This window comes from Saccostrea echinata, unplaced genomic scaffold, assembly GCF_033153115.1.
Source record: "Saccostrea echinata isolate AGI-Se365-2 ecotype Australia unplaced genomic scaffold, CSIRO_AGI_Sech_v1 ptg000006l, whole genome shotgun sequence".
NCBI lineage: Eukaryota > Metazoa > Mollusca > Bivalvia > Ostreida > Ostreidae > Saccostrea > Saccostrea echinata.
The window spans coordinates 2,233,783-2,377,961 of record NW_026889755.1 but is presented as its reverse complement, the minus strand read 5'-3'; the positions used below and the strand labels follow the sequence as shown (position 1 = coordinate 2,377,961).

At 33.2% G+C, this 144,179-nt stretch overlaps 4 protein-coding genes and 1 pseudogene across 4 annotated transcripts; 2 read left to right on the top strand and 3 right to left on the bottom strand.

Moving 5' to 3' along the window:
• Positions 1-32,358: 32,358 nt before the first annotated feature.
• LOC133180153 (receptor-type tyrosine-protein phosphatase epsilon-like) lies at positions 32,359-61,421 on the bottom strand. Its single transcript, XM_061314724.1, has 24 exons — positions 61,382-61,421; positions 60,261-60,497; positions 51,084-51,218; positions 50,845-50,985; positions 50,354-50,494; positions 50,085-50,225; positions 48,118-48,238; positions 47,808-47,911; positions 47,130-47,302; positions 46,829-46,916; positions 42,152-42,225; positions 41,536-41,572; positions 41,196-41,293; positions 40,728-40,856; positions 39,766-39,914; positions 39,536-39,671; positions 38,736-38,891; positions 35,815-35,908; positions 35,534-35,604; positions 34,199-34,333; positions 33,822-33,941; positions 33,396-33,544; positions 32,976-33,111; positions 32,359-32,550 (listed from the first exon to the last, which is right to left on the bottom strand). The coding sequence occupies exons 1-24, from the start codon at positions 61,419-61,421 to the stop codon at positions 32,479-32,481; spliced, it is 2,877 nt and encodes a 958-aa protein (XP_061170708.1). The 3' UTR covers positions 32,359-32,478.
• A 6,860-nt stretch (positions 61,422-68,281) lies between these two features.
• LOC133180152 (multiple epidermal growth factor-like domains protein 10) lies at positions 68,282-74,862 on the top strand. Its single transcript, XM_061314723.1, has 8 exons — positions 68,282-68,285; positions 68,387-68,623; positions 68,943-69,182; positions 69,413-69,550; positions 69,934-70,065; positions 70,432-70,575; positions 74,005-74,133; positions 74,750-74,862. The coding sequence occupies exons 1-8, from the start codon at positions 68,282-68,284 to the stop codon at positions 74,860-74,862; spliced, it is 1,137 nt and encodes a 378-aa protein (XP_061170707.1).
• Positions 74,863-76,993: 2,131 nt separating this feature from the next.
• LOC133180151 (receptor-type tyrosine-protein phosphatase alpha-like) lies at positions 76,994-115,892 on the bottom strand. The gene is made up of 20 exons (XM_061314722.1): positions 115,868-115,892; positions 115,085-115,315; positions 97,849-97,969; positions 97,605-97,693; positions 95,990-96,159; positions 95,492-95,579; positions 95,292-95,389; positions 94,938-94,974; positions 94,713-94,810; positions 91,339-91,467; positions 86,896-87,041; positions 83,260-83,395; positions 80,082-80,249; positions 79,746-79,839; positions 79,337-79,407; positions 78,898-79,032; positions 78,216-78,335; positions 77,981-78,129; positions 77,588-77,723; positions 76,994-77,229 (listed from the first exon to the last, which is right to left on the bottom strand). Exons 1-20 carry the CDS (start codon positions 115,890-115,892, stop codon positions 77,158-77,160), a joined length of 2,313 nt encoding a protein of 770 aa, XP_061170706.1. The 3' UTR covers positions 76,994-77,157.
• A 1,957-nt stretch (positions 115,893-117,849) lies between these two features.
• Positions 117,850-118,616, top strand: LOC133180150 (uncharacterized; annotated as a pseudogene).
• A 9,977-nt stretch (positions 118,617-128,593) lies between these two features.
• Positions 128,594-129,728, bottom strand: LOC133180149 (uncharacterized). Its single transcript, XM_061314721.1, has 2 exons — positions 129,712-129,728; positions 128,594-129,557 (listed from the first exon to the last, which is right to left on the bottom strand). The coding sequence occupies exons 1-2, from the start codon at positions 129,726-129,728 to the stop codon at positions 128,594-128,596; spliced, it is 981 nt and encodes a 326-aa protein (XP_061170705.1).
• Positions 129,729-144,179: the final 14,451 nt, after the last annotated feature.

The following is a 144,179-nucleotide window of genomic DNA, read 5'->3' as shown; positions in this document are numbered from 1 at the left end:
AGCTATATCCATATAAGTCAATATGAATTCATCATATATTGCATTGCATACACATGCTTTAATCATGTTTAATACCTCATGAATAATTTCAAATTGCATGTACACTCAGTTTACATACAAATAATCTAAATTTCATCAAAGACGACCAACATAACAGCCATTCAAGATTTAGTTAATCAACATTCAGTACAAGTTCTATATGCTATACCATATGCACAGACACATACTAGTATTATTTACCTGCATTCTAAATCTTGTTTTATGTCACTGAAAATTAAGGCGTGTTGTAATGTTTGTTCAAGACTTCCCATTTATAAATATTACCTTATAGTATATTTAGTTAACATATACCTACATTTAAAGTTTCAATGTGTTTCACTGAATATTTTAGAAATTACAGTCATCAAAATACTGACCAGCCAGAAATCAGTAAAGGTGCATGTCCTTATTTTTCATTCTTGTATTGTTTCATTTAACATGTTTCAATGTTAAAAGTTTTAGTAAGTTATAATATTTACTACTTTATCATAGCCATACAGTTGAACTCGGGCATTTCGAATATCATAGATACATGTATGTTGAAGTAATTTGGAAGTATTCTTTAAGCATTTTACTCCTGATATCTTGAATCCTCAAATATCTCAAAATATTTTCAATGATGAATTGAACTTTGAACCATGGCAAAAGGACTCTTAAACAAATATTCATTATTCTTATTAGTCTACAGGTTACAAAATTTTAAGTTGCTCAACAATGATCATATCAATAATATTTAACTAAGAGAGTTAATCATTTCCCCTTGGTGGAGGGGGGGGGGGGGGGCTTCCTCTGTACAATTTAGAATATCCTTACTTTGTGTCAACCTTGGTTAAAATTAGTGGTTCTTGGGAAGAAGTTAAAGATGTGAAAAGCTCACAGATGGATAGACAGTTTGATGGACAAAACACAAAACAAAAGGTGATCAGAGAAGTTCACATGAATTTTTAGCTCGGCCTGCTCGGGTGAACTAAATTCCTCACTGCATGGTGTATATTATGCGAGATATCATCCAGACAGAAAATTTTATAGAGGAATGAAAAAGAAGACTCCAAGTCATAATTTCACATAACCTCTTGTAGTTTGCAATTGGTATTTCAACATTCCAATTAAACTCAAGTTCTTTTCTTTTCATGCAATTGTTATACATGCCTATTTATGACTGAATTAATTATCACTTACCACATGATCACATCTTGATTCATCATACATCTTGCTGGTTCTTTAATGTCAGTTTTCTTCTCTCTGAAAGAATATATTATGTACAATTACTATTGCATTCTGATTTCACCTATAAGACCAACAATAAACAAGTGTCCCAGGGGCCACATTGCTCACCTAAGCACTTTGGGTAGGAAAAAATATAAATCAGTTCAGTATTGAAAAGTTTAGATATAAAAGTGGTTTGGGGGGGGGGGGGAATTCTACACTTTCTAAGGATGCTTTTGAATTAATATGACACATATTAGCATTGCTGTTCTTAAGAAGAAAATCCTTTTTATTCCTTTGTATAACTATCATCCCCTGTTAAGGCCCCTCTATTCTCCGGGGGGGGGGGGGGGTGTCACGATTTAAATAAATTATATCTACATTACTTCATCGCCCGTGTATATAAATAAGACCAATCATGGCTTTGTTGTTCTTGAAAAGAAGAATTTCTAAGATTTTTCCTATGACTTTGATCGTTCATTGTGGCCCCGTCCTACCCCGGAGGTCATGATTTGAACAAACTTGAATTTATACTAGCTGATGATGTTTCAACATAAGTGTCATCTTTCCTGATACAGTGGTTCTAATGAAGAAGATTTAAAAAGATTCTTTCCTATGTATTCCTATGTAAAATTGATCATCCATTATGGCCTCGCCCTACACTGGGGGTCATGATTTGAACAAAGCTTATGTCCTGTTGTGACCCTCAAAATAAACATAATACGACTCTTTATCAGCTGTTTATTATATTGTGACAAGAATGTGTTGTCCTTTGAAGTCTGCCGTAAATTTCGATGGGCATTTGGCATGCAAATGAACTACATGACATGTATACAGAACAATATTTTATTTTTAGTGATGATGGAAAAGTTCGGCGTCAAAAATTGCTGTTTAGTAAAAGGAATTAGTGTATGTTTGACTAGTATACACTTGTGAAAATCAAGATAAAATAATTTAATTACCTCCAAGGACGGTTCAAGAATAATAAAGATTTGATTTTTTTCTCTTGTTCGGCTTTTAATTAGATACTTTATTGAACCCCTTCCTTTTTTTTGGTTTCGATTTTGAGCCTCACTCAGTTATCAATAAGAATCAGTGGACAAATTGCTGGACTTTTTCCTATTTGCTATATTTTACTTGAAGCATCTTTGCCTTTAGTTAAAAAATTTCTCACGTGCACACCGTTTTAATGTATCAGAATTTTTCACATTTAATTTGAAAATTGATTTATCAAAAAGGAGAGTAAACACAAGGTGAAAAAACGAACCAATATCTAAGCAAAGGTAGGGAAAACTTGCAGCATTTTAATTTGAAAAACACCGGCCCGTAGAATGCGAGGAGGGGGGGGGGGGGCAGGGGGTGAAATTAAATGATTTTTTTTTGGCTGGTCAGATTTTTTTGGAAGCTCCCCCCCCCCCCCATTTTGAAACTGTTGCTACAGACCTGAAACCTGTTGCTACAGACCTGAAACACATGATAAAAATAAGCCCAGAATTATTGAGTAGACAGTTTTAAGTGCAGGTTTTTTTTTTTCTTTAAGTAAGTAATGTTACATGTTGGCGTATAAAAATCAAGAAATGGACGGCGTATATAAAGTAATGTTTGTACATGTAGTAGTATTGACAATCACATCAGTATATAATACCTATATATCGAAAGAAACTATTTTCTCTCCATTTTTTGAAGAAGGGGAGGGGGCTTAAATTTGTAGGGGTAACCTTCTGCTTAACACGATTTAAAAGAATATTTTCGCTAAGCATCTACGCGTAAAACAATAAATAAATTATTGGGTTTTTTTTTTCAATGAATTGCCTTAGCATGCAGTTCTTCAGAAGACGTTATTCTTAAGGAAAAGAAAATCATTTAAATAAATATCATAGACTTTTCTTTATTTAAAGCCAGCATTGGTCTTTGTGTACAAAATGGCTAAATTAAATATACGTGCATGTATGCATTTAAGACCAACATTATTGTTATTTCATGCGAAGAAGACATTTACTACATCAGGGTCTGTGTACAGATATAAAAAATATAAGTTATTTAGTTAACACTCATTAATTTTGTATACGAATATTATTCTGCTGTTTTATCTTATCAATGTCTTACAGGCAACACATTAAAATTGATAATTAATCATTCTTTCTATGTTTTCAATATCTGAAGTTTACATTGATGTCAAACAAGGACGGTCGTTAATTACCGATTAAAAAATTTAATTTCATTTAGCTATTCACTTACAAATTTCTTTAAAAAAGAATTATGATTTAACACATAACGAGAATTTAGATTTATTCTAGACCGATAGAAAAGTATATATGATTTTTAAACGGTTAGGAAATTTTCTTTTTTAATCAGTAATGAAAATTGAAATACAATTCTTTTTTTCCTTCTCTCATTGAACATCTTAAAATTAATGTAGCTTATTTTATCAATATTTTGTGATCTTATTGATAATTTAAATTACTTTTTTGAAATCAAATCAATGGCCAACAATTATCACCTAGATTTAAACTGAGTTTGCGGAGACTAGGTGTATGTACATGCTTGACCACAGCCTATTGTTCCCCTTAGGTAAAAAATCCTCTCAAATAACATAGAATATACAAGAAATATGCAGTCGCAAGTGTCTTCGCGACACGTGTCTCCACCTGTGGCACGTGAGAACAGGTGCCCGCGATTACAAGGGTCAGCACAATGATTGAATTTTATCTGACCAGTTTACACTGATTTTTCAAGAATAAATGTTGTATTAAATTTTTTCTGTTAATTCCAATCCACGTGTCTTAATGAGTTTTACGGAGACTAAAATGTTAAAAATTATTTAATTTGGGTTTACGGTGACAGAATGCTCAATTTTATTACACAGAATTACACAAAGAGTTTTTTTATAAGTATTCTTTTGATACACGTTTCCAAAATGTCTATTATCGGGAAAATAGGTGTAAACCACAGCATACGTGTTTTCCATATCTGGGAAACATGCTGGAAACTACAGGTTGATTACTTCCATATCGGGAATCTACGTGGAAACAACTACTGCATGTTTCCACGGTTTCCCATATTGGGAAACTTACGGGAAACCTTAGGTTGACTGTTTCCATATCGGGAATATACGTGGAAACCACTATGTGGTTTCCATAAAATGGAAACTATATGGAAACTACTGATGTCACGATTCCCATATGTTTCCATCGGGTTTCCAAATTTGGGAAACCTGGCTTTTCATCCTGTGTATCATATGATTTCTTAAATGTTTTCAATTTGTCTTAGAAAATAAATGCAATAAAAATTGTTATTTTGAGAATTCTAGTGATTTAAAAATGGATTATATAGGAAACACTACCCTCTGGTATTTTGCACAAGTACCTGGTAAGGTACCTCAATTTTGTGAGGAAACTTGTTTAAGTAGTAATACTTCAATGACAAATTCTTACGGAAAATTATATATTATTGAAGAACGTGTCGTCTGACCTTAATCTACTTATAACCTTACTTAATATCTGAAAACCTGGCTCATACAAGGGTCATTTCCAGCGAAACATTTCTGGAAAAAAATTGGGATATCCTCAGTGTTTTCAACGAACCAAAATTTTTACACCGAAGTCAGATCCCATGTTTCATTTTGTCATTTACTTCGAACTAGCCACCGTCACGATAGCCCAGTCGGTAGACCGCTCGCGCCGTGATCGGAAGGCCGTGAGTGACCTAAGTCGATATAAAATAGTTAGCAACTGTTCCTTCGCCGAGCGCTCGCCACTTTGAAGTGAAAGTTGCGGATCCTCCGGATGAAACCTTAAAAACCGAGGCCCCGTGTCACTGCAGGCGTTGGCACGATAAAAATCCCTCACTGCTCAATGACCCCGAGTGCCGAGTAGAGGTCTAAATTTGAAGCCCTTCACCTGCATATGGTGACGTCTCTGTATGAGTGAGAATTTCTCAAATGGGACGTAAAACAACATAAAATAAATCATGCAATCATTTAATCTAACGCAGCCGAAGTCATATTGGGTAAATTCACAGTAAGTCCTCCCAAAGAACCAGGTGCAAAAGCTAAGTGCAACGGGATTCATATTTTCTTAAAGTGGGTTGAAATCTTATTTCGGCAGTGTTGATGAATTCTGAAAGCTTTGCTAGTCCTGTAGATTTTTTTTTTATCAAATTTTATATCAAGTATACTGTTAGGGCTCTTAAATTCTCTTCATCGAACAATATCAATACCCCCTTCCTAAAGATGCGGTAACACTTTGCGATTTTTCATTAGATTTTTATTCGACATGCATTGCTCAGGTTAGTCAAATGAAGTTGATTGGAGGCGTGGTCACACGATACGATTCTACATTCGTTCGAAAACAATTTTGAAGAGAAATGAACAGGGAACTTGTTCGTTTTTTCAGTATGAAGTAGTTTACCCAGTATTTTTCCCCTTCAAATTTAATATTACGCAATTTTACCCCATTATGACATTCATATTGACGTTGATTATGTTTGATAAAATGGTTATCCCTATCCTTCTTGGGGATTTGAAAATGTGAACATTTTTGAGAAACTTTTCAGTTCATTTTTTTGTAAACTTGTACTTCATCTTAAGATATCTACTCCAAATTATATGGTTTATGGTGAGTTTGGTAGATATCCATTGAGTGTAAATATTTAAATGTGGATGATAAAATTCTGGGTGAAACTGTTGAAATGTCAAGAGATAAAAATTGTGTCATATTTTATATAATTTTGTTTACATGTACAGTTCATTAATGTACAACACTGTTTATTGTATTGTTTGATGTATTGAATATATACGAAGTATTTTACAAGTAAGTGGTTTAAATTATGTCTGGATGACGCAAAATATGGTTGTTCTATTTAATAAAGCAAACACTGATCACTTTCTACAAAAATTGAATTCAAATTTTGATGCATCTACTAAAAAATTTATAATTTGTTCACTAATAGTATTTTTACATCTAGAAACTATTTAAACACCAATGTGCAATGGTTACATAGCAAGATTTAGAACTAGACAGTATAAATCATAAATTATCAATCGAGACAGGCCGATGGAGCAACATACCTTCAAATCAAAGAATCCGTACTTTATGCAATTATGATATTGGAGACGAATACCATAATTATGTCATGACCAGCTTTAAAATGATTGTAGAAATTTTTATTTACCATAGGCATACATGTAGATAAGTTGACCAAGTGATTTTTTTGTTTTAAAATTTATTTTCATGTAAAAAGGTATCCACCATCAATAACCTTAGTAAATTCATCAATATAGTTAATAAGAGAGTTATCCTTCCAGATATGTAAGCTGTACACTATTGCATCATGCATTATGATGATGTTGTTGTATTTTCTTGTTGTTTTACATAATGTGAGAATAAATTGAATTTTATTGAATCGTAGGTTACATAATGTGCCAATGTTCACTTCGCAGGAAATCTTAGTGAATAGTCACCTTAAATAAAATCTCACGTGGAATCACTCACCAAATTTGTAGCCAGACGATTTTGGCAGCGTCGACGTCGCTGTCAAGATCTTAAGAAGAGTTATCGGTAGACGGAACGATCGTTCCAATCCAATGGAAGCCCTGTATGAGGCTGAAGTATTTGATAGAAACCGCCAATCAGAAAAAAATATCGTTGGTCTTATTCAAAGAACTGCTATATCAAAGCCAGCGGAACAACCCCCTTGCACTCTTGAACCAAGCTTTGGTTGCTCTCCGGTATTCTACAAGGGGGTCTTTTTATATCACACTTGGAGGCACTTTGTCTGTGTTGAAGAGTACGGCAAAGAGAGCGGTTGGCCGGGTGTCTTCTATGCACACAGGTCTCCCTGAAAGAGGTACGTGAATCATTTGCATTAAATGTGCATTCCACAAAATTGAAGGTTAAATATGCAAACAGAAGCATCTGCACATCTTGTTGTTTCCACTTGACCTTCACCAAAGTCGTAAAATCGCAAAACTGAACCCGATTTTAAAATAGATATGTTAGTTTTCCTATATACCTAAAACTTCCCGTGTAGAATTTATATATATCCACGTGACATAAACAAACAACTGTGGTTCATCATAATCTCTAACTTTTCTATGATCTTTACCTAGGAGCAATTTATTCCCTCTCGAGAATTTTTCACTCATATGGAGCCGGTGGAGGGCTACAATTTTGACTTATACTCGGCACTCAGGGCCATTGAGCAGTGAGGGATCTCGGTTTATACGGTCTCATCCGAAGGACCGGTCTCCACGTCCCGCAGTGGGATTCGAACCCGCGACGTAAGGATCAACTCCTTACTCCACGACTCTAGAGCAGATGATATCTTTAATACTTAACACTCTCCCCCCACCCCCAATAAAAATGGATAGACCTGTTCACATTTTTGATAGAAATTTAATACTATCGCAAGATTCTCAGCTTTTGTTAGATGTGTGGATGGGACTATGATAAAAATTTTTGCTAAACAGTTAAATGTATAATCACTAATGCAGAACTCTAGAACGCGGGAAGAGAAGAAGGCACCCTCAACGTATATTGTTTTTGTGTGAAAATTTTCATTTAGATGCTGGGCTGGTGCGCCCCCCCCCCTCCCCTCAATTATTTGTTACTGTAAGGTCGAGCACTGGCAAATTCAAGCATTTAAGAAATGTACCAAGTGAAAGGAACACCCCAACCCCCGATATAGAATTTTCTAGTTTAAACAGGGTTTGTCTTGGTTGTCAAATATTTATTTGCGTCGCGGATTCGAATTCCTCTATGGGACGTGGAGACCGGTCCTTCGGATGAGACCGTATAAACCGAGGTCCCGTGTCGTAGTAGGTGCTGGCACGAAAAAGATCCCTCACTGCTCAATGGCCCGTAAGTGCCGAGTAAAGACAAAATTTGCAGCCCTCCACCGGCAAGTGGTGGCGTTTCCATATGAGTAAAAAAATTCTCTCGAGGGACGTTAAACAAAATACAATCAATCAATCAAATCTTTATTTGTTTATATGGAGTACGATCCCCCACATTATTTTTAAAACCGTTGCTCATATTTTTTTTTTTAAATATGACTGTAATAAAAACAGTGCAAGCCAACAAGAAAGTGCATGCAACTATATCGGTTTGAAATATTTTTAACCATTACATAAGTTTTAATTAACTTTTCAAATGACATGTGATCCACAATTTAAAGTCCTTGATGTTGTAGCAATGTGGCAAGCGAGTGTCCAATCTTTAGAGAATAGAGCTTGTGGAGAATAATGGAAGAAGGTATGTGAATACGTGAACTTAATTAATGTATAAAATGTTAAATATATTTACACATGTTGATATGATTAACAAATTCTTTCTATAATCTTTTATGTATCGGATACTTTAATTGCAGTTGCATCACAAATACAAAAAATGACAATTTCAACATAATGTACAACTTTAAGACAGTTCGTGAATTATTCAATAATGATGAAACCTTAATTCAATTTAGGACAGCTATCAGAGATTCTACTTGGGGATTCAAAATATAGGCTAAACCATACCTTTTGTCACCTTGCATGGCAGAGGATGCCCCTGGGAAGAGGCGATTCAATATTTTTATCGACCTACTTCATTTGTTAAAGCCATATATTGCGTCAAGTTCAGCAAACCAAAATTAAAAAGGTCTTTCTATTTTAAGTATGGTTATATCTTTTTAAAAACAAAAAAAGGTGCCGTCAGGTGCCTGTGCATCAACTGTACCTCTCTTTCAGTATTCGATTTGATATGACGGACTTGGCCACATTAGATGACTTTCAGGAAGATATAATGAGAAAAATACCATTTTAGGTAAAATCTACATTTCCCGTTTTATTTTGAACTTTTAACGCTTTAAAAGGTTTTGACCCATTTTTACATTTGGCCAGTCACATTCAGATTATGAAAGATAACACAGTCTTCTTTTTTTAATAAACGGTCTTTCATTTTAAATTCACTTGCTTGCAAAAATAGGGATAAGCGACAAATATTTTTGTTTGTATGTTGTTTAACGCCCCTCTCGAGAATTTTTTACTCATATGGAGAGGCCACCACTTGCCAGTGGAGAGCTGCAAATTTTGTCCTATACTCGGCACTTACGGCCATTGAGCAGTGAGGGATCCTTTTCGTGCCAGCACCTACTGCGACACGGGACCTCGGTTTACACGGTCTCGTCCGAAGGACCGGTCTCCACGTTCCACAGTGGGATTCGAACCTGCGACGTAAGGATCAACTCCTTACTTCGCGACTCTAGAGCAGACGCTCTAACCACTGCGCCATGCGGGCGACAGCGACAAATATAAAATAAGGACAAAATTTTCCCTTTAGGCAATAATTTTCACAATGAGAATTCAAATGTCAAAATCTGACCAGGAACGTTGTTGATACAGGATGGAGGGGGGGGGGGGCTTCAGGCTTCTCGTGAGCGAGATATGAGCGGTGCAGGAAAAACTGAGAAGTCCGTATGCAGATGATTGATTGTATGCTGTTTTATTCCCATTCGAGAATTTTTCTCATGTAGAGACGTCACCATATACCGGTGAAGGGCTTCAAATTTTGACCTTTACTCGGCACTTACGGCCATTGAGCAGTTAGCGATCTTTATCGTGCCAACGCCTGTCGTGATACGGGGCCTCGGTTTTTAAGGTCTCCCATGCTACCCATTTTTTATCGACTTGAGCCGATATTCGAATTCATGACATATAGTGTCAAAGTTATCACTAAAGTAAATCAAAGCTTTCAAAGTTATCACTATAGTAAATCAAAGGTTTCACCATAGTAAATCAAAGGTTTCATAGTGATCACTATAGTAAATCAAGATATAACCATAGTATTTTTTGTTCAGGTACTGACTGAGCTACCCCGAACGGTATCTGCAGATGAGATTCCGGCATCTCGAGCGAGATGAAGGGAGATACGGGAAGAACTGAGAAGGCCTCAGATAGAGGAAGAGATTTGGGCATCTCGAGGGAGATGTATGGAGCTCGAGGCACAGGAAGAATTGAGGAGATGGAAGAGATACGAACGGATTTTAATTATAGTCTGAGTACTATTGCAACCATTAACACCGACTTGAAAGATTTATTTTAATATGAAATAACTGAGGAGTACTTTGTGTCTTTCTTCTTTGTTGAATTTAGTTTTTACATTCGTCTTTTTTTTATTTTTATCAGGTGAAAAATCATATACATCGGCATTCTAATTGCTGCAATTATTGCAGGAGTGGCACATAAAGTACAGGAACGACTACTTGATCAACGTCAAGGATTGGATCTTGTTCCAGTCACAACTGAAATTAATCCGAGGAACCGAGGAAATATCGATTTCCAAACTTGAAGTGAAACAGAAAAAGTCTGAAACAAGAAAACAGGACAAGATAAACAGAAGACAGAAAATGTATACGAAATACTTGTACACGATGTGGACTGAATGCCAACCACTTCAAATGTACAGAAGTCGGTACCACTGGTACCACTTCTAATTATTGAAAGCAACCAGACAATTGGCGATCAGTCTATAGGAATCGTTAGAGCCAGAGGGCTCATCTAATTCTGAAAGTAAGTGATAAGGATGAAGATGCCATGTTATTCTTTCTACCAGTGATGATTACTCAGATACTCCTAAGTCAGATATGTTCAGGACAAACCTCTAGAATTCCGTATAGACACTGGATCAAAATATAATGTAATTGTCAAGTCACAGTTCATAAAACAAACTTGCACGGTAAGGAACAGAAATCGCAGAAGATACTGCGTTCAAAAACCACACATTTTGTTCGGAATTCTGTGTCGACTTGCCACCTACAAGAGCAAAGTTTGAAGCAGTAAGTGTATCAGGAAAACGTCATAACAGGTGCTATAAATGCAAAGGAAATTTCATTATGCTTGTAGTAATTTTCCAGATCTAATATGCAATACAGGACCTCTCCCAGGAGAACACAGCATTACAATTGACCGATATGTAAATGTGATTTACGGAGTGTGCCGTCATCCGGCGTCTTTAAAGCTACAAATCATTGAAAAGCTGCGAGAAATGGTGTCAACGGTGACATTGTTCCCGAGAACGAAAAAAATTGCTTTACTTTTTACTCCTTATTATGCGCATTCGCAGAAAAGTTGAAGTTAAATGTACCATGGTCTCAAGTACCAAAACATGAATGTTGGGACCCACGAATTTTGATACAATCTTTAAAAAAAAAAAAGATTATTTCAACATATTTCTCACCTTTGTATGTCCCATTCGAACGACAATTCCGTCAGGATTTTTTTCTCCATTACTCGTACAGAAACAATGAGAATATTGATTAATTCTATGTTGTTTTACGTCCCATTCGAGAATTTTTCACTCGTATTGAGACGTCACCATATCCGGTGAAGGGCTTTATATTTTGACCATTGCTCGGCATTAAGGGCCATTGAGCAGTGAAGGATCTTTACCGTGCCAACGCCTGCCGTGACACGGGGCCTCGGTTTTTAAGGTCTCATCCAAGGGACGCGCAACTTTCACTTCAAAGTGTCGAGCGCATGGCAAAGGAACAGTTGCTAACCATTGTTTTAACGACTTAGGTCAGCCGCGGCCGAAATTTGAACTCACGACCTCCCGATCATGGAGCGAGTGCTTTACCGACTGAGCTAGCGTGAACGGTACAATGAGAATAGTTGACAAAACTCAATAGACAGAAAACTGTAAATGAACTCTGGGAAAAAAGTTATCTTTAGTGACGAGTGTAAGGTGGAATTGGGAATGGATAAACGTACTCTTGTTCGCAGACGGCCCAGAGAAGAGAAGGCACCTCCTTGCTTCAATCCTGCTCGTTGTGCACGCACGAGGCTAATGATCAGAGGTTGCATTACAATTTGTTTGTTGTGTCCATCACGAGAATTGGAGGCGCCGCCATTTGCCGTTGGAGGGCTGCAATTTCGACCTATACTCGGCACTTAGGGCCATAGAGCAGTGAGGGTTCTTTTTCGTGCCAGCACCTACTGCGACCTGGAATCTTGGTTTCTAGGACCGGTCTCCACGTCCCGCAATTGATTCGAACCCGCGGCGTAAATATGAACTCCTTACATCGTGACTCTAGAGCAAACGTTCTAACCACTGCGCAACGCGGGCGACCTTTACGTTTAAAGTTAAGGGAACAATTACCGTTTTGAATGATAAGGGAACAATAGGCGTTGTATACAGTGACATTCAAGCTTTCAAAATATATTAAAGAGATTATTGTTAGGTTACGTCTGGCCAGCTTGTCATTTCCCGTATTACAGCTATTTTTCACGTATTCCTATCTTTCGATCCCAAACTGTTAAAGATTTCCTAGAAAAAAAATTCACAGTAACATGTAATTGCCATCATTTGTAATTGGCGAAAATTACCCCCCCCCCCTTTTCCCTTGGGAATAGGTAACGACCCCCCCCCCCCAACCGGGTGCGTTATATGTATGGTTCTTCCACATGCAGGCGTTGTTCTGATAGTTAATGAGGGACCCATGAACACCCCTGGCAATTGCACGATACTGGCTGGCTGACCTTAGCTTCCTGTGAGTTGAAGGTGAACGAGGTTAACTACTTTTTGTAATTCCACCTAACTGGGCTCTCATACTTTCACTAAAGAGCATACGCCCTGTCTGAGAGCCCACAAGTGTAACGTCAGTGACAGGCCAAGGCTAGGACACTTGTTTTAGATTGTCCAACCTGTGGCTGACTAGGCGTAACTCTCCCCCAAAAAATTATCAACAACCCCCTCTATAGTGGACAATCTTCTATCAGTGCATATAAAAGCTGAAAACCTAATATGTCCCCCATAAGAACCTCAGAAATAGTTCCTTGGGCGAGCGTGTTCTCTTCGGACTACATTTAATGTATGCTAGGCTGAAAAAGTAATCAATGTATATCTCTCTGCCCTTTTCAGCAGTCAGCAAGAAAGACTGCACACGAAACAACAGGTGTGCGAACAGAGCCACATGTTCGTGAAGTGACAAGATAATTCGTACCTTATATCTCAAGGACCAATTCAAGTAAGAAATGAATTTATAAATTAATCCTTGGTGTTTTTTATTTAAATTTCTGCTGTTCGCTATTTAAATATAATCCTATTCCACCAGGAGTATCAGTCCAAATTTTTATTGACCAATGCTATGGGTTTCGCAAATTTGATTTAGAATCTAGCTAAATTACTTGCATGTACAAACGACGTAATTATTCGGTACAATTTAAAAAAAAAAATCTGCTAACATAAACTAGGGTTGTTGCAATGTTAAATCATATCGATATTATATTCATTACTGGTAGAATGTTTAAATGTTTACAATCATGGGAGTGCATGGAATTTATCAATAAACCTGACTACTTTAAAAGTAGTCCGAAATATCTGACGTTTTCCAGGCTTTTTGTCACGATTTTGATATTTCACGTGCCAGGAAAACGTCAGAACCGGCGCTATTACAAAAATTGGAAATTCGCCGCCTCCAATTGTGGTTACACCAAAGCCTTTAAAAATTGATCAGTTATATAGAAATATGCTTTTTTTAAAATATAGGATAAGGTTAAAACACCAAGAGAGTAAATTTAAAATCCCTTCGTGGTATTAAAACCATGGCAACCATTGCCAACCTATAAGAAATATCATATTTCGTCCTTGGTATATGTTACAAGGATCTCTTGTCTATTATTTGCATGCATTTTGACCTTTAATTGTTTTTTCTTCTTAATTGTATGACTTTATAAATTTAAATGAACAAAATTATTACTTTTGAATACTTTGTTTCCATAGTAACGTATGTAATAGTTGATTTACCAAACATGTTTATCATGCATTTAAGACACCAGGCCTTCAACTGTCAGAAACAGTCATTGCCACTTGTTTGCTTCGCTGCAAACGTTAATTTTTTGGGACTCTGAACATGTTGAAAAACGCCATTTTTCAAACTTTAGGACATGTTGCCATGGTAATCATGACACGAAACAACCAATTTTTGCCTGAGTTGAGTGTACGGTATCAAAGACTTTTATCATAGAGAGCTTGGAGAAATTCTGAGACTATGCGTGCCACCGCTCCTATATAAAAGTTCAAGTCATTGCAGAGAATGGCTCTTACATTCCACTGTTTATTCTCTGATGACATTAATGAAGCCAAAGAGATGACATTTCAGGCTTTCTGGAAAGCCAAACTTGTAATAGTAATATATTTACATTCAGTGTTATTATGCCCCCGTATCGAAGATTCGGGGGTGTATAGTTTTTGCCATGTCCGTCCGTCTGTCTAGCTGTCTGTTTGTCTGTCCGCAAAAACTTTAACATTGCCCATAACTTTTGATTGGCTAAAGCTATGGCTTTCAAATTTCACATGGTTTGGATTTTGAAAATTTACAGGATATTGTTGATATTTTTAACAAACACTTTACAGAAATATCCTGTAAGTTATTAGCAAATATATCAGTACAAAGTTTTGATTCAGAATTATTAAATCAATTTACAGAAACTAAACTAGGGAAAGAAAATTTTTTCAGTATAAATCAAATAAGTGAGTTTGAAGTATTTAATATGTTGAATACACCTGATGTGAACAAGTCAGAAGGCATTGACTTTATTGGACCTCGTCTACTAAAACTTTCGGTAAATGTTATATGCAAATCTATTACACATCTTATAAATGCTAGCATTACTAATGGTGTATTTCCATCCCGTTTAAAACAAGCAAAAGTCACTCCTATTTTCAAAAATGGCGACCACGCAGATCCAGGGAACTACAGACCCATATCCATTCTTCCAACATTATCAAAATTAGTTGAAAAACACATAGCCAATCAAATACGTAACTTTACCTCTAGCTTTGATCTTTTATTTAAATCACAATCTGAATTTCGAGAATTTCATTCATGTCAAACGGCTCTAACAAAACTAACAGATAATTGGTTACAAGCTATGGACCAAGGAAATCTAGTAGGCATAACTTTCCTTGATTTTAGCAAGGCATTTGATTTGGTAAATCATGATATCCTTATAAGTAAACTTCAATCATATCACTTTGACCAAATGGCTATTAAATGGTTTCATTCTTATCTAACCTCAAGGTCTCAGTGTGTAAAAATAGGTACATATTCCTCTGATTTCTTGCCTGTCACAGCAGGAGTGCCCCAGGGATCTATCTTAGGTCCCCTATTATTTTTATTGTATATAAATGATCTCCCTTTACATGTAAATAGAACAGATATTGATATGTTTGCTGATGATGCAACCTTACATACACATCATAAAAATGTAGAAGGTATTGAGAATGCCCTTAACTTTGATTTGTGTGAGATTGAAAATTGGTGTTCCAAAAATCAAATGGTGTTGAATACCAATAAGACAAAATGTATGCTTATGGGAACTCAACATAGAAAATCAAAGATAAATTCTCCTGAATTAAATTTATATGCTTCAAACAAATTAATTGAAAATGTTGAATCTGAAAAACTTTTGGGAGTATATATTGATCATTCATTGCGCTATAATTACCATATTGACTCAGTTTGTAAATCTTTGACGTATAAATTATATACCTTACGCAGAATTAAAAAATTTCTCCCATTACACACAAGAAAACTATTCTATAATGCCTACATTCTGCCTTCTTTAAATTATTGTCTAACTATTTGGGGTAATGCGCCAGGTGCTGGCATAGATAGAGTTTTTAAATTGCAAAAAAGGGCAGCCCGGATTATATTAGATGTGGCTTATGATGCCCCTTCACTACCATTATTTGAAAAACTTGGATGGCTTACCATATATGAGTTGATTGATTTTCATAAATATGTATTGCTGTACAAAACACTTCATGGTATGGCACCTGATTATTTAAGAGACTCTTTTGAATTTATTTCTTCTAATAATTATGTTTTACGATCTGAAACCAACTATGACCTTCGTCTACCGAAATATCGAACAAATCAATTTAAAAATTCTTTTCATTATTCCGGTGTTCATTTATGGAACAAATTACCTTTGTATATACGTTTTTCACCAACTGTAAACACATTTCGTAAAAATGTGGAAAAATTTATTATAACTTGCCGCAACACTGTTTAAGTAACGTAATTCCATGTCCTAAACTTTTAATTGTACTTGTATTTTTCAATCATGTTGTATCATTTAATTAGTGTACAATGTTTTCATACATGTAATTGTATTATTATTAATATGTTTAGAGGGCCCCGAGGAAGACTAGTGCATTGCACTAATCGGGTTACCCTCTTTAAATAAAGTATTATTATTATTATTATTATTATTATGTGTACTCCTTGTGATAAGACCTGTCTTTGGGTACCAACCAATTTGATCCTTTGACCCTTGACCTAGGACTTTGACCTACTTTTGAAAACTTTAATATTACCCATAAGTTTGGAACAGTTGGTGCTAGGGCTTTCATACTTCACATATGTAATCCTTGTGTCAAGACCTTTCTTTGGATTTCAACAAATTTGACCCTTTGACCTTGAACTTGGTGTTTGGCCTACTTTTGAAAAACTTTAACCTTGGTCATAACTTTTGAACGATTGATGCTACGGCTTTCATATTTCACATGTGTATTTCTTGTAAAAAGGCAATTCCGTTGGCATCATTAATTTTGACCTTGACCTTGATACTTGACTTACTTTTGAAAAACTTTTACCTTCTCAATATCTATTCAATGGTTGCTGCCAAGGCTTTCATATTTCACAAGTATATTCCTGGAGACAAGAACTTTATTTTGGGTACCAACATATTTGATTTGCATTCGAGAAAGTTTAACTCAATTTGTTGGCACGGCCAGGTGTGTTATAGGACCGACGACATCCAAAGTAAAATAAGAATTCAATGCTTAAAGGTACTTTCCTTTTAAACCTGGTAGTAGGTGAAATACTGAGAGTAATTTTTATTATTTGTAACCGGAAAAAAATTCTTTTAAAATGCACTTCATTAATTTGTTTTATGTTATTCCCATCTGAAAAATTAAGATATGGTACATATTAATTGGTTTAAGTGTAGTTTTTGTAAATATCCGCTTTAATAATCCAGAATTACATGTGGAATCTTTTAAAAACAAATACAATGTGGTCATAAAGTAATCCAATTAAGTGTGAAAAAGCTGGACCAAAATATTTTTTGAATTGTTTCCCAACTGAGTGATAAATTTAATATTTGTACTTTATATTTAAATTTCTGACATTACAGAATTATAGAAATCAAAACTGATTGTATATTGAAATTAATTTTTATTAATTTCTTGCCTGGAGATTGGATTTCAAACATGATGAAATGGCGGAAAATCAATCAAGGAATTTAAGCAATTCTTATTATTCCAAGTGATATGCTTTCACCTAGAATAATTGTAATCAATTTCAGAAAAATGTACATAGAAAACCTGAAAATAATATCTCAGTTTAATTTGATTTATTTATACTTCTACGGATCCCTTACAGTGTTTTGTCAAACTGAGTGACTGTTAAGGCCCTTGAATCCCATGTATAAATTGACCTTTGTTCATATACAGTGACAATCATGAATTGTTATATATAACAGTTCGAAAATAAATGATTTCAAGTTCTCAATTTAAATAACAGATTGCAAGAGGACTATAAGACATTATAGGACCAAATTTTAAGTAATGTTATCGTTTCTTCCCAAGTTTTTTTTAAAGGTATTCAATGTATAATGAAAGGATTTTGAACAATTTCGAATCATTTTAAACTAGTTAAAAATGCATTGCTAGATAACGATGAAAGTGAAATGAACCAAATTCGCATGGCTGATAACATAAAAGAAGCTGGTCAATTTGCACTTTAAGTTTTTGAAGAGTTATCTGCCCTTGATGCAAAGAAGAAAAGTTTAATTTCGTCAAAATAACTATGGTAAATGATTAATTTTATTTCCTATTTTAATAAGGAGAGAGTACATGCACATTTTCACCAAGAGCTTTTTATGAAATTCAAAATACTCTTTACAATATCTTAATAACACATGCACTTCCCATAGACTTCAATGTAAAATTCAAGGTGCAATTAATTCGACAGTATTCAAAATTTTGTAAATTTCTTTGGTGGAGTATTTTTAGGTCACCTGAGTCACTCAGGTGACCTATTGCTATCCGTTTTCGTCCGTCGGCGTGCGTCGTCCGTTAACTTTTGAACATTTTTAATTTCTTCTCTAGAACTGCTCAACCAATTTCAACCAAATTTGGTATATAGCATCTATGGGTAAAGGGGAACAAAAATTGTGAATTTCATGGTCCCTGCCCCCCTGGGGCCTGAGGGGTGGGGCTAAAACCACCAAAAATAATGCAATCTTTAAAAATCTTCTTCTTTACTCCTGGACATCAAGCAGTCAAACTGTTGGCATCATTGTAATAAGCATTGAGCCCTCTACCAAAATTGTGAAATTCATGGCCCCAGGGTCAGGGGTTCTGGCCCTAGGGTGGGGCTATATAGATCATACAGTGAAAGTGCATTATTTCTTTGAAAATCTTCTTCTCTGCTCCTGGGTATTAAATAAAGTTACTAAGTACATAGTTATGATGAGCAAGAGTGCCTCTTCCAAAATTATGAAATTCATAGCCCCAGGGTCAGGGGTTGTGGTGTTAGGACGTGGCTCTATAGATCATATAGTGAAAAAGCATTAATTCTTTGAAAATCTTCTTCTTTGCTCCTGGGTATTAAATAAAGTAACTAAGTACATAGGTATGATGAGCAAAAGTGCCTTTTCAAAAAATTTGAATTTCATTGCCCCAGGGTCAGGGGTTCTGGTGTTAGGGCTGGGCTCTATAGATTATATAGTGAAAATGCATTAATTCTTTGAAAATCTTCTTCTCTGCTCCTGGGTATTAAATAAAGGAACTAAGTACATAGTTAATACGAGCAAGAGTGCCTCTTCCAAAATTGTGAAATTCATGGCCCCAGGGTCAGGGGTTGTGGTGTTAGGGCGTGGCTCTATAGATTATATAGTGAAAAAGCATTAATTCTTTGAAAATCTTTTTCTTTGCTCCTGGGTATTAAATAAATTAACTAAGTACATAGGTATGATGAGCAAAAGTGCCTTTTCAAAAATTGTGAATTTCATGGCCCCAGGGTCAGGGGCTTGGTGTTAGGGCTGGGCTCTATAGATTATATAGTGAAAATGCATTAATTCTTTGAAAATCTTCTTCTCTGCTTCAGGATATTTAATAAAGTAACTAAGTACATAGTTATAATGAACAAGAGAACCTTTTCCAAAATTGTGAAATTCATGGCCCCAGGGTCAGGGGTTCTTGTGTGAAGGCGGGGCTCTATCAACTATATAGTGAAAATGCATTAATTCTTTGAAAGTCTTCTCCTCTGCTCCTGGGCATTTAGGTGATAAACTAAGTACATAGTTATGATGAGGAGGTGGGCCTCTTCCAGAATTGTGAAAGCCATGGCCCCTGGGTCAGGGGTTCTGGTGTTAGGGCGGGGCTCTATTGATTATATAGTGAAAATGCTTTAATTCTTTGAAAATCTTCTTCTCTGCTCCTGGGTATTATTTAAACAAACTAAGTGCATGGTTATGATGCATAAGGATGCCTTTTAAAAAATTGTGAATTTCATGGCCCCAAGGTCAGGGGTTCTGGTGTTAGGGCGGGTCTCTATTGATTATATAGTGAAAATGCATTGATTCTTTGAAAACCTTCTTCTCTGCTACTGGAGACTATTTAAACAAACTAAGTGCATGATTATGATAGACAAGGATGCCTCTTCCAAAATTTTTAAATATATGGCCTCAGTTTTTGGGGTTCTTGAGGAGGGGAGGGGGGCTCTATTGATTATATAGTGAAAAAGCATTAATTCTATTAATTAATCATTAATTAATCCTGTCTGCTCCTTAGTGTTGAGCTGATAAATAAATTGCTTAGCTATGATGAAAATGGGAGCTTTGAACAGAATTTTTAAATCTTGTGGTTCTAGGGTCAGGGGTTCTGGCATAACGAAGGGGGGGGGGGGGGGGCTTTTGATAATATAGTGGAAAAGTGTTAATTCTTTGAAGTCCATAGTTATGATGATGAGGGTAACTCTTCCAAATTTGTAAATTTCTTGACCCTTGGTCTTGGGTTCTGGTGTTAGGGTAAGGCTTTGTTGAATCTGTAGTGAAAATGCATTGTACCTTGTGAAATTCTTCTCTTCTTCTGGGCATATCGGAAGCAAACTGAGTAAAAGTTTAAATGATATGAGTAAGCGTATTTCTACCAGATTTTTAAACATCTGGACCATTCATCTAAGCATTCTGGTCCTGGGCAGGGCTCTATTAATTTGTATTCTACTGAGAGAAGTTATTCCCCTTTTCCATTCACCTTTGATAATTAATCACTGTAAATAATGTATTTGAAAGGTTAATAGAATAAGATAATTATGCATTAATGTTTATCGTATAATTAAAATTTAAAGTACTTTCTTAGTTTTAATAATCAGGTAGACCTGTAAGTAATAGATAAATAAAATTGAGACAAAAATAACTTATCTTATTAAAAGTTCTTCAAAGACCATAAGAGAGGTCAATGCTAGAGGTCTTAATATGGGTTTAAAAATAGTACAGAAGCACTAGTAGTTTGTCAATAGTCTGCATGGTGATAGTGTTAAGTGGGGGACAGATTAGAACTTAATTTATGAGTTGATACTGAATACTAGACTAATTATTTTGTTGATCCTGATCTTCCTGCTTCTCTTGCTTTAGGGCACATTGCTTCATCTATCAGTGTATTTAACTTCTAAATTGTTGTATAATACTCAGGTGACCGTTAAGGCCCTTGGGCCTCTTGTTATTTCACAACACCTTCAAAATGATACCATAATTACAAATATAGGACCGTTCATTTATTAGATACAAAATATGGTCGTTATACAATTGAATACCTTAAGAGCTCAAATGTCAAAAGCGACTCCCAATGCCATCAAATCAAAAATTGAATTGTTTAAGAACGTTGGAATTTTTGCAAAAAACTTAAAATAGTAGTTGAATAATAAAGGATAACTTTTGGGTGACACAAACCATTGGGAATATATTTTTTTCACTTAATGTCTATATGGCATGGATATCCATAAAAAGAGAAATAAAAACATTTACGTTAGCACGATGGCGCATTAATTTCCAACAAAAGTTTGTGAAATAATTTATAAAATTAAAAAAAAAAAATGTTTGTATGTCTAACACAGTAATATTTGATTTTTTAAAACATTTATTACATTATAAGCTACTGCAAGCATTTTCCTGTTATTCATTATAATCATAATACTTATTTGAAATAATCTTTGTAATCATTTTTAGCTCACCTGAGCCGAAGGCTCAAGTGAGCTTTTCTGATCACATTTTGTCTGTAGTCCGTCTGTCTGTCCGTCTGTCCGTCTGTAAACTTTTCACATTTTCGACTTCTTCTCAAGAACCACTGGGCCAATTTCAACCAAACTTGCCACAAAGTATCCTTGGGTAAAGGGGATTCAAGTTTGTTCAAATGAAGGGCCACGCCCTCTTCCAAGGGGAGATAATTAAGAATTCGTGAAAAATTAATGGCATCATTAAAAAATCTTCTTCTCAAGAACCACTGTGCTTGAAAACATGAAACTTATGTGGAAGCATCCTCAGGTAGTGTAGATTCAAATTTGTTCAAATCATGACCCCCGGGGGTAGGGTGGGGCCGCAATGGGCGATCAAAGTTTTACATAGGAAATATAAAGGAAAAATCTTTAAAAATCTTCTTCTCAAGAACAGCAAAGCCATACTTGGTCATATTTATATGGTAGCATCCTCAGATAGTGTACATTCAAGTTTGTTCAAATCATGACCCCCGGGGGTCGGGTGGGGCCACAATGGGCCATCAAAGTTTTACATAAAATATATAGGAAAAATCTTCAAAAATCTTCTTCTCAAAAACAGCAAAGCCATGATTGGTCATATTTACTTGGAAGCATCCTCAGGTAGTGTAGATTCAAGTTTGTTCAAATCATGACCCCCGGGGGTAGGGTGGGGCCACAATGGGCGATCAAAGTTTTACATAGGAATATATAGGAAAAATCTTTAAAAATCTTCTTCTCAAGAATAGCAAAGCCATGATTGGTCATATTTACTTGGAGGCATCCTCAGGTAGTGTAGATTCAAGTTTGTTCAAATCATGACCCCCGGGGGTAGGGTGGGGCCACAATGGGCGATCAAAGTTTTACATAGGAATATATAGGAAAAATCTTTAAAAATCTTCTTCTCAAGAATAGCAAAGCCATGATTGGTCATATTTACATGGAAGCATCCTCTCATAGTGTAGATTCAAATTTATTCAACTCATGACCCCCGGGGGTCGGGTGGGGCCACAATGGGCGATCAAAGTTTTACATAGGAACACATAGTAAAAATTCTAAAAAAAATAACAATTTGTTAAGAATAGCAAAGCCATGATTGGTCATATTTATATGGTAGCATCCTCAGATAGTGTACATACAAATTTGTTCGAATCATGACCCCCGGGGGTCAGGTGGGGCCACAATGGTAGCATCCTCAGATAGTGTACATTCAAGTTTGTTCAAATCATGACCCCCGGGGGTAGGGTGGGGCCACAATGGGCGATCAAAGTTTTACATAGGAATATATAGGAAAAATCTTTAAAAATCTTCTTCTCAAGAATAGCAAAGCCATGATTGGTCATATTTACTTGGAAGCATCCTCAGGTAGTGTAGATTCAAGTTTGTTCAAATCATGACCCCCGGGGGTAGGGTGGGGCCACAATGGGCGATCAAAGTTTTACATAGGAATATATAGGAAAAATCTTTAAAAATCTTCTTCTCAAGAATAGCAAAGCCATGATTGGTCATATTTACATGGAAGCATCCTCAGGTAGTGTAGATTCAAATTTGTTCAAATCATGACCCCCGGGGGTCGGGTGGGGCCACAATCGGCGATCAAAGTTTTGCATAGGAATATATAGGAAAAATCTTTAAAAATCTTCTTCTCAAGAACAGCAAAGCCATGATTGGTCATATTTACATGGAAGCATCCTCTCATAGTGTAGATTCAAATTTATTCAACTCATGACCCCCGGGGGTCGGGTGGGGCCACAATGGGCGATCAAAGTTTTACATAGGAACACATAGTAAAAATTCTAAAAAAAAATAACAATTTGTTAAGAATAGCAAAGCCATGATTGGTCATATTTATATGGTAGCATCCTCAGATAGTGTACATACAAATTTGTTCGAATCATGACCCCCGGGGGTCAGGTGGGGCCACAATGGTAGCATCCTCAGATAGTGTACATTCAAGTTTGTTCAAATCATGACCCCCGGGGGTAGGGTGGGGCCACAATGGGCGATCAAAGTTTTACATAGGAATATATAGGAAAAATCTTTAAAAATCTTCTTCTCAAGAATAGCAAAGCCATGATTGGTCATATTTACTTGGAAGCATCCTCAGGTAGTGTAGATTCAAGTTTGTTCAAATCATGACCCCCGGGGGTAGGGTGGGGCCACAATGGGCGATCAAAGTTTTACATAGGAATATATAGGAAAAATCTTTAAAAATCTTCTTCTCAAGAATAGCAAAGCCATGATTGGTCATATTTACATGGAAGCATCCTCAGGTAGTGTAGATTCAAATTTGTTCAAATCATGACCCCCGGGGGTCGGGTGGGGCCACAATCGGCGATCAAAGTTTTGCATAGGAATATATAGGAAAAATCTTTAAAAATCTTCTTCTCAAGAACAGCAAAGCCATGATTGGTCATATTTACATGGAAGCATCCTCTCATAGTGTAGATTCAAATTTATTCAACTCATGACCCCCGGGGGTCGGGTGGGGCCACAATGGGCGATCAAAGTTTTACATAGGAACACATAGTAAAAATTCTAAAAAAAATAACAATTTGTTAAGAATAGCAAAGCCATGATTGGTCATATTTATATGGTAGCATCCTCAGATAGTGTACATACAAATTTGTTCGAATCATGACCCCCGGGGGTCGGGTGGGGCCACAATGGGCGATCAAAGTTTTACATTGGAACACATAGTAAAAATCTTTAAAAAAAACTATTTGTTAAGAATAGCAAAGCCATGATTGGTCATATTCATATGAAAGCATTCTTAGATAGTGTACATTCAAGTTTGTTCAAACATGACCCCTGGGGGTCGGGTGGGGCCACAATGGGTGATCAAAGTTTTACATAGGAATACATAGGTTAAATCTTTAAAAATCTTCTACTCAAGAACAGCAAAGCCATGATTGGTCATATTTAAATGGAAGCATCCTCAGATAATGTAGATTCAAATTTGTTCAATTCCTGACACCCCCCCCCCCCCAATCACTTTTATATTTAAACTTTTCAACCCTTCAAGATTGAAGTGATTTCTGCTTTTTCCTAGCCATAGTGCTCAGGTGAGCGATGTGGCCCCTGGGCCTCGTGTTTAAATTTAATATATGTCCAACATATATAATTTTTTTTTATCATTTAAATTTAGAAACATTTATAGAAAACTGATGTTTATAGACCTACCCTCAATTTTTCATTTCTTAACCACCGTCCGTTATTTCTAAATCACGTGACTGATCGATGTTGTAAATCAAACATCAGTTTTTTTTGTGTGTATGTTGTTTAACGTCCCTCTCGAGAATTCTTCACTCATATGGAGACGCCACCACTTGCCAGTGGAGAGCTGCAAATTTGTGTCCTATACTCGGCAATTACGGCCATTGAGCAGTGAGGGATCTTTTTCGTGCCAGCACCTACTGCGATATACGGGACCTCGGTTTATACGGTCTCATCCGAAGGACTAGTCAAACATCAGAATCATAAAATAAAAATATTAAAGTTTCATAAAACCTAATTTTTAGCTCTACTGGTCAGAGACCAGAAGAGCTTATGCGATAGTAAGGTGTCCGTCGTCCGTCCGTCTGTCTGTCTGTCTGTCCGTCTGTCTGTAAACAATTTTTCAAAACGCTACTCCTCCTACAGTTTTGGTCCGATTTCAATATAACTTGGCACACAAGTAGACTACACTAAGATGCATAATTTAGTGCATCGGTTTTTGATTTCGATGGACGGTGTTGCCATGGTTACTAAAAATAGAAATTTCTGTGAAATTCCTTTAAAATGCTACTCCTCCTACAGTTTTGGTCCGATTTCAATATAACTTGGCACACAAGTAGACTACACTAAGATACATAATTTAGAGCATCGGTTTTTGATTTCGATGGACGGTGTTGCCATGGTTACTAAAAATAGAAATTTCTGTGAAATTCCTTTAAAACGCTACTCCTCCTACAGTTTTGGTCCGATTTCAATATAACTTGGCACACAAGTAGACTACACTAAGATACATAATTTAGAGCATCGGTTTTTGATTTCGATGGACGGTGTTGCCATGGTTACTAAAAATAGAAATTTCTGTGAAATTCCTTTAAAACGCTACTCCTCCTACAGTTTTGGTCCGATTTCAATATAACTTGGCACACAAGTAGACTACACTAAGATACATAATTTAGTACATCGGTTTTTGATTTCGATGGACGGTGCTGCCATGGTTACTAAAAATAGAAATTTCTGTGAAATTCCTTTAAAACGCTACTCCTCCTACAGTTTTGGTCCAATTTCAATATAACTTGGCACACAAGTAGACTACACTAAGATACATAATTTAGTGCATCGGTTTTTGATTTCGATGGACGGTGTTGCCATGGTTACTAAAAATAGAATTTTCTGTGAAATTCCTTTAAAACGCTACTCCTCCTACAGTTTTGGTCCGATTTCAATATAACTTGGCACACAAGTAGACTACACTAAGATACATAATTTAGTGCATCGGTTTTTGATTTCGATGGACGGTGTTGCCATGGTTACTAAAAATAGAAATTTCTGTGAAATTCCTTTAAAACGCTACTCCTCCTACAGTTTTGGTCCAATTTCAATATAACTTGGCACACAAGTAGACTACACTAAGATACATAATTTAGTGCATCGGTTTTTGATTTCAATGGACGGTGTTGCCATGGTTACTAAAAATAGAAATTTCTGTGAAATTCCTTTAAAACGCTACTCCTCCTACAGTTTTGGTCCGATTTCAATATAACTTGGCACACAAGTAGACTACGCTAAGATACATAATTTAGTGCATCGGTTTTTGATTTCGATGGACGGTGTTGCCATGGTTACTAAAAATAGAAATTTCTGTGAAATTCCTTTAAAACACTACTCCTGCTACAGTTTTAGTCTGCTTCTAATATAATTAGGCATACAAGAAGACTATACTAAGATACATAATTTAGAGCATCGGTTTTTGATTTCAATGGACGGTGTTGCCATGGTTACTAAAAATAGAAATTTCTGTGAAATTCCTTTAAAACGCTACTCCTCCTACAATTTTGGTCTGATTTCAATCTAATTTGGCACACAGTTAGAATACACTACGATACATAATATGTATTTCTGTTTTTTTTATTTGGGTGAATGGTGTTGTCATTGTTACCGGTACTAAAAATAGAAATTTCCGTGAAATACTTTCAAAACGCTACTACTCCTAGTTTTCATTTGATTTCAATATAACTTGTCACAAAAGTAGACTACATTAAGATACATAATTCTATTTATTGTTGCATGTTGCAATGTTTCAAATCCAAGTGCTACTTTTCTTTTGTTATACAAACAGACCAGTAGAGCTACAGTCTCATCAGAGACTTCTGGTTAAGTGATTTTATCGTAGGCCGGAAAATGACCTCATATAGAATCTACCTCACACAACCGAACATTTAAAAAAAATTAATGAGTTGCTACGATTTTTTTTTTATTATAGGCTAAGAATCACGTTTCATTCGAATAGTAGGACGCAATTATCTTTTCAACCAGCGTTTATTGGTTTATAATATCCTACAGCAGTTCTTATTAATACAAACACTTTTCAAAACACACATGAAAACGATAAAAATGTCCCTCAATTCATCTTAAATAGTCGTTCAATCTACTGTAATGATTCCGGAATTTTCAGATACGACCATGCAGAGTTCTCAATTAGTCACTGATGACATCACGTGACATCAATCGTGTATGAATACGGAGACTCCGCAGTCGTTTACAGTTGTTCTTCGGATGCAGCCAAGGTTAGAAGACGAGTGCCGTGAATGAAGTATTCACATTAAATATTCCTCGCCTGTTTTACAGTTAGAGAGAGAATTGGAAGGCCAAACCAGTTAAGGTATGCCACGAAGAGGTTATCCTTCAGTAAAGAGGCTAGCCATAAAGTTAGCTCGTCTGCATTGGCTGACCAGTCTGTCCAGGCTGCTATACTCATTGTCCGTCCTGAATAAGGCATCCTACAGTGAGTGTAGTGGTTGAAGGGCTATCACATATACTATCTGTCCTGAATAAGGCATCCTACAGTATATGCGGTAGTCTGAGGGCGACTGGGCTCTATTTTAATTAGTGTTAGGTTAGGACTACCATTGCTTGCCTCCGATTGTTATATTGATTCACCATTTGATTATTGTTTACCTAGATAAGGTTAGGACATATTTGTATATTTCGGCAGTCCACTTAAATCATACCAATCAGTTTTTAATCATTTATTGTTGAACACCCCAAACCCTGGAATTGACCAGGTACGATCCCTGTGATTAATGTAAATACATTACAAAAAAATTTGGTGGCAGCGGTGGGATTTGGGGTTGCATTCAATCATTAAAGTTTATATATGTTATCTTTTTGTCTTGGTTGATTTTTGTCGAGTAATTTATTTTTGAAAATTATTGATATGTCTGAGAGTGACATGAATGCTGAGATGACTGCCTTAGAGCAGGAAATAAGTAGGATTCAGGCTAGTATTAATAAAGGTCAAGCAAGGACAGTCGCCAGAGATTCAGGACTGCCTGAAAGTAGGCGGACAACCATTGATGACCAAGATTACACGAGTGAGGGCGCAAGACCAAAAACTGTTAGGACGAGCACCCTACCAAATATGTATACTAGGCCTGACAATCTTAGCGATTTAAGAAGAGCTGATAATGGCGAGCCAAATAGGATTTCTATCACGAGCACACCATACCATGCTAGTACATCCAGGCACGAGTTTCCTTTGTTGAATGAGACAAACATTACAACACGCCGCCCTGAGAATAATACACAGGCTGACAAACGGAAAAACGCCATGGTGAAACCAGATAAATTTGATGAAAGTTCGGCATGGGCTGATTTTAAGTCTCACTTTGATGTCTGTGCAGAACTGAACAGATTCTGGATGAGAGGGGGATGTACTTAGCCGTTGCTTTGAGAGGTCAAGCCCAGAGTGTACTTGGAAATCTACCAGCGGTAGACAGATGTAACTGTAGACTTTTAAGTAAGGCACTTAAAGACAAGATAGAATTCCGCTGACCTTTGGTTCGACCTAGTTGTACATAGTTGTATATATTGTTGTTTAAAAGAAAAACAAAAAAAATCTTTGTTCATTTTGTATATACACTGTAACTTTGAAATCAATTTGCTGTTTATTCAACATTCAGCTAAATTTGAGAAGTATTTAGTTTCAAATTTGTACATGCTGGACGCATGTCATCGGAGGCATGGGTAGTGTAATGATTCCGGAATTTTCAGCAACGACCATGCAGAGTTCTCAATTAGTCACTGATGACATCACGTGACATCAATCGTGTATAAATACGGAGACTCCGCAGTTGTTTACAGTTGTTCTTCGGACGCAGCCAAGGTTAGAAGACGAGTGCCGTGAATGAAGTATTCACATTAAATATTCCTCGCCTGTTTTACAGTTAGAGAGAGAATTGGAAGGCCAAACCAGTTAAGGCCTGCCACGAAGAGGTTATCCTTTAGTAAAGAGGCTAGCCATAAAGTTAGCTCGTCTGCATTGGCTGACCAGTCTGTCCAGGCTGCTATACTCATTGTCCGTCCTGAATAAGGCATCCTACAGTGAGTGTAGTGGTTGAAGGGCTATCACATATACTGTCTGTCCTGAATAAGGCATCCTACAGTATATGCGGTAGTCTGAGGGCGACTGGGCTCTATTTTAATTAGTGTTAGGTTAGGACTACCATTGCTTGCCTCCGATTGTTATATTGATTCACCATTTGATTATTGTTTACCTAGATAAGGTTAGGACATATTTGTATATTTCGGCAGTCCACTTAAATCATACCAATCAGTTTTTAATCATTTAATGTTGAACACCCCAAACCCTGGAATTGACCAGGTACGATCCCTGTGATTAATGTAAATACGTTACACTACTTTAATGCTTCAGTATTAGACACATGCAAAATCTTAACCAAAGTACCTATAAACTCACTTTTTTAAACAACAGGGCTTATTTAAGGCCGTTCCAACTAATTAAAGCAAGTGTCATATTGTATAATTAAGGATCATTGTTCCAAATGGGGAGATTGGAGGGTTCCATATTTTTATTCAAATGATATACCGTCTCCGTTTCCGTAAAAGCCAAAACGAAAAAGTAAATGAAAACTAAACTTTAAAAAAAATCTTCTTGGGGGGGGGGGGCACAATTACATTAAACAATAAGTACCATGGGCTAATATAAGGAAAATACGCATAAAGATAGAGATTGTCGTCAGCGACATTTTGCGCCTAAATTGTAAGGAATGTAAGATGCAAAAGCATAGATGCAAAATAATAAATAAGCACGATAAAAGTGAATACATGTATGCCAGGGTAGCAAAAAGATAAAAATAAAGATCCCTTTTAAGGCATAATAAAAACAAGAGGCCCAAGGGCCTTTACGGTCAGCTGAGTACAATACAACAATTTCGAGGATCCATAAACTGATAAATGAATCTTTGTTGCCCCAAAACAAGAAATATAGTATGATTAGCATCAACAAAATAATTGGTCTAGTATCTATCTGTCCCCCTTTTATCACTATTACCATGCAGAATATTTAACAAAATGTCTAATTTTCTTCTCCCATATTATTACTTCTTACATTGGCCGCTCTTGAAGAACATTTAAAAAGATGTTATTTTTGTCTCAATTTTATTCATCTATTATTTCCAAGTCTACCTGATCATTAAAACTGTGAAAGTACTTTTTGTATTTTACAATAAATATTCTTGCATAATTCTCGTATTCTACTAATTAAATTCACAATTTTGGAAGAGGCACTCTTACTCATCATAATTATGTTCTTAGTTAGTTTATTTAATATCCAGGAGCAGAGAAGATAAAAATTCAAAGAAATAATGCACTTTTACTATATGATCTATATAGCCCCGCCCTAGCACCAGAACCCCAGACCTTGGGGCCATAAAATTCATAATTTTGGAAGAGGCACTCTTGCTCATCATAACTATGTACTTAGTTACTTTATTTAATACCCAGGAGCAGAGAAGAAGATTTACAAAGAATTAATACATCTTCACTATATAATCAATAGAGCCCCGCCGTAGCACCAGAACTCCAGACCCAGGGGCCATAAAATTCACAATTTTGGAAGAGGCACTCTTGCTCATCATAACTATGTACTTAGTTCAGGGTTTGACATTAACTTTTATGAGTACTAGACCAGTCGGGCTACTTCCAATAATTTTTACTAGCCCTGACCGTAAAATCATTAGCCCTGACCAAACCTGCTATTTTTTTTTAAATCGCTAATTTTAACGAGGTAATTTTGAAATTGTTTCAAACTAGCCAATTGAGTCGGGTTCATCAAGACATGAGAGTATTGTAAGCTTTAAAGATCATTCAACGAACTTTAATAATTTTTTTATCCTAAATATTAATAAATTAATTGCAGAATATATTTTATCAGTAACTATTTATACCATGTTGATACTGAAGGACGCTAGTTTCTACCGCGGCTTGTCTATTACAGCCGTGGCTAAAATAGCGATTGTGACATACAGGGATTTTTTGCTTTACAGAGCGATAGCTGTGTTTACAATCGGAAAAATTAAGAAAAATTCTTTAAAAGTTTTTGAAATAGTTATTTGAAAGACTGATGTAGGTTTTAACAATAATTTTATAAAAACGACCAATCGGTCTAATTCACGTACATGTTACACGACCGGACCACTCATCTACTAGACTGGGTCGGTCGGACGTGCCTTAGTGTCAAACCCTGTAGTTACTTTATTTAATACCCAGGAGCAGAGAAGATTTTCAAAGAAATAATGCTTTTTCACCATATGATCTATATAGCCCCGCCCTAGCACCAGAACCCCTGACCTTGAGGCCATGAATTTCACAATTTCGGTTTTGTTTGTTTGTTTGTATGTTGTTTAACGTCCCTCTCGAGAATTGTTCACTCATATGGAGACGCCACCACTTGCCGGTGGAGAGCTGCAAATTTTGTCCTATACTCGGCACTTACGGCCATTGAGCAGTGAGGGATCTTTTTCGTGCCAGCACCTACTGCGACACGGGACCTCGGTTTATACGGTCTCATCCGAAGGACCGGTCTCCACGTCCCACAGTGGGATTCGAACCCGCGACGTAAGGACTAACTCCTTACTCCGCGACTCTAGAGCAGACGCTCTAACCACTGCGCCACGCGGGCGACCACAATTTTGGTAGAGGGCTCAATGCCTATTACAATGATGCCAACAGTTTGACTGCTTGATGTCCAGGAGTAAAGAAGAAGATTTTTAAAGATTGCATTATTTTTGGTGGTTTTAGCCCATCCCCTCAGGCCCCAGGAGTGCAGGGTCCATGAAATTCACAATTTTTGTTCCCCTTCACCAATAGATGCTATTTGCCAAATTTGGTTGAAATTGGTTAAGCGGTTTCAGAGAGGAAGCTAAAAATGTTCAAATGTTAACACACGACGCACACCGCACGACGACGGACGAGAACGGATAGCTATAGGTCACCTGAGTGACTCAGGTGACCTAAAAAGTCAAAATAAAAAAGAAGAGGATAGTTCAATTTAAATTTGATGTTCCGCATCCACCATCGCTTCTCGGAACAGCTAATTTTAATTAGACTGAGAATAATACGTAAAAAATGCAGAATTCAAAAATAACCACGAGAAAATATATATATGTGAAAGAAGGTGGAATATACACATGTATATCTGCTTTTGGGAAGTAAAAAGAATAAGAAAAAAATTAAAACAAAATTCACGGTACAAATCTAAAGTCAATAAAATTACTCTTCAATTCGTTTTCAGCCACATCTCATAACTACACAAAAGTACCATATCTTAACAAAAATTAATCACAAATGAAACAGAAAAAAACACACATTTTTTGTCTTTTCAAAACATAGTGACTTTTGAGGGTAAACTCCCTTATACTAGAAATTTGCGTATACACTGTCATTTCTCAAATATTCTGCAACAGCCTCATGACAAAGCTGATATTCCTCCTGGAACAAAAAACATTACAGTGAAATTTAAAGATTTTCATAAGAAAAAAGGATGTCGTAATTTCGTAGATTATTCGATATCTAAATAAATATTGCCAGTTTTCAATTGAGTTGTACATAGCAAAATTTGTGGATAGAATAGTGTTGTCATTTGTATCCATGCACTATATTATTTTAAAATCTATCATATCATAAGGAACAAAGTATTATCATTTTTAAAAAATAATAGAATGAAAGTCGCTCTCTCTTTCTCTCTCTCTCATAATTAGATGACGTAAGTGTCAAATGTCATCAGATATACATACAACTCATTCACTAAACAAAAGTAGTTTTATGTAATGTCATTTGTAAATGTTGTAAAAGTCATTTATGTTACAGCTTTTCTTGAAAATCAAAAACTTGGGAGCAAGGATGGTAATACATACTAAGTTGGACAAAAACTCCGGTCTACGGATCTGAAGTTGCCGTGTAATGGTGAAAATATCCACTTCCTGATCCATTGAAAGTTGTTCTAGAGCGTTATAGACCACACAGAATGCTCCACAACGTGTGGCTCCATCACTGTCGAAAAGAAAAGAAATACATATAATCCAAAATTATAACAATCTCTAATACAGTGTTCAAAAGAAATATTATTTGTGTACATGTGTTTTCCTGGAAACCTTAAAGCTTTTGACAGAGAGTGTGTTAGTTACACAGTAAAATTCACCAAAAATTCAGGAAACTATTTACAATCAACAGATACGTGTATAAAAGGGAAAACGAGAAATTAGTGGCTTAGTAAATTCACATACATGCAATCAGCTCATTATTTACAATTAGATGTAAACTTCGATTGAAACTACCTGGACAGTATGAGAAGTCTGTTTCCGTGATCAAAGTTTTCACTTTTTGCCGCCTTGACAATGTCCACTAAGTCTCTCTTGTCCGCAATAGAGAGTCCTCCTTTCAATTTTGGACATTCAAGCACAGTCACTCTCATTGAACTGCATCCCTGTTTTGCATTTAAAGAATTTGATATACTGTATAAGTACTTCTTCCTGGGTTGTGTCAAATATTTTACCCGGAAATTTTGTTCTAGCTTACTTAAATTGCATTTAAGGCAGATGATAGCAATCTAAGAAATCCGTGTAATTTTCTACTCGCGGATTGAACAGAAATTTTAATTCCGCGGATTTTTGACCCCGTAGAAAAATAAGTTTACAGTATTTGAGACACACAGTAAGTCGTATTTTGTCTTAATGACTCCAAAACTTGCTGACGCCACAAACCTTTGGTTTAAGATGTATACTTGTCTTGGAAACATTCGCCGAATCTTCACACGAAGTTAGCTTTATTGTAAAACTTCCAACGGTTTTCTCCATATTTTTGGATGGGAACCAAAGAGGGGACTACAAAAATGTTAAAGAAATGTAAAGATGTAAATGTGTCACGAAATATAAGAAAAGATGACAACAAAACCTATTACTCGTAAAACATTATCATGTAGTCATACTTTTTATTTTTTATAAACGTTATTCTGATGCAATCAATATTTCTTTTTTGCATCTGCTAAACTGTATTATTTTTTTCCAATTGAAAGAATTCCAGTATGTGAATGTGTGGACTACGATATTTATTTTCAGAGTGGAACTACCGAGTTACTTACGGATTCCAAATCAGATAATGGGCAAAGAAAGACAACTACGCGGACATTCATATCCTTTACCAGCCTTAGGAAGTCTTCAGTGTAGTCTTGTACTGGATACTGGGCAGTGATGAGACTATCATTTTCTTTGTAAGACTTAAAGATATAATTTCTTTTTATGATTTTTTTTCTTAAACAATGAATTGGTTCAATCGATTTTAAAACCAAGAAAAGATTTGGTGTATTATATTTGTCTTGAGTTTGAAAATCACTAGAATTGTCGCTATAAGGGCATTATTCACTATTGTCCTGTTCACCAAAAAATTGACTAACATTTAAACAGACAATTGTATTTTTGTAAATAAAAAAAATACGTTTCCTTGCATATATTTCAATTCAATAGAGCTATGTTTGTTTTGGAAGTATAATAATGAAATTTTATTTGCATATATTATCCCAATTTAAGTAAGCAACAATGACATTTGGTTTTCTATACATTGATTGTCTTAAAACATTTCTTCCTAATGCGAGAAGCACTGACTTTTACAATCAACGGCTTACTTATACACTAAGTCAATATATGGAAGCTCTTTTGCGATACAAATATTTAACAGTTAATTAAACGATAATGATGGGCCATTTCAAGGCACATATTACGATGTCTAGGAAGGGAAAGGCAACTATTACCCACAAGAATAAGGTAATTTATGTAATTCTGCCTCTCATCATCTCTTGCGTTGATTGCATACCAGTAAATCATGTTAGTGCCCCAAGCACCATACTTATGACCACTATTAAGATTTATCAATTCCGCACCCGGTAGAGCGCTCGCTGCGTGATCGGGAGGTCGTGGGTTCGAGCCCCGGCCGCGACTCACCTAGGTCGATAAAGATAGGTAGCAACTGTTCCTTCGCCAAGCGCTCGGCACTTTGAAGTGAAAGTTGCGGGTCCTTCGGATAAGACCTTAAAAACCGAGGTCCCGTGTCACGGCAGGCGTTGGCACGATAAAGATCCCTCACTGCTCAATGGCCCTGAGTGCCGAGTAAAGGTCTAAATTTGAAGCCCTTCACCGGTATATGGTGACGTCTCTATATGAGTGAAAAGTTCTCAAATGGGACGTAAAACAACATACAATCAATCAATCAACAATTCCGAACCCCCGTACATGACACAGATTTAAATGTCAAAGTAAGCCGTCAACTGTAAAAGTCGGTGCTTCTCGCAAAAATGAAATATATAAACACACTATTTTTAACTTTCTATTTTTTTTTCATAAGTGTATTGAAGTTCTTTAAAGAGCGTCACTTCATTTATGCATAATTTAATTTGAAATGCTTATTCACATATATAACTAACCTGGAGAAAAACAGCGTTGTAATATGTGGATCTCCCTTTGGAATATGTTAACCGGCACATGAATTCTTCAACTAAAATGGAGGATTAATAAAAAGAAACATGAAGTACTATATTTATCGAATCAATTCATTTTTATCAGAGACAAAATCGTCTCTAAAATGAACTGATTCGAGAAGAATAGTTTAATTTACTTCTTTCTTTAAACAAAATCGAAATAATGCAAAACAGCTAAAAATTGACGTTTGTTGTTTCAATAAGTTGAACAAAATATTCGATAGTACCAGGAAGTACATCCTTTGTGTAGTTGGCTGCCATATTTGTATTTCCTGATTCATAGTCCTTATCTGTATAAGTTTTTCTAAGCGACAGCAACTTCTAAAACAGTAAGAATTAGTCAGAAAGGAAAAAAAAATAAGGGAAATCAGTAGTTTACTTTAAAGGTGCCTAGACACAGATTTGAAGTTAATATTTTCTCAGATTTTCTGTATAATATCAGGACTTATATGTTGGTATGGTACAGTACCAACCAGACCCAACCTGACACAAAGCAGTCCCAGAGCAGTCCCGGGGACTGCTTTCTGGGACTGCTAAACTGCTAGAGCAGTCCCACAGTTGTCCCAGAGCAGTCCCACAGCGGTCCCAGAGCAGTCCCAGCGGTCCCAGAAAGCAGTCCCAGTGGGCGGGGTTAATTAATTTAATGGGCGGAGCTTACTCAGAAATGAGATTACCAATAAACAATGTAACTATAAAAGGCAGTTGAAATTGATGATCCATTTCTTTCTGAGCAGTATCAATTCTCATGCGACAGTCATTTTTAAACTGTTAAGAAAATCACACTACGCGTATAGAAACAAATAAAAAATATTGAACAAAACAGACGTTCACACCTACTAATAACAATATATTGAATATTTAAACACAGTTTTGTGGTATATTGATTTTTCACCAAAATAAATCAATTTCTAAATTACTGTGATTGATATTGGTTTCCATATTTATTATTATTTTTTTTATATAGAAAAAAACTTGAGTTTTTTATTTTCTATCAAAACTAGCTTTAAATAGGCCTTATAATTATAGAGCAAGGCCGATTTCCATACTATACTCTGAATGCAGTTTTCTTAAGTATTGGAGCTTTTGAAAAATTCTTTGTGTATTGTATTTCAGTCACGATTATTTTCACTGACTTGCCAATTTAATTATCGTTAGATTATTTATGTAACAGAAAATAATAATACTTTTATTTTATAAACATTTGAGTGTACATGTGTAAATCACGCGAATGGAACCCTCAGATTATGTTCAAAATTAATTAATCCCGAAATAAATTTATACACATTTATTGAAACGAAGATTTTTTGCAGTACATAGATTGAAATTTGTGTCATTGTTGACCAGCATGTTCAGTGATGTGTAACACTGATACCCAAATAACATGCATTGACTTTCTGCTAATCATGCCCGAAGGCGATTGAAACCTCAGGTGTTGACACCATTTTATACATTTGTATTGCTTTTTATTAATCGGCCAGGAAAACACAAACAAAACAAATAAAAAATAAGTCACTATTCCCAATATTTTAAAATGTTTATAAATTTACTCTTTTAATAACTTGTTTATAAATCAAAAACAAATTCATAAATAAATTCCCCAATAATCACAAATATAATTGTTTAAAGGACTGAAGAATGGTAGAATAATTTTATTTCATGGTCATTTAATAAATTATTAGGTTTTATTTGAGGGCGGTAAAAAATAGCATGGAATGCTCTTTTTTAGCATGCATATGGTTTTAGCTTTTTCAATTTAAAAAAAAATCCAGTACAGTACGTCCCTCTGAATGTCTTATTGTAATGACACGTTTTTTTTTTTTTGTTTTTTTTTTTTTTTTTTTTAAATAGTGCTAATGCAAACTGAGTACATTCCGTAACTTGACAGCATCAATTAATTAAATAGGCCTCGATATTTTTTTTTTTCAAACATCTGTATTAAAGTTTTAATTAGCATTAATTAATTAAGTAGGCCTAGATATATATTTTTTTCAAACACCTGTATTAAAGTTTAATTTAAAGGATAAAAGTAATCTCCTGACTTCCCTTTTAACTACTTTCATTTTTTAAACTTAATTCTAGACTATAATTGTGTTAATTTACAGCCCCTGAAGACATTTAATAATTACATGTACATGTATATCTATCTCTACTTATTAAAATGTAAAAAATCCTTGTTTTTTTTTTAATTCTTTATCTTAAACACCTCTCTGCTGAAAGTAAACAAAACAACAATAGGGAGCCTGCAAATTCAGAATACACAAGGGGCGGAGCTATCATGTCACTCAGAACCTTTTTCATGCATGAGTGAACAAAGCAGTCCCAGAAGGCAGTCCCAGGGACTGCTGGGTCTGCTTTCTAGAGCAGTCCCAGAGCAGTCCCACAGCGGTCCCAGAGCAGTCCCACAGCAGTCCCAGAGCGGTCAAAGCAGTCCCGGGGACTGCTTTCTGGGACTGCTTAGGTGTCAGGTTGGGTCTGGTTGGTACTGTATTTCACATGGAAATATAATAAAAGTGTGTTCAGAAACGTCTTTTTCTGGAAACTATTGAAACTACGAATTTCGGGGCGCTTTTGATTGACACATCCTTTCACAAAGTAAACTTTATCCTTAATACTTAAGAAGGGTAGAAATTTTGTTGTGTATTAATGAAAAAACTTAAATCTATAATCCACATAATTCAGATTAGAAATTTAAGAAAGCAAAACCAACTCACCAGTATTGCCAGTCCGAGCTAGGTGATGTTTGCAGAGTTAACAAATTGAACAAACCCGGTGAAACGTAAACATAAACAATGACAGAGCTCGTGCCCTGTTTACAGAAAAACATGTTTGACGTGATGGAAAGAAGAACGTCGTTGTTATTGAATTCTAAGAATATTCATGTAAGTTCAATTCATTTAACTCTTCTTTTTTAATAAGTGTTGACATTTAACATGTAAACAATGCTACTGTGTCCAGGCCCCTTGAAAGTAAAAGGAATAGCTAAGAACTTCAATAACCAAAACAATGCATAGTAATATAGGTCTTCAGCAATCTGCATGATTTCATAGGCTAAACATCTGCAATTCAGTAATTTTTTTCCCAGACCATTGACCTTTCAGTTGACTCAATAGGTTTAACTCATCCTTTTTTTTACGTCAGATACTTGTACCTTAAAATCTGCAGACAAAGGGTTTGATGTAACTTCTCCACAATTGGCGTAACACAAAGTATCTTGATCTGCTTGTAAAATTTGCTCAGTTGTCATGCATCGCGATTTTTCCACGAACGATTCGTAAAGTACCAAATAGACAGATTTGTATTGTTCCTGAAAACATTTGGTGAAGTATTATTAAATTTATAAAATCAATCCATCGTGTGAACATCAACCACAAAAAGACCTATATATATATATATATATATATATATATATATATATATATATATATATATATATATATATAATATATATATATATATATATATATATATATATATATATATATATATAGACACTTCCACTTCTCTTCCACATTCATGTACAAGATTTTAATTTGATTACGTGTAAATATCCTATAAATTTTATATAATGTGCAATGCGTCAGTAAATATCTCTTTTAAATGGCCACTTAGATATAAAATGTACGTTATATGAATTAAAAAAGTGATAATTCAGTCTGATCTGGAAATATGATATGAATTCAAAATTGACACATATCAAGACTGAGGCATATTTTCTATCAGTACAATACTTTTTAGAATAACAGAATGTATCATTCTATATCAATATGTAATATAAATATAATAGGCATTTACATGATTGACTATATTATGTACACCCTACTAGCATATTGTATGGTATGTTTTTAATTTTTTCTTATTTTTGCATATAATTGTATAAAAAAAGTCTTGATACATATGGCTGAATTATTCTAAATTACTATAAAATTTCAATACATTGTATAACCTTACATCTCCTTGTATCATGTTCATTCTGTCTTTTCTCATGGTCCTGACGTACATCGGTACATTAACTTTACCATTTCTCTCCCCTTCCCGATAGAGGGCGTCTAAAGCAATGTACGTACCTGTTCTACCGATTCCAGCACTAACAGTTATAAAAAAGAAATATTACAATCAGAGATGAGGGTGTTCATAAAACTATTTTAGAAGAGATACTTTTATGAGAGAGAGCATTTAACCTGCAGTGCACAGCAATGTATTTTCCCGGGTATTTAGAAGACACTCTCATCACGTGACGATGGAACACAACAAGACTTAGTGGATCAGGAACTCCATGGTCTGGCCACCTTGTATAATGAAACATCACAACCTCTCTATCCGTTTGTTCCTGCAAACACATTTCAGATTCTTCATGATTAATTATACATGTAGGTCTACAAAGTTTTTGTTCATGTAAATACAGCAGCTACAAATATTTCTTTTTCTGCCAAAAAAAGATTCTCATATATTACCATTAAGCTTGATAAATATCAAGAATTTAAAAAGTGTATTCTCTTGATGAAAATAACGTTATTTATTTTTAATAGAAGGACTTAGTCCGGTAAATGAGAATGATCATGTTTTTAATTTCCAAATGTTTTCTCTTGGATAATTCTTTCAATGTTAAGTGTAGTTATTTTTTGAATATTTACAATTAGATGTAAATTTCGCCAAGTGAAAGGTATATTGTCTAATATGCAAGTCAATTTCCTGGAATGTCTATCTGTGCGACTTCAGTTGGAGAGGACTATAGAAATAAACATGAAATGATTCTTATATTTCAATCTTTTAAGAAAGCATTTCTTTTGTTTTCACTGACATTCTCTTCTTGCATTTTCTATTCCACTTAAAAAGTTAATATAAGGAATCTCTGTATTGTTTGTGGCAGGGATATCAAGGCAGTTTGGAAACGTGGGATAATTTATGCATAAGAAGCTTCCTCTAATATACAAATTATTTCCTGTGTAATTTCCAATTGTCATTAATGTCTTGGCTCAACAAACTAGACAGCAATTCATTTAATAATAAGTAATTTTACCAGAAAAATCACAACTTTAATCAATGAAAACGATTCATTTTCCAGATAAAGATGTTTTACACTAGTTGATTGCCATACTACTAATGGTAAATTGCTTCACAAAGAAAACTCATTTATTCTCACCAAGTGTTTGAAGACTTTGAAATGTCTTTTGGTATAATTAGCATAAACTTTTTCTTCTATGTTTCTGATATTAAAATCTCCACTTTGTAATTTGTCGTTAATGTTTGGCCAATATTGCGCGCATTTGATCTAGATATGGAAATAAAATTCATTTTAATTCATTAAGTAATTTACAACAGAAGTTAAGTAGATGAAATAATTAAATATATCGACCTCTAAAAAACAAACAATTTATATGTAGTAATTCATTTCCAATGGAAAAAATTAAAAATCATTACATGTAAACACATTCGGTTCAAACAAAATTTTATTTATTTACTCTTAAATAAAACAGATATTAGATAAAATAGCTTGCAAAAATAATAAACACATAAAAGACAACTTTGATAATAATTGTCTAGTACCGATACAACATGTATTATGTAAGAAAAAAAATACGAATAGTGTTGTGTGTATTCTTCAGCTGACCTTTGCCCCTTCTTTGAGATTGGTCAGACACACAATAATGGATACATCCTCCTGCCAAATCATTTTCCAGAAATCAGCAATCGTCTTTGGCTTAGGACCTAGACAATATTCATATATTGAGACCCAACAACGACCACTCCAATTAAAAAAAAAAAGAAAGAAAGAAAGAAAAAATTTTAAAAATGAAAACTTAAAAAAAAAAAATCAGTATAACTTAACATAAAAATATTTCCCGACTTTCTGGAAGACTTTTAAATATTTCCGTAGAATGATGATACTTCTATGAATTAAACTACTCATCAAATGTTGTTTCCAAAAATAAAAATATTTATTAGCATACCTTGCGTGGCGATGTAGGAGCGTTTACCCTGAACATCCTGTAATTGACCATACACAATCAAAAACAGACGTATTTTAATGTTTGATACAGTTTTTGTACACTTAGTTCAAAAAAATCAAGAAGAAAACTACCAAAAATAAGATAAAACTGAAGGAAAACGTTGGCTGAAAACATTTTAGCTTTTTTTCCTATCAAAAGGCGTATAAAGATACCTCTTTGATTGATTGATTGTATGTTGTTTTACGTCCCATTCGAGAACTTTTCACTCATATAGAGACATCACCATATACGGCTTCAAATTTTGACCTTTACTCGGCACTCAGGGCCATTGAGCAGTGGGGGATCTTTATCGTGCCAACGGGACCTCGGTTTTTAAGGTCTTATCCAAAGGACCCGCAACTGTCGCTTCAAAGAGCCGAGCGCATGGCGAAGGAACAGTTGCTACCCATTTTTTATCGACTTAGGTCAGTCGCGGCCGAGATTCGAACTCACGACCTCCCGATCACGGAGCGAGCGCTCTACCGACTGCGCTACCGTGAATGATAGATACCTCTTTGAAGTCTGCTGGTCAAAATTAAAAGTATGATTTGGATAGATGTTCTGTACATAAACATACCTCTATATAACTGGCATTAATATAATCCCCCTCACTTGGCGATGAGGTTTTCAATACGACTCGGGAGTGGTCATCTAAAAGTTAAAACTGTAAATCTTAAATGAGTTGCGTCAAGCGAAAAGGGACCTTCGTGACAAAATTTTCGAAAATAGGTTTTTGACCGTTTCTGAAAGAGCTTATTTTTCTGAATATTTTGACACCAAATTTTTTATTATATACCTTTTAAATTCTAATTAAAACTCTAAAACAAAATCAATGCAATGTTAACAGGATGAGGCTATAAAACGTTGAATAACGTCACAAAACGTCATTGATAATTGGGACGTCATTACTAAATCATCCTTTTGTATTGATTAGAAATTACTTTTTCTAGATGTTTTTAAAAGTTGTTTTTTTTTCAATATCTAAGAACAAATTTTAGTATTTACATGTATATGATGTATACATTGTAAAATAGTGATAATATTAAGGTTGAAGAAAAAAATATCTATAATTATGTACATTTATATAGAAGTAATAAAGGTAGTAGTTAATTTTCAAGGAATATATTCAATTTCGACATTATCTCACCTTTTTTTCTACATCATCAACATAACCATGCTTCAATCTCTAGAAAATTTTTATTTGAAAGGATCCTTGACAAGGGGACAGACCGCTGACTATACAAAACCAAACAAGTTCCTACTCTGAAATCATTTCGCCTTGGCATTCGTAACAACACGGCCATTTTCCTTGAGTTATTATTCACGGAAATGACCAAGTAGTACGATTGCTCGCAAAGGGGTGAATGAATATTTGACATCACTGTTAATGCTCGCAAAGGGGTAAATGAATATCTGACATCACTGTTAATGTAGTGATTGATCCCGGTCAAAGTATTATTTCTCTTTCGCTATAATCACCAAATCCACCTCCACAAAAACAAACCCTCAGGCAGTACCTACATGTATTTTTTTTATGGAAATGATACAGTTGTACTTCCCTGATCTAATGTTCTTAGGGGTGCAACTTTCAGGCATTGTATTTTTACCTATCCATTATTTCACATGTCTTTCAAAAACGATGTCCTATGATTTTATTTCAATTGAAAATCATACTGAAATGTGGAAAATCTCCCCATTCAAAATACAGTTGGTTAAACGTGTTTGTTTAATGCCCTCCCCCCCCCCCTCCCAACGATGCTTCCTGCCTATATGACAGCGATTTAAGACGCTAAAATTAAATCAAATATACCGGTACACACAATATATGTGACTTAACTATACATGTACATGTATATCAGTAAAAGAAATAAAGTTTTTGTACATTAGTGACAAGAGGAAGGGGGGGGGGGGGGTCTAGTTCGAAAATAAGCCCGGCACTTTGTACTTGGAACAAAGGCACGTTAAAAATTACTTGGTGCTTGCAGTTGTATACATTTTGTTGAAGATAAATATTGTATGTTGTACAGTTTTGTAAAGAGAATTCTTTTTTTTCTTTCTCAGGTTAAAAATATTAATTAATTTGTTCAGCGCTAAAAATACAGATAAAAAACCCAGATTACGTATATATCTAGACTTGATGCAAAACAATCAGACGGACAGCGTTCAAAGTCAAACGTTTACTTCGACTTTCAAATTATATTTTTTTAAATCGTTAATATATATAATTGACATGTATTTATAAGATTTTCTAATCATGCTAATGTGCCACCTTTTCACGTGTTGGTACTCTTTTTCATGTTCTATTTTATTATTCAAGTCAAGGGTCCCGGATGATGATTCTAACTTACAGATGTACAATTTAACCATTACTTCAATATAGAAGTTGATACAGTTACATGTAAATAATCAGTTTAAAATTCAGTGTCAATGAGAACAAGACAATATTACTGGGTGTGTGTAGAAGGTATGAAATGGTCCTCACCCCTGAAATTCCAAACAATATATTCTGTAATATACATACAGGCTGTCATTGGTAGAAATTTCTTTAAATTTATTCCCAGCATGTGATTGTAAGCAAAAGATTCAATTACATGTATTTGTATTTTGTGATAGGTAGATCATTATGCGTAGTGTGTACGATCGGCAATCCTTACACTCCAAACAGGTACATGTGCAAGCCATCCGAGGAGCTCCGAGCGATATGTGTACGCTATATATAAAAAAAAATATACAAAAAATAGAGTAATGAATTATTGATGATAGTAGGATATAATTTAAAAAAAACGTATAATTAAAATTAAAAAAAACTCTAACTTTTCATTCTTCATTCCTTTCTTGATTTTTTTTTTTAAATCATATGCAGTAAACAGAAACGTATAGAAAGCATCTTCATTGGTGGAATGGAATTTTTAAAAGTTTTTTTTTAAGAGAAAAAAAAGGAAGTAATCAGACAATTTTATTGATAGGTCACAAGCGTAAATAAGCATTGATTTTACAATATCGCAGCGTAAATTGAGATAGGTTTACGGCAACACTAACAAGGGGGATGTACAGCTTTTAAATATTAAGTTCTCCTGATCCTCTGCAAATAAATATATGAGAAAGAAAATGGAACTATTGAGATGCTGTCTGAAAAAAAAATCTACACCACTTTACTGGTGATGTGAATTTCAAGACAATGATTCCGCACTTAAAGTGTTCAAATAAATGAGCGGGGTTTTTTTTAGAAAGGGGAGGGGGTATGGTGCAGGTACCATTGTGTTTTCAAAGTGGTTATGGTCGAAATAAAAAAGAAATTAATATAGTAAATTAAATACGTAAAAACGAAATTGAACAAGAAAAATCGCAAGGAAAAATAACTTATTTTAAAAAATAAAGAAAATTAAGAGAGAATAAAGATAAAAATAGGAATTAATCCTTGAAAGGCTGAAGTAACACCAATATTGTGCGCGACGTCTTCCCTTTCCGTAGTAATAAAAAAGGAACATTAGCACATACCAAAAAAAGGGGGGGGGATTAAACCATTTAAAATTTTACGATATTATGAAAATTTGTAAGCTCAAGATGTCCTCATATTTATAGTCCGGAACTTCTGCATTTGCCTGAAATAAGATTAATAAACTTCAAATCAGAAAATAAAACTAATGTACATACATGTAAGTCTGATTTAAAATTTTAGATGACCATTATCGCTCTTAATTTTCGACTTAAACAACATCAGCTTTCCCCAAAGTTACTGTGTTTATTTTAATTTACTAGTATTGCAATTAATGTAGACAATGAATACAAGACCTCAAATTAATTTTGAAAATAACCACTGTTTATGATATTCACATTTTATTACACCAGTTTTCAAACCGCAGGGTGTTGCGCAAAAGGTGAAGTCGTTCATGGCTACCGCTTCATCCTTTATGACATGGCTACAGACAAAGTTTCCTAGCTGCTGCTTTTATCCCCCCTCCCTTATTATGTATTGACAAAAAACGCTATTGCAACTATGCTAGTATCAGAGAACTTGATTCGGATACTTAATCTCAGATGACAAACTTTGGGCATTGAGTCGCAAATTCTCGGGCCTTTCTGCCTACCGGAGAAACAACTTGGAATGTGTTACATGTAACCCCCCCCCCTCAAAAAAAAAAAGAAAAAAAAAGAAGAAAAAGAAAAACATAACAAAAAACATTGAAATAAATGCAGGGGATCACTTGACTTATCTGTAGACTGAGCTCAGCCAAAAAAGACGCGATTGTCAGAGCCTAATGAGGAAAACACGTACATGGATTTGTTCATGAACATTTTTGACAGCTGATGAAAAAAGCCATTCATGAACTATCAAAAATTAAATTAGTTTATATATTATTTTTGAAAAATTACCAGAAAATCTATAAATTGACGAGATTATACATTTTTGGGGACAGTTATAGGCTTGTCTATTTTTATTAACATACGTATTACGCAAATATATTTTAGTTTAGCTTTATCGTATGAATATTTTTATCGGCAAACGTACAGATGAAACGTCACGTCTTTGAAGCGCTATTGTGACGTAATTACGTTTATGTCACGAAGGTCCCTTTTCGCTTGACGCAACTCAAATGTATATACTTAACAAATTGTATAACAATGGTTATTTCCTATGTCGATTGGATATATCCTGGTGAGCTTGAGATAAAAGATACCACAGATTCTGACACATCTGTTTCATATTTGGATATAATCTAACAACCAAGCTTTAAGATAAACGTGATGACTTTACTTGTTCCCTTACTTATGCAGCAATATACCTTCATCACCTGCATACGGAGTTTATATCTCTCAGATGATTCGATACGCAAGAGCATTCTCTACGTATGTACAATTTCTAAAAAGAGGTAAATTATTGACAAACAATTTGATGAAACAAGAATATCAGCAGTCTCGTTTATAAAGTCATCATTTCGTAAGTTCTATTGTCGATACAATGACCTTGTCAGCAAATACAATTTATCATTGAGTCAAATGCTGACTGACGTTTTTCATACTAATTGTTAGGCCATTATTTACACATTGACAAGGAGCACATGGCGGGTGTGACCGGTCGGCAGGTGATGTTCACTCCTCCATGGCACCTGATCCCACCTCTGATGTTTTGGAGGTTCGTGCTTGCTCTGCTTGTATTGTTTAATGGAATGCTGAGCTTAAATACTGTTCGTTATCTCAGTATATTTCATGTCTGTGTTTCAAATATGAATATATTGGATTGTAATGCTCTTACATGGAAACGTTGTTTTGTATCTATTTTTAGCTTTATTTTCTGGTCGATTGGCTTCCTGACATGGATGGAGTTCACCTTTTGGGATATCCTGTAAAAAGGGTCTTGTTTCAGTACAGATTAAGCTTCAAAAGGATCACATGAAGTTAAATCATCAATTCCTCCGGAATGATACTCATCAATTATCGGTATACAAGTTTCCAAATTTGATGAAAGTTTTTTCAATGGCTTTATAATTATAATTACAAATCATTACTAAAACATTCCAAAATCACATGCTTTCAGATTTTATTCAGAGTCTTACCTGATATTCATACTGAAAGTCGGTATCCTCTGAGGCAGACATTTTATATATGATGCTTTGTAAATTATTCACTGGTATACATTTATTCGTCGGTGGCCCTCTCTTGGCACACTCATTTTCAACGTCATTGTCTTTTGAGTTATGAATAATGTCTGTATCTTGTACGTTGCTGTCTGTAAAATACATGTATCAGTTTTCTTCTAAACATTAGTTTTTATTTTCTTACTTTATAGTAAAGTTTAAAAAATAGCAATTCACAGTCACCCAAAAGGTACACAGTGAATCTTTTTCTTCAATGCATATGAAAATAAATGTAAAGCACAAAAAATTCCAAGAGAATGTGACAATATAGTCAAATAATACTATTTTTTAAGAATATTTTTCATTGACCACATGAAAATGTTGATGAAGACTTGTTTCATTCTTTTATTTCATACCTAAATGTTAAATGGTCATTTTCAAGTAAAAAAAAAAAGGACAAAATTCAACTTATTTTATTTTCATATTTTGCTCTTTAGCTATCCGAGAAATGAACCCATTCTTCAGGGTCAGGAAAATCTACTTGAAAATGAAATGTTTTTTAAAGTTTTTAAAGTTAATATTTTTTCAAAGAGTAATAATAATAAACAGCTGATACATGTTAAAAATTTGTTAATTATGTTTTGCATACATCCTTACGTTCTGATGATGATTCTCTGTTCACTTGGTCCACAATAGAAATATGCTTCATGTTCAGAACATTTTTCTGTTTAGTTGACGTCTCTGAAGATTTTCTTTTATATCTACAATAATACATATCAATCCATAATGTAAAAGATTTTTTCTTTTTAATTTTCATAGCGTAAAAAAGAACAGTCTTATAAAAAATAAAACATAAATATGAAGCAAGAACTCAAAACGGACAACGATGGCGCACACAACCTTGCTATGAGCTTAAGTGACTACTTTAATTTTTTTTGGCTCACATTACCCTGCTATAAGTACGTACCGGATAACTAAAATGACCAAAACAACAATGATGATGACAACTGCTAACGGACCAACAACCCCAATAGCAGTAAGCGTATCAGATGAAGGAGCATTAGATACCTGATCAGCTCTAACGAGCCCTGCGTGAAAAAAAAAAATAGAAAAGGCATTATTTATTTTCCATTACCATAAAGCAGCACATAGCAAAAAAGAAAAATGTGATGCAAGAGAAAAACCATCCTTGAGTTCCCTCAATTATCATGCAATCATACATGTAAGAACAGATATTTTAAAAAAAGTTTTTTTTTTTAAGTGAGAGAATAGAATAGAAAAATAATGCAAAGTAATTAAAATAGCAATAAAATAAATGCGGAATAAGAAATACATCTTTATATACCTCGATCGCATTTTTCTCCATAAGCTTCTTCTTTGCAACCAAACAAACAACTTCCGTTGAATCTGTCACATGTACGATTAACACAATGTTCACTACAGGGGGTTTGGCAGTTTTCCCCATAGGACTGAGAACATTCTTTGAAAAAAAAGATCCATTAAAGAATTAATGGTAGATGATGAAAATAAAGTATATGTAAAGAATTTAAAACACATGTAAACGGAAATATACATTTGATTCATAAATATGAAACACACGGGCTTTGCATTTTACATGAGTGTTCATAGTACGAAGATTTGGCATAATACACAATAATTTACACTATGATCCTTTTTGTTTGCGTTTTAAGTTAAATTGCACTTTTAAAATATTTTTTTTAAGTTGACGGATATTGTAAAAAAAAAAAAAAAGAAAAAAGAAAAATCACTTTTATAATATTTAATTTACATGGTTTTCATGAACAAAACTGCAACGCGTTATCTCCCCTTTGCATTAATTTAGTTCGTACCTTCACTGCAATTTGAGCCCATCCAACCTTGGGTGCAGATACAAGATCCGTCTGTGAATTTACATGTACTTTTGCATCTCAGAGAGCAAATACCAGAACAATTTCTTCCAAAATACCCGGACTGACAGGCTAAAACGATTTTTATTAATGTGTTGAAAAACCCAACTGTAATTTGATTTTTCTCAGCACGAGGAGTAAATATAATTACGTACAATCATGTCATATCATGCTAAATAAAAACATTTTTTTTATGTCTAAATAGTGTCTTGACAAAAAAAAGTAATGGATCACTTGATTAAAACTTGTTAATTCAATGGGCTTATATATGTGACTTTATCTGAGAGTAGCATAAAGTTTCGAAGGAGGAGATTGATCCTCATTAGATATGGATATCGTGTTTGGGTCATGGCTCATAAGTTCTTGAGCAGAATAATTGACGTTTTCATATAATGTGCATCATTCATTACATGGCCTTTTAAGGCAAATTGAACAGAGACAAAATTTCATATGTCTTACAGGGCATTATTTGTCACATTACAAAGGTGACAGCCAAAGGATAATAATACTGCGCATAAACTTTCACCTAGTTTGTAACTTCACATAAATCAAATGTATTTATTTAAGATATTTCTATGAATCAATTATGGCAAAAAATGTTATTTGTTTGTTTGTTTATTGTTTAACGCCCCTCTCGAGAATTTTTCACTCATATGGAGACGCCACCACTTGCCGGTGAAGAGCTGCAAATTTTGACCTAAATTCGGCACTCAGGGCCATTGAGCAGTAAGGGATCTTTTTCGTGCCAGTACCAACTGCGACATTGGACCTCGAATTATACGGTCTCATCCGAAGGAAAATAAAACGCCCGTCACCAGCTTCAAATTTTCTTTGATCTATTTCATAATATGATTAAAAGACTTTCGTTATTGTACGATTGATTCAAGATCACATCATCAAGTTATTTATATTATTAACTGCAAAATGCTTTATACATTTAAGTGGAGAGGATGAGATACCTAATATCTTTTATCTATTTACAGATTAAAATAGAAAGTGAATTATATTTACTTGAGCTTTTGCTTACATTTGTTACACCTTCCTCCGATATATCCATCTTTGCATCCACTTGTACAAATTCCGTCCGTGTGTTTACAGATCTCATCATTCCAACAATTCTGGCTGCAAAGTTCCCTGCATTGGTTCCCAAAGTATCCTAGGGTGCATGCTGTTGAAATGCAAATGGGGAATCAAAAACTGAATGATGATTTGCAATTGTAATTTCTATATTATAATTGTGTAAAACATTTTCCTATGCAAATGAGATATTCTAGCTTTTTTTTTTCTTTTATTTACCTAAGTTACATAAATCCCCTGTGTATCCTGGTTTACACCCTGTGTCACAGTGTCCAGTTTGTTTGTTACAATGGGAATCATTTAGACAGTGACCGCTGCAGTTATTTACACAACCTGGACCGTAGTTTCCATCTTTACATGCTGTTAACAATTACCATATGCAGTAAATTTTATCAAACCTTGAATATATTTTTTTAATATTAATTTTATTATAATTGCTATAATAAGTTTTTAAACGTTTTATAACGTTAACACATTGAGCCATCAAGAATCTTTGGGTATGCCAAGTTAAAATTCTTTTTTTTTCTTTTCAAACTATGTAATTTTAATGCAAGTTAAAAAGAATAGATGTTGTTCAGTAAACAATGTAAATTATATTGATGATATGAAATGAACTAACAATAAGGAAATTGGTCGTTATTTGTCTTTCATGTACTGTATAGTTGAAATTATAGCAAAGATCAAAAGTACAAAGAAATATATCTATTTACATTCTTCACAATTCCTTCCTATCCATCCGTCAGCACATCCATTGTCACAACGACCGGTCACATGATCGCAGATGTCATTGTTTCTACAATGACCGGAACACTGTTTTTTACAACCATGCCCATACCATCCCCTTGGACACACTGTTTAAAAAAAATGAAGCTATTTCACTTTCACAGGGGATTTGCTGTATGAAGATGCCAACTATAATTTCATTTTAACAGTATAATAATAAACTTACCACTTTTGCATAACATTCCAGTCCATCCTGGCCTACATCTCAGGCATGTTCCATTTATAATATTACATCTTTGGTTTTCACAGTTGAGAGAACACATTTTTTCACAATTCATCCCATAAAAAGTTTCGTTGCACCCTAATAAAAACCAATTTCAATTTTAATTTCTCATGTAAGAAATAGAAGCCTTGTCATCGATTGCAAATATTAATGTTTCTAAATTTTTAAAAATCATTGCTATTTGGAGCTTATTATACCCCAATTAATCTCAAATATTTGATATTTTTAAAAAGAGCTATAAACGCAACTAATGTACATATGTATAGGTATTTATCTAAAACTTGGTCGCATAATCAAAATGCAACAACTTTATAGAACATATTTATTATGGAATGTATGTGTAGCATGAAGTAGGAAAATGTATAACTTAACAACTTCAGAGCAATTAATTTGAAACCTATTTTACAAGATTTTAGAGTTTACAACTATTTAATATACAGAACCAGTGAACTTAAAATAGTGTCCTGACATTTAATATATCAAATTCATAATATGAAATGCAGATTAATGGGAAATTAATACTGATGTGTGAAAAGGAGATTTATAGACAAACAAACGCTGATTACATGTATTTACATGCAAACGAGAAAAACCTGCTTCAATGTTTCTCCTTTGTTATCAATGGTTGTTACATTTTGACATTAAAAATTCACCAAGTGACTTTTTACTTGAGGTAACTGTGAATACTAAATTCTACCACGTGACTTGTAAGATAGAATTGTTACAACGCAAAATGTAATAACAACGCAAAATGTAATAAACCGGGATGATGACATTTTGCTTTATTACATTTCGCGTCGAAATCAGCACAGAATGTAATGACGCAAAATGTAATAATTTAATAAGAACTTTTAGGAATATTACATTTTGCGAAATTACGTTTGGCGTTGATATCAAGCAAAATCTAATAACGCAAATTGTAATAAGCTATTTTTTTGAATATTGTATTTTTTATTATTATATTTTGCGTCGATATTAAGCAAAACGCAACAATGCAAAATGTCAAAACACACTTTTTGGTCAGTGCTGTTGAGAATGATTTTCACACCAATGATTATATATTGCTTTATTATAAATCGTTTCCTGATCTACGAAGTAATGCAAGTTCCATTTCAAGGGATCAAATTATTTCCGGGCTTTCAGACACGACAATTTTTATTAATTTGAAATGCAAAAGGACATATCCATGTCTTATGTTTACGTATATTTGAGTAACTAGCATTTGATTCGCCAATATTATCATTGATTAATTTCACCAATTTTAAATCATCTTTGCATTCGGTACCACTAGTATTCAGTGGATTTATAATTTTTATGATAATAATGTGTAATGCAAAAATTTACTGGGAAACAAAAACTTAGAATTCTATGAGATAAAGCTTTATTTATGCATAAACAAAGGAAAATTATATAAAGTACCTGAAAAGCATTTCATATTCCTAACCCACTCATCCACTTCAGCACATTCCTATTCATATTTCATAATATTAAAGATATGTTTAAATCAATTTTATGATGTCTTGCGTTCAACACAATACAAAACATTATTGTTGTGCGTTGTTACATTTTCATTTTATTATATTTTGCGTTGCCCTGAAATTAAAAATTAAATAACACAAAATGTAATAATCAAAAAGTGCATTATAACATTCTGCGTTAATCTCCATGTAAAATGTTATAAGGCAAATTGTAATAGTCCTAAAAAGCCTGTTTTTACATTTTGCATTATTACAATTTGCGTTGTTCTCGGCGCAAAATATAACAACGACAATGTAATAATTCCAGTTAATTTCATTTTGCGTTGTTATTATTTTTGTGCTAAGTAGGATGTTGTCTTCGAACACGTTAAATTATGAGACATTTATTAAAAATCTTCTTTACTAACAAGGTCGTGTTTATTTCGTTTTGAAACCTTTGTAAATAGTGTACTTGTGCCATAATGATTAAAGAGGGAGATTGAAATTTGTAATCACGTATTTTTATGCATGTCATTGTTATCTACCTAGTCCAATTTAAGACAATTCTTACTATACGTATCTTATGTTCAATCAAGAGCGTGAACATTAAGTGTAATTTCTCTCTGTTTGGAAAGCGGAAAGAATAAAAAGTTCTTTTATTTTATCATAGTCTTAAATCATTTGAATTGATTAAACCATTTAATTTTTTTTCAAATAGAGAGTCTTGTTTAATAAATACATGGAGATAAGATGATATTGTGATATACGTAAAGCTACAGAAGTGACCGAAAATGACCCAAAAATCCTGCATTGTTAAGACATCCTTTCCAAAAAGAAATGAACTGAGAATTATTGAAAGATCGTATTGATTTGCAATGCCAGTTAGCAAAGTAAGTATCTGACTCGTGAAACCTGTTACAATCACTTCGCATAACTCTGTATAAGAAGTATTTTCGTATCCATCTGGGTAGTTAACTCCATCCAACCGTTCATTGTAAAAGATGACATATCGTCCGTATCTGGTACAAGTTGTTGTGAAATTTAGTGACGGTAACTCTGGGCCGTCTTTGTAACAAAGTGATTCGTTTTCTCTTTCTGAAGACTCTGATAATAACAGTGAAAATCCAGCAAAGCGGCCTATTTGTCGATCCCCTGGAAAAAAATAGACTTTCAAAACAATAAATGAAAATTTCAAGAAAACTATTGAAAGTTGATTATTTTAATTTATAAGACAATGGAATCAAAATATCTTATTCATTCTCATGCATGTTTCTACACGCGGTTTTGTTATTTTTTTTAATGAAAAAATGAAGTTATCAGGAGATCCCCTTTTATTGTTTTATTTTGAACGTAAACCTCCTCCTAGAAATTATTATTTTCAGACACATTCTGCTATGTATATGAATGTCCCGATAGCATCTACCAAAATAATTATTATCCTTGATACGATTATATATTGCATTTTTAAAGGGACTATAATTGTCACGTAGGTTTATTGAAGTTTATTAACTCATATCTATACATCCATGATTCCTGCACCAGTGCACGTGTATATAAAAAGGTTTAAGTAAGTTTTCCCATGTTTTTTTTTAAATTAGAAGATAGAATAAGAATTCGACTAGGATGTTCTTTAGAAGAAGCAGTTTTTAATTTCTTAAAAAAAAATTGTTGTACCCTGTAATTGTAGAAAATTAAATTTCTATTATTAAAGTAAGTTCTATTGCAAGTATTGTTGAAATTGACCTAGTGCTTTTAAAGAATATTTATCTAATACTTGAAGATCGCGTTAAAGCAGACGATACATTTTTTTTTGAAAAATACAGACACACAAGCGATATAATATAGGTAAAAAAAATTTTGAAATTGATGGGTTATTCAGTTTGCATGATTCAATGATATAAATACTGCATGTAGTTGAGTGTAACATTGAAAATTTTCACCCCAAGAAAACCATTGTCAACCGAGGCGCAGCCGAGGTTGACAATGGTTTTCTTGGGGTGAAAATTTTCAATGTTACACTCAACTACATGCAGTACTTATTATATTATAGTGAATGTCTTATACAAATACACATTTCAGTGAACCTTGCGCGCATAAATTCTGCGCAGTAAATATTCTTTTTTTTAATATCACCCGTCATCAGGTAATGTCGACTGTTGCTATGCTGGAGGGCGTGGCTTCATTATTCAGCGGGTAATAGTGTTTTTTATAACCCCGGATCGAAAGATACTGGAGGTATATTGTTTTTGTCCTGTCCGTCTGTTTGTCTGTCTGTTGTCAACTTTAACCTTGCCCATAACTTTTGAATGTTTGAAGCTATGACTTTCATATTTCAGATGTGTATTCCTTGTGACAAGACTTTTCTTTGGATACCATCATATTTGACCTTTTGACCTTGACCTTGGAGTTTGACTCACTTTTGCAAAATTTATGAGACTTTAACCTTGGCCATAACTTCTGAACAGTTGGAGCTTGGGGTTTCAAACTTCACATGTGTATTCTTTGTGACAAGGCCTTCCTTTGGATACCAACAACTTTGACCCTTTGACCTTGATCTAGGAGTTTGACGTACTTTTGAAAAACTTTAACCTTGGCCATAACTTTTGAACAGTTGGTGCTTAGGGTTTCAAACTTCACATGTGTATTCTTTGTGACAAGACCTTCCTCTGGATATCAACCTCTTTGACCCTTTGACCTTGATCTAGGAGTTTGTTGTACTTTTGAAAAACTTTAACCCTGGCCATAACTTTTGATTGGTTGGTGCTAGGGCTTTCATATTTCACATGTGCAGTCCTTGTGACAAGACCTTTCCTTGGATACCAACAACTTTGACCCTTTTATACCTTGGAGTTTGTCCTACTTTTGGAAAACTTTAACCTTGGCTGTAACTTTTGAACTGTTGGTGCTAGGGCTTTCATACTTCACATGTGTAATCCTTCGCAGCTAGGTTAAGGACTCCCATATATACTTCAGTCTATGCAGAGGTTCGGGAGGGCTATTATGACGTCACGTTAAAAACAATACAAATGAATCTCGATGAATAAATACTATATGTTCTTTTTAAAACACACTAAATACTTTCGTTTCTCATAAGTGTTATAAAGATACATGGATGTGCAACTTATCTTGCCATAATACCACTTAGCGTATGCAGAATGAAAGCCAGCTTGATCTCGCTGTACTTACTGAGATGACGTCATTTCTTAGTTTGACACGCAGTTTCTCTGTATTTGAGGCGTGGATCAAGCTTTTATCGTAGCTTGTAAAAATAAAAATAAATACGAAACATGCGTAGTCAGACAAAAAGAGAGACATATTCTGAAATATATTAATCCACATTTTATTGTCAAACTAAATTGATAATGTGTAGACTTTAGATATAGCCGTAGGGAGTACATTTGTACAGTAACGTGCTAGAATGAGGGGTCCAGCCCCTCGAAAATATCAAAAGTTCAACGATATCCGCTTCACTATAAATTCTGAATTTTTAAACACATGTAGCTATTATTCCTACTATTCTGAAAAGTGCTGGGAGCTGGTTGTACATTGTTTATTTACCGTATAACGGTTTTTTTCTGCGGTTGGAAATTTTTGCGATTTAACCCCTAAAAGATAGCAAATTAATTTCTGCGTTTTCAATTTCTGCGGTTGCATTATAACGCAAAAAATTATTTACTGGGTATGATCACCAAACTCTAAGAATTATCAGATAGCTGCCATGTTTACGTTTTATAAATTCATTGAGTCATACGCAGGACTGTTAAGGCTTACTACGAAGAAATCAAAGGAATATAAACGTGCATAAATACATACCTTTTTAAACTGAATTTATTTTTGTAAAGCTACTATATTATCACATGACTTTAATTTTAATTGAAATAACATTGTATACCCCGCTCTGTACGGAATTTGGTTTGGTCACGTTATTTGACAGTCACGTGATAAATGCATGTACTGTGTACTGTATGTAGGTCATAAACAAATTTCAATATCGCAAGGGCATACCCTAGTTAGAATTAAAAATTTCAGTAATAAATTGTATCTATATAACTTGTACTTTATGGAAAGTGCTGCTGCTTTAAATATAATTCGCATTTTATTAGTTTAAATTTCAAGTTATTTGGCTGTAGTCGAAATATGTGTGACCTTTACCATGTATTTTATTTATTTATTTATTAATGCTCTCGATTTCTGGAAAGCAGCAGCACTTTTCAAGTTAAGGAATGTTTCCGTTATGCATATTCAAAAAATGGTCAAGATCTATCAAGTGTATGCCCTTGCGAAAAGGCGATTTAATGAGGCACCTCGGCGTGAAACATGCACACCCTATAGACAAAAACACGGTAGAATTAATTCAATACATTCTCTCGATACTTTTTAAATAATGGCTCTAAACAAAGGTTTCCGATTTGTATTAATGGTCTACCTCAGATTTTTAAATAATATTTTGCTTAATAATAAAATCCGTTTTTCTCTGTGGAAAAATTACTTGATCCGCCTCTCACTGCACATAAAATGCGTCAAATTTTACCATGATGACGTCATGTCGACAAGTGTATTGCGATCAGTGACTTGTTGATATTTTGCTGTGTGGGATTTAACTAGCGACAAAAATGAATGCAGTGGTAAGTTTTGATGAAGTTCATCACTCTTATGCAGTTTAAAACCGCAAATTATTTCATTTTCTGTTGTTGTGAGGAACTGCTATATTTGTGTGATGTCACAGTAGACATTTCCCGTGTAAATTAGGCCCCGCCCCCTTTATGCAGCCTTAACAGAGCTGCGTATTGATCAAAGGTGCATGAGAACCGGTATTAAGCTATTAAGCTTAATTAAACTACAATCTTTTAGTCAGTCTTTGAAAAATTATGTCGAGTCCCAACTGAAATGAGTATCAGTCCACCCAAACAACATGAAAATCTTTATTCTACATTGTTACAAACGTTTTATGCGATCTATTAAAATATTTAAATATATAGATAATTAGTGCATCCAGGCCATATTCTAAAAATACACTTATAGTTAATTGCCATCAAAATTAACCTGGTGTTTATATTTTAAGCTCAAACAAACAGTTGCATAATCAAGTAACCTAAAGTTGACCGTTTACAATCACAGGTGCCATGTGCAATGAGGCGTAACTAATCTTGTCAGTCGTCTGCACTGAGTGAAATTCACGAGACAATCAAGCCACATTGTGTATACAAGCAGTAATTATGGTCTCAAGATAAAACACAAAATTGACAAAAGTGTTAAAGAAAGAAAGAAAAGCTACTATGTGCTATTTGCAGCTATCGGAGTTTGGACTAATAATTGCGAAGTCTCTTTTAGTCATTTACATGTACATGTATATCCGACGTGTAAAATAAAGAAATAGGTACAAGAAAAGATGTTTTTGTATAAAATTATTAAATTGATATTATTTACAGGAACGTTTTGATTCAATATGTTTTGGACAAATCCTGACATCTAAATCTTCGAATTTCGATGACACCCGAATTTTCTCGCTAACGAGGACGTGTCCACTCATGAGTCTGCGGACGCATCGTTTTTAAGAACCTTGCGTCCCAAATAACTTTGCTGCGTCCAGTACGCAGGTTCTTGTGTTAATGAGAATCCTGTGACATACGCACAACTTCTCATACTTGCATGTATAAAATATATATCTGAAGAAATATTGAAATATATTTTGCGATTGTAATTTCTGCGGATTTGTCCTATCCGCAAAATTCCGCAAAAATTGGACAACCGCAGAAAATACCCGTTATACGGTATTCCTTAATCTAACATTCCAATGCGTATTACATTTTTGTTTGGAGTTTATAGAAAGATGGCTAAATTTTAAACAATTCTCGAGCATGAGGAAGTTGCTCCCAGCACTTTTCGGGTTAAGGAATTTGTCTCAAAGAAAACAAAATAAATTTTATAGCGGAAAGATGCCCGTATATCGTTGAACTTTTACGATCTTTGTAGTAGTACATATATGGTCCAATTTTAAACCTGTCACGTGACAAACAGCTGATGTAAGCGATGTCAATTTGGCCAAACTCAGCAGAGAACCGATATATACAAATGCAATCACCACAATTCACATTTATCAAAACTACTGCTGTTTAAAAAATATTAAAATTGTATTCATTTTCCCTGAATATATAAAGGCGTATATTTCATGGGCGTCCTTAACCTAGCTGCGTTGTGACAAGACCTTTCTTTGGATACCAACAGCTTTGACCCTTTGATTTTGACCTTGGAGTTTGACCTTCTTTTGGAAGAACTTTAACCTTGACCATTACTTTTGAACGATTGGTGCTTCGGCTTTCATATTTCACCTGTGTATTTCTTGAGAGAAGGCCTTTCTTTGGCACCATTAATTTTGACCATTTTACCTTGACCTTGATGTTTGACATACTTTTGAAAAAAAACTTTAACTTTTCCATATCTATTCAATGGTTGCTGCTAGGCCTTTCATATTTTACAGGTTTATTCCTCCAGACAAGACCTTACTTTGGGTATCAACATATTTGATTTGCATTTGAGAAAGTTTAACCTTTGCTATAAGTTGCCATACGGGGGCATCAGTGTTTTACAAACACATCTTGTTAACAAATATTTCTCGACGAATCAGATTCAACTAATTTACATGAAAGTATAATATTTAAGAATACCAAGCTGAAAAGGGGTTAAAAGGCTCATAGATTTTAATTTCCAGCCCTTCTCTGGCACGTGGTGGCGTCTCAATATAATTGCACAAAAAAAACCCCATATATTTAAAAAAATATATAAAACCCTATTCATATTCTAATATATTTGGAACGATTCTTGTCAACTTCCATATTTCATATTTCTGCTTAGAAATCCATTATGGAAAGAATAATTCGCTTTTTAACCATGGATATTCAAAACATAAAATTGTAACTGTAGGGCACAGATTTAATTATTTAAAGCAATATGAGCTGCAACTTTGATGTCAAAATTTTTTGTTGCAATATTGTAACTATATCAGTGACAGAAAAAAGAACGCTAATGAACTTCTGTTGTTAATAGCGACTTATAAATAATATACGACGTCATGTGACGTAAGAAAATCTAGATGCACCAAATGTCACGTGCGGTTTGAAAAGACGGGTCTAAATAGAAAATAGTACACTGAAAAGGTGTATCTGCGGTCGCCCTAACGGTCGCACCGTCAACATATTATTTGTGATGGAAAAACTATTTATAAGCTTTGATTGAAGCAAAATTATACATTATTGTCATCCCGTACAATATTGATTTCTTATATAATACTATACATTCCATTATACACAAATCTTTCTTCTGAAAAAAAAAATACTTTATTTAAGTCTAATTGATCATAAATGTTTAAATTAGATACAGATTTATCATGACAGCACGTGTTACATGTAATAGCAAAATAAATGCTCAAAAATGCAGCTCATATTGCTTTAATCAGTATCATTAAATTGAGGCAAGAGCTGCTTTTTTAGGACATAGTTATATATAATATATGAAAAAATAAATGACAATAGCTCTAGATCCCTCTTCCACAAAAATTCTCAATATTAAAATTATCGTTCTTTGGAATTGTAAAGATTCCTTTATTACTTTACTTTTGACATGACAGTGTGTATTTATTAAGATCAGATTAAATGTGAAATCTTACTGTGTTCAGGAATGTCCTTAAACAGTATATTTATGCTATATATACTGTAAATAGCACCCAAATCCACTTTCCATCTCCCAGTCTTATCCTCAGAACGTCCTCCTATCACACTTTGTCTTGTACACGTGTCTTTATCTCTATCCACTGCATTTTTTGAGATATACTGGTCTTTACATTCACGATGTGGACATGGCCAGGTTAAAGTCTGACTAGTTGCTTTCTCTCTCGACAGATCCACTTTAGGAAAATATAAACAGATTATTGTTCATATCGTTGCATGAAGCAATATCATTTGGTTTAATTAATAGAAAAACGAGAGAGAGAGAGAGAGAGAGAGAGAGAGAGAGGTTGCTTAACGCCAATTCTGCAATATTTAACGGTTAGAGTAAAAAACAGAAAGGTTTATGATTTACTGGAACATAAAAGAAACATAGATATATCCTTCTTTTTTTAAACAAAAACTTATAAAGTTTAGTGCTAATATTTTTTGTTTATTTAAGCAATTACGATTTTGGAGTGGATTTAGCGTTTACTTTTTTCAATTTTTTTTAAATTAAAAACTGCTTCATTCTGCAAAACCAAAGATTGATGAATTAAAAAAAAATATACTGTGTAATGAGTTTAATGGAATCAATGGAAATTTGACAATGTTAGACAACAGTAGTCTTTGTATATTAAAACATCGTCTCTAATATGATTAAGACTGTATTTTGTAAAAGTTACGTACTTACTTACGGAGGATGCAAACCATATACTAGATTACATGTACGTATCTGTGTTACCGTTGTAGTTTCGTTTCAGATAATTAACTAAGATTAACACATTTACGATATAGCTACCCAAGTAACTTACTCACCAATTATCTCTTTTTCACACATTTTCCCTTCACTCTCGCACGCTCTTTTTGATAAACATTGTTATAATTGCGCTGCTCATGTTTGATATTCTTGTAAACATTTCTTTCCTAGTGATTCATTTAAAATATAAGAATGACATATGTGTAGCAAAATCGTAGTCTTTTAAGAATAATATGTACGAACATAATGTTAGGTGGAAAAAGTCACAAGGTATAGAAAATATTATAAATAAATAGAATACTTGTTGTGTTAAAAACTACGTACCGTATCCAGAAGAGACAGAAAATCCAATTAGAAGCGCCATTTTTATTAAAATATACCTTATGAGGCACATGATTTCTTCTGTTTACATGTACCAAGCTTACTAAACGGGAAGTTTAAAAGACATTTTAAAAAGTCGTCATATGGTGAAACATTTCTGTCGTATTTAATGTTGAAAGCAAACATTATCTATATGGTCTTACAATACAAAGAAGAAAAAAAAAACTCAGTTGTATTTTAAGAAATTTCGTTCAATATTTCAACATACTCGTACTTATATGTAATTGAAATCCAGTCCAAACGAAGACTTAAGGGTAAGAACTTAAGCAATTATATTACATATAGGGCGAGAATGACAGAATTATTGATTATTAATTTCATTAGGAAAAATACGATTAAAAAAAAGGAGACATTTAAATATCGTATTAGCAGAAATTTTGGCATTTTAGGGAGGATGTTGAGATCGCTTAGTTTAAAAATCGCCAACAATTTATTTCGCAAAGAGTTAACCATTATTTTTCTATGCACAATAAAATCGCTAAAATTACATCTTGCTTAAATCAAATATTTATTTTTAAGGAGAAATCTCTACGTTTGCTTAGCTAAAAAAATTGCACTTATACGGTATATATGTAATTTTATACATTTCCTAAAATTGAAATCATTATGAAGAAAATATTCTTATCTACTGTATTTGCTCGCAGTGGAGATCTGTATAGTACGCTATATTGCTTCCACAAATGCATTCCTCAAGTGCTTGGCGCACGATAAAGAAGAATATATATATATTTTTTAAATTCTACATCCGGCTTTATTTTTTTTTGAATATGCTTAACCTTTATAAGAGTATTGTGAATGAGAATCACCTGATGTTACCTTTGTTCGAATGTTATCTCTTAAATTGATTGGAAAAAAAATCTGTGCGGCAAAATAAAGTGACAGTTGAAACCAGGTCAACAGATTTTCTATGATATCACAAAATGCCATTCCATGAAACGTTACTTCCTGGTAAAGACAAACATTTCATTTTTTGACTACTTATATATCCTTCCGGTACAGCGTATACTTTGAATAAATGATTGAAAGGCCATATTCTATATGTCTTTCTCTTAAGATAAAAAGTTAGAATGTACCTATTTTTAGATATATGAGTTTTGTTAAAAATGATAAAATTAAGTAAAATAAGATCATGTACTTTTATCGAAATAAAACTTTCTGATTTTTAAATCATACACAGTACACACAGAAATGAAGTTGATTAAATATATATGTTCTTGATTACGTCTCCCAGCACCAAATATATATGATGCTTTTAAGGAGGCTGGATCCTGTTATCAAAAGTATTGAAATTATTTTTAGACCATCACTGAGCGATGGAAAAAACGAAACTTAACACCTACTGGAAGAATCACGTTGATTAAATCACTACTTATATCACAGCTTAATCATTTATTTATTACTATAACAAACCCACCTTCAGGTGTTGTAGAAAGATCTAAACAAATTGATTTTTAATTTTTTATGGAAGTCAAATGTAGACAAAATAAAAAGAAAAGTTGTGACTCAGGGGGTCGTAACATAAAGGGTACTTAAGTCTAAGACCATGTTTAAGTAGGACTTAAGTACAGTCTTAAACTTTAGACCGTAACTAGAAACGTGCTAATATTTGACAATCTTAGCAAAACTTAGGCGGCCGGTAGAGGTGACTTAAGTATGTCTTAACTTTCTTAAACATATATTTAGAACTATTTAAGGTTGTCTTTATATGTTAAAACATCCCTCTATTTATATTATGCATCAAAAAATAATTTTCTATATTTAAATATACTGGTATAAGAATTTTAGTTTTTTGGCGGGGGGAGGGGGGATTCATCACTGATTCCAATGTCACTCTCCATATGACATATACATGTAAATGCAAAATATTATCATGCAGTTAGTGAAAGCCTAAGAGGAGTAGACACATTCTTTACCGCTAAGTAAATTATCAAGAATTTCCTGTTATTCAATATTAGTAATTTCATTTCATTGTATATAGTGCGCTGCAATATTTGTGATGCATTATAGTGTTAGAATAGCATGGCTTGTAACGGAGATAAGTTTTTCTTCTTCAAAATAATATTCGTCCTGTACTCAGTAGCAAACTCCTACGGATACGGTGAGTATCTCTAAATATTAAATGCATTACGGGTTGATTTTGAAATAGGAGCAAACAGTTATCAAATATCTAACTCATCAAAACTAAACTCATTAATTCCCTATATTTATTTTTCAATTCCAAAGTCACAATTTTAAAGAAATCAACATATTTTCGAGGAGTTGAATTTTTAAAGGTATTTTGTGTGTGTGTGTGCGTGTGTGGAGGGGGGGGGGTGGTTCGAAGAAATGCGGGGTTGTTAAACATTCAAAAGTTTTCACTTTCTAGAGGACATGAATTCATGGGTCTCTTCATGCCACGAAAATAGAAAAAGAAAATTAAACCCTAGGCTAATAAAAATAAGCTATTTTACAATATGTCTTTAATCGAGTGCTGAAATAACCATTTATGAAAAAGAAAATCCAGTGCTCTATATGAGACAAAATAAAAAAAAGAATAATTAAAAAAAAGAATATTAAAAAAATTAATATTTTAAAAAACTTTAAAAATGTGATTTAAAAAAGAAATTTTTACGCTACATAGCGCAGTAATTTTTATAAAATAATGGGCAATAGAAGAGAATAATCAAATTCCACCTGGCACAATTTTGATATAGCCATTCATATAGCGATAATTCAATAATAGCAGAAGCTCCTTAACAAGATGTACTTGTATTAAGTACATGTATGATGAAAGTGGCTATTAAAACTTATTTGCAAAAAAATATAACATCTCCTTACATTTTCATTCTAAATGCATCTTTTTTTTCATTTATTTCATTCAAGAAGAAAAGATATAGGATATATGCATAATGTTGCTGATAATAATTAAAAAACTTTTTTTTTAAGGTAAAACATATTGGGGTTTGTCTTCCGACTTATCTGATGCTCTGACTCTTTTTTTTACTTTAATGCTTAAGTATCAAAAGTCTTTGCTCTGGAATTAAATTACGTTATTTTGTACAACTTTTATAACATGAAATCGTCCCCAAAATGTCTTTCATGAACTGAATCTGAAAATCATTCCTGATTAAATGATAAGAAATAAAGTGTAAACCGAAGCTTTTGAATATTATTGCGCAATATTTGAAACCTTTTATTATGTAACTTTCAAATATAAGAAAGATCAGGAAACTTTTAACATATATAATTAATTGTATAGAATACATGTATGTATGTTATTGTCTACCGAAGACAGTAAGTGTAAAATTTACAATATAATAACTAAATAGTAATGTTTGTACTGACTGCTACCCGGTAAATTTTAAAATCTAGAATTAGAAATTTGAATAAGATGTATTTGTCTAGCTTTAAACCATGAATTACAAACCAAATTTAACAAATTAACGGGGAAATATTAAAGACTCCAAAGAGACTGGACCTGTTTCATATTTGGATGTTTTTATTAAACAAGACATTGATTGAAAACTTACAATTAAACTTAATGATAAACGAGATGACTTTTCTAATGTCAACTTCCGTTAGTTATGTCCCAATATACCAATATCAACTCTCCCAGTTGATTCAATACATAAGAGCATGTTCTACGTACGATACAATTCTTAAGAAGCATGCTAATTACAAGTAAGTTGATGATACATGGATATCAAGAATTTCGTTTAAAGTCAAAATTTCGCATATCAATACAATGACCTTATATGCAGTTACAATCTATCGTTAAATCGAATCTTGACTGAAGTCTTTCATATATATGAATTGTTAGACCATAATTCTATACTGAATTCTCTACGGATTTTCCCGTTTACCCGATCATGATAAAGAGCACACAGCAGGCGTGGCCGGTTGACAAGAGATGCTGTCTCCTCCATGGCACCTGATCTCTTCGCTGTTGTCAGGAGCCGTGTTTGCTCTACTTACAATTTATATTCTTTGATTTGAATTTGAGCATGATTGCTGTTCCTTATCTTCACTTTTCATTAATGAACAATGTGAAACGACGCCATCCTATGCAAAATAATCATGCCAATTTTGATTTTATGGTATTTAGTATGTCCCAACTATCTGTAGAGGTACATATACCCATAAGAATTAATTAAGAATGATAGGATTGATATCGTGTTATCGCTGTTGAAACATTGATAACCAATAAAGTCCATTATTCTGGACAAATGGAACAATATAATACATAATTATACTCCAAAGAAGAGGGGAGGTGGGAGTATACTGTTTTACCATATTGTGTCTGTCTGTCTGTAATAAATTCTAATCGCAGATTTCTCAGAATCTACTCTTTGCAGATGCTTGAAATTTTAGGACAATCTTTGCGTTCAAAGGTCATATGATGGTGTTTATTTCTGTACGAATTCGATGTCAACTTCATGTTTATCAGTGCGTATGTCTGTACCAAATTTCCGTCGCTATGTTCTCAGCATCTACGGTACTCTTCGCTGATGCTTGAAATTTTAGCACACTTTTTGTCTAGGCAATGTATTTGGTGGGATTCATTTTTGTACGAATCCGATGTCAACTTCCTGTTTATATTTGCGTTTGTTCGTACCAAATGCCCAAAAAGTTTGTAATAGAACCTTTTGATCAATGTGAATGTTCCATAATGGATTTATATTGTTAGTACATATCATATGATGATGTAATTAAAAATATAGACAGTATATTTTTAACAAGATGCTTATGTTCTCATGTTTCGATACTGTGGACATTGACTTCCTGAATAAATTTTAATGTTGATTAAAAATGATGAATCTTAAATGAAAAAAAAAATCATAGTAAGTACAAAATTTCTTAAACATAACTTGTGTATATCTCATGAGAGCGTATATTCACATCAGAGCGGATGATATTACTTGTTAGCATTGGCTCACAGACTTCTTGTTATATAATATATAAATTATTTTTATTTTAAGTAAAACAATGTTCCATCATTTTCAAGAAGTGTCACTACAGATGCAACATAATATTTATAATTAATTTATTATTGCGATACTATAAGATACATGTACATTGTATACAACAGTACAATTACAATTTTCTTGGCTCACAGAAAAGAGTAAAATGCCATGTCATCATTGACAAAAACCGACTGTTTGCAATGCCAGAAACTTGGCCAATTATGTAATTATTTCAAGATAATGAGAATACACTCTATAATTTTGTATCATATGACTACCAACAGTTATACCCTTTACCTTAACGGGAACCTCTGTAAAAAAAAATTACATACTTGATAGTCAAAAATATACCTTTATATGATGAATTTTAATCATCAACTGTGCTTACTAACCATAACTCTTAATTTGACCCTAAGACTTTCTTCATGTGTCATTTTGCAATTTATCAATCGAATTACCAGCTGATTTTATGAAAAGAGGTCCATTTCAACTCAATTTTTTTTTGTTTCATTTCTGCTTAAATAAATATTCATTATTATCCAGGTTTTTCTGACATACAAAGTTTGGTTATCATAGACATTTTTTTAAAACCAAAAACCAAAAAAAAAAAAAATAAAAAAATAAAAAAAAAAACAAAAAACAAAACAAAACAAAAACAAACAAACAAACAAGCAAAAAAAAAAAAAAAAAAAAAAAAAAAAAAAAAAAAAAAAAAAAAAAACCGCAGATTTCATATGTTCATTAATACCAATTTATATATCTAATATTTACATTTGCCAATGTTTTTCCTTATATAACAATACTAATTAAATTGAAATTCATTTTTTAATGACATGCAGTTGGTCACATGATTAGACTTTCTTGCGGTTGGAAAGCAAACTGCACGCGTCATTTGGAAAGTTCCGATTGTGACGTCACATGATGTCGTAGGTACGTCATGTTGCATTTCCATAACAAAGGCTAAATAGTGCCTATATTTCTTTGTAACACGAATAAAAAAGTAAAATATAAATATGAGAAAAAAAACCCATTTTTTAGAGTTTCATTGAGTTATTACATGAAGTCGGTACGTGATCAAATCTACTTTAACGCCCTTCGGGCGTTATAGGATTTCATCACGTGACCGACTTCATGTCATACTTCAATGAAACCCTAAAAATGATATCTTATTTCTTAATTGGTGTCTTGTTTGTTTCTCTTCCTCTATATTCTTCTGAGAAATGTTGTTTTACATCATACTGGTATAATACACAAGTGCGTTTTTCCCCTTGGGATTAATTTATGCTACTTACACGGTCACGTATTCTCCGCAGAAATTTGTTATTGCGTACATTAAGGGCATTTAAATATGAAATAGCAATTGAAGAAGTCTGTGTCTTTTTGAAACCGCGGAAAAAACTGAAATTGTAATTCTGCGTTATGACCCCTTCGAAAATAGCCCGCGTGGCGCAGTGGTTAGAGCGTCTGCTCTAGAGTCGCGGAGTAAGGAGTTGATCCTTACGTCGCGGGTTCGAATCCCACTGTGGGACGTGGAGACCGGTCCTTCGGATGAGACCGTATAAACCGAGGTCCCGTGTCGCAGTAGGTGCTGGCACGAAAAAGATCCCTCGCTGCTCAATGGCCGTAAGAGCCGAGTGTAGAACAAAATTTGCAGTTCTCCACTGGCAAGTGATGGCGTCTCCATATGAATGAAAAATTCTCGAGAGGGACGTTAAACAACATACAAACAAACAAACTTCGAAAATACTACGTTAAAAGAATTGCATTTACTTACATTATGTGCCTTAAAGAAACTACATAAAGGCTAGTAGCCCTTGTTACAAAAGAAAGTCCATTATTTTTTCAAAATCAAATGGTTTTGAGAATCAACGTATCGGGCAAGCAAAACTTATAATGTATAATGGGTATTCTGCATATTGCAGATATTCTACTTTGTTTTAGATATGTTTAATGAATGCCCTCTATACATGCACGAAAAATACATTTATAATTTTTATTTTTCAAGTGGATTTATCAAGGGCTAAAGTCGCCAGTCAGAGCTCAATTTACCCTTGTCTATATGATGCCTGTAGCAAATTTTATATAGCATCAAATGCAGTTGATAGAGACTTGTCAACATGTACAAGAAATAAAGAAATAGGAATTCTTTCAAGCACGCACACGGTATGGTGGAGAGTAGATCTTGGAAAAATTTACAGCATTTACAGCATCAATGTCCTGTTTAAGAACTACGACGGTTATGGTGAGAATTTTCATGATATGTTGTTTTCTACTGAAGAGGTGCTTCTTGAAAATGATAGTTTTTGTTAATCTAAATTAGAATGATTGATTAATTGCTTAGACGACTTGGAGTTCCCAACTAAGCTGGAAAATACAAAATTTAGACTATCTCTATTAAATACCATCAATGCAATATGTAGATAATACTTATCATGCTAACACCCCCTGAAATAGGCTTTATTTCTCAAATCTTAAATAGAATAGTCATTTAATATTGAATTAAATATGAGAGTTATTACATTACGCACATTACAAATAATAATTTTACTTATTCCATACAGAAATGCGACAAAGAGGCCGTTTTGCGGGGTTTTCTCTTTATTTATCGAATTCTAGTCTCAGAATGATTGACTTCCTCTGTTACGAGGATGGGAAAGAATTGCCACCATTAAACTTTACAACGCCATGTGTCGGATACGGACGATACGTAACATTTTACAATCAACGATTGCATGAAATCAAATATCCTGACGGATACGAAAGTACAACAATCACTGAATTGTGCGAAGTTATAGTAAATGGTAAATGGATTTTCATTTTCGTTTAATTTCATTTATTTGTGGAAAGAAATTTTATGATGGTCAGTCAAGGTGACAAGATTATTAAGAGTCAATAGTTCACATATCATAGATGTACGAACCCTACGTAAATGATAAATGAGTTAAAATTTATTTACACATAGAAGCAAAATCAAGAAACACTATTTGTTTCTTATACATCTCAATGTCTTTAAACTATACAAATTAAAAAGGCTGTAGTGAAGCTGGTGTATATGGAGAAAACTGTAATGTAGCATGTCCGAAGAACTGTCAAGAACAGAGATGTGACATCGTCAATGGAACTTGTCTTGGGTGTTTACCAGGGTGGAGTGGGCGATTTTGTGAAAACAGTACTAGATCATGATTACAGTGGAGCCTCAAGAATCCGGACGGCTCTAATCTGGAGCCCTTGGGACAATATTTATTGGCATAAGAATTTTACGTATATATATATATATATATATATATATATATATATATATATATATATATATATATATATATATATATATATATATATAACAATTAAAGTTCCGTTTCGGTAATCTGGATGCTTCATTAATCCCGAGGATTTGCTTGGGAAATCAAGTATTCGGATTAATGAGGCTTGACTGTACATTGAAATGAAATTAATCAGTTTCATCCATTTTAGTAAATCTGATTGAAGACTTTAGAATTTTTGTTTTGAATTTAAATCTGTTGAATTGATTGGAATTAAATTTTGATTGCATAGTTTGCCAAGGTGGATGGTATGGTCTTGAATGCAAATTAAGGTGCTTTGGACACTGCAGAAACAATGCTTTTTGCAACCACGTGACTGGTCAATGTGACAATGGATGTGCTGAGGGATGGAAAGGAATATATTGTAATAAACGTACGTAGCAATCAATGTATATGTATTTCAACATTGGTGATATTATTTCCACAGACTGAATTTCGTCTAATTTGTATGTTTCAAACTCTGCCATAGTAATGTAACGTTTTGAAGAACAGAAGAGCAACATTAGTTTGTTAACATGCAAGTATCCCAATAAATACAGTACATTTCCTCAATTCAATTCTTAATGCCTGATAGTAGAGTACTCACACTTAAACGTAGGATAAGTTTTTGTTTTGATTTAAGTTATGACTGTAATCTGCAAGATCTATTTGTTTTTAGACTGAAGAGAATCAGGAACACGTAGTGATACTTTAGATTACTTTTGTATTTTGATTGGTCTTCCTTTGTTAGCAGAGTGTAAAGATGGATATTATGGCTTGGATTGTAAATTCAAATGCAGTAGTCACTGTCAGAATAACGGTCCCTGTAACAAAAAAACTGGACACTGTGACGAAGGTTGTGAAGTAGGATACACTAATCTCTTATGTAACAGCGGTAAGGAATTTTTTTTTAATTCTAAAGGATGCTAAGAGGGATACAATGATTCCTCCCGTCACAGCAGTAGTTTTTTTTATATATATTAAGTTCACAAAGAAATATTGAAAATTAGATGTGTCAGGGTGAACGCATACCCCGCTGATATGCAGGTTCAAACTATCTGAAAGTTCAAGCACGTGAAAATAACAATAGGTGGAAATAATTAGAATAATAAGAAAGTTTAATTGGCCATAACTTTTGTAAAAATCGGTCAATTAACAGGAAACTCCTATTCGATCTCTATGTCATCCCACAAGGAATTAATTCAAACTGCATTATCTACAAGCATAGCATACAAAATATGAAAAAAAGAATAATTTTGAAAGTTTGAGGGAGAAATTTCTTTAAAAAATCAATCATCATGAAACTTGACCTTGATCAGCAAGTCATCAATATTAAAGGTACCGTACAATAAATAGAAGATTATCAATGTTTTGTAGTTGGATAAGGAATTTATTCACAGAAAAACTAGTTTAGTACGAACACGGATATAACGAATTCACGGATATAGCGAAGTTTTCTTGGAACCCAAGCTATATAAATTTTGTGTATTCCTTATACTGATATAACGAATTACGGATATAACGAAGTAATTTCACAGGTCCCAATGACTTCGTTGTAACCGAGTTTTAATGTAATGAGTGAGGCAGGAGTTTTTGATATTTTCACGAAGGAAGGATCTTTGAGAGTATTCCCACTTTCTCACTTTAATAGTCTTTCATACTTTTACAGAATATCACTTTTATTCAATGAAAAAAAAATACAGTATTTGACTGTTGATAATTTAGTAAATTAAATCCTTATCTACAAGCATAACAAAAAACGTCCCGAAAAATAGTGTATTATTAGAAATTTTGAAGATATAAAAACAAAAACTTTTGTAAAAATGGATCAGTTAACTCGAAATTGATCTGTAAGACAGTTTGTTAAGATCAACTTACTTGAAATTTATTTCCAATTTATCAGTATCAAAAGGCATACCTAAGGTTTACCCTTTTTCAACAAGCATCGCAAAAAAGAGGTCTGGAAAACTGATTTATTAGAAATGTATATAAATAAAAATAATTGCATGTAAATTTTGTTTCTTGTAATTTTTTTCTTCTCCATGAGTTAGTGTGTCCTTCCGGGTATTTCGGGAACCGATGTATGGAACACTGTAGTGCATATTGTTTGAATGACATGGTATGTAACCACATAGACGGAGTCTGCGCAGACGGATGTGACGATGGGTACATAGGAGACAGATTTGACAAATGTAGGGAAAAGATACGATAATATGTATGTTTTTACAAATCACTGAAGATTAAGAACTTTTAAGAATCATTTGAATTTTTTTTGGTAGTTTCATTAACTGACGTCACGAACGTCAGACAGGTGAAAGATTTATTTTTCCATGGAGGGAAATCATGGGATGAAAGCTAGCAAGCTAAAAGTTGCGCAAGCAGATTTACATCTGATTCTGTTATTTATATTTAATAACAATAGTTAGCACAAAAAAATAATCATATTTCTTATACAAAGCATTGATATGTTAACTTCCTCTGGTGTTTTTTTTATATTTATTTATTTTTAGTATGCAACTTTTTATTCCATGCAATTTCCTATACATATATTTCCATATATTTTTTTCTGTGTTTCTATATTACAATGTACTTGGTCAGATAATTTGTCTTCTATGAAAGGGGGATACAAACTATAAATCAAGCCAAATAAAACGGGAAATTCTTCGAACCTTCTCCTTGGAATGTTCTATTCCATGGATGTGATGGCTTCCCTGGAATATAAAAATTTGTTTCTTATAACCCGATCCTGAGACTTAGAATGTTTATCTATCACATTTGACATAAAAGATACCCTATATGGGCAATTATATGGGCAACTATAATAATGAATTTGATAAGTTTAACTAATTATTTTATTTTTATTGTTTTTACCTAAATTTGGACAAGTTTGATAAGCTATTATATCATTAACAAATACGATCCTCGCCCGCGTGGCGCAGTGGTTAGAGCGTCTGCTCTAGAGTCGAGGCGTAAGGAGTTGATCCTTACGTCGCGGGTTCGAATCCCATTGTGGGACGTGGAGACCGGTCCTTCGGATGAGACCATATATACCGAGGTCCCGTGTCGCAGTAGGTGCTGGCACGAAAAATATCCCTCACTGCTCAATGGCCGAGTATAGGCCAAAATTTGCAGCTCTCCACCGGCAAGTGGTGGCGTCTCCATATGAGTGAAAAATTCTTGAGAGGGACGTTAAACAACAAACAAACAAACAAACAAATACAATCAGCACTTGCTAAATTACCATGCATGATCGCATAAAAAATACTCACTGCAATTGTTTTCATAAACAAATTCATTTCCTTAAACACTAGTAGTTTTTTATTATTATGTGGTTTTCAAATTTTCAGCAGTATTTTGGCAATTCTGGTCTTGTATGCAATTAAAACCCATCCATATAATTTTTCACAGCCAAAGCTTTACAGTACTATTTCATTTTATTCATTTGTTTTACTTACTCAATCTATTCTTAATTTAAAGCCATTAAACAATCTTCAATATAGCATCATTATTAAATTCTGTCAAATATTACCCACATGCGTACATTCCAGTCTTATTGTTCCTGTACTGATATATATTTTGAGACACAGAAAAAAAATCATGTTCTTATGAACTTAATTCACTTTCCATACTTGTGATTGATCGGATACAGGTAACATTTCAAAAGAATTCTGATGTTCTGTTAAAATCCACTCATTGAAAGTGTTCAAAATATACGATAATGAAACATTTCGCACCCAGAGAAGTTTTTCCTGGAGCGTTTCGCACCTAAACATGTTTGGCACTACGGGGTTAAGGATTCTGATATCATTTATGTTCCATAACTTGCATCTATAAAAAAATAACTATGAACTTCATTAAACAGTTTTTCAAGAAAAAAAAATCCTTTTTCTATTCATTCAATATGACACAAACGCTGCAATGAAGTAAAACGTTGGTCACCTCATACGTACTACAGATATTGATTGCTATAATCAGGCAAGCTTTTTGATTGATTGATTGATTGTTTGTTGTTTAACGTCCCTTTCGAGAATTTTTCACTCATATGGAGATGCCACCACTTGCCGGTGGAGGGCTAAATATTTTGACCTATACTTTCCACTTAGGGCCATTGAGCAGTTAGGGATCTTTTTTGTGCCAGCACCTACTGCGACACCGGACTCGGTTTATACGGTCTCATCCGAAGGACCTGTCTCCACGTCCTGCAGTAGAATTCGAACCAGCGATGTAGAGCAGACCCTCTAACCACTGGGCCACGCAGGCGACGGAAGCTTTTTGAAAAACTATTACTATTAAAACAGATATGTCTAAATCATTCATTATGTAGTGTGTAAAGGAGGATATTATGGTAGAAATTGTTCTCATAAATGCTCTCCAAAATGCATCGACACCTGTCAACACACTGACGGCTCTTGTACTTGTTCCTATGGTTGGATGGGCATTAACTGTAATCAAGGTATTTAGAATATATAAATATGGTTTTCTTAATAATTTATACTGTATAATCTATGATTACTTATCTAACATAACAATAGCAAAATACACTAACAAATGCAATCCCCTCCATTTTTTCTGAAAATCAAGAATGTCCACCTGGATATTATGGAATAAACTGTAACGAGGAGTGCAGTTTACACTGTGGATTTAATGACACATGCGAAAGATACAACGGATCTTGTCCAAGGGGATGTCAAGAACCCTACACAGGGCCAAACTGCTTAAAAATGACAGGAAACTGTCCACAAAGGACAGGTAATTCTGAAAAAAAATGTTTATGATTAAATTTGAAAATACCAGTTTAAGAAAATTAATTATTCTTTGTTGATCTCAAAAGAGAAATGCTATTTTATCATTCCCTTTCTCTCTCTTTCCTTAAAAAAATTGTCAAAACAATGTTTTTACTGAAACAAAAATCATCCGTATTCTTATTTGTACATTAATATGCTTATTGAAGGATTGCGCTTATTGAAGGATTTTTGTCCTTTTTTATAACCTACTGTATACATGTAATATTTGTCGGTATAACAAACTCATTCTTGATTTCCTTAAGTGGATTTTAATTTATTCTACAGATTCTACAGATCCTGTTCTTCCGATTCCTTTGATCTGGTTTCTAGGACTCCTCCTGTCAGTGGTTCTGAATCTATGTTTTGTACTCATAGCAGGTTTTAAAAACTTCAGGTAATTCTGCATTTAATTGTTTAGGATTAAGAATTTCATTGTTTGCAAAGATTTGATATTTCTTTCTTTTGGTAAATGAATATAGTGATTTGTTTTACAATCACCGTCAACATAAGGAAATTATGGAAAGTAAAATAATTTCTAATTTTCTTTTTTGAGAAGGAGATGCCCAAACAAAAAGTCAACTTCTGTTGCTTTAAAAGATGCCTCAAGTCCTGCGCACACCCGATACGAAAGAGGAATAACTCCGCCTGGAAAGCAAAGTTATCAAGAAATAAAAAATAACATAAGTTATGAAAATGTTACATTATAACAGTAATACTGAAAAATACCTTTATTACAAATTCCTATTCCTTTTCTTACTAAGCATACGCTTTATTTCTTAGATATACCACAGAATCTATTTTCATAATGTTTCAATTATGTTAAAAATTTTATTGTAATTTTTTTTTTTGGCAAAGATGGATGTTATATTATATACATTATACATAAGGTGAACGACAGGATGTGTGCTTTGCTATTTTATTCATGTACAAGTATTTGCATTATTATGTCACCCTAAACCAAGACGGGACTCTGAATATATTGTTACTATTGCACCTATAATTTTGTGCGCAATTGCTCTTGCAAATGGCTTGAACTACCTTAATAAAATTTACAGAAATATAAGTGTAATTTTTAATTCTGCAATCGACATTTTAAGTTTTCAAAATTGATTTCGTTGCCATGGAAACAGAGAAAAAGTCAAAATTCTTTCAAGTCATTTATCCCAGTAACTATTTAGCCGATTTTCGAAATCTTTGAAACTTAAAAGGATTTTTCCTTGCATCGTCTCTAAGTGGCTTCTGTAAAAAAAAAGAACTTGGTAGTTGAAAACATATTGAAGAATAAACAATTTCAGAAAACTTGTTGATACATGACCATTGTGTATGGGCATTGTTTAGGTGAGTTATCCTGTGAAATCTAAGGTTATGCGTATTTGCATACCCTGCTTCAAACTCTAAGGTCATTTTACCTGTTGCTTGTAATAGAAGACTGCTCTAATTTTGTCGCCTTGGACGCAGTCGGGGCGACAATCCCTTGGACAACGCCTTGACCACGAAATCAAATTGCAATGAACCATTATAATGTTCTCATACCAAAAAAAAAATACATAAAAATTTGATACCAAGAAAATATGTGATTTCACGGTCGGTAAAAGTGACGTCACAGTTGGTTTCCCGCATTCATGAACCTATGGCCAAAAGTGCGTGTGAAGCTATGAAGAGTAAAGCTCGGCAAATACTTTCAGAAGAATTGTAATACCAGGTATTGAATTTTTTTTTCATAAAATTCTTATGTAAAGTTACATTCCCCTAGCTTGCCTCACTCTAGCTCTGGGATCTTGGTTTGAACAGATTTAAATTTTTCTCTCAGTAAGGGGGGTTCCACATATACTTTACCTTTTCTGATCTAGTGGATCTTGAGGAAGTTTTGTAATACATCAAGACTCGTTTTATCTCTTCTCTAAAGAGGCAATGGCTTTTCATTTTTCATCAAAAAATTAAAATTTCCTTTACCAAAGAATATTTTGCCGCAAATCTGCTAGAAATTTGTTCATTGTCTCTAGAGAAGTCAAAAATCTGAAAAGTTACAACATACAGACAGATGGAAGACGTATAAATGTTTAACTGAATACCGGTAGTTCACTTAAAAATTTCTTGAGTAAACTATAAAGCAAAAATAAAAAATTAACAAAATATAGCAACAAAATTTATGAAAACATGTTTTATGTACCTACGGCAGATGCAAAATTTTAAGTTGAACAATAAACATAAAACAGATAATTAGTATCAAAAATAAGCTTGATTGGATAAACACATTCTGTTAATTGCCACCTAGGTATATCATGATGAGTGTTAGAAACCTATTTTAAGTGATTACATTACACAACAAATATAACGTAGATGATGTGTTACATATATCCATACAATGACATTATAAACTGAAAAATTACACTTTTACAATAGATTACAATGAAAATTGAAATAAGACAAAAACATTAAAAAATATTTCACAAAATAAATGTTATTTTAACAAAACCCCACAATGCAAAGTGATACAATAAATAATTAAAAAGCAGTTCAAATAAGCTTATCACTAATGAAAAAGTCTCGAAAGATTAATGAATATGTAAAGTTTCTTTTGATTTCGTAGGTCAAAAGTTTTTACATTAATTACAAAGGTTCATCGTATGATTTAGAAAACAACGAATGTTAAAGATATTATGTGCTAAGTTATAAAAGTTTCTTCCCTTTGTCTAACAATTCGCGTAAACACTGTCATTCTGCATGTATTCTGCAAGGACATCATAACAAAGCTGGTACTCCTCCTAAAAACAGAAAATAAAATGTTACATCTAGTAAAAAGTTTCTTTATTCAGTATGGGATTACCATAAATGATATGTATATTCAAAATCAAAACATGTTATTAAGCATTAAAGAATTGGACTATGCATTCGAGAGATTAAGATTGTATATTGTAACAGGGAAAGCTTAAGACAAAAATAGATTTATCTCAAATTTAAGAACTCTGTTTAAAACCTTACTTACAAGAGAATCAGATTTTACAATTTGCTCCATTGCAAATAACGCAAGTAAAATGCAGTGGGAAATATCGTTAAGGTTTGAAAAGATCACAATAATCTACAGTTCAATCTAACGCGTACTTAGAGTGTAAAAGCACCCACCAAAGTAGACACAAACTCCGGTCTACGGATCTGAAGTTGTCGTGTGATGGTGAAGATGTCCACTTCCTTATCCATCGAGAGTTGTTCCAGAGCGTTATAGACAACAGCAAATGCTCCACAACGTGTAGCTCCATCACTAGCAGATAAATGTAATGAAGCACATGAAAAAAAATAATAACAAGAAATTCATGTGCGTTTGAAAATAATTGCTTTGAAAATTACTTAGATGTGAAGACATTCTCTGTGCAAACTGATTAGCATATTGACGTCCATAAAACAAAGCTGGAACTCATTGCTAAAACGTCAAGATGTTATTGATACATGTATCAAGAGTAGATTTTCATCAGAATATAGTGAAACAATTGCCTGAAGATATACAGAGCTGAGACGTACCTGGACAAAACAAGTATTTTCCCCTCTTGCTTATCTTTCTCTGATTTTGCCTCTTTGACCACATCAAGTAAGACTCTTTTGTTGGTAAGAAACCTTCCTTCTTTCCAGGTCTTGCATTCCATTACAGTTAGTGTCATGTCGCTGCCTCCCTACAACATTGAAATTGTGTTTCATGTAACATATGGCCTTTCCGATACAAAGTTAGAAAGAACTATGATATGTAAACAAAACAAACCTTTGGCTGCAAAACTATATTCCGGGTTGTAAAGTTTATCGAATTTGTTGATGTTGCTAGATTAAGTACAAAACTGCCCACTGTTTTATTTTCTGATTTTTTTGGAACCCAAAGGGATGACTGGAAAAAAATGAAACAAATTTTATTTGATTGTTTTAAGCAAGAATGTCAGGAGATTACATGCAATCCGTTTTTCGATGAAATGATATCACTTACAGGTTTTCTTAAGTTTTTGTATCTATTGTACTTTAATATCAAAATATTTACATTTCCATACATTTTTCCTTAAGATTCTTTGCAAATTAGAAAAAGTTCATGTTCTCATGAGTTACCATGGGGTGAGTAAGAATATTTCCATTGTGATGTGATTGGGGTAAAAAAAAGTGTATTTTTTTTCAAAAATGATCGTTGAATGCCAAAAATGTGTGTCAGGTCATCAGAAATATAATGAAAACATGAGATATGAATTTAAATTTCGAAAATTCATGAGGTACATGAACTACAACGCTTCACGCCTGCATATTTAACATAAAGCGTTAACACGCTTTCATGAAATATGCCGGCGTGAAGCGTCCTAGTTCATGTCCTCATGAATTCTTAAAAATTAAAGTCATCTCTTAAATCCAAAGTACTTATATTATTTTCTTCCTACTTCTTTCAATTACAGATATGTTTATCTTACAGATTTTATTTCTTTCAAAAGACCTAGAAAAACCACAACACGAGCATCAAAATCTCTGATGAGTCTCAAAAGGTCTTCAGTGTAGTCAGGAAGTGGATACTGAGCGCTGATTAGACAGTCATTTTCAGTGAAAGACTAGAAAAAAAATCCTTTTTTTAAGAAAGAGTATATTCATGTTCATGAGTAATCACAGAGAACAAATTAAGCTGGATTTAATATTTAAAAATTAAAAATTATTTTATATGTGTACAAAAAACCGTTATATTTAGCGTTTAATAAGCACATATTGAGGAATCATTACCCTCTTTAAGTGAGAAATCTTTCGTCTCATCTTTTAGATCAGCCATTTAATGCATATGGAAGACATAATTTTAAATCATGTTACTAGGAAAGCATTACACTTTAGGACATTATCACGGTATACTTATAAATATCAGACCTGTAGAAGAACAGCGTTGTAGTAGTTGTTCCTTCCCTTTGTATAGGACAGATAGCATATGAACTTTTCCACTGAAATCCGTGTTTTAAAATGGTTAAAATATTTAGGAAAAGTTTGTAGAAATTTACGTACAACTACATGTTATTTGCAGGATATTTTTTTTCCAAATATTTCTACTATCATTTCCAACATGTACTAGGCAACAAAGAATTGAGGTAAAAAAAAGAGTATTATGTCCTACATATCGACCTCTGCATTTTTAGTCGATTGTAGAAAAACCTCAAGAAATTTACAAAATTGATTAATTTTATTATTTTTCTTCCATCTATAGCTAGATATTGCTACAGAAATTCCAATATGACTAAAATACATGGAATAAGAAATTGATGTAGAGAATATTAAAGATTACCCGGCAAAACACTCTCTGTATAGTTGGCTGATATGTTTGTATGTCCAGATTCGTAATCTTTCTCTGCATATTTTATCCGAAGAGATTGCAACTCCTACAAGAATTTGGAATAAACCCATGTATTCACTGTACAATTAAATTAAAGTAAATTTTTTCTTCTGATAGATTTCTACATTGATTTTTTAATGATTACTGGTATCATCTAAAGTTGTATATGAAAAAATTACAACCATATTAAATGGTGAATCATTTCAATAGGTAATGACCGTATATAAATAACACTAATTATTTTTGATTAGATTACAAATCGTGGTTTGCTAAGTACGACGAGTCTACCTGGAACTCTGATGACAGGGAGGTTGTGCTTTTAACTTCCCCACAATTTGTGTAGCACGATCTATCTTGCGATTGTTGTGAAAGTTGTGAAAGTTTCTCAGCTGTCAAACGTCTGGATCTCCCACTGAACGATTCACTTAGGGCGAGATAAACGACTCTGTACTGGTCCTAATGGAAAAGAAGTTATAATTTCATATTGAAGAATCATATTAAACATAAACATGTAAAGATGTCAAATATGCTTAAAATCCTGTAATACTCAATTAAAGTAATATTTTGTTTTGATTTCACAATATTATACGCAAAAATCTGAACTAGAATCTAAAATAAGTCAATTTCTAATATAAATATTGCTAGTAGGTTTTTGATATAAAAAATGAATCCCAAGAAATCATTGTCAACAAAGATTCCTAAGAGTGAATAGAAAAAAATTATTTCCTTGATACGCAGCACACTTAAACGTTAAGGCTACAATATAGAGGCGGGGCCTTACTTATACGGGAAATGCTTACTATGACATCATGCAAAAATATATATTTTTCAAATTACCACAAAATGAAAGGATTTGATATTTTAAACTGTTGGATAGCTTTAAACTACATCAAAACTTACTATTGCATGTATTTTTGTAGTTGATCAAATCCCACCTAGCAGTATATTAACAATTCACTGATCGCAATGCACTTGTCAATGTGACGTCATATCGTAAAATTTGACGCATGAGAGGGGATCAAGTTATATTTTATACAAAAAAATATATTTCAAATAATATATGCATATATATAATAGGCCATTAACTTGGATGCGATGTCTATTTTATGATTTTATTCATATGCTTCCCGTACATTCCCTAGAAAAGCAATACTGCTATTAATTTGTATGCAGATTCATTGAAGGGTAATAGAAGGGTCGTAATAAATCGATATATTGCAAGGGCATACCCTCAATGAATTATGACAAACTTTTACACATAAACTCAAGACGTATGAAGATCTTTGAAAAGTGCTGGGAACCTGGTGAAATCTTGCAAATGAATTAATTATATCTATTTTTAATGTACTTTACCAGCAAAATATTCAACATATGGTCTAACAAATGTAATTTTAACAATTAGATAGTAGAATCTATATAGGTTAGCATCACTTTTCACAAACTACAAAGAGTGTTGAAAATAATTATAAATTAAATTTAGATTATTAACATGGTTATGCCCTTGCGGTATTGGAATTTATATATGATTTAAATACTGCAGGCATATTTGCTAAAATCATGTGACTACCACATTACATGACAACCTAAATAAAAAATTTAATCGTCCTCAACATGTACTTTTCAACTACATTACATTTGTCCGATAAAAGTAAAATCCTAAAAAGAATCGCCCATCCTTGTAAAGGATGTATTTTCTATCTGCAAAAATCGCCCTACTGCGTAAGATATCAAAGAGGTACGAACCCCTGTCGGCGTTGTCTCATTGACAATATTTTTCTCGGAGTGTTCTGAAAGTTCATGAAATAGATGCAGTTTAATAAATCTATGGTCAACTACGTGATCATACACTATTTTTTTCAAAATATAATATCAGCCCTTGTCAACTAATTGAGCCCTTTGCCATACAGTATCATCCGCTGGGTGTTGTATCTTTTTCAGGGGTTATCATTCTGTTTTTTGAAATATCAACAGGCAACTGAAATAAGTTAACTGTGCATGAAATAATAATAAGGTTAACTTGCCCTTCTGTGAAATAAGGCGGACGATAACAGCACTTTTTCGATAAATAGAAAAAAGGAAGAATTAAATAGAATGTTCATATTAATTGACATTCTTTCCTTTTTTCTTATTATCTTGAATGATTCATTTGCAAATACATGTATCAAGTTTTCCATATATCATAACAGATCTAGTTTACTAATTATACAGATCCTATGTTTATTTACCAAAGCAAATTGTAATTTAATAAGTATTAAGACTTGAAATGGCAAAAAATGGTATATTACATTTCAGCAGTGGAAATGTAACTCATTATCGTCATAGTATTTTTACTATTCGTTTAAATGCATTATTAATATAGTTGTTTTTTTTTTTTTATCTTTTCTAGACCTTTTTTGTATCCTTTAAATGTTTATAAAATTCTTATTTTACAAAAAAAAAAAAAAAAAAAAAAAAAAAAAAAAAACAACTTGTCAGAATTCACATTTGCTTCAGATATGCTGCAGAATGCATCATATTGATTCTTATATGGAAAAAAAATATGTTTTTTTTTTTTTTTTTTTTTTTAATAATTCTAATGTAGGTTATAAACCATTTACACAAAGTTGTTCACTAAGGCAAAAGAACGTCAAGATTGTATTTCCTTTGAAAAAAAAATCAACTTTCTAAAAAAGTTACATTTTGTGTATAAACGATCCTTTCTTATGTAATTGTGTTTTAAAATGGGATTATTTTTTTAAAAAATTTATTGCTGCCAAGACATTTTAAAAAAAGAAAGGTTTAATTCGTCTTTCGAGGCAGGTTTAGCAACAAGGAAATGTTTGAACAGGTAACACACAGAAGGTTCTTTGCATGTTCACAAGGACACGATTGGAAAAGATTATTAACCTTTGACTCTTTTATTCTTCAATTGAGGAAGGGTTTGGGAGGAAATTCAACATAAGAATTTAAGCTGGCTAGTATGAGGAAATCTTTCTAGGTAGTTACGTTTAAAATTTATTATGACAAGTGAATTAAAGGGAAATATTACTTCAATTTGTTTTAAACTATATAAAAGAAAACTTTACATAATACTTTTATGTAACAAAAGCTTTTTGTTTACAAAGGTTTAATCATGTTATATAAGAAGAAAAAATATTGCCTCCCTGTTGCGATTAGATATAGAATGCGGAAAGTATTGTACATATCATTGCATGTACAGGAAGTAAAAACAGCCATAGAAACGCCTCTGAATTCTTTAATTATTTACGCTAATTTATCAATACAAGTGTTTACGGAAAATTTAGTGGCAGTAACAACCTCAAAAATTGATTTTCAGAAATGATGACCATCTTTTTTTACATCAAATTTAATAGGGGACTTGGACTTTTAAATTTGTAAAAAAAAAATGTACAATAGAAATTTAAAGCCAGCTCGTTTTCAAATGAAATTCGGGGGGGGGGGGAATAAAATAGAAATATAAACATACATCGCCTTGTATCATGTTCATTCTGTCTTTTCTCATGGTCCTGATATACATTGGTACATTAACACAGCCATTCCTCTCCCCTTCTCGATAGAGGGCGTCTAAAGCTATGTATGTTCCGGTTCTTCCAATTCCAGCACTATAAAAAGTACATAATGCAAATATTTCATTTAGGCTACATCAAAATCACTTTCCAATTTCCCCTGTTTTGTTTAATATTAAAGTTGAAGATTAAGAACAGCATCAATATAGGAAATACAGTAAAGACAAGTAGTGATCAGGGTACTGACCCCAAGGAACCATCATAGCTGGGATGAGGTGCCCAAGAGAATAAAATAATCCCGTTAAACCGGTCATATTCACCGTGAAACTTTTGTATTGATTAGAACAACAATGTATTCTATATTTTCATTTAGCATAGTTAAAAACACACCAATTGTTGTGAAATCTTCCAGAAAAATATGCAAACCAGCGATTGGCTATATTTGAAAATTCATTATATTAAACTCACTTTAGCAAAAAGGGCTCTTAGACTTGAAACAAGTAATGAACGGTGATGTGCAATATGAAACCAGCCTGTTCTTCATGTAGTTAAACATTGTATTAACTATATAATAGATGTAGTAGAGAGACAAATTATAAAAGCAAAACGAAAGAGGAGTACAGGTCTTTAACAGTTCACCAACCTTTCACCAAATGAAAACTTTTAATGTCAATATGAATCCAATTACTGTAAAAGTGGTTATATTGAAGGGTTGAACGTTCGAAGATTTTGGTATATTAGAAAAATGGCGAGTGGAAACCTTGACAATCTACTAATATTTCACAGTGCTCTTTAACAGTGATGAGAAAATTCGAAACTTTGACGATTATTAGAAATTTGTCAATTTCGTTAAGGTTTCCTCATTGCCAAACTTTCCATTTTAACAGTAATCTATTGAATGTTAAATACACCAACGAACTGCTATTGAATTCAATTCCATCTATTTTACTATAAAATCTGCTTAGTGATCCTAGCTTTGGGATGAGCATGAGTATAATTCGAAATATATGATTAGAATTAAAATGGCATATCCGATATTTGTACAGATAGACCATTTTATTGTACTTTTCTTAAATTAACAAATTTTACTTAGTGACAAACAGTGTATAACTGTATATGACATAACATTTTCATTAGATTCATTAGGAAGAAAATACATGATAAAAAATGCTCTAAAAGATTCATTTTTTCTTTAGGTAAATATTCAATGATAGATATGCTTAGCAATGTTAATGCAATTTTCAAGTACAAGTATTTTTTTGTCTCCTTAAAGAATGTGCAGTTCTGCAAACAGAACTAGTCCTGAACTAGTCTGATTTGATGAAGAATTCTGGTTGGCTTGCCTTTTTATGTCACATTTACCACAGAATAATCTGATATATAACGCACATGTGTCTAAGTGCTTATATATAAGGCAAACACTGATTGGTTGAACATTTCAATAGAACATCTTATGCTTAGAGCAGAACTTCTGTATAAATAGTTGCACAAAAAAAAGACTTTGAATAAAAAAATTACATCTATGAATAATTCGTTATATTCTGTTTAAATAGCAAAAGTATTGCGTTCTTTTCTGATATTTGATGAAAATTGTCAGTTTTTAATAAGCTGATTTCGCAATTCTCGTGTTTGTTATTTAGTGTTTAACTATGTAATTTGAAGAACTGTAAATAGTTCTACGTATATTGAAATTTAAGAGTAAAATTTTAAAATGGCTTTACTCTTCATATTGTAAATAATTTTCTGCAATAATTTTTAAAAAATGAATCAGTAAGATATCTTTGCCTTTCAAATAAAACAATCCCAATTCGTTGATTGTATCTCAACTAGCTATCTTACTGTATACATGTAAATGCACTTGCAGCATATATGCAAAAAATACTCTTTTAAGCATATTTACACCAAGTAGGGGCCAGTTACAACAATGTATTCATTTGGTATAGAAAATCCTGTGTGCTCAGAGGTTCATGTAACATTTCGTGATTAAGGATAAATAACACAAACATTTTTTTTTTCAGAAATCAGCAAAATTTCCCATATATTTATATTTAAATAGGTAACCTGAATAATGTTTTCCAGGTATAAAATGGTAGGATCATGTAAAATTCTGTCACGATGTGAAAATGTATGTAAAATTTTGTATAGAATTTCATTAAAAAGGACAAAAAGTCGCATATCTAAGCATTAAAGAAAACTTACGATTTCTTAATATTTTAGTGATTTATTTTCTATGTCATATCCATTCAAAACCAGTTAAAAAATATACATCAATCCATGCAAATTTTTGTTAGTGGCATGTATCGTTTAGCTTTTCACCCTGGTAAGCATTATTCTGATGAAAGTTCAGTCCTTTTCTTAGTTCCAAAACTTTCCAAACATTGTCTATCGATTATTATTTTTCAAGAACATCATCTCGAACCAAATGCTTCACCCTGGCCTTCAACTACTTTTAAGCTCAGTGAAACATCACTCATGAATATTAATCAAACACAATTCTTAATGCATATGAAATTCATGGAGGTTATAAAAAAAATACATGTATAATAGAAAAGTTGATTGCATTCGAATTTACTCGCATTGCAAACATATATATATATATACACGAAAAAGTTCATTATTTTGCACTCTATAGCAAATTCGCTCATGAGTATAATATATACGTATGACTGATGATGTGAGTTAATTTCTCAGCATTTAAACAGAGTAATAGTTACAAATTTGAGATGAAATTTTAACTTCTAGTCTTTTCAGCTCGATGTTTTGCAAGATTTTGAAACATCGTGGAAAATATTCTTTCTTCAAAGTACTTGTTAGAACTTGACACTTTTTTTTCAACCAAAATACTTCTTAATATGACCTTAAGGTTAATCTACAAGATTCAGTATGAACATCTTTATCGCATGAACAGAACGTCTCTTTTTTTATTAACTAAGGAAAAATAATGTTATATCTCCTTATTTTTCTTACCAGGTTTATGATAGGTCAATTAAGTGTTCAATTGCACTTGATATTTAAGTACAATCTTAGAATAATTTTTTATTTAAAAAAATTGTATGTAGTCCAAGGAAAGGGGTCTTACAACATTCCGTTGGAATTTTAATGGTCACTCAATTTACTCCTTTGTCTTCCTACCTGTACTTATATTCTTATGAATCACAATGTACATGAGATGAACAGGAAAATTCTGGGTTTTTTTTCAATCCTTCGCTCCATTATATGGATATCATTTTAATTTTTTTATGGACTCCATTTATCCAAGTGAGCATCATTCAAAACACGCAGTAGAGTCTGCCACACCTGTTTCATACCTTGATGCTCTACCAACTGTAGACGTTAATGGCCAACAAACAACAAAACTATACGACAAATAGGACTACTTTAGCTCATCATTTACTTTTTTTTCTTTTTTACAGTATCATTCCATTTAGGGATTCGTGTCTTCCAATGGATTATGTACGCATTAGCAATGTTCTGAGTGCATTTTCTTCAGCAGAGAGAGAGAGAGAGAGAGAGAGAGAGAGAGAGAGAGAGAGAGAGAGAGAGAGAGAGAGAGAGAGAAAATATAGGATATTCAATAGTTAGATATCACAATATACCTGCAGTGCACCAATGTGTACTTTCCAGATTTTGAGGCATTTTTCATCACATGACGATGGAACACAACAAGATTGAGTGGATCAGGAACTCCATGGTCTGGCCACCTTGTGTAGTGAAACATCAGCATCTCACGGTCTTTCCTTTCCTTCGATTAAGAAAAAAGAAAGTTATTTAGGTTTCTTTTCGGTGGCTCATTTGTCTGATTTATACCTTGTTTTCTATTTGTCATTCAAATGATACTTTTACATCCACCCAGATTGCTAGTTGTACATACACTGTTAGGTATGGGGCAATTTAAAAAACCGCTATTCTTTTTAGCAAGCATTTTTAAAGACAATCAATGCCAATTACTATGAGAGATACATGTATTAATAAAGACAATATATAGTGCCTATTAAAAGAAACACATTAACAAAGTCAATAAATGAATATAGAAGAAAATTAACAGTTTAAGTATTTGAGAACTCTTTCTTTCTTTCGCTGTTTGGGATTCAATTATAATATACCATTTGAGGGAGAAAAACGACATTCTTGATGAATGTGTCTTACAGATTATCAAATTTCCTCAATAATTCTATTAAAGATTCTTCATTTCATTTTTATATACTGAAAAGTCCAGAATCCACGTGTTACAGTCATTTTGTTAACAGAGATTTACAAAGCTAGACGGACAAATAAATATGAGGATGAAACATTTTTTTTATTTCCAATTTTGTTGGAAGGGGATTTTGGAAGGGAGTTGAATATCAAGAAAAAACATAACATGCACAAGATTCCTATAATCGAAACATATTTATTTTACTTATACAGTATTTAGATTGGCTACAAGTAATAAGGTGAGGAAAAAATTGGATAGGAATGTTTTAGAACTCTAAAAAAAAAAATCGTTTGCTTAAAACATTCTGTTGATAGATCGAAAGTTTCACAGTGAATCAAATTATCAACGTTTTTACTATAGTTAAGTATATATAGTACAAGGGCATTGGAAAAGTTCTGAGAACTGTTTGATAAAACATTAACTGTCAACGGAAATTACTGAGTTTGATATCATTAGACAGATCACAAAAATATACACATATTTTGACGTCACTTCGTAATTTTTATTTAGTAATAACTCCTTAAATGACGTTAGAATGCCTAGCATACAGACCATAAAAATGACGTAAAAAGAGGCACAATTCCAGTGAAGTAAAAGATTAAAGTCAATTTTTTTTTCATTACTCGGATGCATGCTAACGAACACAACTGCCAGTTGGAGGATTGTTTACATAGAATACAATTTATCATATGGAGTTATATTCAGGAACTCTTATAGTTCTGAAGTGGTTAAAGAGTGTGTCAAACATAGCATGTTATTTTCGAATCTCTCGTAAAATATTGTGTAAAAAAGACGCTGCTGTGAGGATATCACAAAGTTTACAATCATAAGAAAATAGTGGACGGTGTTATTGAATTAGCTGGCATTAATTCGTCAGGAGTTTTAACCAATTTTGCGGGAACGAATAAAGATCAAGAGACTTTAATCTAAGGGTGTCCTATGCTTTCTAGTAAAACCAAAATGGCGCCGATGTAGTTCTAACCCTACGGTAACTCGATATCAAAAATTTTAAATCATGCAAATAAATAATATTGTACATGGCAATGAAACTCAGATTTATTTTCTTTAATCGGAAGTCAAACGCAAAAGTGAGTTTTGGATCGTTTAAATAATATGAAAAAAAATACGCACAATAACATATCGTAAACCGTAGAAGTCATGATACTCAAGATACATTTGTGGAAAACTGCATTGTTACACTTAAGTTTTATATAATATATCTTTTATTTAATATAGTGGAGAGCTATATAATAGACAGAAAATCCAGCTATTTTGTATAAATAAAAATCTTTATGAATGCCTATGATAATATAACCGGACATAAACCGTGTTTATTATCCAAGCAAAAAAAAAAAAAAGAAATAAAATATGGAATTGCTGATTTACAATACTATTCTTACAGTCTTACTCTACCGCCATTCACATTTTCTTTGAAATATCTTTTCGAGGAAGCCTTTGACAGCACTTTTTTCATGTGGATAAAAAACGCGACTCTTCAGTTATGAAAATTTCTCGAGAGGGACGTTAAACAACAAAGAAAAAACTAAACATTCGAAATTAGACGTCATTTTTCGAGTTATTACGTCATAAATATAAGAAAGTGACGTTAATGTAAGTGCAAATTTTCCCGTTTTTTTTCCAATGATTTCAAAACAATTAACTTCCTTGAAATGGTTAATAATTTAGCAAGCAGTTCTTAGAACTTTTCAAATGCCCCTCGTAAACTATAGATAACTTTAGTAAATTTTTATAAGGGAGCTGGGTGGGGTGGGGGTAGTGTATATCGGACGTTTCATTAACACCACATTTTCTAGACTTCTATAATAGAAGTAAGTCTAAATGTTTGTGTTCCACAAGGGGCATTTGAACAGTTCTGAGCATTTATAATATAAAATTGTAGATTTCACTGGAAATTATTCTGCAATGATTTGGTGTCATTGGCTAGATGAAGAAAATACGTCATTGAACTGATTTTTCACATTTTGTGATATGGAACAACATTAGTGATGACATTTATTTATTGTAACAGTGATGTCATATTGAGTATGATGTAACAATGTTGTATATTTATGAGAGATTACTCTATAAAAAGAAGTGTAGCTATTAATACCATTTTTGAAACAGAAAAACGAATAAAAAATTATCAATGTAGACGTCAATTACTTCGGTTCAACCCCAAAATTATTAGAACCAAATCCACACATTTCATGCTTGTTCGATATGCTTTTTGTAAGTCTTTATATCCAGGGATAATTCAGTCATTAATTTTGAAACGTTGCTTTCAGCTAAATAATGTCTATACAATAACAAGGGCTTAATTTTTCAAGGGTTAATAATACATTACTTAAATCATTCTCCCCACCCGCACACACACTTTCAGAAATGTATTATATTTATGATTAACGCTTGTTATTTCAATTTTGATAATTCTCGAACGGGACTTTAAACAACATACAAATTAATCAATCAATCAATCAATTAATCAATGCTGATGTTTAATTCTGACATCGCTACAATCTTGAAAGCAACATTGAATATCAGAATTACAGGGGGTTTTGTATTGTACAATGTGCTGGCCTAGCTGCTTGCAGTAATTGCAGTAATAAGCATTGGTCCATACTGTTTTAAAGGCCTAGATGCTCCGATCTTGAACGCAGTCTGGATTTTATGAACAAAAGACAATAATTAAGCCCTTTTCTTTGCCTAAAATCCTGCATATATGCATGAATATGAACTTGAAAGCAAACATAAATTTCACGTTTTTTTGTGTTGATTAATGGTATCATGAATTTCATATGTAAATGCAGCAAAAGATAAATTTTAAGTATAAATAATTGGAATCGCTAGTAGATCGAAACAGATCTATATGCATTAATTGAAATTTTGAGCCGATTTACATTTAATCAAATACAAATGATTATGAGCATGCGCATTTATTGTAAAATGGCATCTTCCCTTCAACATGGAGTATATAAGACCTGTGCTAGCGTGGATATCATTTTTGGACCGGGCATTTTCTGTGCGATGTCAATTATTTAAAGTATTGTTTTCTTTTATTCCATTTGTGCTATACTAATGGTAATATACTGAATGGACATAACGGAATATTAATTAAATAGTGGATATTTATCTATTTGCATTGAACACCGCCATAATAGGAGAAGTCATTGCAAATGAGGTCAATTTATTTGTAAATCACGGGAAATTATACAAGCTTCAAGGAGGATTGACATTGTTGAAAGAATGAAAATATTCCAGATAAGTATATTGATTCTACTTGTGCTCGAGAAAGATTATAATTTTGATCTAGTCATATTGCTATATGAGATGTAATTCATAATCATTCTTTTGTCTGTGTTCCTTATATACTGAGCATATATTTTTGAAATCGTTTTGGAGATTATTTTTAGGTGTTCAAGATGTGTAACAGCTAAAATAGATTCAACTTTAGACCTGTTCGAGACTGGACCTGTCATTAAGTATACATTAAATAAATTGTCGGTAAAACATATTTATTTATTAGGGAAAAGTTCAAAAGTAAACTGCATATTTTGGCTCTCTCTAATGTACAAAATACATGTTTATTTGAATGTTAGCATTTGTATCTTTATTGAGATTTATACGATCATATGTTCAATAAAAAAATAATAATAAATACAAACAGATTATTAAATAAAAAAAAAAACACTCAACACATAGACTTATTTCTGTTACGTAAGCATGGCAAACATGATTATATTACAATGTCTTTGGAATTACAAGCGTTAGCTGCCTTAAAAACGAATTTATTGTCCGATGGTTCTGGGTTGATTTAGGTCTATTATAAAACATCATTCCTTCTTACCATATTGTTGTACACTTTGAAGCGTCTTGACGTGTAATTGGCGTATACCTTTTCTTCCAGATTTCTTATCATAAAAATACCATGCTGCATTTTGTCGTTAAAATTCGGCCAATATTGAGTACATTTAATCTACAAGAAAAATGAGGGGTTAATTAACCACAATACTCTCCCCTAAACCACCATGAAATATGACATAAACACTAATCAAAATTACATAATGCTGCTAAAAAGTGCATGTGCAATGAAAGAAAAAGCGAGCAAGCTCACATACCCCATGCTCCCCCAAATATTGACAATGCAACACATAATGAATGGCACGGTGCATTTTAAATACACAGTATAATTCAAAAAGTGGCATTCCTTGCAAAAAATCATCACATCAAAACTTCTTGAATATAAGGACATTCATACCTTTGTATGTTATAAACTTAATCGGGTTGAAGTTTCTAGATAAAAATTGGAATCAAAATTTCTTATTTTTGTACAAATCTACACATTATGTCTGAAATGACTACAAAGTTTCAGGAAATTCAGTGCAGGAGCTATGCTGACAAACTATTATTTAAATTTCTCAGTGATTTTGAGTTGTTAATGAGTGTAAGTCCATGTCCAACGTATGACAATTTACACATTTAAATAATTGATGGGAACAAAATTATGATGTAGCCATAGAAATTTGTTTATATACTGTACTTATGAAATTATTTAAGTCAAAGCACTAATTTGCATGGGGGGGGGGGGGGGGAGCTTTTTGTGTACTTCTATCAAAGATTTGTGTGTGTGTTTTATGATTAATATTTTGATCTCAAAACCATTAGCTAGGGGGTCATTTAAGGTCATAAAATATTTCACATTAAATGTTCATTAAAAAAATTGATTTCAGTGGATTTCCTTATTACCTAGCTGGGATGGGAAATTTCTTCAATAATAGCCAAAACTCGAAGGACAAAATTAACTTTCTGGCAATATGCACATCTACACACTGTGCCCTAAATATCTGCAAAGTTTGGAGAAATTCTGTGCTGCGGTTTAGGAGGAATTGCACTGACAAATTGTTCATCTCTATATTCAAAAGTCTAAGCTGAAAATTGCCGAAATTCCCTGAAAAAATTAGTGAATCGAAAATTTCTTGGCAATATACACATCTACAAACTTTGTCCTAAATATCTGTTAAGTTTGACTAAATTCTGTGCAGCGGTTTAAGAAGAGTTGGACTGACAAACTGTTCATTTCTATATTAAAGATATGGGCAAAAATCTAAGTTGAAAAGTGCCGAAATTCCCAGAAAAGTAATGGAATTGGAATGTCCTGGCAATATACACATCTACACACTGTGTCCTAAATATCTGCAAAGTTTGATGAAATTCTATACAGCGTTTTAAGAGGAGTTGGGCTGAGCAAAAAAAAAAAGGAATGACTGACGGACGGGTCAAAAACATTATACACCACCTAAACATTGTGTGGCTTGTTTTTTGTTTTTGTTTTGTTTTTGTTTTTTGTTTTTTGAAAGATATTGCCACTTACATATACTTCTATAAAGGATAAGTTTGATGAATACCCATGAGTAGAAAAAATTATCAAAAATTTAATGTTTTTCAATATAAGACAAAATAAACCCAACCTTTCATCGACTCAGCTGCCAAAGATGTTTGTAATATATAATCAAACAGTTTACCTGCGAGAAATACTGGTAATGCATTTTTCATGTATGACAAATTTTAACCATGCACACTCGTGAGCCTGAGTCTTGGATCCATAGCTAATAACTATTACAATTTTAATAAAGAGCTTTTTGCTAATTAGTATCATGACAACACTTTGTTTCTAAGTGTCCTGTAGAAGCGAAGACGATTTCTGAAGATTGCAGCGTTTGGTTTGATGGTTTTGGACCCCTTAGGTTTCAGGGAGGTACGACAATACATGATGACAGACAAAAGCTGATGGAGTTCAAATGAGTGACTCAGGTGACGGATTACTTGGATACATTTTTTTTTAAAAAGCACTTGAGTAGAAATATTGAGCGGCTAACTTTTGTTTTTTTCAAAGGTCCTCTTCGTTATATAAATATTTTATGATTATGTTTTGAATCTTACTTATACATTACAGGCATAAACTTCCTGTTATTACACAACTTGAAGTGACAACGAAAAGACATTTCTTTTCTATTTACAAGTACGCACAAACAGGAAGTAATTCAGATTACGTTCATGAGTTTGTTTGTTTATATGTTGTTTAACGTCCCTCTCGAGAATTCTTCACTCATATGGAGACGCCACCACTTGCCGGTGGAGAGCTGCAAATTTTGTCCTATACTCGGCACTTACGGCCATTGAGCAGTGAGGGATCTTTTTCGTGCCAGCACCTACTGCGACACGGGACCTCGGTTTACTGTACAGCAGGAAATTAACTCGCGGAGTTAATATTCGCTATATTCGCGGAAAAAAATTCCGCGAATTCAACATACAGTGAATAATTCTTCAAAAATTGATAAGGATAAATTGAAATATTACCGATATCTGTGATTAGATTCGTTAACTCTATTTGTGTTTCATTGCAAACATAAAAGCAGTAATTAATATATAGCGGAGATGTTGAAACGTAGTTGTTGGTTTTTTTAAAGCTTAATTGATAAATAAACATCCATAACTAACATTTAATTCTGCCATCCAGTAGAGGTGCGATGTAATTATCTATGAAACATGTATTGTTAGATCTCACTCGTGCGTATCACTTGGTCTTATTATCTTTAATCAAGGCACTTACGTAGTAAAGACAACGCTGTTACACATTAATTCAATTTTATTAACGTTCAACATTTTGACTATCGGTACTGACAACTGATTTAGATTCAGGGGGATATAAATATACTGCAGTAAATACTACTCTGTACTCTACTCAAAACATACCTATGAACGAACAACTGCCAAAGGGCTTCATTTTTTTTTACATGAATGTTTTGGATACGACTTGAAATCACTTGAATAAATCACTCGAGTATAGACTCATACGTATTTCAAAAATAATTAATAAAAAGAAAGAAGAAAATTTATCTGAATGCGTAACCTGTAAATCGTACAACATTTTGTCTTCTAATCGGGATCAGTATGGTGTTTCTTTCTATTTAATCGGGTTCAGAATCAACACAATACGTAAGGAAAATATTTGCAGTGCTGAAAAAAAAAATTGCGTATTTTTCCTTTCCGCGAATTCAATCGACCGCGATTTGCTGCAAGTTGAACAAATCGCGATCTTTTCCGACCGCGATTTTAACCTGCTGTACAGTATACGGTCTCATCCAAAGGACCGACGTTCATGAGATACATACGATAAAACGTTAGAGTGATTAAGTTGCTATTCATAGATAATCAACAAACCTTTGTCCCTTCTTTTAGATTGGTCAGACAAATAATTACGGTTACACAATCCTGCCACAACATCCTCCAGAAGTCAACCACTGTTTTTGGTTTTGGGCCTGAAAATATGATTTTACATATATTTTTAAATAGCACCATCACGCAAATTTCTCAAAATTTAAAACAATTAGGGAGATATGTTTGTAATTTATTGGTGATCATATTTACATCCATAAATAAAGTTACCTTGAGTTGCAATATACTTGAGATTACTCTGTGTATCCTATTGACGTAAAATGCAAATATGAAACTCATGCAAAATTAGCTAGGAAGTTAAAATTCATTTCAAAACATATCATCTACAGCATACCAGAGGACACTTTTATGAATTTAAAAAGCAAATACTTTATAAGCATTATGACAAGAAGGATTAAATTCTGTTTATTGGGAATAAATTTTTCATGGTGAAAAAAAAATTGTATCGCTACTGTTCTTAAGACAAGACAACGCACAATACACTAGCATAAGCCAACAGAGATTCGTTTTTTCTCTTTCTCAACAAAGATTTTTGGAAATAATATTCAGCTGGGTCCTTAAAACGTTTATTCTTATAATTATACTTCCCTCAATATAATTAGCATTGATGTAGTCACTTTCATTTGGAGATGTAGTTTTCAATACAACTCGAGAGTGATCATCTATGGAACAACATGAAAAATACAATATAATTTATTCTTTTCATGAAAATGGGGGAAACATGATTTTATATGTACACTCTATATTGTAGTTGTAATTCTTACATGGAAATGTAGTCGTGTATCTGTTTTTAGGTTTATTTTCAGGCTTCTTAGCTTCTTCACAGGGAAGCAATTCACCTCTTGGAATTTCCTATAAAGTTCAAGAAATCATTTTACATGGAAAATATCGAAGTATACATACAATAAAACAGACTTACAACGAAGTTCCTGGGAGGGTGATTTTGCTTCATTATAAGCGTAATTCGTTAAATCCAATAAGTTTACAATATGGGGAATGAAAATCACTTCGCTATAAGCGTCAATTCGTTGGAAGTGTGTTCGCTATAAGCTTGTATTACTGTTTTCTTCAAAGTTTGTCAAATATTGCCTTCATGTCACAACATGAATTTACAAAATCGGCATAACCTAAAAGATTGGAACATATATCTTTTAAATTTTAATGTTTGATTCTAACATGTACATAACATAGATATATTTTAGATTGTAAATACTCAAGGAAAAACTAAATTTATATTATTTGATATAACATATGTATCATACATGGTATTCGTGTTTGAATCCAGCATTTTCAGCAGCAGACATTTTTGTTGTGATGGCCTGTAAATTCCTTGTGAGAATGGTTTTATTTGTAGGTGGACCTCTCTTTGCTATCTCCTTGACATTATGTAATTGATGATTATTTCGTTCTTTACTTTTCCTTGTTGTAAATGCTGAAAAAGAAATTGTAATTTAATAGATAAATTTTCCTGCTTCTAAAGGGAAAAAATCAAATCTTTGATTGCGGTTGTTTTAATAGGCGGACGTTAAACTTATATGCTTAAATTTGCATCTACACATAAAAATAACGAATTTATGTATTAAAAGTAAACAAACATGAATGCGTCAAAAACATTTTTTATTATAGGATTAAACGTTCTTTTTGTAAAATTTATTGATGTGTAAACTCTTGACATTTTACTCACAAACTAAATAAAAGTGCGAAAAAAGAACGTTTAATTCTTATAATTCCAATTACGAAGTTTAAAATTATTTCTCTTTGGAGCCTCCATACAAGCCGTTATTTCTGTATACAGCGTAGGAATACTTTATGTCGCTATGTGGAAATAAAACGTAATCGAGCTGAACATCGATAAAGTTTAACTTAAATTATCAAAGCATTCAATAAAACAAACTTATAAAAGCTCTTCGAACATTGTTTAAGTCAAGGAATATCGTGAATATAGATAGACTTTGGAAGAATTCGTCCTTGGCCATGTTGACATTAACGACAGACGCTCTAAAATGAAAGTAGCATACCGACGACACCCTTGATTTGCTCTAGTTTGTTTAAAGACGGGACAGAATATAGGATGTAGAAATATGAATTTGATGCTGATAAGGAAAGATTCTGAGGTACGTTTCTCTTTCCTATCAGCTACCGAGAACAGAGCTGATTTGCTTAGCATTTAGGAACGACGATAATATCCTATGAGAGATTTGAATCGTGATCTGACAGTGTCATAAACATAACATTCCCGTCTGTCAGTACCGTATGTTGTCAGTATTGTTTTTATTCAATTTAAAGTTTCTGTAATCGTTTAGCTAAAACGGACTAAAAGTAACGATTTGTTTGTTTGTTTTTTTGCAATAAAAGCTACATGAAGGACAATAAAGTAGTTCTGGTCTGGTTGAGAGATTTATCGATTTGTAAACTTTTTCTTGAATTTGCTCTCGTCCAATCAAAACACAGGAAATCAATAAATAAAGTTAAATTGAAATTATATATATTTGATATGTGAAAAATAAAAACAAAACATGTAGAAAAATCCATAGCAATTGTGAATGCATTTCTCATACTGTAAATTGTGCTTTATAGCTATTGATGCATGAACAAATAGAGGGTATTTCTCAGACTGAAGAAGAGTCCCATACTTTAAATACGAAGCGAGTCGCTAATTTTATCGAAAGTCGTTAATCTTATATTTCATTTGCACGGTTCATTGTTATTTGTTTACATTTAGAACTAGTTTTTCAAGATTATTGCATTATAATATTATTCTCAAGCCAAATTTAAGGGGTGCAGCAAGTCCAATTCATAAGTTTTTAAGAACAATTTGTATTACATTTTTGTAAAGAATAAAATATCAAATAAACTTCAAATGAATAAAAGTTTTACCTGTTTCTTCTTGATTTTGGAATGTTATTGTGGACATCTGTATAGGTGCAGAAGCATTGCTGGTTCCCTTGTGTATTCTTTGTCGTAATCTATGAAATATAAACACGAATAAGTTTAAGATTTATTACCCATATTTAATACCATAACAAAAATATGTATAATCGCAACATTATGTTTTTACCTTGCAAATTACTTTTAACTTTTATTTCTTTATTTCACAAAGATTTCAGAAAAAAGAAATTACCGCATAAATAAAGCAAGCAATACAATAAGGATGGTAACAACGGCAAATGCCCCTAAAACGGCACCGATGGTAAGTGGCTGTGCAGACGTACTTTCAGATTGAAGACGAAAGGTTCCTTCTCCTTGAAAATAATGTAAAAAGACATAACCATTGCTTACAAAACTTACATAAGAATATCGTTCTTTTTTAACTTTTAAAGGTTATCAAAAGTACTTTGCTAAATACAAGCCAGGTTTAATTAGTATTGTCATGAAATAACTCTATCAGAAACTTGTGCAGGTTTTCTTGATGTTGACAGTTGCCAATTATATTCGTCCCGTTAATAAAGCTTTAGGCAGAATTTTTTCCCAGACTCACTTTGATTACACATATATCCATAATATGGTTCCTTGCATCCTTCTGTACAACTCCCATTGAATCTATCACAAGTATAATTAACACAATGCGGACTGCAGGACAGGATACAGTTTTCACCATACGTTTTCATAGGGCATTCTAAATTTATAACAATTTGTTTCATAAAATTCAGAAATATAATGAAACATGTCATGAAACAAATGCAATACCTGTATATCGAGGTTTGGTAACAACATTCAATCATTATCGTTTCAGATGTTTGAAATTTCTTGAGAAATTCTTCTTCGTCTTAATCCTTTCTTCCTATATTTCTTATAAAATACAAGAAAGACGAAGCGTGTAATGTTGTGTTCTCTATTCACTGTATGGATTAAGTACTTTTATATTAAGATATTCATATGTTTCTGAAGACTTACTAAATTTCTCCCCAACAAATTTTTCTGGAAAATATGTACATTTATATTATTCACCCGTATTGCACAAGGGAGAATCCTTCCAACCAGTTTTGCACAGACATGATCCGTCAGTATGTTGGCATACTTCCTTGCAGTTTTGTGAGCAGGTATTAGAGCAGTTTTTACCGAAGTAACCATGAGCACAAGCTACAAATATATAATACAAAACAAAATAGTATTGATACACATGCAAATATGCCTTAAGTAACAGATTTTTAAAATTATACACTACATTTGTTGCATAGTCTCCCAAAAAACCCATTTTTGCAGCCATTATGACAAACCCCATCTACATGGTTACAATATTCCTTATTGATACAATGTCCACTACAACGCTGTCCACATCCTTTTCCAAACAACCCTGCAGTACATACTATTGGAAACAAAGATGAAGAAATATTTCAATTTGTGATAAATAACAAAATGTAGACTGATATATTTAAATAAGTATGTGGTGATCAAATAATAATAATAATAATATATATATATATATATATATATATATATATATATATATATATATATATATATATATATATATATATATATATATATATATATATATATATATATATATATATATATATATATATATATATATGTGTGTGTGTGTGTGTGTGTGTGTGTGTGTGTGTGTGTGTGTGTGTATAATTCAGAAGTACTTAAAAGATGATGTCACACAGTAAGAATAATCATAAAATAAAAAAGAAAATGCACAGTTTCCAAATTTCATTCAATACATGTGCTTTCTGGATTTCATAATGCGTCTTCAGGTGTGTACATAACATTTGAACTGTTTTGTTTTGCTTGGTAACGTTAAGTATGACGTCATGAGTGTCTTTGCAGGGATGGAATAAATCCATGACGTCATAGTATGTAGTGTAACGTAAAAAATTGGACAATAAATTATGATTTTCACAGTCTCAGTAATGAAGGGTGCTTCATGACCATGACGTCAAGGAAAGGAATGGAAGAATCACTGTGCTCCATGGTAAATTGAAGATTTGGATTTATTGAATTCAGTAATTTTTTTGTAAATCTTCTTCTGATTTGTTCCAAAATAGTAAACAATCATCTAAAAATCGTTTACAAGAATCCCTTAAGTGTTCTCCAATCTCTTGGCCCATTTCTTCCAAAACCTTTTTATATAATATTTCCTCAAAAAATCCCATAACCAGGATGCTGTATGTTGGTGCCATTTTTATCTCCATGGCAGTGCCTTTGATCTGTTTATAAAGACTCTCCACCAAAATGAAATGTGTTGTTTTCAAGTATAAATTTGATTGAATCTAAAATTCCATACAAAAATCTCTCCGAACTAGTTCTGGGTGCTTTTCAATCCAAACTTTTATAGCCTCTAGTCCAAGTTCATGCGGAATATTAGTATAAAGACTCTTCACATCAAAGGTAACAAGTAGTGTATTTGGCTGCACCTTTTCAGGAATTTTGTTTTAAAAAATCCATGCTATCTCGTATCTAGCTCGGAAATTTTTCACATAGATCTTTCAAGAGAATATCTATAAAATTACTCAGTCTATGAGTGGGACAAGCAGGACCAGCCGTAATTGGTCGTATTTTCAGATCTTTTGGTTCTTTAGTAGCAATGTATGTTTGGTTTTGTTCTTCTATGGCAGTCTTAATATCATTGCTTCTATGTATCTTAGGTAGTCCATAAAAGTTGCTTGTTTTCATTCCAAAGTTTGTTAAATAGTCAAGCTCCTCTTTTTTTAAAAATAAATGAAGTTTTCTGCATAATTGTTTAAGATTTCTCATGATTGTTTATCAGGATTTTCTGGAAATCTCATGTAGAAATTATTATCACTTAATTGTTGAAGAACTAGGGATTTATAGAATGCTTTGCCCATACAAACTATTGCTCCCTCTTTGTCCGCTTCTTTGAAGATAATTTCAGTCTCTTTTTGTAATTCTTGTAGAGCTTTTTTATGTTTTACAGTCAAATTGCTTTTCACAAGATTTTTTTTTAATAAAGATGATTTTGTGGACTTCAGAACATCTATATAATCGTCTAAATCCTTGTTACGTCCCTTTTGTATTGTTGTTCCTATTTTGTTTCTCACAATACACAAATCTTTTTTCTCAACCCGTCCATAAAATTCTGTTATACGTAGTTTTCTACAGAATTCAACAATATCCTTTTCCAAGTTTTGATTGTCGGGGTTGGATGTTGATGTAAATTTAAAGCCCTTTTCCAATAATTCTTATCCCTCTTGAGTAAACGTTTTGTTTGAAATATTAATTGCTTTTGGGTCCACTTTATTTATACCCAACTTTTCCATCGATATTTCTGAATTTTGCCCCTCCACAAAAAGGCTAACCTTGGTTGTGGTTTTTGTTGTTGTTGTTTTTACGTTTGTAGTTTGCATTCTTGTTGTGGGAAACTTCTTGCTGAAATCTCGGTTCTTGTAGTCCTTGATTTCCTTGATTTTGATTGAAATTATACTTCTGATGGTATCTTTGGATATCAGAAGTTGATCTCATTGTTTGCTTGTTGATTCTCTATCTTACATGCTGTTATTACTAACGGCTTCAGCATACGTTTTACTGTTTGTCTGTTGGTAACCCTGGTTGGATTTCAATGATTTGCTTCTTTTTGTTTTCTGATTTCCGCTTGTGTTGAATGAAATTTGGAAACTGTGCATTTTCGTTTTCTTTTATGATTATATATATATATATATATATATATATATATATATATATATATATATATATATATATATATATATATATACAACCTTTATTACAAAAATCTCCGGTGTATCCGGGTGTACATCCTGAGTCACAATGCCCTGTTTCCTTGTTACACGTGTTGCCATTTAAACAATGCCCACTGCAGTTGGAAGCACAGTTTGGGCCATATCGTCCATTACTGCAGGCTTCATTTCAGAGTAAAAAAAATAGAGGTTTATTATTTAAAGACTTAAGTTTTTTCAATGTTAACCATGATAGCCTTTTTAATAGTGGTGTTCAAGAACACTAATTTTCTTGCCAAAGAGAAGAAAACACCAGTTATACCTAAAATCTGTATTACAACGATGAATAGTTTTCTTATTTTTATAGAAATTCTAATTCAGTAACAAACAATTACCCCAACAGTTCCAGAAGTCCAATATTTTATTTAAAGAGCAAATTGCAAGTAAGGATTTAAGCATAAGAGAATGCAGAGGACAAATACAGTGAACGATGAACAAAGAGACTGACAAAACGAAAAGTAATCGCTAAAATCTAAATGAAACTCTAAGAAAAAATTCATTTGATGATTTTCATTCTTCAAAATAAAGGGGGACTGGCATTTGGAAAAATTCATTTGTCGTAAAAACAAAAACAAACTAGAAATTGTTAATTTTGACTACTCATATAATTTCGCACATATTTGTTGTTAAGCTCAATATCGGAAGATACTTCTTTGTGTTTTTTGTTTGTTTGTTTTGAATATTAAAAAAATCGGATTGTACCTTGCTGAAAAGTTCAATTCGACACCTACAGGTTCCCTACTATAGAATTTCGCTTAATAAATTATTGACGTCAATGACTCTTAATTGTCCGGAATTGTAACCCATTTTATTCAATTTTCTTATCTTCTTGTTATTTTCCATAAATTACTTGTCTGTGGCGGATGGAGGCTTCCGTATAATCACATTTCGCTATGCTGTTTGGTTTGCATTAAATGGTTTGCAGAATAAAACTGTAAAACCGTTTTGTTCACCTGTTTCTATGCGCTTTGTACACGAATCCTACATGCGAAGGCCAGTAAACCCAGCTCCGGAGATATAGAGATACATATTTACATCCACTGAATATTATCTCCTTTATTTATGAAAAACCACGGTCGTAATTACCAATACTTTTTCGCCGCTTAGCATGCCACCTATATAGATTTCTTCAGGAGTGGCTCATCCATCAATGAAACCGATGACGTACATATCAATAATACAATATTTAACGTACTTAATCCTTTACTTTATATGATTATTTTTTCAGACATAAATATACACAATAAAATTTCTTTCTTTCCTAGTTTGGGACTTAATACCTCATGTATTATGAAAAAGTCATTTTCTATGTACATTTCGTATATTTAAAAAACAGTAACTTAGCCATATACATTGAGGTAGAATTACTTGTAACGATGAAAACAAGTTAAAAAAAATGTTTATAGTTAAAATATAATGTGTCCTGATTATTAAATTATATTCTTCATTAACTCTACCTTAAATTTAAGCGGAACAATATGAATGAATTCAGAAAACGTACATTCAATGCACGTAGGTTGGATCCATCCGGAAATACAACCTTCTTCACAGATTCCATTCACAGGGTTACAAGTTTGACCACCTTGACAATGTCCTGAACACCGCAATTTGCAGTCTTGGCCATATGATCCACTATTACATGCTATTTATACATATATAAATATACGTTTAGGGATTAAAAGCATGCCGACAAAAAATGCAGTCAACTTATGCACTAGTGAGATCTTACGTGTTTGACAAAATTTTCCGGACCATCCAGGCTTACATCCCATACATGTTCCATCATTTATATCACATATGTTTTCTTTACAATGATCAGGGCAAGTCATGTTGCACAATTTACTATAAGTCCCCTTCGTACAACCTAGAAAAAAAATCCATATCGAAACACTTTTACTTTGTGAAAAAAATATACTATTTTATTTTCAACACAAAATGTCATATTAGACCCGTATTTTACATACAATACTGCTTCACAAAGACCCAGTTATAAAAAAAAATAGTCAACAATGTCCCATCACCACATAAAAATTCAACATTAATTGTAAGTTGCATAAAACAGTGATTAAATCGGATTTGTTACATTTTTCAAAGTTGCAGAGTAGGAGGCTGACACTAATGTTGTTTCAAATTCGATTTGTGGGATTGGATACCGGTCCCTCGAATGTAACCATATACCGAAGACGCCAAAACGTAGTTGTGTGGTTTTTTTTTCAGGAATTGTGTGTCTATAGGTTTATTAAGAAAATTCAATCTCGACTGAAGGAAAAAATCTACACTACATTTTTTTTCAGACAGTAACCGAAGCACCCATATCGAGCATAGTCCTGAGTTTTCGAAAGATTGTAAAAATTATTTCTTTAAATAGACAATTTCCAACCTCGATTATGACCCCAATTTCTTGAGTAGATAAACGAGGTCTCCATTACGTCCAACTTTCACTGACGTTTTAGGTTGTATTTACCGCCTCTTCCATCCTTGAAACTGTTTTGCCAGGTATTAACAAGTGTCCAGGACTTGTGTTTGAGTCGTTCTATCAGTTTTATATTTTTCCCTACGTACAGGAATAACAACCCGCTCACAACAGTACTGAATGATAATTTAATTAATTATACTTTCATGTTAAATACTAAAATCTGATTGGTTTAGACGCATTTACCAATCCGTTATTTTACCCTCAGCGTTAGTAACACACTTGACAACGGGTTACACAACGAAAAGTGTCACATGCGTGTAAATCATGCGCGTGCGGTTCGCCATAGAATTCTCAAAACGTCAGTTGTGCGTTTGAAAGAAGCCGAATATACAGTCCCTGAAACGTTCTACTTTCCCACTTGAACGGTGAGCGAACGGTGAACGAACGGTGAACGAACGCAGAGCGAACGGTGAGTGAACGAAGTGTGAACGCTGAACGCAACTTGGTGAACGATGTGTGAACGGTGAACGAACGCAGAACTCGAACGGAGTGTAAACGCGAACGCAAAGTGAACGGTATACGAACGGTGAACGCAAGATGAACGATTTATTCGGAATGCTTCTGATCTTTTCCTTGCATTGAAACCATTCTATTGTATTCTAATGTTATGTTCCAAAAAATAAATAAATAAGAAAAAAATAAAGAAATCAATAATTAAATAAATAAATACTACAAAATTTTCTTTAGAAAGACGATACATGCACATTAAGTTTTTAATCACACGATTTCATCGCTGTTAAACATTGTACTTGTTACCGAACGCTGTAGTATAAAAGATGAAATTAATTTAGTTGGAAAATAAATATGTTTATTCTTATTTGATATAAATAACGATTACAAATAAGAGAAAACTTCTGACTTATAGAATGAATTACAACGGTTGTAACATCCATTCATATATTTCCGTGCCGAGGCGAGTCCGTGTAAAATAATGTAAAAGAAATTAACAAAGGTCTATGAACGTATTTGCATTAATACACTTGATACAATAATATATCTATGTGTCATTTCTATTTTTATGATGATTTACTGAGCAGACTTCTACATCTACCTGTAGACATTTCCCCGTGATTTTACTCAGACAAGATAATACAAAGAGGCACATTCATATTAATTGTTTTTAAATTAAAATTTCAGAACTTAATATTTAAGTTATATGCTGTCATAGTTTTTATTAAACAGACAAATGAGAGAGAGAAAGAAAGAGAGAGAGAGAGAGATTCCGCCCCCCCCCCTTTTCAGGCTTCAACAAATGTTTCTACCTATATCAAACAAAAAATCTTAATTTTTTCTGAATTTATCAGGCAATGAAAGTAACTTTTTTTTAAATCAACAAATCCATTTGTTTGATAGTCATACTCGTTTTTCTTTTAATTTCCCTGCTTCAAGTTTCACACGAAGCCCACGTGCTTGTCCTGTCAATCAAAATCATTCGACACTGTGCAGGTGTGAAAGTTTCGTCACACCGAAGACGAAATGCTAGTATTTCCAACAAGTTTTAACATTTTTTTTATCATTCCTAGATTTGATTCCAACATTTCTAAAAAAAAAAAAAATGAAATACATTGGGCATTAACACTTGAATTTGAATCATACTCTATGTCAATTTAAAATACCACCGCCGACAGGTGTATATTTTGAACTACTGGCTTTTTAGATGTATGTTGTTTTGAGACTGCAGTTTTTGTGCTACAAAACACATTAACTTCTTTTAAAATGTTAATTAAAATATTCTGGAAATACTGACTAAGTAACCAATTTAGGGGGGAGGGCGGGGGAGCTCTTAATCATATCGAATGGCAAACATATAAAGTTTCGGGTTCTCTATACATGCAACTATAGACTTTATTTCTTATAGTAGTGAAAATCCTGTAGTGTATTACATTTAAATAAATAAATAAATATTTTTTAACCACACGATCAATTCATTTCGTTCCAAAGATATACAATTAACAGGATATCCGCAGTACTATGTATAATTCTCAGAACTAGTTCTATCATGTATTTCTGTAGTAATTAAAAAACGTGTCAGAAATAAATATCTTCGTAATTTTGCTGCAGTTTGTAAATTAATTGACTTGGATAATTATCTATCCATTAACGATTTGTTGTCTTAAACATAACAACAAAATGTTGCAGTGCTGGAAGTATCTAAATATTGCACGTATTTAAATTTAATTTTTCAGCATCGTTCTACATAGGGACATACTTATAACAACATTTTTTTTCCAGAGTAAATTACCTTACAGCTAAGTTAGAATGATAAAAAAATAATAAGCTAGAATATGGTGGATAATTTTTCCCATGAGATAATTATTCTTTAAACACGATATGTTAATTATTAAATTAAAAAAGCTGAAATCCTTACTAACAAAAAGATAAGTCCTTTCATTTGGGAGTTCCGAATGACATTGAAGACTGAACGATAAGTGAACGCTGAACGCAAGGTGAACGCAAAGTGAACGAACAAAGAGCGAACGCTGAACGTTTTGTGAACGGTGAACGCGAGAGCACGGTGAACGCTGAACGCAAAACTGTGAACGGAGAGCGAACGGTGAACGCACGCTGAACGAACGGTGAACGAACGGTGAGCGAACGGAAAAATGGGAAAGTAGAACGTTTCAGGGACTGTACTTGACGTCGATCAAACTTGCAGACGAAAAATGTTCTAGAGTGTGCAGAAATAAGGAAACTTTAGATGATAAAGGACTCCTTTAGTATCAAACAAACAATATAGAGGTCGGTAAATCTTTTTCGAAGCTTTCTTACCGAAAAAAAAAAAAAACAGAAGGAAGGAGTTTTGAAAGCTTTCTTAATGTGAATTTAATGAAGATCGACAATTGTTTGCTGACATCCTAAATCAAAAAGACATTCAGTATAATAAAATAAATGGTGCCTGTTTTGGAAGGTAAAGTCGAAGTTTACACCCCTCGGAAAACCATTGTCAACCTCCGCGGACGCGTCGGTTGACACTGCTTTTCCTGGGGGGTGTCAATTTTTACTGTTACCCTCCAAAACAGTTTAACCATTTTTAAAGTTATACTGAATGTCTTACTGATTTATTGCGGCCGCATTATTGTCTGATTTAGCCATTTCTGACTATATCAAACGAAAAGTGTTTGCGCATATGACGTAATAAAAATCCATTTTTAATGTCCAATTAACGAATTTTCGCACATCAGTAATCCACATCATACGTAGTTTTTTTTCAATTCAAATTTGGTGACATTAAATGTTTGCATAATCTAAAAATAAAGAAAACATCGCTGGCAATGCAAATGCAATTTTTCTTATTCACATCACATTGCATTCTCATACTTTTATGTCAAAATAACAAAAACATCATTTTTTCAAACGAAGTGCAAAAAATAAATTATTTTGGTTTGGAAATTTATTAAATATATTGAAAAAGATCGCGTTCTTCGGGGACAACCTTCGTACATGTAGTTATTCGTAACGAAAGCACGTCTAAATTTGCAGCCTTCCACCGCAATTTATTATTGTCATTGAATTGTTTCAAAAGTTTCGTAAATAAAAAACCAAACAAAGAAGAAAAACAAATAAATTCTCTTTCAAGAATGTTGAAATTTCTGTTTTGATATTTCATGAGACGTTACAGGTATAAATATTTAAAAATATGTACATAAGTAAATAAACATTGAATCCTCTATTAAGATTGTACTCTAACGGTTTGTACTTACAATATTGAAAAAAAAAATGTTCGCAGATCCAGGATTTTTTTCCTAGGTGGGGGTGGGGGGGACCCCAGTCAAAAAACATTTCTTAACCAGCCAATAAAAAAAAATAGCCGCTCACTTCTAAAGTTTCATATCTATGATACCAACTTAACACGGGTCCGCGTTTTCGGGGGGAAGGGGGGGGGGGCGTCCAAGGTCACTTTTCGTTGGTTTTGTATATACGTTTAATAACTGCAAATTCCAGGCGGGTCCGAACCCCAGATCCCCCTCTAAAGTCGCGATGAATATCCGGGTTCGAATCAACTGCGGGATGTGGAGACCGGTCTCTCGGATGAGACCGTGTAAACCGAGGTCCCTTGTCGCAGTAGGTGTTGGCACAAAAAAAATCACTCACTGATCAATGGCTCTGAGTGCCGAGTATTGGTATAAATTTGCAGCCCTCCACCGGCAAGTGGTGGCGTCTCCATATGAGTGAAAAATTCTCGATAGGGACGTTAAACAACAAATAAACAAAAAACACCAATCATTTGTATTTTCAGTTACCAAAGCAATTGCCTATGCTAAAATACAAATTGATAAATAGAATATATTCTTCCCGTATATCAAGTTAAATTGAAATTGGACTAAGTCCGTAGAAAAACAAATTAACAAATTCTAAATAAAAATTACAGATTATTAATCTTTAAGTGGCCATTGCAACAACCTCTATTGAAATCAAAATCTGATGAAAGGAATTGTATCTAGCTGTGTCCCACTTGCATAACAAGCTTTAAACAAAATACACCAGAACCGTAAAATTGGCGCTTTCGAAAAATTCTTTACAGAGGAACAGACGAAACAGGACGGACACCCTACCTTCGCATAAGGTCTTCCAGCCGTCTATCAGTAGAGCTTAAAATAAATGATAGATGTGTATATTTGAATAAAACTAACCTTTAACCACGACTTCACATAATTCTGTTTGAAATGAGGCCGCATATTCTGGGGGATAATCCATCTCATCCAACCGTTCGTTGTAAAATATAACATGAGACGCATGCCCAGTACAGTTTGTTATGAAGTCTAGGGGAGGTAACAGTGGCCCGTCTTTATAACACAGATGACCGTCATCTTTGTTGACAGTATTAGACAGATACAGAGAAAATCCTGCAAAACGGCCTTTTTGTCTGATTTCTGAAAAAAATATACTGTAGCTTAGCCCTACGCGTACGTTGTAGATGACTAAAATTATTACCATGTTATGGACGAGTGATCAATGACCATATTAAAGACAACAGTAGCAGAGTTGGTTTAACGGGCATCTGAGTATCACGAGTTTCTCTTTTTATGACCACTTAAGGTCCAACTGAATTTTCCTGGAATTATCTGACAAAGGTCTTACAGTTGATCTCTGTAATCATTTTCACATTAATGTCAATCTTGTCTCCTCGAGACGTCCATGAGTTAAAAAGACAAGGAACACTGTAAAATAAATATCAATAATTTAGTCCTATTCTTGTCATGGGTATCCATCTCTTATCCGCAACTCCTCTGATATCACTTAATAAAATTTAATCGGACTTTCTTTGTTTCAAAGTGCCATTGTTCACCTCCTATTATATATTGTTCCCCATAGCAAAACATAGACTGCCACTTTTTGATTTGACATATACATGTATTTCAGCTTTCCTATAGGAAAACACGGGCACCGCCATTCTTTCTATAATATCAGGGATACCTTTTTCTTATCCACAACATGTCCTTTACCACTAAATAAAATTTAATGATAATTTCACAGAATCTTTATTACATAGTGCCATTGTGCACCTCATACTGTATGTTTTGTTTGGACAGATATATGGGTTTTCCCATAGCAAAGAATGGATTTTGCCATTATAAGGGTTATGGAATTAATGTAATTCAAAAACAGCTTGTCCAGAGGATGAGCTTTAAAACAGAGAAAAATTCAAAACATTTAACAAATACATGACCAAATCAGCTCCACCCTGGAACCTAAACCCTAAACGAAGGGGCCATAAATTTTACGTTTTTAAACGGGTTGATTATTAAAGTCATGAAAGTACTCTGACAGCCTCACGTCTTGGAGTAGAGAAGATTTATGAGGATTACCTAACACACACATATGCCAATAGGTCATCTAATTTATAAAAAAAAACCCTAGGATTCACATCTCTTATCTAGAGCTGAAATTCTGGAACATTTATATCAGAGAAACTTTAATTAAGGTTATTACATTTCTTTTGCATGCACTTTTTTTTATTAGTTCGATAAAATAGTTAATGATAACATTATTCAAATTATGGGTAAAATATTTATAATTTGCTTTAAACTAAGCCATACATCCTGTAACTGCAGATTTTATGTTTCAATTTTATTTTCCTGAAAGCAATCATCTAAAAAGGTCCTTACATGTCCTTACATGTAATACAGGGAACCCCAATCTTTCTTTGTATGACAGAACTTCATTTCTGTTATGATTTCTGTCAACGATTATGCCATACACCCGTGCCTTGGGCTAAATATGAAAAGAAAGACCTGAACACTTTTCCGGAATGGATTAAGTGTTTTAGAAATACCTGTATATTAAAGAATCGTATACGAAATTTAAAGACAATATGCGAACTGTATATCCTTCCATTTTCACTAAATCAAAGGTGATACAAGAATAGGAAGAATACACGAGCAATATATATATATATATATATATATATATATATATATATATATATATATATATATATATATATATATATATATATATATATATATATATTATTATTATTATTATTATTATTATTATTATAACAGTAACTTGATCCAAAGAGTCGTATCACGTCAAGTTGACAGGCACGGATCATCAGATCAGCGCCTGTCAACGACACTTGATACGGCTCTTCGGATCAAGTTACTGTTATAATGATAATTTATTATATACCCCTTTACAACAAGCAAAATATAGTAAAAGGAAACTTTTTGGATCAATTACATAACTTTAATCTATTTAACAAATCATTTTATCAAGGAACTTTTTGATGCACGAGAATAAAAACGTCATTTATCTGTGCACTACGTCATCACTTTCAGAGAGATGTGATATGGATTCAGAAAACCACAGTGTGGTGATCCGGAATGTCGGATCACACAGTTACGTGATTGTATAAATTCAACAGTAAAACCGAGCAAAACAGTTGGGTATATAATAAATGACTGTTCCAGCAGGCAAGGCTCGTACCAATATCGTCTTTGTTAGCAAAGCTCTTTATTATAACTATATATTAGAAGAACTTGGTTTTAATTCTGTGTGGAAATCCAACCTCTAGTCTTACTCGCAGATAACTAAAGTTTTACTCTACCCTACCTTTATACTGGATTCCTAAACTTCATCAAAAGTCTTATTAATAAAGATACAATGCAGGGTTCAGCAAATGCTGTAACAAGCAAGTTTCTTTACTCCTTACAGGAGTATTAACTGTCGTAAGAGAGAAACGACTGTGCTACAGCATATTCTAGAGACGGTGTAAATCAGATGTGGATTCTCAAAAACTCCAAAGAGCTTTTAGAAAATTTAAAATGCCTTTTTTTCAAAACTTAGGACTTTTCTACAGTTAATAGAACCATGTTTGAAGATAAATTAAAAAAAATAAAACTTTTGATTCCAAAGACAACTGCTTCTTCAATAAAAAAAATCGGAAGTCGGAAAATTTCGTTGTTGTGATTGGCTGAAGAATGTATTCAGAAACTTCTACATGAGAAGAAGAAAGATTTGCTGTGGCCTTCAACTCAACATTTAGATATATGGGCGTTGTATTATCAATTTAACAATAGTTACTTCCATTCATATGTCGACTCGACATATCCCAGTGAACATGAAATGAGATGTTTTACTGACTATAGACGATAAGGACCAACCAACAACTAAATTGTATGACAAACGCGATGATTTCAGCTTTTCCATCGTTAGCTTTCCTTATTTATGAAGTAATATTCCGCTATCACCTGCATATACTGTTTATGTCTTAATATATATATATATATATATATATATATATATATATATATATATATATATATATATATATATATATATATATATTATATGTTTGAACAAATTTGAATCTACGCTACTCGAGAATGCTTCCATATAAATATAATTATTCATGACTTTGCTGTTCTTCTGTAAAACATTTGAAAACATTTTTCTATTTATTTCCATGTAAAACTTTAATCGCCAATTGTGACACTACTCTAGCCACAGGGGGTCATGATTTAACAAACGAGTTGAAAATACACTAGCTAGGGATGCTCCTGCATATATATATATATATATATATATATATATATATATATATATATATATATATATATATATATATATATATATATATATAGATAGATATAGATAGATAGATATATATATATATAATGACTAAGCTTGGGTCTGATGTTCTTGGGAAGAAAGTTTTCTAAAGACTTTTTCCTATAACTTCGTATGTAAAACTTTTGTCGCCTAATGGCCCCGCCCTATCTCCGGTGGTCACGATTTAAACAAACTGGGATTTACTCTAACCGAGGATGCCTCCATAGAAGCATGACTAATCATGGCTTTGCTGTTGTTTAGAAAAAGGTTTTTAAAGTTTGTTCGTTTAATATCCTATGAAAACGTAAATCACTTTTGTGGCTTCCTAGCCATGGGGTCAAGATTCCAATAAATTCAAATGTACACTTTATAATAAAGCAGTCACACAAGCTTAATATTTCCTGGCCCCGTATACAATGAGAAAAAAATTTTGAGAAGACGTTAATTTTTCACTAATTCCTATTTATCTTCCCTTGAAAGAGAACTTCGCCTTTCATTTGAACAGACTTAAATCTCTTTTACCACATGGTGGTTTGTGACTAGCTTGATGGAAATTGGCAAAGTGGTTGTTGAGAATTCAGAAATATAAAGAGTTTACAAACGACAGATGGATGCCAGACAAGTTCACTTTAGCCCCCGGCTCAGGTGAGCAAAAAATTGAAATTTTAAATATTGTTTTGGATATGCTACAGCTGCGAATGATACTTTCCCTACAATTCGCATAAATTGCGTTGATAATCACCGCACCGCTCAGCATACTCTGCAGAAATCATCGGCTTCATCACGTAACAAAGATCCAAGGTGCACCTGCTTGTCATCCAGGGACTCTGATTGAAAATAAGCCTACATCTTAATACTGATATCAATATTTTCTTATCACATAACATTAATTTTTTGTCGATGAATTGATTTGATTAACACATTCACTTGAAGTACGTGCCCTTTCTGTTTATCTTTCAATTTTTATTGGAATCATTAAAATGATAATAATAACCATTATTATCATCACTATTGTTTTGTTCACAGTCTCAAAAAAAAAAAAAAAAAAAAAAAAAAAAAAAAAAAAAAACTTATTAAGCTTTGAAAGTCCTGCGCTTTCTTTGGACTCTCTCTTGTAAAAATTCCTCGAAATACTTTATTCTGGTTAAGGTCGATTTGCGTTGCATGAATCTAACATGTATATATCTGATTCATTATTTTTTTTTGTTTTATTGAGTTACTTACCTGAATTTTAAGACTATATGAACACACTTGGCTATTTGAAGGAGAATCTTTCGTATATTTTTAAGTACATGTATTTGAATAATATAATAATCATTACTTCGGTGCCCAAACGGTTTATACTTGGAATTCAAGCAAAATTTGGATTTTTAATTCAACATTATTATACATGAGTGATGTCAATAGGGGATCATATTTCACAAGGAAAACAAAAATCTCAAACAATCTCTTATAGGGAAAATATTTAAACGACATAGGCGCTCCCTTGAGCCAAGGCTCAAGTGAGCTTTTCTGATCAATATCTGTCCGTTGTCTGTTGTCGCTGTTGACTTTTCGCAATTTCAACTTTGTCTCCCGAACCACTAGACCAAATTTGACCAAACTTGTCACAAAGCATCCTTGATTGAAAGGAATTCAAATGTGTTCAAATGGAGGTACACGCCCTCTTTCAAGGGGAGATATTTAGGAAATAGTAATAATTTGGTGGCATGTTTAAAAAATCTTCTTCTCAAGAACCACTGGGCCAGGAAAGATAAAACTTATATGGAAACATTCTCAAGCAGTGTAGATTCAAGTTTGTTCAATTCACGGCCCCTTGGGGTAGGGGGGGGGGGCTACAATGGATGATCAAAGGTTTACATAGGAATACATAGGAAAAAATCTTTAAAACCCTTCTTCTCAACAAAAGCAAAGCCATAATCGATCATATCTATTTGCAAGCATTATCAGGTAGTGTAGATTCAATTTTTTTTTTCAAATCATGACCCCTAGGGGTAGGATGGGTTTATAATAGATGATTAAAGGTTTACGGAGATATAGATAGGGAAAAACTTTAAAATCTTCTTCTTAAGAACAGCAAAGCGATGATTTATCATATTTATATAGAAGCATTCATAGGAAGTGTAGATTCAAGTTTATTCAAATCATGGCCCCCAAAGGTAGGGTGGGACCACAATGGACGATCAAGGTTTAACATATATATATATATATATATATATATATATATATATATATATATATATATATATATATACATATACATATATATATATATATATATATATATATATATATATATATATATATATTCCTTAAAAAATCATCTCTACAACAGCAAAGATTATGTCCCCTTGGGGTAGGGCGTTGCCAGAATAGAAGATAAAACTTATGGGAAAAATATTTAAAATCTTCTTAAGGCATGATTTGTCAAAGACAGATGGAAGCATCCTCAGTTAGTTTGTTCAAATCACCCCCTCACCTTAGGGGTAGGTTGATACAAATTATAAAATAAGAACTCCTAGCCAAATGCTCAGGTGAGCGATGTGGCCCATGGACCTCTTGTTTTTTAATGTTTGGAAATAATTGCATTTGTAAATGTAAATACATTAAATGATTTTTGTGTTAATCCATGCAGATAGTGTGGCCCGAAAACTACTTTTCCTCAGAGTTAAAAAAAATATTTAAGTTAAACCGTATGAAGACATGCACAATGTGATTGAATCAAAAAATACAAATATCTTTTATTAATAAATGTTTAAAAGAATTTTTTTTATATGTATAGTATGAATTATTGTTAGGACAGGTTAGAACTTCCCCAGCCAAATTTTACTGTTACTGTGTACATGTGTGGTACGCCATCTCGCATGAATTTGTAATGTCTCTTTTTCGCATCGGCGATAGACTGTTAAGTAGAAAAGTCTGTTGATATTTTTCTTAGCTTTCTGTTTAGTATATGATACGACGTTTCGTGTTTAAGAATATGTTTTATTTTTTTTTAAATTGATTGTTCATTGTGTATTATATTCTTTCATACTGTCCAGCATCGAGGGATAACAAAAATCCGCATTACAAAAGTTCATTAAATTTTAGAGTATCTGATATTTGATAAAAAAAAAACTTACCATGTTCCTTTCCATATGACTTATACAATATCCTGATGCTATACACACTGTAAACATCTCCCAGATCCACATACCACCACGTTTTCTTTACTGGTGCGGAAGGACCGATACTGTCAGTCTTCATACATGTCCTGTTGTTTCTGTCGACTGCATTAGTTGCCAAACATGCTGATTCAGGATAACACTGAACATGAGGACTTTGTTCCGATCCCTTACCATACGACAGGTCGTCTTCAAAATATGTACAAAATAAAATACCAAAGTCACAAATCGGACGAATTTGAATGGCCCCCAGTAACAATTAATTAAAAACCCAAATGCTTAAAAAATACCTGTTATTATTCATGACAAGTAATGAATATACATTTCCTTTTTTAAAAAGTACAAATTTGTCCACCATGAAAACGATAAATGTATACTTCATTATAGCTATAAGAGGCATTAAAAATCACCTCCGGTGGAACTGTAGACATTAAGTGATAAAAAGAACACATTTTTTCACATATGCTATGCAACATTTTACCAATTCATATGTTTATTGAGCAGTTGTAAAAAAGCATAGACTGTGTCAACATTTAAAAATCCCGTTTGCTCTCTATCAGTGAACATTGGAAGAAATGGGCGTAAAAATTGTTAATCCAGAATTGCAGTGCAAGATGATATATGGTTCTTTGAGTTGCAAAATCAGACTGAGATTACTTTCATATGGATAAATATGAAGTCCCTGATAAAAACGTAGCTCTACTGGAGGAAAAAGGCACCTGAACTCGAAACACATTTTACCATTTACAGACTTATGCATTCCCATGTTTTTAAGCATACCAAATTGATATTTTTCGTAAACGTACAAAGTTTATATTAATTAAGCCAAATTTATCGAATGCATTTTGAAAATAATTTGTACAGATTTTTTTTAAATTTAATAATCATTGCAAAATTACAAACCGATAAATAGATATAAGAATCTTCGTCGGATGATACTTGTATACAATGTATCTGTAACATCTTAAAATGATGAGTTTCGAAAGAGTTGGACAAAATGTTTTACATTTAATGAACCATGACAACACCCATCATTAAAATAAAAAGATAAATAGAATTTATTATCTGTATTTCAGTGCTGTCTTCTTGTGTGCGAAATTCTACCAAAATTGACACAAAATAAAGAGAAAAGTATTGCTTTGGAAAATTGTAATGGTCAGAATATTGCTTGACAATGTGATGGCAGAAAATCTTTCAACAGAGAATATCGGGAAAGGGTGTTCCAATATCTTAAATAGATATTATCTCCTATACTGATTTAGTTTTTTCCACCATACAAAAAAGTAAAATAATATATTTTGGCAAAGAAACTAATAACTTGTAAATGTTAAACTTATATTAAATTTAATTGCAGTAATGTAGCGCTGCTACAGTTTGTCAAAAAATGCCCAAACGATAGAATCTCAATTGTTAGCGATTGATTTTTGTATTAAGGTATTCTATCAATTGATAAGCGGAAATATGTCAAAGTAATGCGTTTTAATTGTGAAAAATATTTAGTGACCTTATTAAAAAAACAAAAAGAGAAAAAATATCCTTAAACTTAAGACTTTCAAAATCAAGGGCCTTTTAGTTTATAAAGTATGCATATCGGTAGCAGCTCTTGCATAATTTGGAAACTGGATCCAGTATTTATTGAACACTTACCATATGCAGAGGAAAAAGTAACACTGGTTAAAATTAACATCCAAAAAATCATTTTCGAGTATAAATTTGATCATCTGAGTTGTTCAAATTAACAAATCAAACAGTAAGTCGAAGTCATCTTTATAAAATAACTAACGTTCAAAAGTGATTTGTATTTGAAGAGAAACTACGGTTGGTTGTTCAAGCAATATTTAGGCGAGACCTGAAAATTTTTTTGCATTGTGCTATTTTTTTGTCGTAAGGGTACTCTATTGAACTAAATACATTGTAAATTGAAGGAAAATTTTCCCTGTGTATTTTTATTTCTTTAAATTCTATAGGGGTTTTTACTGCGGTGGTAAACAACTTAAAACAAATTACGCTTGGATTATAAATAAAAAATATGGTAAATGACGGAATTCATAAAATTGTCACTTGATACCGAAAAGAATGGTGCAGCTTCAACAACTGCCGGGGCAAATGTTGACGCAAAGTGGGTCATAGATTCCTCATCATGGTAGAGTTTTGAGGCAACAGTTGTTGCTGCTATGGAAGATTTATTTAGTTCAAACTTTTAAGTGAACTTTCTGAAAGCGATGCTGCAGTATATGGATTACTAAAAATACGTATTCTGCCCAATTTGTATGTCTGCTCTTTATTCTTCATGCAATTTTTACCAATTCTGGGAAAAAATAGTAGGATTTTTCAGAAGCGTTTTCTGAATTTTAGTTCATTTTAACCTACTTTAGACAGAGCAGTTGAAGAACTGAAACAGATTAAAAGTGAAAAAAGTCCAATTGAGTCGGTTAAATCTGAATTAAGTGAAGGTAGAAGGATTAAACTACTAGATATTACAATAAACCAGAATACTGAACACCAACTTTGACAGACACTTAACAACTATGTTTCTGCATTAGTGGAAAATATTGAAAGACGCTTTCCTGATGTTCCAATTTTAGTTGCTCTCAATATTTCCAATCCCTGCCACATTCTTGATAAGGACAGTAAAAGCTTCAATCATTTGGTGATGATTCTGTTGAAATTATTCACCAGCAGTTTCTCTAAAAATGTTGTACCCTTGCAGAAGTAAAAGCTGAATGGAACTTGTGAAATTTCATATTGCTAAAAAGAAATGTAAAATACCTGTCAATCCATCAGATGGTCTTACTCCCTTGGAATGGTGTTTGAGTGAAATAATGAAGAACAAAAATCAATACAATTACATGTGCCCTTTCTAATAAAAGTTGTAGAATTGGTACTTGCAATGTTTCCAATGCATGGCCAGAAAGAGGTGCCTCAAAAGAAAAGATCATTAAAACTGATCTTAAAAATAGACTCAAAAATGATATGTGAAATGGATATTGCTTCATATTGCTGTAAATTGCCAAGAGTTGTGCACAGAGGCGTGTGATGGTTTAGTTACTAATGCAGTCGAGAAGTGGATTACTGACAAGAAAAGAGGAAACTTCCTTCCAATAGGACTTCAGATAATATTTTCCAGTAAGATTGATAAAATATTATCTTGAGATATAATCTCATTCTGAGACCTAACTATGATTTAAACTCATTTAATTTAATATTTACAGGAGAGAATAGCATGAAAACATATATGGAGGGAGAAGTCCAGACTGAGACTGGATCCTTGTTACCATATGGCACTGAAGTTGGCGAGGAAGATGAAGCTGATGATGTTGTATCAACCTGTGATGATGACAATGAAAAAGATAGACTCTTTGAAAATACTCTACTTCAATTAAAAATAGCAAAAAACCTTAGGGAAGTACAGCAAAACAACAAAACTGTAAATTTTGAAAGTGAATCTGATTGGAAATCAGACGATGACTTTTTATTCTTAAAGTCCTGAAGCTGTAATGCATCAACATGAAATTAAAAAAGAATTTTGAAGGCTGTTTTGATTGGAAGATAGATTAAAATATAAAATAATATGCATGTGAAAGGGAGTAAATATACAGTATATTCATTGTAAAAACTTAGCACAGTTAATCTTTCTTATTAGCTCTAAATTGGTAAAAAAAGTTCAAGAATTTGTTAATGTTTCACAAATTGGTGAACAGAGAAAAAAAATCTTCAAAATGGCACTATTTAAGGTCAAATTAAGCAGTTCCTAGTGGTAGACATTTGATAAAACCTGTACTTTATGATGACCTGAGAAGCAGGAAAAGTAGTTTCAAAGATCTGGTCGAGGGGCTTTGCCCCTCCTTGGCCCCCCAAACCCCTCGCCGAAATTGGCTTTCCTTCTTTTTCAAATTATTTCCTTTTATTCAAACACTTATTGAATCACTGGCCTCAACGAATGACAAATTCTTTAAAAGAACTGACATTGTAGGAACGTTTTCTTTTGATATGGAAGCTTGCACCAAAGTTAGTGCAATGACAATTTGATTAGTTCTACTTGTCAAAGACAAGGTCCCAGGATCAGAAGGAAGTTTTAGACTTGTCAGAATTTAAAAAAAAACATAACATTTGAAATGTTATTCAAAATTATTCATCTTTCATTATTTTAATAAAAAAGAATTCAGGTGTCAGTATTTAATAAATATTCTTTTTATGAATGTCTGAAATTTTTACCTAAGTGTCTAGCTCTACGTTATATTGCCACCCTCGCTTATTGCCAGGAATTCTCCAAGAACGGATTTTCCCCTGTGTTAATACACCCGTTATATTGCCAACCCCGCTTATTGCCATCCGCCACTAGTTTTAGAGAATAAAATTTCAAATTAAATATCGGTGATACTGCTAATTATCTAGCGCGTGTCGGTAATTTGGACAACACATCCATGCTTTGACAGTGGTTGCGGTGAAGCATGACTGGCTGAACAAGGAATTCAGCTTGATTAAAGATAATCGTTGTATAAAACTCAAAATTAGCAATGTCTTTGCTGTTGTTTTTATACGGAAGCAGTATTATTTCATCACAAAAATGGAAAAGTTTGGGAAGAGAAAGCAAACAAATTTAGATACCAAAAAAAAAGAAAAGAAACCCAACAAATATTTGTACAACAAAATTTAAAACTGTAAACCGCAGATAGTTGCTGATCAAAGATAGTGCACCAAGCCATAATAAATGCAAAAATTTATTTTTTTGTCCCCGTAGATCAAGAGGCCATTCTATCGATGAAAAGGAAACCCCATCTCTTTTTTAGACTACTATAATTCCACACGTGAAAATAGCATCGTTTTCCGTTACTGTTTCAATATCAAAACAGAATGGAAAGAAAAAGTACTCAATTACTAGCAAACATGAGAATACATGTATATTACAACGGGATCATGAAGATTTAGTCATATACTCTGACACATGACTTTCCATTCGTCAGTCATGCCGCTTAATAAGTTTATCAACCGAACGTTTATAAAAACTGATTCAGAAATTCTTAAGATTGTGAAATAATCTATATATATAGCTACTTTCGATTCAGATGAAATTGACGATAAACCCTTAAATTTTTTTCATACCAAGAGACTACAACTGCTATTGACACCATTATCAGGTTGTAAAATTCATGGACCATGACAAAAGAGCAAAAAATTGATAAATGTTTCAAAATTCTCACATTTTCATTTCAATTCAAAATTTTTGTAAATAAACGAATTAATGATTTTTTTCCGAAATGAAAGCTGTGCTTAAATGTAAATGTATGTACAAGCGTGCACAAGCATGACATTTGATTGTAACTGAAATAAATTACGTATTCATTTTGTATTGATTGGCTTCAGCTGGGCCCATTGCCTTGTAATTTATGACAAAACTCGTTATGTCACCCTCGCTTTAATACCAAAATCTGTCATGGACAAAGGTTTGCAATATAGTGAAGTAGTACTGAATAATGTAAAATAACGTAACCGATTTTTTTCTTTTATGTTCCCTAGGGAGTAAGCGTTAATCTATTTAAAGAGAAAAACAATACAGATATTTGGTTTTAGTAATTTTCAGTAAATTGACAAAAGACAAAACATATAAAATATCACACTGCTGTTTGGTCTAGGCCCATGGTATCAGCCAGCGGTTAATATCGGCTCATCCAGTTGATACCAGGGAGGAGATCAAAACAGTGGTTTGATGATGTTAATCTCTTATATCTAAATCCAATGACAATAAAAGAAAAAAAAATTGGATTTTTTCCCACAAAAAGTTTAGTTAAATTTTGTCGTAAGAAATAAAATTAGAGTTATTTTTCTTTATTTTCAATGACACTGTTAAGATATTGCTTGACGAAAGTGATTTATATGTAGAAAAAGAATATGCCTGATCTGGTCAATATAAAGAATAGTCCTGGTGTTTTGAAACATAACATTTCAAAGCACATTAGATTACAAAGGTCCAAAACTTTTATTAGAGAACTACTTTCGCTTTGGATCGAACCGGGTTACAACATGTTCAACGAATCGTTACAACTTTCAGGTCTGAGAGTTAAAGCAACTGTTTGTTTTGCTTACGATATGTATTAAAGTAAAAATGACACATTAAGAGAAAATTAGGTATTGTCTGTCATGACAAATTTATATATGTCCATTTCTTTTCAAAACATGATGTGTTTGTGACAAGTAAACAAAGTTTCTTACGTCACAAGTAACATCATTTGGCGCACTTTTTAAAAACAGTTTTATCAATATTCTAGCTAAAAAAAAATAATTGTTTAAGATTCATATTTAATTTTAGTGCACAAATTATTTTTCTTTAACACATACATATGAATTTTACTTTTCATTCAAACATATAAAACAGAAATAATGGATTAACATTTGAGGGCGAGATAGCCCCTTTACCACTGGCTGAGACAGGGATATCTCAGCCCTAAGAGTTAGACAACCCTAGTTACCAGTTGCTGTCTCAGGTAGTCCAGCATGCTTGTATCAGGGCTGATACACTACAAGGTATATGATATAAAATTATATTAAACTAGTTGCTCCAGAATTTATTTTTTTATGTATATTTTAACACAAAAAATATATATTGCATATTGCAAAGTATCAATACGGATGTACATGTATTAAAAATGTTTTAATTTTTCAAATTTTGCCGATTTCCGTATCTGTTTATCCTAAGGTGCTATGTAAATACAATTTTTATGTATATTAATGTAACTCTTTGTGCTATCAAAAGTAAGAGAAAAATATTTATGACCTTCGCTACAAAACATTTTGTTTTAGGGGTCTTCCTGAAGTTCAGAGGAAAATTGAACACAGGAAGTCAAAATTTGTACTATGAGCTTGATCAAAACTTGATAGCTTCTGTCGTGTTTTTTAACTGCTTCTATTTTGCAAATTTATTGTCAAAACACGAATTTTACACTTCTTCCGCCAGTGATCTTGTATAAAGGTCACAACACACATTGAGATCAGAAGTAATTCTTGATTCAATTATGACCATTCAGTATTTCTCTATTAGAAAGTTAAGGTCTGGACAAATTTGATCAGACAGCTACTCAAATGGACGGACAAGATTCCTACCCTCCCCCCCCCCCCCCACCAATTCAGAGGAACAGAACAATTCAAGCCACAAGCAAAACGTGCAAGCAATGTCCATAAAGGTAGTTTTTTTTTCAAAAATATGTATTGTTTTAGTAATTTAGATATTAAGACATTTAAATGTTTTCTTGAACAATAACAAAATTAAAGTATTTGATACAATTTATCATCTTCATGTTAAGAAATCTTCACCAATTCAAGTTTTTGGTTCTTTGGCATAGGTCGTTTGAATGGCTTCTTTTTTGCTCGCCTGAGCCGAAGGCTCAAGAGAGCTTTTCTGATCAAAGAGTATCCGGTGTCCGTCTGTCGTCTGTAAAATTTTTCACATTTTCGACTTCTTCTCAAGACCCACTGGACCAATATCAACCAAACTTGCCATTAAACATCCTTAGGCAAAGGGAAGTTTGTTCACAAGAAGTGCCACGCCCTTTTTCAAGGGGAGATAATTAAGAATTCGTAAAAAAAAAATTGTGCATCTTTTAAAAATCTTATTCTCAAGAACCACTGGTCAAGAAAAAAGCCCGATTACTAGTAGTCATATTATAATAGAAGTATCCTCAGGTAGTGTAGATTAAAGTTTGTTCCAATCATGACCCCAAGGGGTAGGGCAGGGTCACAACAGGGGGTCAAAGTTTACCATAGGAATATATAGGAAATATCTTTAAAAATCTTCTCAAGAACAGCTAAGCCATTATTAGTCATTTTGATGCCGAAGTATCCTCAGGTAGTGTATATTCAAGTTTGTTCCAATAATGACCCCTGGGGGTAGGGCGGGGCCACAGCATTGGGTCAAAGTTTTACATAGGAATATATAAATTTAATGATTAGGGGGCATTTTAGTAAAACGCTTTGAGGACCTCAAGCAGTGGAATGATCTGACAACATTGGAATGGACTAGCCAAAGGGTATATAAGGCAAAGCTTTTAGAAAGTCAGGCATTCAGAAGCTAGCTAAAGAAGTTAGATGTTGAATCAGCAATAAAGACGTTAAGGTATTCCAACCCTGAAAGCATCAGCTTCAATGAAATTGAATACATAACAGATGTTTAGGGGTTGAATACTCAGTGTATTTAGACATAATTCCCATTTATTACTATTAGCATGTAAGGGAGGGATTTGTCCTAATTTATGACGTTGAATTTTGGTAAGAGTTATTTCCTTCTGTTTTTAATTAATAAAAAAATCAATTAAAAAAAACTTCTCTGGTAAAAAAAATCGTGTTCAGTTGTTATTCTATTTGTAAAGTTTTCATGCATCTTTCCACCATATTATTAATTGAATTTTTATTTTTAAAAAATCGCTTGTCTCCATCAACTTCAATGGAATCTTTGTTAATTAATTACTGCTTAGTTAATTACACTTTTGAAACTTTCTCTTGGTAAACCTTTTTCTACTGTAAAATGCTTTTAAAAAAATATCAGAGTATTATGTACGTGATGGACATTTAAGGCGAAATGTCCCTATAATAAGAGAGATAACTTTTCAAGGAAATTATTCCAAGCATTCGAATGAATTTTCTCACTGGAGTTTAAAATGAGGACCATTATATAGTTAATTCAATCAAAACTGAATTACGGTGTATGTTACAAATATTGATTTCTGTTTCAATAAATAATTTTTTTTAAATTGTTACAGGAATTTATCATGTATCAGATGCAGAATTTTCATAATTTATCAATTTTTTCTCTTTAAATATATTTTGAAGAAAGATAACTCTTGTAGATGGAAAGATAACTCTTGTAGATGGATGCATTTTTTACAAGCACAGAAAACAATGTGATGTTCTGATTTAAAAGCAACTATTCATTATGTTTTCTAATATAAATTATATTTTTGTCATCTCGCCCAAGCAAAACTATTAGCTTTGTTTGATTTGCAGCAAAAAGATAAACACAGTTTGAATTGAAAAAAGGTCATTTATTAACAAAATGACGAAACTACTAATGCAGTATAATACTTTTTGTAATGAGAATTACATAACACTCCATGAGAAAGTCAACTTAATGTACTTTGTAAAACTTCACAATATATACACTCTATGAGAAACATCTGACTAGTTTAATGATTATTGCAAAATCAAAGGTGGGGACCAATAAAACAGCAACAAAATAATAAAACAGCCTTAATTACGTAACACTCCATGAGACAGTCAAATTAATGTACTTTGTAAAACTTTAGAATATATACACTCTCAAGAAACATCTGACTAGTTCAATGATCATTGCAAAATCAAAGTTGGTTACCAATAAAACAGACATAACAAAATTACAGGTTTGGGAGGGTGGTGGGTGAAAACACTAAATAGCTAGCTTTCTACTACCGTAGAATTTCAGCTTTTGTTTACAAACTTTGACGTATTGCACTGCCACCTAACGGCAGTGTTACTCTGCAGGGAGATAACTCTCCCAACACACCAACTACAGCTCATGCCAAAAATGCATTTATTAACATAAATGTAATTTTTTGTCATCTCGCCCAAGCAAAACTATTAGCTTTGTTTGATTTGCAGCAAAAAGATAAACACAGTTTGAATTGAAAGAAGGTCATTTATTAACAAAATGACGAAACTACTAATGCAGTATAATACTTTTTGTAATGAGAATTACATAACACTCCATGAGAAAGTCAACTTAATGTACTTTGTAAAACTTCACAATATATACACTCTATGAGAAACATCTGACTAGTTCAATGATTATTGCAAAATCAAAGGTGGGGACCAATAAAACAGCCAACGTATTACTAATAAGTATGACTGATTAGTAATACCCCCCACCCAATAGTTTTTTGGGCGAGGTAAACAAAATAGGAGAAAACACCTAGAGTATATTATTATAAGACTTAGAATTTCACACAAAGATAAGATTTATTTTCCATTAATACTTTTAAATGTTAATTCGACTGTATGGCAAAACAATTTATTCCTACTGTAATGTGCAACACATGGATACCAAGTGAACCCTCATCAAAGAATGTTTAAAAAGTAGCTTATTCAACATTAGAATCAGAGAAAAACAATGCAATAAACACACATGGATACCAAGTTTAACAACATCAAAATATTACTAAAAAGTAGCTAAATCCACATTTAACAATCAAAAAAAAACCTAAACTAACCTTAAGTAATTAATATAACATGACATTTTGCCTCTGTCTTCATATCCAGTCTTGTATTTTTAATTAAACCAATCTAAAAATTACATGTGCATTGGATAGAGGCCCCTGTCCTCACATCCAATTTTGTAACTTATTCAAATTTTTTATTTTGGATAAAGGCCCCTGTCCTCATATCCAACTTTGGAAATATTCAAAAACCAGTATATTGGCTCCTGTCCTAATATCAAATCTTGTAGCTATTTCTACAAAAATCAGTGTGTAACAATGGACAAAGGCTTGTAACTATTCAAAATTATACACTGGATAAAGTCCTTTGTCCTCATATTCAACCTTCGAAATATTCAGACAATATATTGGATATACATTGGATAATGACCCCTGCCATCTTTTCCAACCATGTAACTATTTCTATTCAAACCACTAAATGTATAACATTGGATAAAGGCCCCTGTCCTCATATCCAAACTTGTACACATTCAGAATAAATTGTAAGTACTTTTACATCAGATAAAATTACACATTCAGTATCAGTTTGTTATTAAGCCTTCCACAATACAAGCCAATTATGAAGGGACTATACACATTCTTGCAGAATTTCTTCTCTATGCTACAATTAAAGGTACCTGATCACAATATATACACGTGAAGGCTTATTATGTATTAGTAAGTGTTTACTTTGTACTGCTTACAATCAGCTGAGAAATTTTTCCATTTTACAATGACAAAACTTGTTTATAATTTTAATAAAGGAATTCGAATATATCTTCTAAAAGCTTCTGATTTCCATCTTCCTAACAGCTGAATCTGATCATCAGAAACTCCTTTTGATTTAGCCCATGATGCAGCACCAATTCTAAATGAATGACCCTTATAAATTTTAGTATCATAACCCAAAAATGTAAGAGAAATTTTCAATTGTTCATTGAACATATGGCGTGTAATAGGCGATTGATCTCTAAGCATGAAAAGAGGCCCATCTTCTTCACCCCTTACATTCAAATAATCTAACATTGCTAGCACTGCACAAGTTTCCGGTTTTTCAGTGTCTGCAGTTATTTGAAATGTCACAGGTGGCTTGCCTTGATGATGCTTGAAGTTTGTTAGAGTTAATATCATTTCTTTAGGTCTGGCATTGGGAGATTTTTCCAATTGTATAGCTGTTAATGGTAGGACAGTAGAAGACTTTGTTGTGCTTGTGATTTCACCAATGCGTAAAAATGCATGAAAAGCTAGTAAAAACATTGCTTTAAACAAACATTTCTCATAAAATGAAGATGTACATAAATGAAGGGAGTTTACCAATTTTTGTAAAATTGAAGGGGTAATAGGCATTCTGACATCTGCAGTGGACTTTAATTTTTGAAAACCCTGAATTGTTCGTTTTATCACAAAATTTTGAGTAGGGTCAACATGACCTTCCATCTTACTAAAATGTGCTAATGCAGACAAATATGTACAAACAGTTTGAGGAGCAAGAGCTTTTTGGTAACAATTTGATATAAACAACACTAAATGTTCTACATCAATTGGAAATGTTACTGTTCCAGGAAAATGGACTTCCAAGAATTCCTCATAAGCCAATTTTGCTCTCTGATATGAATTACGTGTCCCAACTGTAAGGGCATTGTCCAACAAGAACTGCGACACCTCTTTCAGATTTTGTATATTTCTGATGGGATCTCCAACGGAGACTTGTCCATGTGTGGAGCCAGTTCCCGGAACTGTTGAATCTGCAATCGAGACAATTTGTCACTTAATATGTTTTTGACACCTGGCACATGTTTAGCATAAAATAGAATGTTGAATTTCAAACACTGAACAATGAGACGACGCAATAAATTCATAATAGACTGGTCCTTTGCACTTTGTTTATTAATAACGTGCACAACTGCCATATTATCTGAAAAGAAACAGATTCTCTTATTAGCCATTTGATTTCCCCATAAATGAACAGCCACAACAATTGGGAAAAGTTCTTTTACAGATATATGATGTTCAGTCCATTCGGTCGTCCATTCTCCGTAAAACCATTGTTTTCCAAACACCCCTCCATGTCCTAAGCCACTTGCATCCGTATACAATTGCAGTGTTTCTGATGTTTGAAGCTTATTGTCCAAAAAAAATGATGAACCATTAAAATGTTCAATAAAAAATGACCATGCCTCTAAATCCGCTCTTGCATCTTGTGTTATTCTTCGCTTATGGTGAGGCTTTTTTAATCCTTTGGTCAAATCAATGAGCCGGCGGAGGAATGTTCTTCCTGGTGTAACTACTGCACAGGCAAAATTTAATAGCCCAATCAATGATTGAATTTCTTGTAGAGTCATCTTTTTCCGACACTTTGCATTGAAAATTTCCTTACGTATCTTGGAAAGTTTTTCTTCTGGGAGACGTATAATCATGTTATCCGTGTCCAATTCCAATCCAAGAAATGTGATGGTGGTTGTTGGAAATACTGTTTTATCTTGTTTCATTGGAATGCCGATGTGGTCAAAAGTGTTAAGAAGTATGCATAATTGTTTCTCACATATAGAGTAGGAAGGTGGTCTTACCAACAAAAAATCATCCAACATATGTACACATCCAGGAATCTTAAGTTTGTTGGTTACAATCCAATGCAATGCTGTTGAAAATTTTTCAAAAAGATTACATGCAAAACTTAATCCCATAGGAAGTGTCTTATCAAAGTATATATCTTTCCCAATGGCAAACCCCAATAGTTCATGGTCAGATGGATGAATAGGAATATTTTTATAGCCATGTTCAATATCTGTTTTAGACAAATAAACTCCCTTTCCAAATTGTTTTATCAATTTAACAGCATCATCAACAGTTTGATAAGATACAGCTGAATGTTCTCTATCAATTCCATCATTAATTGATGACCCTTCAGGAAATGAGAGGTGATGGATTACCCTATATTCCCCAGGTTTCTGCTTAGGAACCAGACCCAGTGGAGAAATCTGTAATGCTTTGAATGGAATATTATTGATATGGAAAGGGCCCCCGACCCTATTTGTGGCAACTTTTTTTTTGAATTTTTTCCTGCAAAATTTCTAAATTTTCACGAGCTGACTTGAGATTTTCACTATAACGAAAAGTTCTATTGCCATTAAATGGAATGCGAAACCCAAACTTAAACCCATCCAACAAGTACTGTAGTTTTTCCTCTTCATAACCCTCTAGCCACAAATTTAACACATCAACTTTTATCGGTGTAACCACATCATGATCTTTATTTCTTAGCCTTTGTTGCGGTCTGACTGATTTTGTTCCCACTTGCTGGCAAGGATCTAACTGGGCTTGGCTGGATTTCACTTGAGAGGGTACAGATTCTTTTGTGGTGTTGTCCTTGGCACCTAAGGCAAATATGGGGAAAGTCACAGTTTGTTCTGAGGCACTTCCCTGCGTTGTTGTTGAAACTAAAGCACGGACCTTTTTCCTGTGATCTGGCACGAAAGGGCTGCTGTTTGTTTCCTGACTGCTGAGTATAGGAGCTGTTAGTTTTTGATGATTTCTCCCAAGTCTGAATTTTGGTTTTTAAGCCAATCTGTAGTGCCTCAGAATGAAGTTCCTGGTTGATAAGCTGCCAGGGCATAAGACTTGGGCTATCCGCTCTCCACAGTCGAAATTGCTCATCATAATACAGAGCTGCCTTTTCCCCAACATCTGCATTTAATTTTTGTACAATTGCCATGTACTTCATCATGTTGGAAGACTGGTTAGGAAATTTCTCACAATAAATTGACACAAAAATGTGGAATGCATTTATCCACTGAGTGAAATATTTCAAATAAAACTTTTGCTCTTTGTGCTGAAAAGTTATTTCATTGTTTGCACCTTGCACTGCTTGTAATTTTGAATATGGATTCTTGAACAGGAGAGCACCAAGTTGGATGTATTCTTCCGCCCAAATTTTAGCTTTCAATTTCTTGTCAATGCTTTGTCCTAAGGGACGACCTGAATGTAATGGACCCGTTGTATTTAAAACATTACCTTGGGTACTGTTTGTCAAGGGTTGACTTGGCAGGGTTGCTGCACTGCTTGTACCCTGTTGACTAGGCTCTCCTTGATGGACTGTTGCTACAACATTGTTAGATGGGGCGGTTGGCTTACATCCAAGCTGCTTACGTTGGTAGGAGATCCTTGCTCTGTAGGCAGATGCGACATATCTCCCTTTAATTTCTGAGTAACCATTTCTACAATGTATGGTACCATTGTTTGCAGCATCTGTGACATCAGATCGGAAACCTCCTTTCTATTTGTATCATCTAGTCTTCTTCTTTTGCGTGCTGGCGGCATTTTGAGAGCTGAAATAAATATAGCTTTATTACAATACCAGTACTAACGTACTTTATGGCATTTAGCATTGATTAACATCAAAATGCAAAAACAACTTGCAATTACCATTGCCAAGACAATGAAGTAAAATCCTTAGCAGGAATAAGCTTTCATCTTTTTGATAAAATTCCTTAACAGGAAGTTCCTTAACAGGAAAAAGAAACTTATCATCCTTAGCAAGATGAATAAGCCATTATTCATTGCAATGTCCTTAACAGGTCTTACATGTATTTAAAATTCCTTAGCAGGAATACAATTTAATCCTTAGCAGGATAATTCAGAGACTTCTGATTCTAAGTTCCTTAACAGGAAGTTCCTTAGCAGGAAGAAACTTTCATCCTCCGCAGGGTAAATAGAAAACAATTGATTTCAAATACATAAATTCCTTAGCAGGAATAACTTTTCATCCTTAACAGGATATAAAAACCTATTGATTGCAAATTCCTTTACAGGATTTAAATTAATTTAAAAATTCCTTAACAGGAATCAATTTTTACAACCTAGGCAGAATAACTCAGCCTGCTTACCATAATCTTAAATAGGATATACCTGATATTTCCTTATTGTTAACATAATGAGAGAGACCGAAGACTCTGCAAATTATCTAACATGGTTAACACCACTGTCAGTACCTTAAGAGTATCCCTTCCAATTCTAGTCTTTGATTGATGCGAAAAACTTTTACTGGCATGTACTGCTACTTAATCTGTAAAACATGTCTGTATGCATTAAATGTGAACGTCATAAAAATTCATACGCAATGAAATTTTTCTTATCAAACACTGAGTGCAATATGTCACAACTATTATTTAAAATTTTCACAAAAGATACATATATATATAGTACTGTATATATATATATACAAAGCATTATGGATTAAAATCATTCATCTGCTCACTATACTAACTTCAGAGTATGCAGAATGGCACCTCGAATGTTCCTATAATATTTATGGTAGCCAACAGTCTCATTTAAATGTACACCATCCTGCTTGTATATATCAGCCTGACTGTTTTTTAACCCCTTTAACTTCCAATACCTTAAATTTGAATGTTTAGACAATTCCTTCTTAAGAATTTTGTTTGCAAAACTCACAAAATTATTGTAAGTACAATCTGTTAAATATCTTGTTCTTTGACGAAACAGTAATTGGCACACTATTATTTCAAGGGAATATCTTTTTGCAAACAAGTTTAAAAGGGCCACATATCGCAAAATGATTGTATTTACTTCATCAAATGTCACTTCTTTAGAGTCTAAATCATTCCCACCCAAGTGTACAACAAGACCTTTATAAAAACTTCAATTCTTTCAATATGTCGTGAATTTTTAATACATCCTCCTGGTATTCCATAACAAAGAACGGAGTAGTCTTCAATATCAAATTTTTTATCACGATAAGAAAGGAAAGTTGCTAGTCTTTTCACGTGTGAATCGCCTACAATCACAACATCGGTCATGTCGCTTCATTTACATATTGACATGTAACTGACCAATCAGCATCGAGGATATCTTTAGCACAGGCAGACAATATCTCCCGATCCGTATTTTCATACACTGAAATCACAGCGTCCACACAATTCAACCATAAATAACAGTTGTTTTGTTTGTTTGTTTGTTTTTTAAATACCTACATGTATATACTATGGGTTTCCTCACGTTACTGATGCTTTTCTTGTAGCAAATTGTTGATGGTCAGTCCGCGCAAATTTTCACAATGGATGTTCACAATGCAACCCACGCTATTCGTTTTTCCGACGTTTCCGCCTTGGTTGAACACACACAATAGAAAAAATACACTACAGTACATCTACTAACTTGCGACATAAAATGGATCCACCACTCACCGTGTTTGAAAACACTAAATAGCCAGCTTTCTACTACCGTAGAATTTCAGCTTTTGTTTACAAACTTTGACTATTGCACTGCCACCTAACGGCAGTGTTACTCTGCAGGGAGATAACTCTCCCAACACACCAACTACAGCTCATGCCAAAAATGCATTTATTAACATAAATGTAATTATGTATGACAGTAAATATTATTTTCATATATACCCCATATTTTTTATTTTGATGTTGAGATAAAAATTTATTGATCTTTCGTTTTACTATCTCAAACTTTCTTCATAATTCGACATAATATTTATTTCTGGAGAAGTAAGCAAGGCTTCATACCTCAAACTATTTCCCACTTGAATCTAATGCTATTGTTCTTAGCATGAGCCTGCAACAGTGTTGCCATGGTTACTAAAATGGAAATTTCTTTGAAATTCTTTCAAACCTCCTCCTAGAGTTTTGATCAGATTTCAGTAAGACATGGTACGTAAGTAGACATTAAGATAAATAATACATAATAATGAGCACGGTGCATTAAAATCAATGCTTGGATTTGAAAAAAAAAATTGGTGAAATTTAGAGCAGAGGGATATTTCACCTTAAGGATAGAGATATTGGTCCTATTAGGGATGGAAAACCTTAAGGGTAAGAGCAAAATAAAAGTACTAGATGCTGTCATAATACAGTAATACCCGCACTAAGGTGTTTGCCTCTAAATGTGCTTTATCAAATTCTGGTAACCATGCAGGAAAGAAGCACGCATTTAAATCAAGCATAAAAGGCTCAGGTGACCATGAGGCCCATATGGGCCTCTTATGGAAATATTTCATTACCAGGGCCGTTTTTTTAAAAAAATGTTTGGTTGCCCTCTCCCGACCGACTGGCTAAAATGGCCCGACTCAATTTTTTTTTAAACTTCCAGGAAGCAATTATTTTTTATGCCTTCCGGAAATTTTTTTTAAAAAATTCAGTTGAAATTTTCAAGTAAAAAAAAATTCCCACCTACCTACCCACCCATTTTTTTCATCCTGAGTCGGGAGAGGGCAAGCGAACATATTTTAAAGTTGGCCCAATCTGATATTACATTTTAAATTCTGTTAAAGAGAATTTTTGAAAGATTTGTGTAAAAAGAGGGGGTGCTTAATTTTTGGCCCATAATTTGAACTTGTTGAATTTATTATCAAAAACAACAAATATTATTATTTTAGTGCATAGCTATTTTGATAAACTTAAAATCAAGATGCCAAAATTGTGCAAATTTGTATCAGTATTTGGGTAGGAAAACTCCTTTCCAAACCTTCACCCGATCAACTTTGTCAAAAATCAACACCTGTTTTCCTGTTATATTTGGAATAGATAACACAAACTTATGTAAAAAGAAGAAGGTATGGTTTTAGCTTTATTGTGCCCTAAAAATTTAATGTTTTCAAAAAGTTTTGAAACTGGCTTAAATATTAGTTGAGTATATAACTGTAATAAATCAGGAAAGAATATAGCATGATGGAGTACCATTCTGGATATATGGCGTCATTAATTTGATGCATTTCTCTATTTTAAACAGAAAAAACCTCAAAATGACCCATTTTAAGGGTTATTTTCCTTAAGAAAATAGTGTCCACAGCCGTCGCCCACGTTTATTTTTAGATATGTTGTGTAAAATTCTTTGAAAAACCACATATCTCAAAATCTTTGTGGGCGATGCCTGTGGACAATATAATCTGAAAGAAAATTCCATTGAAAATTGGTGTCTTCTGCAACTTTTTAAGAAAATACGGGAAAATGCACAAGTTTATGACGTCACAATTAGCATTTGGAAGGTCATGTGAGAAAAAAGATTTGTATGATCTATCTGCATGGAATTTCAATATTTCAAAAAGCATGAGTTTTAATTTTTCACATCACTTTCATTTTTAAGAAAAACACAGGGCAAGATTTGTATTGAAACCGTACCTTGTTCTTAAACATTGAATGTAATAATAATATAAATTTTCCAAATGTACACCTTTTTTTTGGACAATATCTAGATCCTAGCATGGCATTGGAATTACATCACACTACGAGCACTACTTTTACCGTTATCATTATTGGATTGCACATGGTGTATGTACTTCATTATTACCAGTAGGACTATTCATAGTGTGTGTTTAAATGGATTTAATTTATTGTTCTATGAAGTAAACAGTACCTAAAACAGACAGTAAGTATATTATGAATATATTATTTTAAAAGTTTAATATAGAACGGGGTAAAATAATAAGAAATGAAAATGGTTAGGGGCCTATAGTTTGAAAAGAGTCTAAGATCATTGGAATGCTACATGCAAATTATACATTGAGGCAAGTTCCTGGGGTCATACCGACTCTTTGGAACCAGAAACAATAAAATAGCTTTCATTGAAGCAAAAGTTCTTAAGTCATCTTTGTATTATGACACACTAAATGGGATATATGTGGTCATGACCCCCCCCCCCAGGTCATTCCCAACCCCTAAAACTTCAAATGATCATATATCTTGAAAATGGTTGAAAACGTCTCCCCTTAACAATATATAATATTGTCAATTGAGTCATTATGCATTAAATGGTATAAAGGTTATGACCCCCTTGAAGTCATCCTCACCCTGAAACTAGAAATGATCACAATATGACCTGCGTCAAAAGTGTGTCAGTGATAATCTGCTTGACATTATATTCATGACCCCCTAGGGTCAGCCCACCCTCCTAGAATTAGAAAATGAAAATCATTCAGAGACCCGCCATTAAACTTTGTGTATATATATATATTTTTGTATTATTCACAATTTGGTTTATATCAAAACGAATTATAAATAATTTGTATACATAATTAAACGACCCGGGGGATGGGAAGGTGGAAAAGGGGAAGGGGTTATATCTGCATTGTCTTAAATGTTGAAAACTCCTCAAATTTGTGAATAGTAAAACCCGGCCGTTTTCCACTTGTCATCATTATTTACTGATCTTCTCAAAATATACATGTTTATCAAATCAATTGATCATGGAATTTTTGGTCATATGCCTAGCTCTCCCTTGATATAAATATTTTAAGAATGATTAAGAATTAAAACAGGTTTTGCACAATCTTCTTAAAATTGATTAAGCTCTGTAGTTGAATTAGCTATACAGGTATGGTTTGATTTTGCTATTCAAAGCACCTTGATTTAGCTATTTAATCATACTTTTTTGAAATATACATTTTTATCAATATGGATAAAAGTTGCACTATGTTGATATGGATATAAATTTTTAATTTACAGCTTTGAATTTTCTGAAAACAATGCATGAAAAAAAAAATTGCTTTTCAAATATTGTGTCTCCTAAGCATTTGCTATCACAAGCTTATAAAGTTTTGCATGGGGCTATATACCTGGGGTAATCTATCTCTCTCTGTCTAACATCTTCTTGGGCCAAAAATTAAAATGGAATTTTAAGACATTTTTTTTTTTAAATTGATGATTTTTTTTAGGATTTTACACTAAATTATATTGCAGCGAGAATGATATCCCTCCCAGAAATATAAAAAAATAAGTAAATACTCTTTATCTTGTCTTTGATCTATATTTATAATTACATTAGGACACAGACAGAAATCTTTTATCGTGGTTTGTTATAAGTTTTACATGAAACTCCTATCGCTCAAAATTAGTATTACATGTATCAGTAAGCAGAAATGAACTCCATCAATTATGCTTGAAAAGTACTCACAGTGAAGAATCACCTGACTTGTTGAAGACAGGTAAACTAATAAACTAACCCCTCAGTGTATAATTATCATACATACACCTGTACAAAATTGAACAGTCAGGATTAAATCATCATTATCTTATATCACAAAAAAGACTTTTATTTCTCATGTAAAATATTCTTTCTTGTGTAAAACAATTGTTCAAATGAAGGGTCAAACCTTCTTTTAAGGGGGGATAAGAATGAGTGAAAATTTAATGGTATTTCAAAAATCTTCTTCTCAAGAACCACTGGGCCAGAAAAAATTTAAAATTATGTAAAACTTCATTACTTAGTGTATATTCAAGTTTGTCCAAATCGTTCAGGGGTAGGGTTGGGCCAGAATAGCGGATCAAAGTTTTTTTTAAACATGGGGATGTACAGTAAAACACGCTTATAACTAAGTGCATGGGACAGACTATTTTGCTTCGGTATAAGTGTAATTGCTTATATCCTTTATGTTTACAATATATTTTTAAGTCATGGGGAATGAAAATGGCTTCGCTGTAAGCATCAATTCATTATAAGCGTGTTCGCTATAAGCATGCTTTACTGTATCAGAATTTTTTTTTTGAAAAATCTTTTTCTCAAGAACCTCTGGGAAGAAAAGTTCAATCTTATGTGCAAGTTTCATTACATAATGTAGAAACAAATTTGTTCTTTCAAAACTCTACTCCTCCTAGATTTTGATGCAACAAGTAGACTATACTAGTTTACATATCGTCTTGTCAGTTTTCTTCTTCAATCAAATTTTGTCCAAGCCGTAACTTCCCAACCCTTTGACATTAAGACTTCAAACTTAGAACACAGAGAGCTGGTTTGGAGGTGGGATTGAAGCCACCAAACTTTTTTGACTTTGACATTTTATTAAAGTCAAGATCAATCTTTACATCAAAATATAGTCCAAGCTATGATCTGAGAATCATCTGACATTAGGATTTAAAACAAAGAACGACATTTACACAAGATGCACTGCACCAAAACTTTGATCTTGACTCATTTCTTCATTCATATCAAATTGAGAAAAACACCTCCAAACCATAACTTAAGAACCCTTTGACATTAAAACTTCTATCCTGGAACATGGAGAGGTGGTATGGAGTAAGGGTACATGCCAACAAAAAGAAAAAAGACAACCAGACCATAACTCATGAAATCTTTGACATTAAGACTTAAAACGTCATTGTTCGCACCCCCCATTAGACCCCCGGGGTGAAAATGAAAATTCCGAAACCTTACTGCACATCTACAGGACACCATCAATCATCTTCCAAAAGATGATTAGGCTACTGCATAAAATGTAAGAGGAGTTCTGGGAACCAGAGTCTTTTTGTATAAAAAATGTCATTTTCGACCCCCATTTGACCCCGAGGGTGAAAATGAAAATTTCAAAACCTTACTGCACATCTATAGGACACCACCTATCATATTCCAAAAGATTAATTGAATTCTTCTTAAAATGTAGGAGTATTTAGATTAAGAAAATAGTGTGACAGACGGAAGAACGGCCGGACCAGGGTAACAACAATACGCAGCACTGTTAAGGCGTACTTCGAAGAAATCAACACAATATAAACTTGCATAAATACCTACTTTTTTAAAATGAATTTTAATTTTGTAAAGGTACTATATTATCTTATGACTTCTTTCAAATAACATTGTATACCCTGCTCTGTACTGAATTTGGTTTGGTCACGTTATTTGACAGTCACGTGATAAATGCATGTTAAGTGTACTGTATGTAGGTCACAAACAAATTTCAATATCGCAAGGGCATACCCTAGTTAAAATTAAAAATTAAAGTAATAGATTGTTTCAACATAACTTGTAGTTTATGGAAAGTGCTGCTGCTTTAAATAGAATTCGCATTTTATTAGTTTAAATTTCAAGTTATCTTGCTAATGTCGAAATATGCGTGACCTTTACCAAGCATTTTATGTATTTATTAAGTTATGCTTTCGATTTCAGGAAAGCAGCAGCACTTTTCAAGTTAAGGAATATGTCCGTTATGTGTATTCAAAAAATGGTCAAGATCTATTAAGTGTATGCCCTTGCGAAAAGACGATTTAATGAGGCACCTCGGCATGAAACAGGCACACCCTGTAGACAAAAACACGGTAGAATTAATTCAATACATTCTCTCGATAATTTTTAGATAATGGCACTAAACAAAGGTTTCAGATTTGTATTTATGGTCTACCTAAGATTTGCAAATAATATTCTGTTTAATAATAAAATGCATTTTTCACTGTGAAAAAAATCACTTGATCCGCCTCTCACTGCACATAAAATGCGTCAAACTTTACCATGATGACGTCATGTCGACAAGTGCATTGCGATCAGTGATTTGTTTATATCTTGCTTTGTGAGATTTAACTAGCGACAAAAATGAATGCAGTGGTAAGTTTTAATGTAGTTCATTACTCAGTTTAGTTTCATTATTCAGTTGCAGTTTAGATTCGCAGATTATTTCATTTTCTGTTATTGTGAGGATTTTCTATATTTGTGTGATGTCACAGTAAACTTTTCCCGTATAAATTAGGCCCCGCCCCCTTTATGCAGCCTTAACAGAGCTGCGTATACCGGAACTTTATTTAGAAAGTGCGGGTATAATAAAAGTTATAAACACCAGTGACAGATATCCAAGGGAATTGATGTTCAGTTCTGTGTGTAGTAAATCTGAAGAAGATTGAGACACCTGGTTTTTATCTTTCAATGGGAACCTGGGGGGAGGGGGGGGGCATGGTGCAAGTAGTACCTTACCCAGTCCCCGTCTCTAGATAAGAGAAAATTTAAGTTCTGTGTGATATATGCTCAGACAGAGCTGTCTTAATAATCATTCCAAACATTAAATAAGACAGGGTAAAAGGAAAATCATATGTTCCTTGTAAGAACCTAATCATACACGTTACATAGGAAATATCTTTAAAATATTCTTCTCAAGAACAACTAAGCCATTATTAGTCATATTTATACAGAAGCAACCTTAGGTATGGTAGAATCAAGTTTGTTCAAATTATGACCCCAGGTATTTGGGGGGGGGGGGGTTACAACAGAAGGTCAACGTTTTGCATAAGAAAATAAATAGGAATCATCTTGAAAAAATCTTCTGCTCAAGAACAGCAAAGCCATGATTAGGCATACTATTATAGAAGCATCCTTTGGTAGTGTAGATTCAAATTTGCTCAAATTTAGGGTGGGTAGGATGGGGCCACAATGAGCGATCAGAGTTTTACATAGTAGGAATACGTAAGGAAAAAAAAATCTTTAAAATTCCTCTATCTAAGAACAGGAAAGCCACGATTAGTAATATTGATATGACAGCATCCTGAGGTTGTGTATAAAATACAAGTATTTACATGTTTGAATTATTTTATTTTGATCTCAAGTGTATATTATTTATTTGATTAATTATTAACAAAAATATTCCTTTAATTAGTATGTGACTTACTGTAGAGCTATCGTTTATCGGTAAAATTGAATTGCGAACCCGATATAATACGTTCAGCATTAATGTATACATGTAATTATATGTACTGTCTGCAATGTTTTTGACAATAGATATAATAATCTTTAAAAACAATTCAGAATATTAGAATATTATTCTGAAATCTATTAAAACTCGATTGTTTATGAAAATGCTTCCCAAGTGTGGTACACAATTTTCTTGGGGCGCCTGCCACTAAATAAACACGGTGTCAGGTAAGGGATACAGTTAATTAAGAGATAATAATTGCAAATAATAGATCAAACACAGAGTTATTAAAACATAGATATGGCTTGGACATTAAGCACCTCCTAATTAAATTCATCAAAATGTTGATAGACTCGTTACATTGTTCATCACCATGCCAAAGAGACCGAGATCCGCCTATGATCGAGATCGGTGTATAAAATATAGAAGATAAGGGATTTAACGCTTAAACAAAACAATATAAAAAGAAAACTAAAATGGTAGTGGTTTGGTTTGTTGAAAAATAAAAATATTAATTACCGATGTCATATCCTAAAACATTATTTGAACACAGGTAAATACATTAGAGTATTGATATGAAATTTATAAGAGAAGAAAAAAGAGAGATAAAATATTGGCGTAATTTCTCAAAATATTATTTGAAACACATGTTAAAACATTAGAGCATTGATCTGAAATTGTCCACCGATTCTGGCAAAAAGTTCTACCGACTTATAGGCGGGTCAATGGCAAATCCCTCCAAAATAACCTCAAAAATCACAACCGACTTATAGGCGGACCGACTTATAGGCGAGTATATACGGTATATTAAAAACGATGTTTCTAACTAAATACCATGCAAGCTGGGAAAACTTAATATTAAGGTTAACATAATATTATATCTTATAAATATAAAAAAGAGTGAAGCTTCTCGCATCTTTCTTTCACTGTTAAAGGAATAAGATTTTCTTTTGTCTCCCGTTATTCTTTCTTTATTTAAACAGCGTCCTATCTCTGACCGAAGTTCCATTTCTATGCTTTTCTACTGGCTGATGCAACAGACAAATTGCAGATTGCATTTTCCAAAGGAGACCTGGCAACCATATTCTGAACCAATCCAAAATCCACCTAGGGATGAAATTGTAAGACTCGTAAATCACCTCATCATATAGTTTTTTCAATTTACTTCAATTTTCCAAACCCTTAGGGAATTTTATATGACTTCATGACAGGCATGACGGATTTAATATTGCGCACAAGAGTAGCAGGTGCCTCCTCCGAATTTTTGTAAAACAATCTATCTGTTTATTTGGTATAGAAATTTCATTCAGTATTCTAAAGACCCCCCCCCCCCCGACAACACATATATACACATACATTGAAATGCTTCTTTTGAGATTTATGCTTATTTGTGATATGAGCTAATATTAAAAGATTATCAAAACAGTTAAATTCACTTACTATAGTATTTTATTTGTAATAAGAAAAGTTCAGACAGGACATATAATTATATGTATTACTGATGCCCTCTGGGTCCATCATGAAAGTTATATTTAAGTGGAAGTGCGAGAGGTAACTGAGAGCATATAGTTTTACTGCAACCTAAATGTTGGTTAAAGTGTTTAACATTTCAGCTTCAGTTATTTCACGTAATAAAGAAAGCAACCAAGTTCCGAAATCTTCATGCTAGGCAATGGAATCGTTTGTTTGTTTGTATGTTGTTTAACGTCCCTCTCGAGAATTTTTCACTCATATGGAGACGCCACCATTTGCCGGTGGAGAGCTGCAAATTTTGTCCTATACTCGGCACCTACGGCCATTGAGCAGTGAGGGATCTTTTTCGTGCCAGCACCTACTGCGACACGGGACCTCGGTTTATACGGTCTCATCCGAAGGACCGGTCTCCACGTCCCGCAGTGGGATTCGAACCCGCGACGTAAGGATCAACTCCTTACTCCGCGACTCTAGAGCAGACGCTCTAACACTGCGCCACGCGGGCGACCAATGGAATCGTAGATCAGGAACAAATTCAAATGCAGATACTGCTTATATATATATATATATATATATATATATATATATATATAGTGACATATATATAATTGTATATTTACCTTTATTGCTCAAGATTTGGTCTTGAATTTGTAATTGTTCCATTCAGCACAAAACAGTCACTTTTGTATCAAATCGTCATAAAAGTACACTTTGAAACACTCCTAAAATACTTGTGTTCAGGAAACTGAGAGGTCATCTAGACTGGTTTCCTTTCTCTAAATTTCTTAGTGTTCTCTGTGACCTTGGCGTGGATGAGGCAAGGAACACGGAAAACGGACGCCGCGCATATTAATACGGCCAATAATATTTAAATTCCCAACGCACAATCCACCAAGTATGAATGTAGGGTATATTATAGGGAAAAGAACAAAATCATCTGTTTTCACACAAAAATTAAAATAAACACATTGCTTTGAAGAAAATAATTGAACATATTGAATTGAGGTGATCTGTCCCTCATCATTTTACTGTTTACTTTCCCGCTGCGTGAAGTCCTGTTTATTCAACCCGTTGTATTGGATAGCATTGCGGCCGTGTCATAAATCTGACCTTAGTCAGGCTGTTATTTCTAAATTTTCTCAGCAGCTAAATCTGTTATCTATCAAACCTAAGAGCATTGGAAGAAATTCTGTGGATTTTCTCAGGTGTAGCTTTAGACTGAATTTAATCAAAGTGCAATTAACGCTAATTTTTATATTACCCATGCGAGTGTTGCGAGACAAATGATGTCAGCAGTGTTGAGGAAGGATCAAAAACTTTTACAGATTGTAAAATTAAAGCTTCAAAACTTAAATTTCAGAGAACAATTTGAGGCCCTATTTTTTTTTTTTGGGGGGGGGGGGCATGATTTCAATATCCTACGGGCTCAATAATGATAATGAATTTAAAATGAAACATATAATTATAGGAAATAAACGAGTTAACAATAAACAAAGTAAAACAAAAAGGAAATGAAAATAAATGTTCGAATCTGTAACCCTTAATTTGATGATAGAAGGTATAAATATGTCATAGGTTACTAATTTTACCCCATTTCATTGACCACGGAAGTAGTGCCAATTAAAAACAGTTTTTTCCCCCTTAAATATGTCTAATAATGTATACGGGTGGATTGGGCTGAATCTAGGGCATAGAACGGAGGGGGAGTGTGTGGTGAAAAGAATTAAAATTTAAAATATTGAGAAATGTTGCCTTTGAATGCTTAGTAGAAAGGGTGTAAATAAGTCGTGTTTTCCTTCTTCTCAAGGGGTAAGTGAAATATGCATCGTATTGGGTACATGTAACTCGCTGTGTCCTAGAGGGATTTGCACATCATGAATTTTCCTTAGATTCAGAAATATTTAAAGGCTATAATAAAAAAAAAATCGCTAAATTCCAAGAAAATTTTAATTAATTATAAATAAAATTGAAATAAATTCCACATGCTAAAATGTAGAAGAATGCGTGGTAGCAAAATAATTAATCATATGAAAGGAAATGAATGCTAAAATTATCAATGACATCCGAAGAATATATTTGTAAAAGTAATTTTCTTTCCATAGATCCACCTCTCCAAGATTCTGCCATCAATTGTCTCAAATCACTCTTAGGGGAATATCAGTGATTAGCGTTAATTGCACTTGTATTGAGTTCAGCTCACAGCTAAATCGGACGGGATTTCTTGGGATGCACAAGCTGCCCTCTTTGAATATGGTGATTTTTTAAGGTCATTGAATTTCATTCCATTATACTAAGTTACTTGTTTTACATGTACTCTACTGCAATCGCATATGCATAATTCATTCACGTGGCAGTAATTATTGCACTGTTGAATTTTTTCTTTTCTTTTTTTTTTCCAAAATGTAACAAAAATCATGAACAGTTATTCCTTTCCTAAGAAAGTTCATCTATCTATACTGATACTCCTTTAAGTTAAAAAAGAAAAAAATAAATTAAAAAAATAGATATTAAAAAAGCAATATTGAAAGGACTTTATTCCGAATTTAAAAAAAAATGATTTATGAGTACATCATTCTTAACATTAAAAAAAACCTGTGCATTCTTTGTGTATTTCTTTATATTTTGTAATACCATGCTAAGCAATAAAGTGTAAAAGAATTTTTTTCTTCTAAATTAATTGACTGAATTGCATGGCGACTTCTGCAGGATGGGCGATGCGATATCATTGCCTTTGAGTACTAAAGCATACATGCTCTGATAGCCATCTATACTTGACTGCGCGGGTTGTTTAGTATAACGTGGAATAGAGAAAGTCATTGTAAAGGATACGTTTTTGAACTAAAATCATCTCGGACCTTTCCGGCATAATCGATTGTCGAAAATGTCTGCTAAGTAACAATTCTGTTCTTTGAAAATTTTCATAAATAATTCTGGCTATACGTGCAGTGTTTAAATATTCAATTATTAAAATTAATCACAAAAAATGTTATAATAAGAAGTTAGATGAGATTAATACTCGAAAACCACTCAGGAATTCCTTTTTTCTTCTTTCTACTTATCAAATGTACGATTGCCGATATGAGCTTGTTTAAAATAATGGTACACGGCCTTTACCATGTATACCTAAGGTTTTTTTTTTTTAATTATTTTTTTTATATACATGTACATTTCTCTTAATCTGTACATATACGCATGTACATGTATACAAAATATAACGTGTTATAATTTCGGGAAAAGACATGTAAAGATAAAAATATAAACAGAAGTAGATAGATTTCGTCACTGTAATTATGGTACATGAAAAAAATCTTATGTTCAAATTTTTTGTCTATCATTCTTTCATTAATTTTTGCACTTGACATCTGATACTCCGCAAAGAATACAGCTACGAAAGGTAGACACCGGCATATAGAAAATAATTAGAAGGTGGATATTTTTTTCTTTAATTTTTAAAATGATGTACAATATATTCGAGTTTTAAAGTCAAGAATACGTTCTATCAATATTGCTTTTCATTAGCTATTTTTTAGTTTATTTTTCTCTTTTTCAACCTAAGGTTGTGTCAGTGTAGAAAGATCAACTGAAAAAAGAATAAGTGTTCATAATTTTTTCACATCTTTGAAACCACATATTTTGTAAAGTAATAATAACTGCCACATGAATAGATGATGCAATTGCAGTAGGGCATATGTAAAATGTCACCAAGTTTTAAGGAGGGCAACCTGTGCTTTTTATAGATCAAGATATGGATGCTGAGAAAATGGAGAAATTATCTTAACTTACGTCAGTTTTATGACATGACTGCAATGATATCCAGTAAGAGGGTTGATTAACATCTGGAATTCACGCAGCGGAAGAGTAAACAGTAAAGTAATGATAAATAGATCACTTTAATTTCTCTCTCGCAACCACCCATTGATAAATTCACTCATTTTCCTTGAAAGCAATGCGTATA

What these genes read in the sequence shown, in the direction of transcription:
- LOC133180153 (XM_061314724.1), bottom strand. Translation starts at nt 61,421, where the DNA reads ATGGCGCTTCTAATTGGATTTTCTGTCTCTTCTGGATACG. An exon ending in TTAATGCCAGTTATATAGAG is followed by an intron (nt 41,573 to 42,151) that starts GTATGTTTATGT and finishes GGTCAATTACAG; the next exon opens with GATGTTCAGGGTAAACGCTC. An exon ending in CTCCTACATCGCCACGCAAG is followed by an intron (nt 41,294 to 41,535) that starts GTATGCTAATAA and finishes AATATTGTCTAG; the next exon opens with GTCCTAAGCCAAAGACGATT.
- LOC133180152 (XM_061314723.1), top strand. An exon ending in TGGGCGATTTTGTGAAAACA is followed by an intron (nt 69,551 to 69,933) that starts GTACTAGATCAT and finishes TTGATTGCATAG; the next exon opens with TTTGCCAAGGTGGATGGTAT. An exon ending in TAATCTCTTATGTAACAGCG is followed by an intron (nt 70,576 to 74,004) that starts GTAAGGAATTTT and finishes TTCATTATGTAG; the next exon opens with TGTGTAAAGGAGGATATTAT.
- LOC133180151 (XM_061314722.1), bottom strand. Translation starts at nt 115,892, where the DNA reads ATGGGAATGCATAAGTCTGTAAATG. An exon ending in CAAGTATATTGCAACTCAAG is followed by an intron (nt 94,811 to 94,937) that starts GTAACTTTATTT and finishes TCATATTTTCAG; the next exon opens with GCCCAAAACCAAAAACAGTG. An exon ending in TACACATTGGTGCACTGCAG is followed by an intron (nt 83,396 to 86,895) that starts GTATATTGTGAT and finishes TACTTTTTATAG; the next exon opens with TGCTGGAATTGGAAGAACCG.